We start from the raw sequence: 144,179 nt of genomic DNA, 5'->3' as shown, positions 1-144,179 counted from the left end.
AATTAGCATGATTATGTGAGCAATTTATATTTGAATGGCCTCTAAATATGTATTTTATGGAAGGAAAGTGAAAAATATCTATTTGATTAATTTGATTACTAAAGGTGAAATTCAAGAAAAGAGAGTGCTTTCCTTCCCCTAGATTGGCTTTTCTTTTTCCCTAGGCTAAACTTTTATATCCAAGAGCTCTCAAACACACACCCTGCTGTGATGTAATGGAATCTTCTGAAACTGGGTTACCAAGTACTTCTAGAAACCTAGGGAAGATTCTGTATTCTTTTAAATGGTGGAGACTTAACTGAATATAATAAAGGACTTTTTTTATTATTTGAAAGAATGTATTCTCGTGTCTCCCTTCTTTAAGAGAAGTAAGCACATAAAGCGTTCTACTTAGTTTTTAAAAATCTGATTTGAAATATGTCATATTTAGTTTCTAAACAGAGGACCCTTCAGTCTTTGATCTCTGACACTGGTTCAAATGTTGTTTCTTTAGTTGATTTTTGTTAGTTTTGGTTTGTTTTGTTTTGTTTTTTTAAATCAGGATTGTACCTTCTATCAAAAATTCAGAAAAATAAATGTATCTTAGTTCATACATATACCTATGTACCTGTCATGGTGGAAGGAACAAAACTAGATTCTTGGACCAGGGCTTTCCCTCTACAATAAGTTGCCTGGAGCACTTCCCATAGTAATAATTTTGAAGCAATGTTCAGGAAGCCCCAGTTAGCTTCTGTCACTGTGTGACATGGAAAAGTTGCTTAATTGCTCTGGGATCTTTGTTTCCTTATTGTGAAGTTCAGGCAGTGGATTAAATGATAAGAATCATTATTCCATAAACTGATTCATCTCAAGATCTGTGGGATTTCATGATTCTCGGTAGTTTTACAGATCTGTAGTCAGGATGTTTTCTAGATATAAGGAAATGCCTTTAATCCTTGAAAAGTTCTGTTTGATTAATGTTTTTAAGGTTCACGTCCATGTTTGGTTTTTTTTAATAAATAAATAAATTTATTTATTTTATTGGCTGCATTGGGTCTTCATTGCTCCACTCGGGCTTTCTCTAGTTGCAGAGAGCGGGGGCTAATCTTCATTGTGGTGTGCAGGCTTCTCATTGCAGTGGCTTCTCTTGTTGCAGAGCACAGACTCTAGGCACTTGGGCTTCAGTAGTTGCGGCATGTGGGCTCAGTAGTTGTGGCGCACGGGCTTAGTTGCTCCGCTGCATGTGCGATCTTCCCGGGCCAGGGATGGAAACCACGTCCCCTGCATCAGCAGGCGGATTCTTAATGATAGCACCACCAGGGAAGTCCCCATTTCCACGATTTTTATCTCACCGTTTTCTTCTCCATTTGTGAAAAACAAAGACTAAGCTTCCTGGCTCTTTATCATCCTAATTCTCAAATTATCTATTATTTCCTTTTTGTCTCACTGAATATATTGCTTTTATGGAAATAAACATGAATTTAATTGATATAAAAGAGAGAGTTCTACCATGTGCAATAATGTCCTCTTCTTCTGAATTTGTGCTCTAGGATATCAGTACAACTTTTAACAGAATAATAATAATAAAGCAGAGGTAGTGAACACCACAAGCCATGCCATATTCTCTGAATAAAAATAAACAAAACATAAGTAGGCTATGTTCTTATATTATGTTCTGTAAGTAGGCTACTTTCTTGTAATATATGTCTCATCTACCTAACCATTATTTTCTAATTAAACTATTTATTTATTAAGTCCACTGGGTATACAACAATATGACACAGTAGTCCCCCCACTCAGCCTCTGCCATAATCTGGTATTCTGCCAAAAGCTTTGTGAGTAGCAGCTCTTGGATACAATCTCTTGCATGAGGGTATGTATTTCATGAACTTAAAAGGAAAAAGTTTCCTAAGGGAATAATGTCAGAGGCAGAAGTCTCTGTAAAGGAATATAGATGGTAGGTGAAAGCAGCATGATGAACTTGAGTTCTACTTCTTCATACGCTGACTGATTTCTCCCAGAAATCTAGCTGATAGGGTGGAGGTGATGAGAGTTGTAGATGGGATATAAACAATTGCAACATGGTTGTTGTTTTAATTTTAGAAAGGCTAACGGATTCTAAAAATGTTATTGTCTTCTAAGGAAATGATCATTTCCTCTGACACTGGGACTGTGCATATTTTTGTTGATGCTGTGGTCACTAGTTCTTTAGCTTAAATGATACTACTTTAGTGAAAAAAAAACCCTGGCTTCAGTCACAATGTTCAAAGTAAGCAGAGTGCTAAATGCTGCAGTGGACTGTTTCTCAGCATCTTCTCAATCCCAGGAATTGTGAGCCCTGGGAAAATGGAAGTCTCCTTGACTGCAGATATGAAGAGATGAGTAGATTCTGTATTCCTATCCTGGGATCATGGGAGGTTTACAAAGTGGCAGAGAAATCAAAACCAACTTCAGCATGGAGTAAGCTGAGTGTTAGTGGGAGAATCAGTTGAGATCAAATAAGCATCAGCATTTTGTGCTCTTGAAAAAAAAAAATGTTTCTTTAAAAAACTGGGGAATGTAATTTAAAAAAAATTTTTATTTCATAGACTCCGTTTCCTCAAACATGGGCTTTCTATTGGTAAAAAAGAGTCAACATTCCTTTTTCTCCTATGACTGTTGGTTAAGTTCATGGAGTTGGAATTGCTCCATGAATAAATACCAGTGGCCTCATATATGCAACAGAATATTACTCAGCCATAAAAAGGAATGAAATTGAGTTATTTGTAGTGAGGTGCATGGACCTAGAGTCTGTCATACAGAGTGAAGTAAGCCAGAAAGAGAAAAACAAATATCGTATGCTAACTCACATATATGGAGTCTAAAAAATGGTACTGATGAACCCAGTGACAGGGCAAGAGTAAAGATGCAGATATAGAGAATGGACTTGAGGACACGGGGTGGGGGTGGGGGCAAAGGGGAAGCTGGGACGAAGTGAGAGAGTAGCACTGACGTATTTACACTACCAAATATGAAATAGATAGCTTGTGGGAAGTTGCTGCATAACACAGGGAGATCAACTTGAGGATGGGTGATGACTTAGAGGGCTGGGATTGGGAGTCGTGGGAGGGAGGGGATATGGGGATATATGTATAAATACAGCTGATTCACTTTGTTGTACAGCAAAAACTGGCACAACAGTGTGAAGTAATTATATTCCAATAAAGAGCTAAAAAAAAATTAAAAAAAAAAAATACTAGTGGCCTATTACTAGCCAAAGAAGTTACTACTGCAGTGGTTTGTCCCCTCTTGATATCTGCTCTGGACCATTCCAGTAGATTCCAATTTGGCTTTCTCATATCTAGTTTCATGCCCCACCTCACCTAGCCCCCCAAATCAGCCTCTCTTGTCCATTCTTCACAGTGAGGTTAGAGAGGTCTTTCAGGAACAAAAATCTGATCATGTTTCTTTTTGCCTAAAATTGCTTAATAGTGCCACATCGTGTAGAGTATAACGCTTAAGTTCCTTAGATTTGCATTAAAAATCTTTCATAGTTTTGCCTTTGTATACCTCTCTAAATGTATAATTCTGTCCCAGGACCATGTATCCACTTAAAGATCAACTCATTTTTATTCTCAAGCTATATTAAAGGTGCTGAAACTATATAGAAGATGCTTGGGAAACACCTAATTGCTGTCTCTTTTCATGTATTGCATTTTCTACCCATCTTGTATTTCCATTTCTTCTCTGCTTGCAAAATTCCTATTCAACCCTCAAAACTTAAGTGAGCTTCTTGTGGAAAAACTTCCATGACATACTCAGAGTCGATCATTCTCTCTTTTATTTTTCCCACATCCTCAGTATTTGCACAGTAGCTAGCACATGGTAATTTCTTAATAGTTGTTTTATTTATGTATGTAATGTTTATGACAGTAATTTTCAGCATCTTTAATGAACAAATGTGCCTGCAAACCTTTAAGGGGAGTGTGGAACATACAGGGTATATCGGGAATTATATCTCACTGCTGGTAACAGAGATCTGGTTGGAATGGCTTAAACACATTAGGGTTTTATATTCTCACTGAAATCAAGATAAGAGATGGACACACTAGGGTGGATGTGGTAGGGCCACAAAGTAAACTGAAGTTTCATCTATAGGGTTTTGTAGTGTAAGCTCTGACAGTTTTTCTTTTTGTAATGCAAGTACCTGATTTGAAATTTGCCTAGGCGTCCACTTCAGTGATGGCTATCCGGAATGAACACAATGCCAACCACAGGGCCAGATAGAGAGCCAGGCCATATCCCCCACCCAATTTGCTTTAGAGATCTTGGTTAATTTCAATAACCAACTGTCTGGGACACTGTTTTTCTCTTCCTACGCCTTAAATTTCCACACTTAAATTTTAAGTTCACCAATACAGAATGAGCCTTTGAAACCATAGGCCCTCACCCTAGACACCAATAAAGAGAACTCCAAGCTTGCTCTCTCTCTCTCTCTCTCTGAGACCTGCTTTGGGCCCCAGATTTGTCATCTAATTTCCAGGACTTGTTCCACCCCCCTAAAGTTTCCTGATGGTTATTGCTGAAGGTGTCTTGTGTAGGGAAGCAAAATTTGCACCCCATTGTGTGTCTCTTTGACATGAGGATTATTTTAGGTTGATTATTTTTAAGACAAAGAAGACTCAGGAAGTCTTTCTTTTTACTTTACTCTTAGCTGCCTAAAGAATTAGTTAAAAGGACCTGTAACAGGAATGGAACTCTCATCAGAGATATCTACCAAGATACCTATCTGGGCTAGGTGTGGGGGAAGGAACTTGGGAGGGCCTGGAGACCAGAGTCCTGTCTGTGTCCCACTGTCTCTGCCTGGCGCAGCAAACATTTGTTTATCAAACATTTGTTTTTCCATCTCCATGTGAATCGCCTTCCTTCCCTTTGAAGTCCCAATCCAATACCCCCAAAGTTCTCTTTTGTCTTTAGCTGTAGATGCTATTTAAGATGAGGGCTTTGGCCACTTTGGTGAGTTACTCAGTTTTCCTGGGTCTCTTCCATGTGTACATATTATTAATTTTTTTGTTTGTTTTTCTCCTGTTAATCTGTCTCACATTAATTTAATTCTTAGACCAGCTAGAAGAACCTAGAAGGGTAGGGGAAAGTTTTTTTCCTCGCCCACACTTGCAGTCATAATAAAAACCATAAGGCTTGGTCCAGCCACAACACTGGTTATTGATAGACTGAGACTGGCAGTGCTATTATGCCAACTTTTTGGATTTTATCCTAAAAACAACCCAATGTCACACTCTTGTGAGAGTGTGAACTACTGGAACTCCAGCCATCACATATAACTACCAAGCAGAAAAGTAAAATAGGAACGTGGAGGATCCCCTCCAATCTTACTCACAGCCCTCTCTAAAGAACTTTTCTCCTAACACAATCCAAAATTAGATTTACATTTCATTGGCCTCCTCAATGAAATACAGGGTGGGAAATATAGTCACCTGGTTATAACATATATATTACCCTGGCTCTACCCCTTACCTCCCAATAAAATATAAAGAACGGTGTTCTGTCACTAGGAAGGAAGAGATACAGATAAATTTCAAACCGTGAAATCCTAATTTCATAAAACATTAGCATTTCTAGTAACATGCATTCTTTGCAACATAGTTTTGGAAACATTGGTCTAGACAATCTCTTCAAACATTTTTCCCAGTGTAAAAACATGTCATTAATTACCAGTTACCCTAGGAGTGAATTTCAGATCCCCTCAGGTTTGATATTCTACTATTTTATTAGATCAAAATGTGCATTTTTAGTTAACTTTTTGTGTTCCCTTTGGCACTGTGCATTTGTGAAGCATTTTCTCTAGGATGATAATGACCCTTTCTCTTTAGAGATATTTTCCAGAAATGCATCATTTTTCTTCCAAAGGACCAAAGTCTGGAAGCACCTGGAATAAAGCGTAGGTCAGCTATACTCTCACGCTAGATGATCAGTCTTGGCGCTTCTGCCCATCTTATTGTGTAGACAGTCTGTTGTCTGCTCTGGCATCCACTGGAAGAAAAAATGTTATGTGCTGTATTTCAGCTGCTGTATAGAGCCAGGCCTTTCAAACAATGCCGATAAAAACCACCAATCATTTTGTCCCATGACTGAACCTAACAATCTTGGGGATACTACAATTCTCTATCAACTGATGACAAAGCTGCCTGCTTTATAAGGGAAGGAACATCTGCAGCATAAAAGATGCTGCATTAAAACACAGGCTGCATATTCTGCAAAGATCCTGGCTCTGGAGCCAGTTAGTTCCAAGGTTCAAATCCTGGCTCAGGCACTGGACAGATGGAAAATCTCAGGCAAAGAGTTTTACCTCTGAGCCTGAATTTCCATCTCTGAAAGGAGCATCAAAGCATTTTGCAGAGTAATTTTGAGGTGTACAAAAAAGCCAGTAAAGCACTGAGCATGGTTCTTGGCACATGTGCTTCTTCATAATTTGTTGTTTCCCTTGTCTTCTTATTCCTTCCCCACCCCTCCCCATCCTTTTCCTCATCTTTAGATTGTTAATTTTAGTAGCAGTAGTAAAAGTATTAGTGTTTTAGTTGTAATCGTAATGGTTAGTTGCAAACATACTTCATTCTGTTCTCCAAACATTTCCAGGTAAAGGATTTTTTTTTCTCATTTTTTTCTTGCAATCCGTACACCTGCATTCAACTGTGCAAATGTATTCCTTACTTTCAGAAAACTCATGGCATCAATAGACTTTGTGTCTTTTTAAAAATAATGAGGAACGTGAGCCAATTTAACTTCACAAAGGAACACAGACAGCATCCATCCCATCTGATTGCCCACTGTAGTCTATAATTTTCAACACAATCTGGCTCCTACACAAATGGCTAAATTCATCCAGTATCCCTTTTCCAATCACTCGTTATGTTCCAGCCACGCTGCTTTTCTTTCTCTTTTTCAAGCTTCAGTGTCTCTACTCATGCGGCTGCTCTCTCTCTCTGCCTCTCTCTTTTCCCCTTCTTCTTACCCTCTCTCCCTCTCCCTTTCCCTGTCCTCCTGGAATGTTCTTTCCCCAAAACTCTACATGGCAGACTTTATTCTAAATGCTATCACTTCAGAAAGGCCTTCCCTGACCTCCCTAATTAAAGCTGTCCTAATGACATTATCCTTTTCATTTAGCTTCATAACATTTATAACCATGTGGGATTTTAAAATCTCTTTATTCACCTATTTCTACTTGTCCCAGCTCACTAGTAGGCATGCAGCAAGAGAGGAGGGAACTTGTCAGTCATGGTTAGTGCTCTATTCCTGGTACCTAGAATAATAGCTGCCACCTGCAAGATGCTTGATATATGCTTGAATCAATGAATTAATGCTAAGTAAACCTTTACGAAGCATGAAGAAAGGGTGTTACAGGGTACTGTTTACTCTTTTATCCTTCTACAGTTCTTTTATATGCTGTATCTCCTTATTTTTCTATGTTCTGTCGAGAACCATGAAGTATCTAACACTTTATCCTACTTATAAGCCAGCACTTTATTCTGCTGCAGTTTCATGGATGCTGGCAGAAGACATAAGACTCACGGGTCAAAGGGAGCGGGGGATAAATTGGGGGATTGGGATTGGCATAAACACTACTATATATAAAATAGGTAACTAATAAGGACCTACTGTATAACACAGGGAACTCTACTCAATACTCTATAATGACCTATAAGGGAAAAGAATCTAAAAAAAAAGAGTAGATACCTGTATATGTATAAGTGACTCACTTGGCTGTACGACAGAAAGTAACACAACATTGTAAATCAACTATAGCCCAATAAAAATTTAAAAAAATAAAGACTCCCGGATCAAAGACAAAGGACTTTATTATTCCAGGCACAGCAAGCAGCACGATGACCATCATGTTTGCAGCAGTGTCCCATGCCCCAATTTTCACAGGGTGACATGAAGAGGGCCAAGTGACATCTGCAAATTGAATGGGGTGCCTTATAGGAGAGAAACTGTCAACTTAGAGAACCCACATCTCTTACTATGAGACGTGAGCATGCTTGCCCTTTGTTCCAGATGAAAACACTATCTCTACCTTCCAAGGCTATAAGAAAACTTGCTTTTTGCTCCGAAGAGAGACGCTCTCTTATAAGGATGTTTACTAAAGAGACATCTATGAAAAAATAATCTGGAATAAAGCAACACTCGTCTCCTGCTCATAAGATGTGCAGAAATGCTAGAAAACAACAGAGAATTGCCTCCCAACAAGCCCCTCTAACTCTTACATTTCACCCCAATGTCTATTTCACCCTTCTAGCTTCTATCCTATATATGACTTGTTCAATCCATTTGTCTACTCTGAATGCTCCTGGTTTTCAGGGAGCTTATAGTCTAATATTAGTAAGGAAACCCAGGTTTTCCAGCTCCAGAACCAGTATTACCTACCCCACCCTGTGAGTACAGCTCCCTAAATAGCTGAAGTGGCGGCCACAGTTTCTCAGGCTATCTCCCTAGGTATAGTAGACAGGAAGTAGTCAGGAATGCTTTCCAGTACGAATAGAAGTCTGGCTATCTTCTGAAGCACTTAGAAATACTGAACTCAGCAGGAGAAGTTTAAGAATGATTGCACTGAGAAAAATCCCCTCATGAAGATAACTATTGTTGGTATTTGTAATAGTCAGAATGTCCCTAATCAGCATGGCTCCAATATTTTGGAGCTGGAAATCTGTCTGTCATCATTTACAATGGAATCTGTCTATATTTGTAAGGACAAGATTAGGGGAGGCAAGTTTTTAGTCCAGTTGAAGCCTAGGCACCAATACCTGAGTGTCAAGTTTTTGAAAATGCTCAGTCTTTTGCCTTCTACATAAAGGATATATGGGCTGATATACAGGAAAACAATTTTCCTGCTTAATAATTGCAATAAGAGACATAGTCTTTAGTATTCAAAAAGAAGTAGAGAAGGAGATGGGGGCATATACAATTTGCAAACTGCAACATTAACATATTTTTACCTATGCACAGATTCATGGAACCAAAGAGAAGAAACTGCATTCTGACCTAACTTCAGTGTTCATATGATCTTGATCTTTCTAAGCGTTTATATCTGAGTGTAGTCTTTAAAATAGGATTATTTAAAGCCTATAATGATCGCCCATGCTGATATACATTGGCATCACTTCTAGGAACTTGAATTCATCCATTATATCCTAAATTGTACAGTGCATTCAAAGAGACACGTGTTCCTTGATGTGTGGCATTTGCATGCCTATTCTGTAAATTCTCAAGTGATGGTGACATAGCTGTGCTCCTTAAATAAAAATCTTATAGTGTCACTGTCTCCAGCAGTGGCACCTATGGTGAAATTTCCCTCAGATTATTGATTTCTAACCTCACTGTGAGGAGCAAATATTAAGCTCAATCTGTAAAGAAACTGAGTCTCAGAAAGGTTTATTATACTAGTGACAATAATGATATTAATAAGAATAAAAATAATATCAGTTACCTTTTTAAAAATGTTTATTGAGCATTTATTGTATTCTAGGTACTGTGCTAAGCACTTTATCTAATTTAGGCCTCATAGGGAAAAATCTGAAGTGGCTCTTATTCCTAATCATCAGGCAAATAATCAGAGACAAAGAAAGGTTAAGTGACTTGTCTCAGCTCAGTAATTAGCTGAGCCAGGACATGACCCCTGTTTCCCTGAAACTGCCCTGCTGTACCTCTACTTGGATATTTATTTCACGGAGTTTGTTTTGAACAAAACCTCTCTGCCACCTTTATGCCCATCCAAGATTGGACATCTAGCCCCTACCTCCAACCTCTACTCTCGCTTCCTCTCAAGAGCAGAAAGTCCTCTTTATGACCAGTCTGAAGACTGATGCAGGCCTTAGTTGCCTGGATCATGTTACCTTGACTATCAAGCGAATCTTTACTCACTTACTCTTTTGAAATGCAAACCTATTTAAGTTGGACGGGAAATAAATGCTAATCTCATCTACCACAATGCAACAGTAAAATGTAATAATCAGAGTTTTAAACTGAGAAGTCTTTCAATAAAATTCTGCAGATATATTTATCAATGAGTAAGCCTGATCTTTTCATCCTTTAGACAGAAAGCTGTGCTTTCAATCCATAGAAAATAGATGCTCAAATGTAATGCATATTCATTATGGAAGAACTATTTTCTTTCTTGTACAAAGATGCAAAGCAGAATTATACTTTTCTCTTGAAAAGTAGTAAGTAAACATGAGGTTACGTGTTAACATCATGTAAATAAGTTAACATGAGTTTAACGTACTTTAAATTTCCATAAGCAACGAACTTATGATGGTACATTCTTTGGGAGTGAAAACAAGGAAACTTGAGACATTTAAATTTACTCTCTGTTTTAAACCTTACTCTCTTTGCTGAGGCGATATGAAAATAAAACAAAAAATAAAAACAGAAAAATAAAAAAATTCTCTCTTCCATGTGAGAGAAAAGAACATGCTGGATAGGGATTTGGCATTGTTTACTTACATACCTGTTGTGCAAAACCACAGAACCAAACTTACACATCTTTCAAAATAAGGGATACAAGGGGATTTATTTAACAACAATTACATGACTAGAGAAGAGTTCCAAAGTCTGCAGACAGAGAACTAAGTGAAGAACTCTGGTTCCCATCAATGTGATGCTAACATACTTAAACATATGCTCCCTGGGGTAGTTAGCAAGCACAAAATAAATTCTGCCTGAAACCCTGAAACAAAAGCAAACAAACAAACAAACAAAAAAGGGGGGGGGAGGTGGGCTGTAAGTCTCCACACTGGTGGTACTGTAAACTGATCTGCTGTTTATAGCATGAACCCCAGCATCTTTCCTATTCGACCATGTCTGTTCAGTTGATTGACAGCCTCTATTTTTCAATCATCTTTATTGAGTTTACAGTAAACCTATAGACACATTACTTGGAGCAGTGCCTAAGATTCTGAACTAAGTTATCTCATTTCTGAAGGGAAGTGTTACTCCTGGGTGACTATGTAATTAGGAAAACAGAGAAAGTGTGTCTGAGCTTCTAGCACTAGCCTGCCACTTCCTCTCAACTTCTAAGAGAAGTGAATGAAATCTCAGAAATTTTGAGAGTCTAACTCTTTCTGAGTGATAATTATAATAACAAACCTGTTTCTGTAAACACATGAGAGCCAGACTTCTGGGGTTTTAAGTGAACTCAGGTGTCATTGAGTTATTTCTTCTGTATCAAGAAATTTATATCATATTCTCGTCCTTTTGTTATTGTTTTATCAACAATTTAACAAAAGATGTACACACATACTTAAAAACTGTACTATGTGGAAAGGACAAAATAAAAAGATGTGGTATTTGTTGACGGTTTTATGTATCTGAAATGTGTACCATTTCAGACCTATATTTTATCTTGTTTTTACATGTATTTTCCAAAACAGAAATCTTACTGTTTCCATGTTTGCTTTTTGATTCAGCAATACATTTCAAGTATCTTTTTGTGTCAGTGGGTAAAAATTTAATTCATTTTTTTTCTTTTAAATTGCATATAATTTCATGATGTGAATACACCAAATTTATTCAACCATTCCCCTATTTTTGAACTTCTAAGATGCTTCTAATTTCAGAGGTACTTACAGATGATTCTACATTAAACCTTCATCTACATACACCTTTTGCCACTTGCACTAAAATATCTACAGAATGAATTCCTAGAAATAGTATTACTGATTTAAATTTGTATGTATGTATTTATCATTTGATATATACTATAAGAATGCTTCCAATTTCATTACCAGCAACTTATCAGATGAACATTCAATAAGAACATAAAATTCTTTAAAACATTTTTAACCTGATAACCATAACATCTTGTTTTACTTTGTGTTTTCTTGATGACAATTGCAGTTAAGTATCTGCTCTTGTGTTTCTATTAGCAGAATTTCCATATTGATGTACCATTTCATCCTCTGTACTCGTTTTTCTGTGAGTTGTTTGTCTTCTATTATTGATTTAATTGACTTATAGGAGTTTTGTAGATTCCTTCCTTCACCAGGAATCTGTTTTATTTATAGTTGGAGGTGCAAATGTAATTTAAAGGCTTTTATTTGTTTTTGTTTGATTTCAATGTATGATTCATAATCCTATTCCATGTATTAAGTAATAAGTTACTTCACTGATTAGGAATACTACCTTTTCATATAAAATTTCTCATATGTACATGAATCTGTTTCTGGGCTCTTCATCTTTTTTTTTTTTTTTTTTTCTTTTATACCTGTATAAGTCTTTCTGAGTCAGAAATTTTGAGTTTCTTTAGTATGGATTTTCATGTATATTTTTCTATCTGGTAGAACAATCTCTATGCCTAGACTTTTTCTCCCCCCAGAAATTCTTGATGATTTTGTTCATATATACTCCTTCAGAAGAACTTGTGAATTGACTTTACCAGTTCTAAAAATAATGTGACTAATTATTTAGTACATTTGTAAAGATTTTGTATGAAATAAATTCTGGAAACTCCAAGGTGGTAATATATATATAGATATGAATTCTGCAAATGGGCATTAGAAAGTGAAACTAGTAGTCCCAAGCAGGTGTGTCCTTCAATAGAGTGTGCTGGTAAATAATCTCACATTTGAATTTGGATGTGGAAACTACATAGAAACTATGATCTGTACAAAGGGTGGTTACTGAGGCCTCTTCAAATAAAAATGGCATGAATTAATCACTACTTAATATTCTCTAGGCGTCATTTTTTTAGATTTTATATAAAATTTTATGTTTCCATATTTTTGATGTGCTGAGCTCTAAAGACTATACTTATCTTTATGTCTTAATCAACATTTCAAAAAAGAAGGGATATTAGCAACTTTAGAGTAAGAATGATATTTGAAAGGGAAAAAATGATAAGAAAATTTGGGACTACAATTTCAAATTTTACACTTTCTCTACCTGTATCCCTACATTATTGTAGAGGAGTTACTGTAAGGTTTAAACAAATTTAGTCCTAAAATGTTTGGGTTTTTTTTTTCTTCTTACATTTTCCTGGTGCCTCGCAAGCTCTTCTCAAGGAAGGTATTAGCCTAGCTTCTATTTTTATTTTTTATTTTCCTTTGTTCTTATATATTGCTCAGGGCCAAATTATACACTGACTTTGTGAAATGTGAGCGAAAGAGGCCTCAGTTTGTGATGAATTTTTTTTTTTTCATAATTTATGGGGTCTCCCATGAGCATGTATATGAGCAATAGATGCTCTGTCTGAGAACAGGGCTTGTATTTGCATCCTCCTTAAGCCTTTGACAAAGGCTTTCTGAACCTTGACTGACCTTCCCCAACCATGTTCTTCCAAAGCCATAGGGCAGTTCTCCTGAATTCGCTGACTTGCTTGGGAGCCTGACAAAAATTTCTCCAGGCACCGAAATCATGATTTAAACATATGGCTGTCAGACTAACTTAGGACAGTTCAATCCCTGAAATAGCTAGCTTTCCTAGAGGTATGGAGTCTCTCAAGGTCACCTAAAGAGTAACTATAGTATTTTAACATGGTTCACCGAACTAATAATGAAGGATAAGAACAGAGCATCAGTCTAGATAAGCTGTATTTCAGATGCTGTTTCTAAGTGCTGGCATTATTCCACTTGGATCGTTCAGAAGAGATATAAGCACCTTTTTAATTCAAATTGATCTATTGAAAATTCTAAAACAAAACAAAATGTTGTGCATGATTTTCAATTCAATAATAGTTGATAGCTGTGTTTAATCTGAATTTCAGAACATCATTGTGATTCCTTCGGCTAATCAAGGAATGAACTTCCCTGATAAAATATTCCCACACACATAAATAAAAGAAAAAGCATGGTATGAGAATGGATCTCCATAAGATTTTACCCTGATTCCTTATTTGTCTAGTAAAGGTTGCTTTTCAATTTCAGAATTTGCTGAATCCATAGTAAATGACTCGTCCTTCAATATTTCCTTCTAGAGTTTCTGAACTGCTTCAGCAGCATCTACTCCAATTATCAGAAACGAGCAAAACGTAGCAAGAGTAGATAATTTTCCTCAACCTCTTATTTATTAATTTCCATCCCATTTATTTTATATTCTGTTTCATGTCAATATTAAGCCATCTTATATTTTTACTAAATACACATCGTCTTATTGGCAAAATAGTTGGGTGAGGAAGAGTTTTTCATCTCCTGTTATGGGGTTATGGTTGAGTCTTACAGATCCTTCAGCCTTAAGCGTTTTATGTCTCATGCCCTACCACCTGCTGAGTCGAATTTCTCTGAAATAATGAATTCACTTTCCTTGCAAAGGCCAATGCTTTCTTGCTACAGGCTCTACCTGTATGATGAAAAAGCCCGAATGTCAATCTGGTATTTGAAAAACTTTGGCTGTGTTGGTTCAACTGCAAAGCTTCAACTTAACTGGTTGCTATGTGCAAAACCTTAATTTCAATATTTGAAAAGCTAAGTTATTGGAAAAGCCATACTGTCATCACAGATTATTACATTGTAAAGACTGTGTTAACTATAACTACCAATTGTGAAAAATATTTTGTAGGTATTATATCATGAATATTCCATGTAAAATAAAGTTATTAATCATTAATACAAGTAAAGAAACCGAAGTTTAGAGAAATTAGGTGACCGAACAGTAAGTCATTGACAGAGAAAGAAAATGTCCTCCAAATTCTACTTTCTTAAATATGTATTCTTCTTCCCTATACCAAACATCTTAAAATTTTTACTTCATAAGAACTACATTTCACTATCACAAACATTTGTGATCAGAAATATTTTCATCAGCCTCTCATGACAGTTCTACCCCCAGGCTACATGGAAGGAACCTATCTTCACTGCCTTATAATCATGAATTTTTGGAAGCCACAAAATCTATGTCTGGGTTCAAATCCAGGCTCTGATTTATATCCCCATGTGTCTCTGGGAAACTCCCTTATTCTTTTTGAACCTAGGTTCTCTACCTGTAAACAGCATTATTGTGAGAATGCAATTGCAAACATTACATTGAGGGGGGAGAAACTAGTATAGTGTTTGGTATGTCATAGCTATTAAATAGGAGATAATTTCTTTTATAAGGGGAGGGAATAGTATTTTGCGGTTCATTCTCTCATCTCCTTAAATGAAATTTATGAATGGTCTACTTTATGTTGAAATTCTAACACTGAATATGAGTAGTGACAAACAGTAAGCCCACTCAACTGCTTTCAGAATCGCACTTTACATCTTTCAAAGGCAATTAGGAGCTGTCATCTTTATAAGCAGTTGAAGTGTAGGACAAAGTCATCTTGATTTCTTTATGTTGTTTGTATTGGACTATATGGTTTCTGATGTATCTTTTTACTCATCAAGAGTAATGTTTTCTGGGCCAAATCTCCAGTTCTCATGGTAAACAGCCTGCATTTATGAAATCTGCATGCGTTTTTTGTTTCATAAACACAATTACTCAAAAGAGGTTACCATTCACCTTTAAAACTCTTTAGTACTTCCCTACCTTGCCCAAGTTCATATGTATATACCGTGTATATACATATACATAACATAATATATGTAATTGAATATATAATATTAAAATATACACAAAATTAAATGGAGCTTTTGAAATATTCTCCGAGAAAAAGTTTGGTGAGTGTTATCATAAGCAAAATGGAAATGGGTTAGGTTGAGATTCTTTAGCTATAAATGATAGTAAAAAAAATCTAAATAGTTCTATTTTCTACATTTAACACAAGTACAAAGTTACATTTGGATATATTTATGAACAACCTAATAAAAATGCATTTATATCCACAAACTCTTTTTCATTTCATTGCACAGAACACAATTATTGTAAACATCAAGAATTGGGAGCTATTGAACAGATGGGGCATTAGTGTCTTAATTCTTGATCTTTGTTCTAGTAAATCCTTCTGTTTCATATCCTTTCCACAAATCCTATGGCCATTCAGGGCATGATGAATGATTTTTCAAATGCTGCTTTAAAGTTCCTGTTGCTTTTTGTGTTTTACAATTTCAAACGAATATGTAAACTCAGGTGCCCAAACAGAATAATGAGGCCACATTAAAATCTTTGAATATCCTAAACTAGGCATATCCTAATCATGCCAGAAGATTCTGCATAAACTAAAAGCAGTTTCTTGGTACAAACATGCCTACTGTTTTTTATTATTTCTGATAACTAATCTCTGAAAATTGATTCCTGACTCAGATCTTTATTTTTCCAAGCTGCATCCTAGACACTTCGTAAATGATGCTGATTGAGTATCTATCTATTATGTTTATCTTAAAGAAAAATAGGGCCAAATAAACATACTAATGGTTTAAAGGACTTTACATAGAGACCATGTGTACACATGCACACACTCAAAGCTTACCAAAAGAAACACACAGACGTCATGAGTGCCTTAATTTTGCCATAAAAACAGATAATGCCTGTTCCTCTATCAAGACATATATAACATTTAAAAAACAAAATCTAGGATTGTGATAGCATTTTAACAAACTATGTCTGTTCTGTTACCTCCTTCCTGGTTTAAATTGCAATTGTCAAGTTGCAAATGGAATCTAGAGTTCAAAATCCTTGTTCAAAGTTTTAGAAATTATTGATATTTTATTTTCTATTTGAAAATAAATCATTTCTTTCAACTATCTGCATATATAATTCCTCTTAACTCTGAATAAAACTGAAGTTCTCTGCTTGGGTTGATGGGATTGACATCTGTGCAAAGAAAACACTTTGAAAGAAAATGGGTGAACCTAGGTTACACATGAGTTGCTGATAACTGAAAACTGCCACAGAAGAAAACTGGATAGTGTCCTACTTATATGACTAGTAAATAGAATCTGACTCTCACAAGTGGATTTCATTCCTGATGGTTATTGGTCGGGTCCTTCTTAAATCTTATGGAAAAATAATGCTGTAAACGGTACCTTTGGGGGAAAGTATGGCTGACTGTAGTCGCTGTGCTTGGAAAGCATGTGTGGTTGGCTCCGTCTTCGAGCATGTTCTCTTCAAATCTTTCTGCTCTGGGGAGAGCAGCCAGGATGATGGAGAAAGACTCTGAGCTCACCTCCTCTCACAAGCACACCAAAACCACAACCATCTGCAGAACAAGCGCCAATGAGAAAGACTGGAACCTACCAGCAAAGACCTTCTCCAGCACAGAGAAGGAACCACGAGGAGCCGGCAAGAGGAGCGGACTCGCAATGTAATCAATCCCATCCCCCCCAGGTGGGCGAAGCGTGCCCTGGAGAATGATTATATTGCACAAGTTCTCTCACAGGACGGAGAGTTCTGAGCCCCACGTCAGGCTCCCCAGCGGGGGGGGGGGGGGGCAGCACCAGGACGACGAGGCCCCCCACCCCCCCATACCCCACATAGGACTGGGGGAAACAGAGTCTTCACTCTTAAAGGCACACCCGAAAGCCCAGGGCAAAAGCAGTAATTTGTGAGGAGCCTGGGCCAGACCTACCTGCTGCTCTTGCTGAGTCCGCTGGACAGGCGGGGGCGGCGGTCCCTCACCCCGGGGACATTCATCCACGGGAACAGGGTGGCTGGCGTTTGTGCCTCTTTAGGGCCCATACCACACCCGGTTCCACCCAACCGCCTGCAGGCGCCAGTGCTGGGACGCCTCAGGCCAAGCAACTGCCTGGGCGGGAAGAGAGCCCCACCCATCAGCAGCGAAGCGGCTTTAAAAGAGCCCCCACCTGCGTCTAGACGCGCCCCTAGACCCCGCCCAGCCTGCGTGAGAGCCAAGGCCCGGCTCCACCCACCAGGGGGCAGGCACAGCCCCTCCCACCAGGAAGCCACGCAAACCTCTCCAGCAGCCTCAGCCGCCAGGCCGCGGATACCAGAAGCGAGAAAAGTAGGAGCCGCAACCCGGGTCAGACCCTAGCCTGGGACCAGCTGGGCGGTGGCCCTGCCCACTAGCAGGTCAACCCAACCTTCGGGACACCCCACACCCCATACCCACTGTATCTGGAACTGTACCCCCTACCAATGATCTGAAAGGAGCTCTGGAATCCCTGGGCCCTGTGGTGAGACTCCGGGAACCAGCTCTGCCTGCCAGTGGTCCAGCACTAATCCCAGGATCTAGCTTCACCTGCCATAGGTGGGCAGCCCCAGAGTCTTTAGGACTCTGACCGTGCCCTAGAGTGAGCCAGCGCTAGCCCTGTGGCCCCCTAGGGTTCCTCAACCAGCTACCAGTCCCCACTAAACAACAGCCAGCAGCACCCTCACAAGTCAGATCCTGGCAACCAAGCAGACTAGGGACCAACTAAGACTATCAGACCACCCACATAGCTGCCACAACAGAAGGACCCACACAGCCCTCTAAGGGAGAAACTGTAGCACATATAGCTTGGGTGATGAGAGGGGAGTGCACTGCTGGGACACACAGGACATCTACAGAGGACCACTTCTCCAAGGTCGAGAAAGGTAACTAACCTACTACAGACATAAAAATACAAATAGCAACTTAGACAAAATGAGGTGGCAGAAGAACACGTTCTAGTCAAAGGAATAAGAAAAAACCCCAGAAGAAGAACTAAGTGAAGCAGAGACAGGCAATCTACCGGAGAAAGAGTTCAGAGTAATGATTGCAAAGATGATCAAAGAACTTGAGAGGAGAGTGGGTGCACAGTGCTAGAAGTTAGAACTTTTTAACAGAGAATTAGAAAAAATAAAGAAGAACTAAATAGAGATGTATGGTTTGGACTGTATGTAAAATACTCTACGCCTAAGGCAGGTGTAGTGAGAAGCATTTTTTTTTTTTTCTCAGAATACTTTAGAAATAAGAATATAGGCTTAGGATTTAAGGCGGCATGTGAGCTAGCTTGTCATAGTTCCTTGTCTGATAATGGAGAATTTTATGGTTCAGTTAAAGCTTATGGAAAATATGGATAAAATAATCAGTATTGTGAGTTATATGAACATGCTGTAGATAATGCACTAAAATATTTGATAAATAATGAATTTGAGTTGAGATAAAAGAGAGAAGGAAACTGGCATTCATGGGTTATCTACAGGTGTTATGCAAGAGGACTATGTGATTCGCATTTTTCACATATTATGCCACTACCAGCTAGTGAGATACTAGTACCTCATTTTACTACTTCAGAAAATGAGGTTCAGAAAAGTTGAGTAACATACCGATCGTCACACATCTATTAGGTGTCAGTGACTTCAGATCTATATCCTTGTAGGAACATTCACTGCGCCATGCTAACCTGGGTTCTACTTCTGCAAAAATCACAGGAAAAATTACATAATCTTTCTCATTTGTCAAAGTGGTTGGAGCAAACAATCTCTACATTCCTTTAGAATGTCAAACATTTATGACTTAAGTATCAGACAATTTTGGTTTTCTTTTTATTATACTTACTAATTCTCTCACTGTGCTGAGATGGCAAATTAGCATTTCAGTCTGAGAAAAAGAATTTTTCTAACTAACTTGATGACAAAGATGTCTAGTTTAAGGTACAAATATCACTCTATTACGTAAATCACAGTTCTTTACTTTTTCTGAACTGAACTATTAGTTCAATATCAATTATAGGAGAAGGGCTAGCCCTCTGGACATCTGTATAGTTCATTCACAAGATGGTGTATTATGTACAGGGAAACTAGAAAAGGGGGAGCTAGTTTAGTGAGTGAAAATATTCCATATAAATATCCAAATATATATATTTATATATGTATATAAATAAAAATGGGGGTGAAATCATATTTAGCTGCCATCTGTATGTTTCTTGTTACAGATTGATAACCATTAAAATGTTAACATTAAACTGTATTTTCGGTGTATATATCTGAGCCATGCAAACACATTTTAAAAAGACCACTCTATCCTAGATTTCAGCTGAAGCTTATATATTTTATCATTTTGCTTATCTCTTCTCCCTCACCCCAAATTATTCTGTAAATGATAAAAAGCCACACTGAATTAATGAGAATATGCTCGCTATTTTTTTCCTCATTTGGTTCACATTTAGTTGGATAAAGTAAAAACATTTCTGTTGAAAAGAATCAGTACGCTTCTTCAATTAGGTCAGGGCTTCCTGCCATTTAAAATTGACAGAAAAAGCATAATGTACCAGACTGCAACACTGGAAATAGAGCTATTAGGCCTCCCCAGGATCCCTGGTCCTAAGTTTGACCTCAGATCCCTTCCGCCCGAACCAGTGATTGTCCAAAGGGCCTTCACAACTGGCCTCAAGAGAGAGAGGGAAAATAGCAGAAAACTCCAAAATACGAAAATCAGCCTGATACCATATTGCAGTTGGATGCACTAGATCATCAGAAGGAAGAATCTTATCATGAATAAATATCTTTTTAAATACTCAAAGGTAGGTTTAATGTAACTGCTATGAAGACAGTCAAACATAGATATAAGAAGAATAAAACAGATCCTAACATGAGCTCATAACCACAGAGTAAGGAAATAAAGTAATATAGAAACGTGGTTAAGAGAATAAGCTTGAAGTCAGAAGATCTGAGTTTGCATTCTAGCATAAACACTCACTAGCTGTGTGACCTTGGTAAATCTCTCATTCTCTCTAATCCACAATTTATTGAATGATTTGTAAAAGAGGGATATAAGACTATCTCTCATAGACTTGATTTGAGAATTAAATGGAATGATTTATGCAAACTGGTTAGCACATTACTTGGCACCAAGTAAACATTTTAAGAATATTAAACATCATGATTATTGTGATTTCAAGAACTTAATTCAACCAGACGCAAACTTACTTTGAAGATACTTATTCTACTAGGTAAAAGAAAAAAACAAGAATTTCAACAATTATCTAAAAGAGTCAATATAACAAGACAATATTAAAAAATGATTCCCTTGCCATTAATTTCTTATGGTTTATTCCCTAGTGTTATGTGCATATGTTAATGATACCTTAGATGGAAAATAATAAACATACTCATAATTTAGAGTTGCAATTGCTGTTTTTGGAGTAGTCAAATTACAATATTTTAAACACCCACAATTTATCAATTTACTTACTAAAAACATACATGTCCTAAAATTATATATACATCATCTAGCAAAACTACCTCGTGAATATTGTATCTTAAATAGAGAATCATAACGTGGATATTTCCATTTCCATATTTGTACCATAGTTTTAAGATAAACCCAATAACTATAAATAATCATTTGTTTTAAAATGTATGGAAATACGGTGCTATTGTATTCTGTTGGATAGTTACATAACACTTTTGGTCTCGAGTAAGATGTGATTGGCATTGTTTTCAGAGATTATTGTTCAAATGATAAAGTTTCAGTGATTGTGCTCGAAAAAACGATCAGTAGAGTTGATGTGGTTGTATGTCATTAGGTATAGGATATAAAGTCATTCTCAATTTGTAAAGGGAATACTAGGAGCTGTGATCATTTAGTCAGGAGGAACAAAAAAGTCTAAACGGTCACTTTTAGCATTATCAGTCTTTGTTGAATCAAAACAGAACTACAGAATTGCATTTTATATTGTCAGGTAAGAAAATAATGTTTTCTAATTGTTAACCCAGAGTTTCAAAACCTTACTAAAGAGAGTTTTATTCTCAGAACTGCTCAGTAAATAAGCAAATTAATGGATAAGCACCTAAATAAACAAAAATTGGGTAATGTCACATAGAGAAGCTCTGACATTCCTTCAGTGGTTACCGTTAAGAATACATATTTGTTGTGTCTGTGAACAGAGTAGGCAACTAAACAAGGGTATTATAAAATGATCTTTAAATCTCCCTTCTTTGAAGATTTATTTCTCAAATAACTTCCCAATGACACTTCCCTTTCAAAACTCAGAAGAAACAACTCTAAATGTGGTCTTCAACTCTATATTCGTTATTATTTCAGAGATTATTATCAATCACCCGTCTTAAGTTTTAGTCATGTAAGCTGATTGCATTGCAGCACAAAGTCAAGGAACACTTGTAGAATCAAAAACGCATGAGTGGTATGCAGTGGTCATTTAGATTTTTTTCTTCCCTTAGCCAAGATCTGACCCTATCTGAAATGTCTCCTTTGCTAGAAATCCACTTGGGGAAAATGACTAGGGAGCTCACCAAAGTTCAGCCCTTATTCACCAGAAGCATTGCGTGCAGGCGCCCCATCTTTTCTTTTCAGCAGCTGCTACCTAGTCCAGGCAAAAGTGCTGAAGGGGCAATTCCCGGAGTCAGGTTATTTCTGTAAGCGCTCCCAGGAACACAGCACCCATCTCCTCTCTGCTACAAACACCCATTCACAAAATCCGAGGAGAGAACTACAGTCCTCCCTGATTCCTTGGAAATTTAGTTAGACTGATGTTGAAACACACCCTCCTTCCCTCAGAGTATAATTATTCGTGGGTGGAGAGCCGCTAGGGAGGATAATAGAAGAGGAAGGAGAAAGAGAGAAAAAAAAAAAAAAAAAAAAGTAGAAGCGGGTTTTGACCTGACTTCTAAAAATCTTTCTGTTAATCTTCTCTCGTTCCCCTCTCTCATTTTTTGTGATCCTGAGAATGATGGAGTTACAGACAAGGAAATGATTCCGGAAATGGAGATACGACTCTCAAACCTAGAGATGATCTGGGCGATTTATTGAAAGTTAAATACTCCTGGTCCTAGGAACCCAACACAATTCCTATTTAAAGGAGACTATGCTTTCTCCATCCTGATATAAACAAGCAAATAGTTGCCCCCAAAGATTAAAAACCCGGTTCCGGAGCGCGTTCTTGCTGTCCTCTAAGCTGCAAGGCGGAGGGGAGGTGGAAAGCAGCGCTCACAACCTGTGAAAGTGCGAAGGACTCTCTCAACCCGGTGGCCAGTTCCCCACCGGCCAGAACTCTCCCCTACCAGCCCTCGCCATTCGTGACTCTGCACGACACGGCGACTCAGACGTGTGTGGGAGTGCGTGTGAGGGAGACAGGCGAGAGGAGAGTGCGCTCTCCACATGTGGAACCCTGCATCTCCCTGTTTCAGAGCTTGCATCCATTCATATGCATGCACTGGTTAAAGATTTGATCAAAGGTGGAATAGTTACACTGATCAGTTGTATTTTTCATAGGCACACCTTAAAATAGAGGGTTCGTAAACTGAAAGTGTGAAAAGATTCTGAGAATCGTCCCTCTGCCTTGTAACCCTTTCTACGCTTCCCTCCCCCATTTTTACTCCCCCCCCCCCCCAAAAAAAAGGAAAGCTTGCAGCAGATTGTAGAAGGATTTGAGTCTGCAGCTAGAGAGAAGGGGATTAGGGCCAGAGCGGTGCAAGTTAAATTGTGCTGCATATAAAAAATGGGCGGATTGGTCTCCAGATCCAGAGGCTGGTACCACCTTCCTTTCTAAAATAAAATCTCTCTGGCATGAAGTCACCGCCTATTTCACATCCGGTTTGCCCTGGGACGTATTACTACTGTCTTGGTAAAGAAAAATCTTTTGTTGTATCGCCGCAGACTGGATATTGGGAAGCAAATTCGGGTGTGAAATCTTCAGCGAAGGAGCACGCAGAGTCCATGATGGCCCAGACCGCGCAGAGCGAGTGAGTGAGCGGCGGAGCGAGGACGCCCCTCCGCCGCCTGCGCGCCCGGACTCGCGGACTCGCGCTGGCTCGCAGCTCCCCACGATCTCCTCTCGCAGACTTTTCCCGGGTCTTGAGCGATCCTGTGCCCAGAGGGGGCCCGAGGTAAGTGCGGCTTCGGACCGTCACACACGGAGCTTCGAACGTGCCTCTTCCTTGTGGAGAGCCGGGAATGCAAATAGATGAAAGGGAAAGAGGGAACAGGATGCAAGAAGAGCCTGATCCCACAGCAGGTAGAAACAACGAATGTTTTTCTTTCAGGGTGAAAACCGCAGCGATCTAGGAGCATGGGTATTATTATCATGTTCTCCGCCTTTCTTCTTTTCTTTCCCTCTTTCTCAGGCAGATTTGAGTGTATTCCGCGGGGTGGGTGGTGACATGTTGTTTTGGTCTTTTTTTTTTTTTTTTTTTTTGCAAGAGGGAGCAGGGATGAGGTGGGGAGGGGCGTTGGGGGCACGTCTAAAGTTAAGACGTTGGGATGGAAAACCTGTCTCAACGTTCCAGCCTAGGGAAGGCACTCTCTCCTTCTGGCTGCAGAAATGCTTCTTTTCTCCTTTTCAGTGGACGCTGCTGAAATGCCCTCTGGTGTAGGGGTCTCTCTCATTCTGAACACGAAAAACTCAAGTTAGCATTTGCTGTGGGTGGCATGGGATATGGGTGTTTGGAGTGTGTGTTTGATGGGGCAAGGTTGAAGGTGGAAAGGGGTAAGGAGATAGCTTAGCATTGCTTTTAAACTATTATGTTTGTATTTGCAAGAAACTTTCTTACTCGACAACTCAAGTGCCATGATAGGTTTGTTTTTCTCTTTTTAAAATGTCAGAGGAGGACAAAAAGCTATGGTATTTTGCTTTGGGGTTTTGTTTTGTTTCATTTACCCCTTCCGGGAATTACCCTTTTTTATGAAGACCAACAAATATTAATAGGGTATGAGAAGTTGTTTTTCCTTCATAACAGATGTTGAAGCTTAATAAAAGGGTGAATTATAAGTATGCAATTTAGATGCAATATTTTAACATAAGGATGTTTATCCAATATTTCTTGTTATAGTCAACTCATCTATGTCGAAAGCACTCACTAATTTAGGGAAAAACTATGAAGCTCACAGTTCTTATCTCTAGATCTAGACCATTTCACTCTAAACACCTTAATTATGTTTTCTTGCTTACATGCCTGTTTGAAATGGTTTTTACTGATATAAATGATCCTGGAGAGTGTGGAAAGCATCTGTGTAGATGTATTTAAAGGCATACCACATTAAACTATAGAGTGCCTAATGAAAAATATGCTTTAAAAGACTTGCAATCCATTAATCACTGACCCTAGTAAGGAGTACCGAGTCATGGAAGTGCTAACAAATTTTAGCTTGACCATTTCTCATATTATGACTGGAATCAATTATAGCACATTCAAGTAAAGTGTTACCATACCTGCTCTTTCACCAGGTAGTGCTCTGATTTTTAAAAACTAATTGCACAAATGGATTATAATTTTAAAAATTATACTCTAAGCTTTCCATACTCCCCCATTCCTCCAACATCCCACTACCAAGTCTAAATTCAACAATCAGACGGTGATTGACTGCACTTTACCTAAGAAGGAGAAATGATTCCCTTATTCATGCAAAGCAAAGCACTCCAGCTTCCATCTGTTTGAGGAAACATTTTCTAGCAGCAACCTGGCAGAATCTGAGAGGGCTTAAAAGATATGTGTTGGCATGTTTGTGTGCATTTATGTGAGTGTGGTTTGTGTGTGAGAGATCAGCACATGGCTTGACTATAAAGTGTGTCCTTTAGCCTCACAGAAGCATTAGTGAGCATATTTAACAAGGCAATCACAGGCAGAGAATTACAAGCACGATTTGGGCATTCAACAGTGTGTCTCCTATGATTTTTTTTTAAAGATAAATAGCAGTTGCTTCTGAAATCAAGGTGCATCCAGAATCCAAAGCTGAATTTAGTCATCAAAGCATATTAACCTACCCCATCATCGCCTCCAAACATGCTCTCACTGTTGTAGGCACCAGCTGAAGATTTTCAATGCACACTTCACTGGTGGGAACTCAAATCGGAAAGGTCAAATTTTTCAGATAATAAACAACAAGAGGGGAGTAATTCAAACTATACTGGAAATATAAAACCTAGAGAAAAAAACAACTCACAGTTTTTATGTTGAACAATATTGTCACCTGAGAGAATTTCAATTTACATGCTTTAACAGGAGAAATTCGGACACTGACATTTCTGAATGGAGAAATGGAAGGGAAAGTGGAGAATGGATGGTCCAGGTTTCCATTGCTTCCAATGAGGTGTCATATCTCAGTGAGGTCATTTCCTGACTTCAAAGCGTTTATCTGAACTGCCTCAGTCAGCCCTGGTGGTTATAACCTGATGTTTCTTGCAAGAGACATTGATCTCTACTTGTTCTACTTTTCAGCTGCACAAGCCCGCAATGAAGAAAAGTCCTGGACTCTCTGACTGCCTTTGGGCCTGGACCCTCCTTCTGAGCACATTGACTGGAAGAAGGTGGGGACCCTTTATTTTAAATCTGCATGAGAATTTCTATAACTTTTCATGTATTCTTTCAGGGGGAAGAAAATTGTCCTTGGATGAATTCATGACTAAGGGAATTCAAAAAAACTTAACTGCAATAAAATTCCAGCTAATAAAGAACAGTATGAAAAAATAATCATCTTATTTGCATGTTGGTTAGAATACACTTACACTTTGGTTAAGGAATGTATTAATTCAACATTTAATTCTTAAATTGAACTTTTCACTGCTCAGTTGTAACTGAACAAAACATGCAGTTCCCTAATTCACAGAAAAAGTTACCCTAATTAATGTCTGCATACTATGTGAGTTGATTTTCCAACAAGAATACTTCTAACCAGTTGCAAAGATCATAGAGTAACTTGTGACTGTGTGGAAGTGGAAAGTTTAGAACAATATTTGTAATTTGAAAGTCGTAAGTTTTTATCAATGCATGTGTATTATGTTTTGAAACTGTTATTTATATAACCAATGGAAGTAGAATATACTAGACATTTAAGTATGTAAGATAAAACTCAGCTTCTCTATTTAAGTTTACTGTGGAGACAAGTTATGAGAAAAATGTAATAATATGATTAACTGTATTCAAAATATTTGGTAATGATCCCATCAAGCATATAGACATATTATCATAGCAAAGATATAAATGACCAAATATTTCAGATTCTCCTTTATCTGCTTTTATATTTCTTGTGTAGTCCATTCCTGTGGCCTCAAAGAAAGTCTTAGACATATTATACAAATCTAAGATTCACCATAATGTAATGAAAAGTGAACCCTTAGGAGTTAAGGCAAAGAGATGGAATAGGCTGAAAAGATAAGGATTTAGGAGGATTTTTTAAGTTGAGAAATTGTCTATTTTTATTGTTTGTTATTGTGTATGGTAAATAATGACTACCAGATGAACAGAAAAATGCATTATTGCCAGATACTCTTAATCTGAGGAGTTAAATATTCACTGCTCTTGAAAAATTGTATGAAGTGTTACTATTGTAATGACCTGTAGATGGAGTTAGTGCACAGTGTTTTATTATACAGTGGTTCGCATGGAATCAAAATCAGGTACTGTAACTGACATTTCTCTACAAATTATATATTCAGTTTAGGAAACAGTACATTGGCTCGAGTATTTAAGAGCAAATAAATATTCTTGATCTTTATCCTAGGGTTATTCTCTGCCAATTACATAGTAAATTAGAATTAAAGATGAAGCATAACCTGATTAAGAAAATCACACAGAAGAAAGATTAGCTTTCAAATTGGCAGAGCAGAACTGGTTTTCTGAGAGGGAGGGAAAAGTCTCTTTTTGCCATTTGTATTCCAACACAAACAATTAGTGAGAACAACATTTAAAAAATAAAACCAGGGGAAAAAAGCATTTCCTGAATTTGACATAAGCTATGAAAACAAACAGAATGCAGGTAAAGGTAATAGACAACCCCATATTTTGGGAATCATATTAACAATCTAATTTACTCTGTCATGTCATCCTATCTCATCTTTTTCCCCTTTCTTACTTTAGTGATTCGTGCTTAGACTGTTTGGTCAGGCTCTCTTCACAACTCAGTGTGCTAGCATTTCTTTTCCACCTTTATCAAGATGACCTTCCAGTATCCTTGAAAGATGCATGCATGGCAGTGGTTTTGTGACAATGAGTTTTTATAAATAATTGCATTCAGAAAACTATTTTTGTTTTACTGCTGTCATCCGCTAATGAGACATCCTGGAAGACACAGAGTTCGTTGAAAATTTGATTTCAAAAACTAGTAAGATCTTTAATTTTGCTAAAGGAGAATAAACCCTCAATCTGCATGGTATTAATGCTGAATTCAGGAGAATGGAGAATTGTTTCATAGAGGTACTTTTCATATATTTCGTATCATGTGTAGCTTTTAGTTATAATAGCTTATTAAATTAAAATTTTATCAGAAAAGTTTTGCATTTTGCCAATATAACATTATTACCTAAGCAGTAGTGTTTGTTTTTGAATTGCTACTTGGATTATATTTCTTGCTTTTGTCAAATCAGTGAATTCTGGTTTCAAATGTTACTATTTTTCTTAGATTTATCTGTAATATAAACACACAATAGAGATACCAAAAGCATATTAAATTGAAAGTATGAAAGTGATATTTTTGTGACAGGTTTTTAGTTTACACTCTATATTCATTTGTTTTTCTTTTTTGCTCAAGGTCAGAGCTGTCATTGAAATAGATCAGTAAGTGTGATCCATCCTAAGATAGAAGACGCTTCTCTCAAAGAATTTTGGAGGTGTCATCCTAATCATTACATAAAATTCAATTTAAGGAGCATAGATAATAATGTGATTGATGTAATAAATACATAATATGTGAACTGTGGTCATTATGTGGTTGAAATTCAAAGACTAGTAATGAATGGTAAGGGATAAAAACTAGACCTTCCCGTAGAAAGACTTAAATAGGAACAATTACTCCAATATAGAAGAATTAAAATAAAGTTTTAGACTAAATGTTAAAGAAAACTGGATTCTAGTTCAAACTCTGCTCACAAATGACTTTTCTTAAAACACTAATCCTTCATTATAGTTTAGTAAAACCATAAATTAAGAATACTGGACCATATCTTTTCCAAGATATCTTTTACTTCTAAGACCAGAAATGACAAAATTCAATTAATTAGAGATTTGAATAGACAAATTTAAAAAATTGGTTCATAAACCTTAAGGGGAATGGAAATTACACACTGATGTGAATATATAATTATCCTAAGAAACAAGTTTTATTTATTTTTCTCACCTGAATAACTGAAAGAACATCAAAAACACAAAACATGAAGTGGGTAAAGGGAGGGATATTAGTAGGTGAAATCTTAGGATTATGTTACATGGTAAATGAAAACAAAGCTATTAATTATTTTGGTAACTCATAAATACATGTTTTTAATTTGGGAAGAAGTTTCCCAGATTTAGGTTTTTTACTAGTGTGCGTTAATGGTCTTGCTTGCCCAGAGAAAACATGCGTTACAACATTGTATACACGCTGAGAATTACAAATGTAAAGAGACAACTCATTTCCTCTCATTTTTCTTCCATAGTTAGAAATATTACAATAAAGAGCATATCATCTATGAGAACAAATATGAGAAAATGGTAAGAATTAGACTATGACTTTTTTTTACTCTACCAGAAGGAATTTTCAAATCAAGATTCAATACAAAGGAAGTTGGAAAATTTGGGGAAGGCTTTGTTTGGAAAAAGGTTTTAGTAGAAATGTATAACTTAGATATTGCCTCCCTTTGTGTTTTTATCAGCTACGGACAACCCTCATTACAAGATGAACTTAAAGACAACACCACTGTCTTCACCAGGATTTTGGACCGACTCCTAGATGGCTATGACAATCGCCTGAGGCCGGGATTGGGAGGTGGGTAGCATTATTGTGTTTTTATTTTAGAGAACAATATTAAACTTTTACTATTAAAGAACTGCTCCCCTCTACGTGGTAAAGTAATAAGAATGGCAGCATGTAGTGTAATGACATCCTATTTTTAACAGATTGCTCACTGTTAATTCAATTTTCCACAGTTGTCCCATGCACATACCCATAAGTAGTAAAAGGTAGATTCAGTCTTCTCATAATGTCATGAAATAAGTGTTATATTTACTTGACAATCTTTTCCATGTATGATTTGATTTTACAAGGGAAAAGGGGGGGTGATATTATCTCTTCCAGCCCAAAGACTGCATCTCTGTTTCATTCGGCATTGCTATGTTGACATTGAACTAAAGTAGAATATCTCTGAATCTATTGCTCTAAACATTTATTTTGGAATATTACATACTGATCCACTATTTTGTGTTAGATTACCCCCACCTCTGGGATAAAAGGTGAGTGAAATAGATGGTAGTGTGTATTTCTTGACTGTGCATTTAAACCCAAATTTTCTGTAGTTAAAATGTATTTTTTTTTGTATACCAATTAATTGGTTTTACTAATGAATTTCTACTTAGGGAGAAGATAGCACTTAATAATACAGTATTTATAACAATAAGAGTAAATAGTGCAAGGCATTACACACTTATTTAAATAACCCTTGAATAAGATAATCAACCTATCTTATTTCGTTAAACAAAGACTAATGAAGCCAAAACAAAATATTGATCTCAGAGGAAAACAAGTGAAGCAAGGAAATAAATTATTGTTCAAAGTCACATAGGAAACCAAGGTTAGAGTCTATGACTCCCAGCTATAACTTATGCTGCACTTTCTCCAGAGCATTCGTTGAAATGACTTAGTAGCAATATTTAAATGGCAATATTAAGAAATTCATCTCGTCTTCCTCTAGACAGCAAAGGTATGCAAAGAATAAGAAGGTTAAGAATTTGATTTTTGATTTTAAAACAGAATGTTAACATGGATTTCCCGTCCTCCTGTTAATACTTTGGGCAGTGTAGTCACAGGGACATGGAGCAAAGGTCTGTTTTGAGGCTGCCAAATGCCATTAATGTCTCAGAGGTTTAGGGGAAACTCCTTTATCAAAGACAGAACTCAGAGGGATGTCAAAGGTCTTACCAGGTGTCCTTTCCTATCAATCTCAAGCATTCATTCTAGGACACACTACACATTCCTCCAGGTTTGTTGTATTCCACTTGGTTTCCCTTTACCAAGTTCTTTGAAAAAAATATGAAGGAACAAAAATGAATAGATCACAAAATGGAGTGCATAAATGTGTATGTGATGTATTAATATAAGGTCTGTGTGTGTCTAAACATCTGGAGCGGTTTCAGGAAAATTGTTCTTGGTTCATAAAATTGGAAATAAATTACAATGGCTGCAGGTTGGGGAGGAACATACAAAAAGAAGAAATTTAGGATAGTTATAATAACTTTGAAAAAGCAAGACTTTTTAAGTATTAATGGACATGTATCTGATTTCCTTACTCATCCTTCTTCCTCCTCCATGATATCAATCCTTAGAAAATCAGCAGAACTTTATAACACATCTAGAAAATCTTATCTTCATTCTAGCTTAGGGAATCCCATTTAATACTTTAACATGTGAATGTGAGCATCCTCTATAAGTTCTGTGCATAGTTTTCAGTCTGTTAGACTATTTTACACACACATACACCTTCTTTAATAATCAGCTGTGTAGCCGTATTGTTATTTGGGGTACAAATAACAAGCCCATGACTGCTCATTTACATTTAATTATGTGTAATAACTCTTTAATAAATGTGTATATTAACTCCTTAATCAAATATAGTGTAAGCCAGAAGCATTTCACCTACTCCTCATATGCATACCTAAGTCTTTGAGAGCCACAGACCTTGAGGATGTATAATATAGACTAAGAATGGGTTGAAAAGCTAATTTTCAAGACTCAAGATAATGGTGGATTTATTAACAAAAACAACTACATTAATTCAGGCTGCAATTTTGATGGAAGCTACTTTATTACCTACTTAATCCCCTCAAAATAACAAAAATAGATATGTATTTAAGGAACAGAAATAATAGTTGGCTAAATATAGATAAGATATATTCTTTTTAATTGAAATGGATATAATATGCTACAGTAATAGAGAATTCAAGGGCTCAGGAAAATCAAAAAGAATGAATATGTTTTAATCTTTGCTAAAGATGATTTTTCTGATATTTACGATTTCTGGAAACAGTGATTTGAGCTTATGACAGACATGAAAGCAAATTAAAAAGTAGCCCAAATAGTTTCCTCTATTTCTATTTTATGTATCATCCTGGAGCACAGTGCAATTAAATCTGATGGATTTGAGATTTATGAAAAAGCTTTAACACTGACTTAATTTTTGTCATTTTTTTTGGAGTGTTTTTTCAGTCTTAAAGGATATAATGGCATGTGTTTATTACATATATCTCCAGAGTCCTTAACATGTTTAGGTACACTTTGAGAATGTTTATCTGCCTTTAGAAAACTACACCTTAAGTATTAAACACAGTTTTTAGATATTCTATAAAACACAGTCAGCTACAGAATTAGAGAAAAATGTTAACACCATGATTTTTGGATGCTATAAACTGAAATTACCTAATATATATATTTATGCAGAATGATTTAATTTTATGTCTTTATCATAGATTTCTGGTAAGCTAAGTATGACATGCATTCTAGTAGTTTTCCATTATAAAAATGGATTTTTTTTACATGATCCATTTGCTTTCAGATGTAAAAACTACATAGAGGCAATACTTGAAAGATTATCACTAGCTTATAAAGGGGTAAAAATTTCCTCTTAGTAGGTTCAGGATCATAGCTGGGATAATCTTCTCTCGCAAGAGCAAGGAGCCCACTCTCTTCTTTATTATGATAAAGGTCTGGCTTTATAAAAAATTACAGCATTGTGCAGAAGGCAGAGATATTTTGTTCTGAATGTCTTGAGAAAATATAGAAATGTGATAAGCTGAGACTTGAGACTCATGTAAGAAACTCTTGCACATGCAGATTCATCATGACCTGTTTTTCAGAAACACACACAGCATCCAAAGGTGTAACATTACTCTTTGGAGATGTACACCCTGGATCCAATAACTAAGAAACAGATATATAAGATGATAAGAATCAGTTTGCAGATATCGTAAACACTATTTAAAAAGGCTGTTGTTTCAGGGTCAAGAGCAATCCTGAGAAAGTAGAAAGATAAGGGCAACATAAAGAGAGATATCCTGGAAGGCATTTTTTTTTTAATTGAGATAAGAGAACTAAAAAGGACAGAGTGTGTGGAATTCTAATAATATACTCTATTCAGGGACATAAAGAGAAAAATATGATGGCAATACTTCATATTTTAAGTACAAAATTAATGAAGAAACCGTTAAATAGACTTGAATTGGAAGAGTCAGTAGCCAGAAAATACAAATCAAAGTTGTGAGTGATTGTTGGATTCCTTCTCATTTAATATCTCTTTCTTTGAGGGCAAGGTGTGGAGGGCTGGTTCTTCCTTGCAACCAGGGCCTCAAGAATGTTTTTGAAAGGCTCTTGCCTAAAGCTTGGTCACTGTAGAAGAATAAAATGGTTGAGGGAGGGGAGGAGGTAAAATTCAGAAAACAAAATGGCAAAGTAAGAAAGGAAAGGTTAGAGAAGAAAGGAGAGGGAAAGACGGTATTAAAAATAAGGTGAAAGAAGAGAGAAAAGAGAGAGGGCTGGAGAAGGCGAAGGAGAGCCACTGGAGAAAATGGTAAAGGAGAAGCATCTGTGGTAGGAAGCTGGCTAGGCTCAGGTGTTCCTTGGTTAATCAAGATTCCTCTTTTCATTTTAAATCAAGACCAAACCAAACACCTTCTGAGAAAATCCATTTCCTCAAGGTTTCACCTATTGACTCTGAATCTAATAAACGAACGAATCCTGAATTTTCTCCAACTTCCTAAAAAATTAAATGATGCGCCCTCTGAATTACACCTATCTGGGTAAAATTTCAGCCACCAGCATGTTGGCTTTCCTTGCGCCCTGGGAGGGGGTTGTAAGAACCATCCAGAAACATAGATGCAAAACTGCATTCTGAGGACAGTTTTCAGGTTTTTAAGAAAAAGTAATGCCCTTCCAGTGACATCCTTCCCTTTCCTATAGATGTAGCCAATATTCAGGCTACATCTCTCTTTCCTTTGAAAGAGAACAGATATGTACTCATCGTGTGACAAACCCAGATGGATGGGAGAAGTAAATAAGTCCATAGGTAGGTGGGAATGTAGGTAGAGAATGGGCTTTATTTATTCCTACTATACACTTAACATATTTAGTTAAGATTTTCTTCTTTTTCGTATAAGTGTTACAGAATTTAGGGGATTATTTTGTTTGTTTATTTTAGATTTTACTTAATTGAAGCTATCAGTTAGGTGAGTATTTGTAACTAGAATGTAGCCGGGATTTTTCTCTCAAGGTATTTTAGCACAACATGCTATTTAACAAACGATCTTTACCTCAAAGCAGAGTTACTCCTTATTTTCTTAATTTTCCCAATTTTTGACTCTTTATGTCTGTAAAAGATCTTTTAGACTTCGTTTAGCCCAATTATTGTGAGAGATCTTAGCTTTAAGATACAAGCATCTCCAACCAGGCAAGGAGACTGGATTGGATATGAGTGCTACTGGCAAAGTGGTACTGGCTCCTTGGGAAATTATCTTGGGCTCTTGGGTTATGTTTCTTTGTGTCAAAATAAGTAAAGATGGAAAACTAAGAATGCTCTGGGGGGCGGGGAACAGATTAACTTGTGAAATTTTGTGCAACTTTGTAAATTTTAGGTGACTAGACTTTGTTCTGTCTCAAGATGACATCTGACATTCATGTGATCTTTTATGTTTTGTATCCTGTGTGATGTTGAGATCAGAGACAACCATTGTATTCATGTTCACCTAACATAAAACACACATTTTGTATTTGTATTAAAAAGCCAGAATTTCCAAAATTTAGAGGACAAGTTATTTGTGTCACAAGGTGTTCACCTTCAATAAAATAAAAAGATTCTAAATTACTGACAATAGCCCCCCAAACTTAGAAAGGTTAGATTTATTCAAAATTTTTGGTGGTTGTTATATTTACTTTACCAGATAATGGCTTTTCATATTAGCTTTTGAAATTCTACTCTGGAATTCTTCTTTTTGAATTTTCTATATTTTTCTCTGGTGCTTTTAATGCAAGGTGTGGAGCAGATACTCAAACTTTGGCACAATGCAATCTATTTCCACTGAAATACTATATCTAGACATTCCCTAATTCAGTTGAATTTTAGAGAAAAAGCAGTTACCAAAAACCCAAGAGGAATTGTTAGAATGAACAGAGAGCACCTTTTAACCTTTACTGGCTGAGAAATCCAGTCGGCTCATAAAGCTAGCTTGTCTAATGAATCCAACCGAGATGCCCAGAGGAATGTTCTAGCATGTTTAGAAACTTTCTGCTTCCATCTTTTCCTACTGTATATAAATCATCTTGCCAAGCATTTCCCAAGATAAAGTGTAGCCACTGAGATTATGCTCAAGTTATAAAGGCAAACTTATTAGTAAATGGCTGCAGTTTATATTTTGTGCAGTTACTTTTGACCTTTTTATATAGTTTCCATTTCCTATCTTGATTCTAGAACCAATATGAAGTATTAAAAAATATATATATTTTTTTCTGTAGATGATTGCTTTTTTTGTAGCCTGAATTTGGTTCTTTATTTGAAAAAATAATGTTTGTAGTGTTTCTGAGGTAAGAATCTCATTGTTAATAGTCACAGACTCTGCCATTTTGAAAAACTTAAAACCAAGTCCTAAGTAGATGCTATATCCCTCCAATATTACATGATTATTCTCATAAAATTAAAATTCTATAATGGGAACAGAAAGTATGATGCCTCAAAGCTATTGCAGGTTAGGCAATTTTGATCAAGACTTATACAGACCAAAAGAAACCCATTCCTCCAACACAGCAATGACATTCTTCTCTAAAGTTTTGCTCTCTCCCAATAGAAAATGCCATGATATAAGGAGGGAAGGAGGGAAATTCTCAGTGGGGACGAAATAAATGTGTGCTGTAGTAAACTTTACCTTTTTTCCCTGGGAGATGCTTGTATCACCTGAGTTCTTGGAATCCGAAAACACAAAAGGACCAGGTATTGGTTAGACACCCCGAAATGTGATTTGCTACCCTTGATCCAGATTTAGTAGCTCAACATCACCAACATTAAGTCGTCCTACATTATCAGGTAGGGGAAAATTCTCAACTCTTCTAAAGAGTTAAGGGAATGGAAATGAAGGACAAGGAGCAAAAGTGCTGCTCCAGGCAGATTGGCAGGAAGCTGAAACACTGTCCAATCCAGGAGTAAAAATTGATGGTTATATAGAGAGCGCAGGACATTTTCAATTTCCAAACAGGACCATTTCAAAGTGGGGTTTTAAGAAATACTTTATTATGATGACTAATGTTAGCCAATTCAGTGTCCATATAGTGACTGCCTCTGTGAATTAATAGAAGCAAAGTAGCTTGAAGGAGGCAATAAACCTGCTTCATAAGTTATGAGTACATAGAGCTGGGCCCAGTGAATATTATTCTGAGTTCCTCAGTAGACAGCATTTCCAGTGAAAATATGGCCAATGCCATATTAAATAAATTGTTGTAATAGGAATTCCTAATAAAACACCACCTACAATTCTTCGCTATTGATGCCCGCTTCCATTATTTTTGAAATTACAGTCACTCTTACAATCCACTCTTCACACATCAGCTGTCTTCTTAAACCTCAAGTAACATTACTTCCCTTCGTTACCCAAAGACTTCCTATTGCATTAGAACAAAGGTCAACTGCTTCCACAGAAGCTTTTTAGGTGTGGCCACTCTTTCCTCTAAAGCATCATCTTGTACCATGGTCATCAGCAGCACCAAGCTCCAGGTGTACTGGACTTTCTGTTTCTTAAGCCAAGCACATTTATTCGCACCTCAGATCTTTGCCTCATTCTTTCTTTTCCTTGAAATGTCTTTTCCTGGATCTGTTCATCCTTGAATTTTTCTCCCCTTTGAGGTCTCAGTTCAGATATCATCTCTTCAAAAACATTCTTTCAAGAACATTTATAATGATCTGACATAAAGTAGTATAATTTGTGCATATGTGTTCGTACACAACTATGTATGTAATTCTATCTATCTATCTATCTGTCTCTATCTATCTATCTACCTATTTATCTATTTTTCTAACCTATTTACCTAAAATATGTTTTACCTAAGACTGTGAGATTTGCTACAGAAGAAAAGGAACAAATTGCACTTTTGCTCACCGATGTATCGATATTGCTATTATCTAGAACAGTGCCTTCCCAGGATATAGAAAATGCTCAATAAACATTTGTTGACTAAATTAATGTACCCAGTAAATACATCTCAAAGTGTTTTTGGCATTAAAATCTTATTTGACTCTCACTCTAATGCAATGGAGTTGACTGTGCAGGTATTATTTCTTCATTGAAGAAGCGATAAAACAAAGTCTCAGAGACATTAAAGGATTATACCTAAAATCACACAGATCGTTCTCTAGGGAAAATCAGAGTTAAAATCCAAGTGTTTTGACTCTTAATCCATGTGCTTACTGCTCACTATACTGCACTGCTTTTCTCATTTCTGCCTCAAGCACTAATCATCTTTTTGAATTATCACTTCAAAACATCTGTTACTTCAATACTTATCAGCAGGATATCAACACTGTAGGAAATCCCCAGTAAAAACAGATCTACTGCTGTCTAGCTGTTATAGAGGACATAATGTACTATGTGTATATATATGTGTGTGCTTGTGTACATATATGTGTGTGCATATATATGTTTTATAAATAACATATATGTTATATGTAAAACATATCTTTGAAGGGTGTGTTTGTTTGAAGCCTGATTTTAATTAATTTATTTATCATTATAAACTTCACTTACATCGATGTGCTATCTTAAGATACCCTTAGTCACTATAATAATAACCATCATCTTAATCTCATTTTACATAATTCCATTTCGTCTTTTTCCTTTGAAAACTTGAACATGTGTATACAGTTATACTAATCTTAAAGAATCTGTGATTTTTTTTACATTGGACAGAGATGGATTATTGTGATGAAAATATTTGTGAAAAAAATTATTTGCTGATTAATCTACTCTCTGAACATTTCTTCTAACCGAGTTATTTTAATTGATTTCCACTTGCAGACAATTTCCTCATTACATAAGAGGTTCATTCATGTTTAACTTTGGCTAGGTGTGTAATCTTCCTAGCTGAACTTCATCAGAAGTTCCTGACTCATGCTGTGTGCTCTTAAATAGAATATTTTGAAGCACAAAAATATCTTGACTTTTCCTCATGTGATCCACAGAAAGGCCTTGAGTACTTTCTAGGTATTTCTAATAACACTTTAGAGTCTCATGCTAAGTCAATAAAGTCTAGTATTAGAGCATGTGATTTAAATTCTAATGTTTCAATGTTCCTCAAATAATAAATTATATGTATTTTATATACATCCCCCTAAAATGGGGATTTCATGTAGGAGGGGAGAGGGAGGAGATGACAAAGTTTTTCTAGAACTGGGAAAAAATAAGGTTCCTCAGCAATTGCCCTAGCTCTCAGCCAAACCACAGAGGTATGAGCTTATCTTCCATATTTCAAACCACCACTTGTTTGTCAAAAAAGCAGGTTAACCATGCTTCTATTTACAATTTGGCTGACGTTCACTCACAACAACCCTCTATCTTGAACCTTTGCACTCCAGATTGTAAACTGTCTATCTTAAAGGAGAGTGACCTCACGTGCCACTCAGGGACTCCCTGGTGAGCTGGAGTGAAGGACACACTTTTGGTCAAAGGATCCTATTCCTTGTCACTGAAACTGTACTCAACTGAGTGAGCATGTTGTTTGAGGATAATCATTGTGTATATTTGAATAGGAAAAAATACGTAAGGGAATACATCAGGATATTAGCAGTGGATTTATGTGGATGGTGATATTCCAGGGAATTTAAATTTTTTAAATTATTTTGCTTTTTATTTTTAAATTTTTTATAAATGACCTAATAGTTATACTGGCCTCATGCTTACCCTAAAGCTTTTGTAATATTTTAGAATAGCAGTCCCAACTAAGTTTGGGAAACACAGGGGTAGATGATGTTGACCACATTTATTTAAAACATGGTTTCTTAGAGACATTAGCATGCTAAGGTCCAAGACAAATCTTTCAGCGGCATACATAATAAGCAGAGTTTTACAGCAATGGAAACTTCTTGCTCCACTGCATACTCACTAACAGCTGATGACAAATCAAAGAAAACTGTTTGGATATGTGACAAGGAAATATATAAGAAGGGAAAGTATGGAAAGTGAGTGTTCTCCTCTTCTGATTGTCTTACCCCCAAGTTGCAGAGGGAATCATCTGCTAACAATCTAAAACCAGCAGAGGGAAATAGTCCATACATTTGGCAAATGGACAGCTTACTTCTTCAGAACAATTTATCATGCTAGATAAAAGAGATTTTTAAAAAAAATTTTATTGGGGTATAGTTGATTTACAAGCTTGTGTTAGTCTCAGGTGTACAGCCAAGTGAATCAGTTATACACATACATGTATCCACTTTCCTTTAGATTCTTTTCCAATATAGGCCATTGCACAGTAGTGAGTAGAGTTCCCTGTGCTATGCAGTAGGTCCTTAGTAGTTGTCTATTTTATATACAGTAGTGCGTATATGTCAATCGCATCTCCCAGTTTATCCCTCCCCCCTTACCCCCTAATAACCATGTTTGTTTTCTATATCTGTAACTCTGTTTGTTTTGTAAATAAGTTCATTTGGACCCCCTTTTTTTAGATTCCACCTATAAATGATATCATATGATATTTGTCTTTCTCTATCTGACTTACTTCACTCACTATGACAATCTCTCCAGGTCCATCCATTTTGCTGCAAATGGCGTTATTTCATTCTTTTTTATGGCTGAATAATATTCCATTGTATACGTGTACCACATCTTCTTTATCCATTACTCTATTGATGGACATTTAGGTTGCTTCCATGTCCTGGCTATTGTAAATAGTGCTGCTATGAACATTGGGGTGCATGTGTCTTTTCAAATTATGGTTTTCTCTGGCGGATCATATGGTAGCTCTATTTTTAGTTTTTTAAGGAACCTCCATACTGTTCTCCATAGTGGCTGCACCAATTTATATGCCCACCAGCAGTGTAGGAGGGTTCCGTCATCTCTACACCCTCTCCTGCATTTTTAAAAAAAGGCAGATTGGTTGTCCCTAAAACATCTGGTAAGCCAAGTTTTGTAAAGTTAGCTACCCTGGGGAGTTACCTTAAAGTGTAGAAATTATGTCCTCCTCACACTCCTGAAATAGATAATAGTGATAAAGGAGTCCGAGAGAACCGTCCCATGCCATGAAGCACTTGCAAGTGTGCAGACTGGGATTCATATATATTTCCCAAATGATTATGCATTTAATGATAGATCCCTGCCATAAAAATAAAAATGAAAGGAAGGACATAATTTTAATTCCATAAGTATCACTCAAATCTGGTAAGATATTCACCATAAATCTTACAGTTTATAATCTGGAAAGAACTGAAACTCAACCTTGGGAACAAAATGAGGTTTTTTTGCTTGATATAGAAGGGGAAATCTTGAAAGAGAAAGGACAAAAATGAGCTCAATTAATAAGATAAATTCTACTTTTTTTGAATAGATAGCATATATTTTATTTTTAGTATGGTTTTGAATTGAAAGTCATTCCTGACATGCTAATAAAGTATGAGCTCTTGATGGAGTCTTAAGAAATAACAGATATTTAAACTAAGAAAAGAATCAGTCTAGTAAAATATGTATATATGGAAAGAGAGTGTGCAACAGAGAGAAAGATGTAGTATATGTTGGGGAAATGATTGCTGGAAGAGGTGAGAAGGCGGACTGATATGAGGGGCAACCGGTTAATACAGCTGAGACATTGCTGACGGCTGCTCGTCTTAAGCTATGCAGTTGCTGCAGGATGTTGGATGTTAAAGCTGAGGTTGGAAATGAGTTCTAAAAACGCAAATCTATTCTCTTTGTCTCTAACTATGTCCTCTATTTTGAAGCATTAAACTGTAAACCCCACATAATTATTATGTCAGGTGGCTCATTTAAGCATTTGGAGCCAATGAAATTGTAGGGGGGAAAATAGCCTAAAAATACTGGATTGGTTATTAAGAGGATTATTTCCACCTCAAAATTATTATATCATTTGAGGTACACGTTACATGTATAATATGACTTCCTTGGGCCAAGTTTATATTGAAAGTATTAACTGTTTACAGGTGAATTGCTAAGGGATAAAAATTTTGATTTTCAAAAGAATTCATTATTGCATGTATTGGATCACCTTTTTGATGTCCTACAGCAAAGATACAAATGTCCTGATAAATGAAATGAATTGCTTAAAATACTGGACTGTTATTTCTCAGCACTATAGTTGAAAATTACAAAGTCATCTTTTTCATTCTCACCTCTCAACAAAGTGTTTCCTTTTATACAAGCGACATTTATGTGTCTGTGTGCGAGTGACTGTATTTCCCTGAAAATATCTGTGTTGAGTTGTCACCCAACTATAATACATGTTTTATTGGTTGATATATATGCCTCGGAGACCAATAACACAAAATCACATTGGGCTTGAAATGGAATCTATTAAATGAACTTTTGCTGTACCATAATATCTTCTCGTCCTCAAAATTGAAGATACTTTTATAGGTTGTCAGATTGTTTCTCAGGGATTAATTTGGATAATTCATTTATGATTTAGTGCCAGAAAGCAATCATTTATAAAACATACACTTGAGCCCCTAAACAGTTAATAAAGCTTGCTACAGTACACTGTATACTTCCCAAGAGTAACCTAAATACCTGGAGAATCTGGCAAGCTGTGTAAGAATATTTCAGCTTAAACCATACCCACATGCTAACATAGTTTTATTACAATATGAAATGGCTTGGTATCATTCAGGAAAGTGTGTCCATTCTTAAAAAATTCATTAAGCATCATCTGACCTCTCCATAAAATCTGTCTCCCAAAGTGGCATATTTAGGCTCTGTTCTCCATTGAAAAATATTCGCTGTGAAATTTCATGGGTAAGCAGTAAATTATCAGGACTACACAGTGGACCAATTTTAGAAATAGCTAATCAAAGCCAATAAATTTCCCATTTGGGTGTGAGTATGTGGTGGTGAGATCTAATAATGGCTGTTGATAGACACTCACTGTCCCAATTTCCTGCTTCATCAGAGCGTGTAACTGAAGTGAAGACGGACATCTTCGTCACCAGTTTCGGACCTGTTTCAGACCATGATATGGTAAGTGACACTGCATTTTTGGATTTCCTGGGGTATTTTCTAAATTTAACTTTTGAAAGAAAAAAATATAGATTAGGTATTTAGGAAGCAGCTTGCAATGCCTTGGCTATATCTTCATGTCTCTCTGTGTGCATAAAATATGTAACATAATATATATTATATATATATATATATATAATATTTATGTAATAGAAAATACCCATTTACTTTCCAGACCAGGCCTATTTATGGTTATCAACCACTGCAGTCTTCTTTTTGTTCCATCCCTGAAATGATTCATTTGCCTTGGTTTATGTTCTGTAAGCCAAATATTGTGAATTACCTTATATTTTAGTTAGGAGGACATATTGAAGAATGCTAGGTTTCTGGATAGCAAGCACTGTTAGAGAACAGCTGTAAACACTGCGACTTGTGAATTATTTTTGGTTAGAAAGGAGAAATGTGTATAAAAGCTAAGCGAATACTTGACCAGAATTAGACAGAGAATGAAATAACACCTGCGGGAAAGGTTCAGCTTCATTGCAAAAGGCAATCGTTAAATTGTTACCAAGAGTAAGAAGAAAATGAATACATAGGCGCTCTCTCTTTTCCCAGCCCAAATGAACTAACATGAATTTCTCTTCTATCCGCCGGGAGTCGGTAAATCCATAGAGCTCTGCAGATATTATATAATATTTCTGAACTCATAGCAGTCAAGCTCCTATATAAGCAAAAAATCATAAAGAGGCCATGAAGACACATCATTATGGATATGTTGAAGAAATATTAATTAAATACTATTTTAACATAAAAGTCTTCTGATTTCATAATAGCTCAGATGATTCAGAATAAAAGTTATAGAAGATATCAATTTAGACCAGCATTTCCCAAAGTGTGGAAATTCACAGGGCACCCAGATTGGCTGGGTTAAAGCTCTGACCAGTCCTGAGGTAAGATAAACTGTTTAACTGCATGTAATCTAGTGTATCCCCAATCATATCTGTCCAAACCCCTTTTCTTCAAGTGTTACTTGTTGACATTCTGAGTCAAACACTGGGAAATGCTAGCTTAGGATAATTAGATACTTTATACCTAAAACAGGTTAGAGTCAGTGGGACATATGAGGGACAGCAGAGCAGTAGGTAAGAATACATATTTCTGAACCAGAATGCCTGGGTTTATAATCCCAGCTCCTCCATTTATTAGAGTGTATCCTTGGGGAAGTTACTTAATATGTCTCTGCCTCAGTTTCTTCATGTGTAAAATGGGAGCAATAATAATAATATCTCAGGGGGTTATCACAAGTATTAAATGAATTAATACATGAAAAACACTTAAAAATCATTGGCATATCATAAGCACTCAACAAATGTCAGCCATTATCATTATCACTATGTAAGAAATAGAAATATAAAAGTTAACCATAATTGTGGATTTATTCCTCTGACAACTCATTTTGCCACTGTGATCAGCCTGTAGACCGCTTTATTAAAATACTATTTGATACAATAATTTTTGCTAAGTTGATTGTGGTCTGAGGACCTACTGTGATTCTCCCCTATGGGAACTCAGTCTTCCCACCACCCTATTCTCCCATGTTACTTTTCTAATTAGCAACTTTTAATAAATCCTAGTCCAGTTTAAGGTCAAATTTAAACTTCTCTGCTTTATCCCATACAATCCATACATGACTTGGCACTTGTCCTCACTTGCTCCCAAAACTGACTGGTCATTTACGTTACTACTACTTTCTGTGAGGCATACCGCTGGGGATTAGCAGGACTGGCTCTAGGATTCAGGCTGGCTGAATTCAAATTCATCACTAACAGCAACATGACCTTGGGCAAATCAGTTAAGGCTGTAAGGCTCAAAGCCTCTAAAATGGATATATTATTGTAATTACCTATCCTTGTAAGATTGTTAGGAGTTTTAAATGGGATATGTAAATAAGAGTCTACCTATAGTGCTCAATAAATAGTAACTATTATTATTTTGTCTCTGAGCCCCTTATCAGGCTGTGCACCCTTTGTGGAAATTTCCTCTATTCTTCACCCATCTAAATTCTGTATTTCCACAAAAGCCCTGATCAGGACCCAAAAGCTTGATGAAAACTTTTTTTTAAAATTAATCCAATAACAAATTAACTTTCCATTTCTGCATTATAATCACATTTATTGACTGCAAAGTACAATTTAGCTTTTGGACACTGCTTTGTAAAGTTATTTATCTTATATAAATATCTTATTTTCCTGAAGTGATGCCAAAAAACGTAAATGCACTCTTGGTTTGCATCCCTCACAGTAACAATGCATTGGTGTTTTACAGTAAGTGTTGAATTTTTACTTATTTGGTGAAAGGTTTGGGAGTCTATATTATCTTTTAAAAATTAAGGTCTCTGAAACTCAGTAAATAACACCCTTTTTCTTACCTGAATTCTGAACCTTTTGAGAAATGACAGCAGAGTAAGGGATATGGAAAATGAGAAGATCATCTTTATTACTAATAATGATGGTATTGCAAAAGGTGGCTTATATCTGCAGACAAGTGGGTTTCCAGGGAGTAAGCACCAGAGTTAGTCAGATTAACCCATCCAGACAGCAGGCAGTGTTGGCTTCCCTCTGCGAGGGTGCAGACTATCCACGTAAAGCTTCTAGCGTGGAGAAACACAGCAGCATTTGTGAGTCTAACGGACAGCCAGCATCCAAAATGCAGAAGACAAGAGGAAGAGGCTGAGATAGGCAAGACTGATTGCTTCCAAACTCTCCTGTGAATTAAATTACTCCTCCTCTCGCCCCTCCCCAAATAGAAGAGTATGAGAGGAAGGAGAACTTTCAGATTTACCCTGGTGAGGCTCTCTTCTTATAGATGGAAACACCAAGAGAGGGGATGAAGCATTACAAAGAGCACATACTGATAATGGTATTACTCCTAATAATAATAATAATAATAATAATAATAATAATAATAATAATAAGTGACTGTTCTGTCTCTGGCAGCTATCATGATGTCTCACATAGAGTAGATGTTCAGTAGAAGTTGTTAGGGACAGTGCCCAAATAAAGGCACATGCAATCAAAAACTTTCTCTTGAAAAATATTTGGCATACCTTTGAGTTACTGGTTCAGATTAAGTATGATCTTCGGAACCAATGATGTCGTTTGTCTTAGACAAAAGACGCACACAAAGATTTTGGATACACCATTAACCCTAAGATTATCATGAATTACTTTTTATACATGGCCTTTGATCAAATATAAGGTAGGGAGAAGGGAGCAGAGTCTCAAACAGGGATACTGTTTTGCCTAAAACTCTTGAACAAGCCAATATTTGCTTTGTTCTAGCAAACGATCAAGTTAGCCATAGGTCTGCAACGGATTTCCTAAGTGACTAGCGGAAACTGTACCTCACCACTCTGAGAAGATTAATCGTTTAAACTACATTACGGGAGGATTATCCGTGAGACAGAGCAGTATGATATAGAGGCTATCAAAATTAAAAGGTAGAATGACAAAGCTGTTTTTCAAGACGTGAAATGTAGTTTTTAAACTGAGCACTAACGAAATATCTAATTAATAACAATAACTGTAACAACATTCAACACTATGGAACGCTTACGATACGTTAGGCCCTGCACTAAGGGTTTTATAGATCATATTTCGTCTAATCTGTATGCCAAATATTTAAGCTAAGTGTTATTATTACCCACATTTTCCAGAGGAGAAAAGTGACCCAGCTATGTAGCAGCTTGAACTCAGGCTGTCTGTCCCTAGAGACTCCACAGCTCCCAAGGCATCTGACTTCATCTGGAATAGAAAACAAAATTAGGACAACTCCCTAACTTTATGTTAAAAACCATTAATTGGCAATCAAACTGCACATTCCCAGGGCACTAGGTTCTGACAGAAATATCCAGGCAGCATAATCATACAGGCCTGTTTTCCAAAGTGCTTAAAATGTATTAAATCAAATCACACACAGATGGCAATGAATGGTGCAAACAGGAACACTTCAGTACAATATTTATTTAGGAACATAACGGATGTTTTGTCCCAGTCTTCAGAATAAGGTTCATATTCTCCAGGGACCTACTCTATTGAACTGAGTAACTTGGAGAGAGTTTTCACTCAAGTGGTGGGGGCTGGAACACTGAACCCTGAATAAAATATTCACCAGAGCTGCTGCTTTGTCAGCCACTTTTCTGTGGAGTCTTCTCTTTTGCCTTCTGCTTTGGTTTTGCTTAGTTTTGACCACGTTATCACTTTCTTCAGGTTTCCTGTCCTATCACCCGTCCCAAGAAATAGCACGTTTCCTTCCCAGCTACCTGGAAATCTAATATAGTGTTGATTAAAAAAAAAATAAAATGGGAGACAATGACTTTTAATGTTTACTGAGAACTTCTGTGTTCTAGACATTCTTGTAAGCTCTTCACTTGTGTTGACTCACTTCTCACAACAGGAAAGTGAAATAAGTATTGCTGTGATCCCCACTTTATAAACTGGCAATAGGGTGTTAGAGAAAATAAGAACATGACCTAAGGCCATTCATCGGGCAGAGGGACGATCCAGTTCTAGTTAGCAGACTTAGAATCTACATTTGTAATCATTATGCTATGGCTCTGCCCTCTCCTTCTTGTTCCAGCTTCATAAAGAAGGGGCTCTGGCCCATCTTGGTCTGATGAATTTCAACCATGGGGAAAGGCCATGCTATATAAGTAGCTGCTGGGAGCTGCCTTCTGCTACCATGGCAATATTGCAGGGACCCTTAGAACAAGGGAGACCAAATATTTACACTTTTTTAGGCAAGAGGTGATCATGTTCAACTGTTTTCATATCAGTTTTCATTTCCACTTCTAACAGAGGGGAACATGGAAATGAAAGCTAATAGTTAATTTTGCTCCATGTACGTGTATGTGTGTGTGTTTGTGTATATCCTTGTGTGTGCGTGTGCACGTGCACACTTGTGTAACCAGGACAATACTCGAAGAGAGAGTATCTTAAATGAATTTGTGGATTTCACTGTCCACCATTAGCACAGGTAAATAAAGCTAGCTGTAAATATGATAAACTTGTAAACCTTAGGACCTTGGCAAGTTTTGACATAATTTTTTGGAATCTTTGCCTTTGGGATATATCGTGTCAAAAACTTGATGATAAATATATTTTGTTTATTTTATATGAAACATTTATTTTATATTCAAAAATCTCCTTGGAGCAAGCAAACAAGTGAACAAATATTTTAGATTCATGGGAACATGGTCAGTTTAGACATCCTTGGAACCTTGATTTACAAGTGACCATTGCCTCCACTGTTGACCGGGCTAAAGTTGTTCCATTGGATGAAGTATAGAGCGTATGTGGCTGATTCCTGAGTAACAGAAATAGCATCGTTATCACAGCCCTATCTCATAAGCTTGTCTGTTGTCCAGAGAAGAGAACATGCACTGCCCGGAGTAAACCCATCCATGCTGCTTCCCTGGCAAACGCTGCTCCTCTGGATCCTTTCCTGATGTAATCCACAGGCGCTCGCCTCATTTCTCTCCTCATGGAAAATCCTATTCTAAGCCCATCCTACTCCTCCACAGATTTTTCCTATAGCTTCCAAATGCAAACAGTTTCTCCCTCTGTCGAATTTAAGAGATGCTTAACAAATGTTTCTAAGTAAATTCCTATGTCACATACCCCAGCTCCTCTCTTCTGACACTTCCAGACAGAAAAAAACAAAGTAACTTCTCTTGCCTGCAAAGGTAGACTGGTGTCATGTTATACTTTTTTGTTTCTCTCTGGGTCAGCATTTACCACTATGCTTTATAGACTAACCAATTGTGCATTATAGACTAACCAATAATAATTCTTAGTTACTTGATCCCTAAGGGCTCAGCAATGTCAAAGTTGTGCTCTGAAAATCTTCATTCAATCTTTACCCAATCTTGCATTAACCCTGGGAAAGAGACAGGCAGTAAAATTCATATACAAAAATCCTGAACACGGACACTATTTATTTTGCATGTCCTAAAGACGATATGTATAAAGTTTTAAAAAAACAGCTTTCTGATGCATTAGGGTTTAGCGGATTAAGAAAATGGAGCATGGTGTTTTCAAGGTAGTCTTCCTTCCAGTTTGGAGCATTCTAAGATTAATGGAGAATGTAGTAATCTTTGTTTCAAACCATTGAGTTCCAATTTTAGTGTCAGTGTAGCAAGTCCTACAAGGAAGATGGATATTATTATTCCTTTCAATTTTAGGAGCCGGTAAATCGCATTGCTTGTTTTCAGATTAGCAGATGTTTGTCTCTGCGTATCGCCATAAGGAATGCTGTGTTTATTCAAATAAATAGATTCCCTGGCTGTGAATGATGATGAGCTTCACACATTTCTCATGTGTCTCATACACATATATACTCACAAACACACACTCACACATACCTGCATATTCTGCTTTCTTTTCTTTTTTTTGAAAATATACAAATTGCCACTGAAATCGATTTCTTAATAGAAGATTATAATTTTCATAATTTTCTTCATTGTGTAGAATTGAAAGTCTACATACGTTATTTGTGGAAAAAACGTTTGCTTAGACAAAAAGAAGATGGTATTATCACATCCGCATTAGCACCATGAATGTCTTGAGAATGGGTGTGGGGTTTTCAGAGACCATGAGAGGACTCCCAAAATGTTATGCTTCATTTTTATAACTAGAATTGCCTAATTTAAACATTTTCCTCTGTGTAATAACCTGTAACATGAGTTTTGCATTTATTTGCAATATATTCTATCTCTTCGAGTATTGATGTGGTGGAGGTGTGGCAGGAGTAGGGTACTGTTTTCCTTACACATGTCTGAGGAGATATTCAGGAGAAGTTTTCTGACCAAAAAGTAATTCAGGCATTTTAGATTTTTTTAAAAAATTATTTATTTATTTGTGTATTGGCTGCATTGGGTCTTCATTGCTACACACAGGCTTTCTCTAGTTGCAGTGAGTTGGGGTTACTCTTCGTTGTGGTACGCAGTCTTCTCATTGCAGTGGCTTCCTTCATTGCGGAGCATGGGCTCTAGGTACACAGGCTTCAGTGGTTGTGGCACTTGGGCTCAATAGTTGTGGCTTACGGGCTCTAGAGCACAGGCTCAGTAGTTGTGGCTCACGGGCTTAGCTGCTCTGCGGCATGTGGGATCTTCCTGGCCCAAGAACCTGTGTCCCCTGCATTGGCAGACAGATTCTTAACCACTGCGCCACCAGGGAAGCCCTAGATATTTTTAAAGTGATTATGCCAACCAGTGATTCACCTGATAGCAATAGGTACAGGCCACCACAAGTTTACTTCTAGAAACATCATCTAGCTTATATTTTGCTTCTAAAGTTGCAAAAATTATGCATTGTCTGTGTAAGTCATTTGCATTGAAAAATACAGCACAGTGAACTCTTTGCCATTTTCTAAAATCACCTAGGAATATACAATAGATGTATTTTTCCGTCAAAGCTGGAAGGATGAAAGGTTAAAATTTAAAGGACCCATGACAGTGCTCCGGTTAAATAACCTAATGGCAAGTAAAATCTGGACTCCGGATACCTTTTTCCACAATGGAAAGAAGTCAGTGGCACACAACATGACCATGCCCAACAAGCTCCTGCGGATCACAGAGGATGGGACCTTGTTGTACACCATGAGGTAAGGATGACTGTGCGTCCCTTCTTGAATTTTTCTAGACCTTCTCTTCCATGTGTAGGCAATCATCAAGCTGAGGAGCCATTATAGAGCATCTGGTTTCCTGTTTTCCCCATACTTCAACTTTAATAATTACTCTACTATGAAAACTAAACTGACTGAAATATTATGCAAGTATTAAAGTGTTAAGTGAAATTAGACAAAATGAAAAAAAATGTTTACAATGTATATTAAGTAACGCAATATCTATGTCTCCAGTATGTTCTAATTGAATAGAAGAACCTCTCCCTACTATTAACCTCATGGATTCCTGCAGTCCAGTAAGGTCTAAATTAAATTTCCAGAAGCTATCTCGAGATACATATGAAGGTGAGTCAAAAATTGTCCACACTCTGGTTGTACTAAAACTTCTATAAATTCTATAGCCAGAGTGCGGATAATTTTTGACTCACCCTCGTATTTGAAAATGTTTCTATTTTAAAAGAAGGGGGAAAAAAACAGAAAATAAAGTTCAAAAATTTTAAACATAAATCCATGTGGAAGTATACATTGAAGAAGTGTATGAATTCACAACGATGTTGCTAATTAGATTGAGAATATAAATGTTCTCATTTTTGCTTAAATTGAAGACCACATATATATTTTTGCTTCATAAACATTTCTCCCATTTTGAGATCACTGTAAGCCCAGAATCTAGATACCAATCATTCATTTATGGTTGAATGAAAGAAACATGAATCAAATAAAGGTTTGAATATTTTTAGAAAAAAAAAGCTATTTAAAAATATTCCTAATTTATGAGAAATTAAGAATTATCCAGGGTTCATCCTGAAGGGAAGCAGTTATTTCATATCTAGATGATTGTTGGAATGCCGTTTTTGTAGATCTGGCCAGCACTTGGTAATTTAGGCCATCCACTTATTCATTTGGTATGAAAAGGTAATGAAGGCAACCCCTAGACTTGGTGGATTCCGTTTAGAGTGGGAGGAGAGTGATATTTTGCCTTTGGAGAAAGCTGCCAGAATTCCTAGCTTTTTATACCCAAATGTCCAAATGAGAAAGAAAGAAAAATTGCTTTAAGAGCTACTTTACATAGATGCTGGACTCCACTAGTAAAAGTGTAATAAGACTGAAAGAATGAAAAATCCAGAAAAGAAAGAAAGAAAATAGAGGGTCAGTGGACAGTTGTGTTGAGAACTTTAGAGATCATCCAAGCAGGATCTATTTATATTTGAAATTTGAAATAGTCTCCCCTTGCAAAATACCCTATACTTGTTTTTGAGCCTAAATCTAGCATCCTTTCATGCCAGCTGGCAATTATCTAAGGAGGAATTTGCATATACTGAAAAGTTTAACAATTAATGGTTCCTGATATACGTAATATTCTTCAGCAGTAACTAACCTCTATCCCCCTTCTCCTAAACTTAGCACCTTTGCTAATGTATTACCACTTTCCTTAATAGTTTGACTTAAGGATACAAGTTAAATCATTAATTTATACATTCCATATTTAATTAATATTATAATCACTTCATGATTTTACTGGTTATAAAGCCATCTTACCACATTTCTTGAGATGCTTAATAATATGGCTAAATATATTTTCTGAAAATAATGTGAGGAATTTGGGTACAAATTTTCCATAGTTCCACCAAATGAGATCAAATATATTTCAGTGAATTCCTTTCTTGACTACCCTTTTTAAAACATAAATATTGAATAGAATTCACGTTCCCAGAACATAGGGACTAAAAAGAAGCTCAGCAGAGTCTTGGCTTCAATTAGGCAGTGGATTTGTAAATAAAACTAAGTGGTTGGAATACAGTGAAATCACATATAAAGGAGACGAAGTGAATTTCAGCTTCACAAAGCCTGAGGACAGTTCCTCCCTCACCTATTCCTTTGTAGTTTTATGTACTTGGTGCTATTTTCGGGAAGGAGGCAGGGAGAGCTGCACTTAGGAATGGAGAAGTTCTCTTCTCTTCCTGTGATCCACATCTTCTCAACCAAGGATGAATTAGTATTTTTACAAGTATTTCTTTGCTTACATCCCATTTTATTCTTAAAGGATTTGCTGTGGTAGGTGAGTTAGTTGATGATGCCTGTTTTGGACAACTTTAGCAATGCTTGCCCATCATACAAAATCAGGTGTCACCTATTTTCTCAAAACAGATGGAAACATGGATAGACTCCAGTCGTTGTAAATAATTCTTTTTAAATTGTTTGATTATTAACAGCTCAGTATAGCACTGCCATTTGTGCTCATCTCTCCTGCTTTTTTAATATATTTGCTATAGTTAATAAGATCCCACTTGTATTTATCAGAAAGTATCTAATCTATAGGCCTTTTGTTTGTATCCCATATTTTCCTTAATCGATAAGGCTGACGGTGAGAGCTGAATGTCCAATGCATTTGGAGGACTTCCCAATGGATGCCCATGCCTGCCCGCTAAAATTTGGAAGCTGTGAGTCAATTTATTTTATTTTATTTTTATGCTTATGAGAGGCATGTATTTAAGCAAGAAACCTCCAATTAGTTATGAATGTTTGAGAGACAGATAAGATCATCAAGAAGGTTTACTGCAAGTGCTTTCTATAAGTAATAATCTTTGACGTCACTTTTTAATATTTTTTCAGGAAGGGGTTATTCCCTCTCTCAGACTAGAAAGAATTGATTTAACTATTGAGTGGAAAAATTCTATTTTTGTTCAAGTTATATTCATAAAAAACCAAACGGAGCATGGATACTTATACATCATAGATTATCTTCTTTGCAATAAATGGAGATTATTGTGTTTATTTTTTATCATCACTGACATTTGTTTGTTCTTATGAATAATTCAACTTATCAGATGGAAATATTGGTAGGTGGCAAAGGACAATAATTAGGTTTCATTAATAATGAAGCCTACACCCAAAGATGATGCCAGAAAAGAATTTACTCTAATTATATCTTAAAACGATTCTAGATATGTTTGGATAGCCCATGAAATTCATGTATATATTAATGTTTTTGAAGCTATCTTAGGTAAGTCCCCTTTATAATAACGGTCAGGGTTTCTGCTACTTGAAAACGTGCAGGCACACATTAGAGGAGCCCGGAGAACAGTGCTCAGCGGGGTCAGGTTCTCTGGTCTTCCTCTGCTTTTCTGCGTTTGGTTAGTGCTCATGCATAAAGTGAGGGGGAATAACGTATTCCTGGTTTCCTGCAGGGGGATTACATATAAGGACTGAGTCAACCGCTGGACTAACCCAACCAGCTTTCTGTTCTCACTAGACAGGCAATCTGAGCAACTATTTTGGTGACGATATGATTCATAGAAGAAAAATAGTGGTAGTGTAGGAAGACAGCAAGCAAGGAAAATAGCAAAGGGCCTTCAGGCTCCTAACAGCACTAGTCATGGAGAGACAACCTGCCCTATTTATAAATTTCATTCTATACTGAAACCCAAAGGTAAACTACTTCAAAAACTGTCAGCTAAACAGGCCCTTGGTGATAACTCCCTCCTCTCCATTCTTTTCCTAATTTAATGTATGCTCTATGCCATGAAGTATTATTTTTTTGATTACTAGTTCCATTTTTAACAATAATACTATGTATTGTGTGCTACTTGTATGCCAGGCAGTGTAGTAAATATTTGCACATGCATGAGCTCATCTAATCCACAAAATAACTTTATAGTTAGGGATATCAAGCACCTTACTTTGCCTGAAAGTACTGATTCACGCCTAAAATCCTGGTATAACTATTAATAGTGCCTCCTTTTGGCTTCAAAAATATCTTGTTTTGGACAATTAATTTTATGTGTAGTATATTAGTCAGGAATACATTTAAGCAGTGAGTATAGCTTAAAAAAGAGGAGTTTATATTTTCATACAAGATATATGAAGGTAAGTGATTGTTGGTCAATTGCTGGTTAGTTCAGCATCTAAACAAGGACGATGTCTTAAGAGGTCCTTAGGAGTTCTTGATAACAAAATGGTTGCTGCAACTCCAGTCATTGTCTCTGCTTTCAAGATAAAGAGGAATAGTGGGCAAAGAAGAAAGGAATAGTGCCTGTGTCAAAAAAGTAAAATCTTTCCCTAAAATCCTAACAGACATCCTTCTCATACCTAACAATCCTTCTCATACCTCATTAATCAAAGCTGTGTCACATGGCCAATGCTAACTGCAAAGGAGGCTGGGAAAAATATTTTCAACCAGGCATATTGTCATCCTGAAGAAAAGGGATAGTGAGGAGAAAACAAATAGTGTCTCATAAAGAAAAATAAGCTGTTTTCCACCTCAGAGCCTTTGCACATGCTCTTTTCTCTGCCTGGGTTGCTCTTCCATTGGTTCTTAGCCTGGCTGGCTTTATTTATCCCGGACGTCTCAGCATAAATATCAGTTCCTAGGACCTTCCCTGAAGTCCTTATCAAAATTTGTATGTAGTCCCAATAGTTTTTTTGATCACAATACATATTTATTTTATACTGTTTATCATAGAAATAATTATTAGTTTTGTTAACATTGTTATTGTCTGGAGACTTGTAAACTCCATGAGAGCAGAATGTATTTTGTTCTGCATTTCCTAGCACAGAGCCTAATACAACATAGGCATTCAATAAGTATTTATTGAATGGATAAAGATTATAATAATCGGGTTTTAACCCCATCAGTGTTTAAGCCTAAGAAAAGATGGCCTCAGAAAAGAGGGTTTAAGGGGACTTCCCTGGTGGCACAGTGGTTAAGAATCTGCCTGCCAATGCAGGGGACATGGGTTCGATCCCTGGTCTGGGAAGATGCCACATGCCGTGGAGCATCTAAGCCCGTGAGCCACAACTACTGAAGCCCATGCGCCTAGAGCCTGTGCTCCGCAACAAGAGAAGCCACCGCAATGAGAAGCCCGTGTACCACAACAAAGAGTAGCCCTCACTCGCCACAACTAGAGAAAGTTCGTGCACAGCAACGAAGACCCAATTCAGAGAAAAATAAAAAATAATAATAAAAATAATAAAAAATAAAAAAAAGTGGGTTTTAGGACTGTGGGGGAATTAAACCTCAATAGGGAAGACTTGATATTGAAGAGCGGGCTCAGATGGCACAGGTTCAGTGGGAGGGAGCCCTGGCGAATGACTGTTGCCTGCCAGTGGCGTGGAAAGTAGCCAGGAGGGCCCATTTATGGTGTAGACATTTCTCCAACCTGGCCTAACTAGTGTATTTCAGAGATGAAGAAACTGAGGCAAGAGTGAGCGGAAAATGCTTTAACCCAACTTTTAAAGCAAACACCTTGCCAAAATATCAGCAAGGAGAATAAGGAAGACATAAGCAAGATGATTTTGCCATAGTTTAGTAAAGCACTATGTAATACATGTTTATGAGGGGTCTGAAGCAACTTCATCCATATGTTGATCAGAACCAAACTTGGGACAACAGCGGTTTTCCTCACCACTAGATTCTGATTGTCAGTGCTACGTTCTGCTTTCTGCTGGTGAGGGATAGCGCCCTCTGTATAAGGCCAGAGAACCTGAAGACAGTGTACATAAGGCAGCTGACATCTTTTAACTGCCTTCTGAGGAATTTACAAAATAAGGCTTTGATTCTAGAAGAAGAGATTCAGATTATACTCTGACAATAAGATCGAGGCAAGTGCTAGATGCAGTCAGGACTTAATAAATGATCATTTCCTGACTCATTATCAAGCAGTGTCTTATACACAAGAAGAAAGGGATAAGCAGAAATTCAGAAGAATTCTGAACAATAAATAATTTTAAAACTTAGTGTACCTGCCTCATACAAATGGAAAAACAAAGGCCAATACAACTGAAGTGACTGTGTCAGTTAGCAGATGCTCTCCTGATACTGTCAATGCAGTCTTTTTTAAAATTTTTTTCTTAAGGAATCTACTGATTTATTTGAAATCTGAGCTTGACATTTTTGACTACTTAGTTAAAGACTCTTTCTAACCTTCTTTTCTTTATGCTGAATAATGTCAAATCAAACAAGTTTTCATAGGACCTACTTTCTAGATATTGGAACAAAGAAATAATTAGATATATCACTTATCATGGTGCTTTAGGTTGAGGCTTTAGGGGTAGCTGTCTTCTATTTTTAAAACAGCAGATTTCATCATGTGAATTTACTTTTGTTTTGGAAGATATCTATTGAGAGATATAAACAATGAGTAATCTCCACTCTCACAACAATAGCATATTTACAGTAGATTTCATAAACAATGGAGTTTCTAAGAAATTGCAAGAAATAAGACACTGAATTATATGAAATGAGAAGTTGATGGTAACACATTTTTCTTTTCCCCCTCTAACTATATTAGCAGCCCACTGGCAACTCATGACAAGGTATAAAAAAGATAGGGTCCAGGCACTGTTGCTAATGACCTTGTGATAAAGTAGCAAGAGCTCTAATTTGTTATGAAATGACACAAGATCTAGAATTGTCTTCATCATTAGTTACATGACCGCCAATTATCTTTGCTTGGCTTTTGAGCATATATTAGAGTTTTTGCCTAGAAAAGTCTTACTAACTGCAGTGGAGTGGAATGAATGGCATTCTATGTTCTTATCTTGGTTTTCCCACTAAGTAACTATGCACCCTTAAACAAGCCACTTAGTATTTCCGTGTCCCAGCTTGCCATCTGTAAAATGAGATAAACTGTGTGACTCTAAAGTCCTTCCACATTTACATTCAGTGATTCCAGGTCACCATAAACCCAATATGTCCTCTTTGGTAAGGCCCTTCCATTTGACAAACAAAAGCTTATCATGACCAGAAAAACATTTTATTGAATATAGGTACCTACAGATTTTAAGCAATATGGTTCTTTTTAAACATGTGCTCTGGCCTCTTCAAAGGGACTTTTTTTTTTTTTTAGTAAATAAAGTTTTAGACCCTCCTAACAAATGCAATCATGCCACTATATACAAGGCTAAAATGCTTCAAAAAAATTTTTTTAAGTCAGTGAGATGTGTTAATGGAAGAAATCCTTTCATAATGTATACATATAATAAATCCTCAGATTTTTAAGTATCTTGCAATTTTACTTGATTATACCTCAATAAAGCTGAAAATAAATTAATAAATAATATTAGTGCAGTTTAAAAAAATTCAGAGGACCACCAAAATTAAAAAAAAGACAGTGAAGATAAACTCTAAAATTATCCAATGTCACTCTTACATGTTTCTGAAAGAAGCAATAGCCACTCAATTAATGCCTAGTATATTCTCTCAAACTTATGAAAAAATTTGTTTAAAAAGATATCTGATTGTAATTTGGTTTAGGAATGATGCTGGAGCAGACAGGATACCCACATAAAATCTGAGGAATATTGGCTACATTTTTCTGCATCACTCACCCAGAAACAAGTGGTCATTCTAAAAAGAATTTGGTTCAGAGAATGAGGGGCATGGGCCCACATCTGACTTTAGGCAGCTTCATGTTTGTGTAAAAATGCCACCATTGTTTTACATTTCATAGTATTTTAGCTTGGAGAGAGCCCCCAAGCCAGGTTACCATGGGGTCAGGCAGGGACTCATTTCTTTTGTGGCCCACAGGCACTTTTGCCTTTGAGGGCTGTCCCTCCAAAAATATATATCAAAAATGTATTTTAATTTTTATTTTCTATCTTACATTTTTATATCTTATGACTATGTTAATATAAAGTTGAATTATATTCATTCTTTTCTTCTGATTTTAAAAGAAAGTAAAAGATGTTTGTGCCTCCGAAAAGCATTGTGGGTCCTAGGCACAGAGCCTACTGTCCCTAACGGAGAAGTTGGCCAAGGGGTAAAACTTTCACAGTGAGGCCAACTTTTGCTGTCTTATCTTCCACTCAAAAGCCCTGGAAACTGTTCTTGCTAATGTGATATCCCTTCAATGTTTATCTCTCTACATCTAAACAGAGGAGAATGTGTACCATCATTACAACCTAAGTGACATGGGTGTTCTGTGACTAGAAATCAGAAAAACTATGGAATTCCTTCTCTTTCTCCTTGTCTTTCTCTCTCACTCTGTACATCTCCTCTTCTAACCTTCCTGATTTAAAGATCAGGATTATGACCTAACCTCTCCTATAGGAGGATGCCTAGGTTAAAATGTTACATGACAAATAAGAATGATTGAAAAGTGGAAAGAGCTACATGGTACTCCTCGTTCTCCTCCTCCTCCTCGTCAGGATAATAAATATCTATGAGAAGGATAATTAATTTTAAAAAAAAGTAAAATCACACTTTCTTTAAAAATGGATGCTTAGTAAAATCTCCAGTGTTATCATGACCTCCCCCTGGCCTGATATAATCTGGACCTAGGCTACTGCCTCTAACCTCATTTCAGCTCTTCATTCTGGCCACATTGGTCTTCCTGTTCTTCCGTAAACATGGCAAGGTTTACCTGCCCTGGAGGAAGAAACTTGTTAGTCTTCTATCCAACGTACTCTTCCCCAAGACTACATGGCTCATTCTCATGTTTCTGTCATGTCTTTGTATAAATGCCATTTCCTCAGTGAACCTCTTTGAGTCCCTTACCCAAAATAGGCCCCGTCCCCCTCATTCTCTATTCCCATATCTGTTGTGTATGGCTTTATTGCCATATACAAGTAGTATTTAACACTACTTGAATCATGTATTCATTAGCTTCTCTGCTTTTGTCCCCACTACTGCCATGCATGGCTCCATGACATCAGGTGTTTGCTATGTTCACTGCTGTATCCTCAGCATGGTACTTTGTCCTTTGTAGATGCTTAAATACCATTTGTTGTGAATGAACAGATAACTGAGTGAATCAGGAAAATGTGTCTCAATTTTCCTAAACTAAGTGATATGGGCTCTCCTTTCTTAGGCTGACCCCTGGAACCATGCGTTAGAAAATAATGAAGCTAATAGAACACATCAACTAACTAGGAGAAGCAAAGTGGCAAAACACACGGACCATTTTCCATTCTTTCCTTTTAGATGCTTATACAAGAGCAGAAGTTGTTTATGAGTGGACCAGAGAGCCGGCACGCTCGGTGGTTGTAGCAGAAGATGGGTCACGCCTAAACCAGTACGACCTTCTTGGACAAACAGTAGACTCTGGAATTGTTCAGTCTAGTACAGGTGAGTGCCATTTGGTTACTTTAGATAGGGAAGAAGGAGCAGAAAAAGTTGTAAGAATGTGTGAATTCAGTTAAGACCTTCAATAACGCAAGTAGAGAGAGTGAAAATTGCACTAAACTGGAGAACAGCTGGGCTGGGGACTAGTGTAAACTCTATAGACCTGTGACCTTGAATTTGACATTTAATGCCTTTTGGTCTCTGGGGGTTTTTGTTGTTGTTGTTGTTTGTTTACAAAATGAAGAAATGGTTCTATGTGATCAGGGTAGCATTGTATTTAGGTATGTGAACTCCTGGAGAAGAATATATGGGTTAAACCCTTACTCCTCCAACTTGCCAGTTAATTTTGGTCTCCTCACAGGGTTGTTGGAAGGAATAAATTAAATCCATGAAGAGTAATCATCACACTTCTGGCACATAAAAAGCCTTTAATAAGTGTTAGCTATTAATATCATCTAGGCCCCATTTACTGTCATGATTCAATAAATCTTGGTAAATTTCTAGCAGAAATCATTATATATAGGCTGCCAAAAAGTCCTTTTTTCCCCTACTAATCCATTTGTAACTCTAGCCAGGGATCTTCCACAGCTAAAACCTACACTGATCACTCCATTCTAGAATTAAAAGTAGATGGACCACCATCCTTCTTGGTATTGTAACTGTTTTATCAATGAAATCTCAGAATCAGATCGGATACTATCAAGCAGCTGGATCCAAAATTTTTAACTTTTGAAGTTGTCTTAAGAAATAAGATGGAATGGATAAAGAAGATGTGGCACATATATACAATGGAATATTACTCAGCCATAAAAAGGAATGAAATTGAGTTATTTGTAATGAGGTAGATAGACCTAGAGACTGTCATACAGAGCGAAGTAAGCCGGAAAGAGAAAAACAAATCCCGTATGCTAACTCATATATGTGGAATCTAAAAAAATGGTACTGATGAACCCAGTGACAGGGCAAGAATAAAGATGCAGATGTAGAGAATGGACTTGAGGACATGGGGTTGGGAGGGGGCAAAGGGGAAGCTGGGACGAAGTGAGAGAGTAGCATTGAATATATATACACTACCAAATGTAAAACAAATAGCTAGTGGGAAGTTGCTGTATAACATAGGGAGATCAACTCGATGATGGGTGATGCCTTAGAGGGCCAGGATAGGGAGGATGGGAGGGAGTTGTGGGAGGGAGGGGCTATGGGGATATATGTATAAATTCAGCTGATTCACTTTGCTGTACCTCAAAAACTGGCAAAAGAGTGTAAAACAATTATATTCCAATAAAGAGCTTAAAAAAAAAGAAGATGAGTTTAGTTATGCACATTTCCCTTTTGTGACTAACTGATATGTGATCATAAAGTCAGATAATTATAAATAAAATTTGGATTCTAACAATTAGGAAAATGTACTCCCTCAATCCCAATATTTTTAATTATGTTCAATTACTGAAAGCTTAGCAAAGGTCAACAATTTTACGACTGTCTTTAAAATCTGAAATTAGTTCATTCACTTTGATTTGTAATTCCTTAAAAAAAAAAAGACAATTAAGTGATAAATAAAGGCAGATTTGCTCTTTTTTTCAGAAAAATTTCTTCCTTAGATTTCAGAGTTTATATCTGAAATGATATAAAGGACCATGATCATTATAATCTGACCATTCTAAATTCAAGTAATAGGTCAATATATCTTACTCTGATTATTGGATAATTGCTGCTTAACAGGATCTGCCTTTTCCTTACTTTATAGCATCCATGGCTACTATATAAGTTGAAATATTTATGTTTCTTGTTTTGAAAAATGGAGAAGATTGTCCCTCAGCTCTGCCTACCTTAGACATACCCATGGCATAGTGGGAATGTCTTAGGCTTTGCAGTGAGAAAGATGTAGGCTCAAGTGCTAGTCTTGCCTCTTAGAAGCCTGGTGACTTTGGGAAGGTCATTTATCCAATTAGAAACTCTGTCCTCTTCTAAAAATGGCGAGTCTGTAATTTTGCATTAAAGATGAGAGAATATAAAACACTAAACAGAGTGTTATACAGTAGATGCTCAAAATGGTGTTCAGTGGTTGTTGTTATTTTCCTGAAAATATCCCAGAATGTGGAAAATACCCCAAATTTTTCTCCCTCACCAAATTATGTTGGAAAAGATACTAAAATGAGCAGTGCTTGCTTTTTAAAAATTGAGTGCTATTATAAGCTGGATATTGTGGCAGACACTAGAATCAATGATAGACGAGACACGTATCTTGCTCTCATGAAATCTGAAGTTTAAGGGAAGACAAATACATAAACTATAATTATCAAAATGGGTGGTAAGTGCTATGATTAACATTTTTGTGAAGACAAGTATGTGTCTGTCTTCTGTTTCCCTGTGATTTACTATAGTAGCTGAAACAGGAGGCACTAAATAAATATTTTGAATTAATGAATAAAAAATAAATGAATCTGGCCTGGGATAATCAAGGAAGGACTGCTTCAGGGGCTGACTTTCATTTTGTTAATCTGTATTTGTTAGGAGCCAAATAATCACTATTCTAAGCCCAAGGCATTCAGAATAATAGACATAGAACTTTCCCTCAAGAAATTCTCTCAATACTATCATTAGAATGGAGGTCGGAGGATGTCAGGGAAATAGTATTTCAAGTGCAGTGTCATGCTTGCACTAGGACAAGTATAGTGAAGGTTGCTAGGAAGAAGCAGTGCTTCCATTCTGTTCTAGTGCTAGTGACCTTGGCATTCACTGTATCTCTCTTCATATTCTAGTTCCCATGTCTACAAAATGAGTGGCTTAGTCTGATGAACCTGGAGACCTTTTTCACTTCTGATTGCCTAAGTCAGCCTACCTACATTCTTGTTACTCAGAAAAGATATACAATCACAAAAGGTCAATAGGTGAGAGACCGTGGTCTAACCCACTACCACCAGTCAGCTGGACCTCAGAAGTTGGGTCCATTAAAAGTCATCATTCCGCGTTAGAGCAGCAAGTTTATCTGTACAAAATAAGAGCTTTTCCTTGTCATTCCCATAATGGATATGGGGGGCGGGAGGGAGAAGAGAGAGCAAATTTTCAAATGTGAGAGCTCAGTTCGATGTATGTTTTCCACTCCATGCTAAAACACTGAATTACCCTTCCTCTGGGTCTACTTTAGCTTATCAAAAATCCATATTGATACATTTCTATGGGAAGAAACAATGATCTTTTGTAAGGTATTCAATCCCATATTTCACATCTCCTATGGAGCCTTGGAAAAATTAGGATAAATGACATTGAGTGCTATTACCTCCCTGTTTCTGCCAGAGACTAGGAATGGTGGCAGGAAAGTACACACATATGGAGAATGATTAGATTAAAAACATCTTCTCCTACCTTAAAATTATCTGTGGGGAGAGAAGCCATTCAGATCACCTTCTGGAAGGTTAGAAGGTGTTTCCCCACTTACCTGCAACCAACACATACATGAACACTCACTCACAGACACTACCCATGACCTCTTTCAGGTCACATATCTCTAGATCACTTCAGTGCCATGGGAGGGAAGATATGAGGCTCAACCCAATACTTGGATTTTTCTCAGTGCAAACATATTAGAGAGAGAGTCCCTTCATTGGAATCTGCCATAAATTTGGGGGCAGTGGGGGAAATGAGTTGGAGGCTTATTTGAAGCGCACTTATTCACCTGGCAGAGCAAACTTATTACAAGGACACAGAAGGATGAGTCTAGTCAGCTTTCAAATCCGATGCAATTCTCTGTTAGCCATTCATTTATTCACTTATCCCTTTAACCATTTGCTCTTTTACTGTGTTTGACACTGTTATTGGGCCTGGAGAAGAGAGATGAAGGACACATAGTTCCTGCCCTCAAGAAGCTCATGGTTGAGCGATGTAAGTAGCTAACATGCCTTGCATACAACAGTCCTAGGATGTAGGTATTATCATTATCTCCATTTCATAGATGGGACATAATTGAGGCCCAGAGAGGTTTCATCATTCTTCCAAGGTCACACAGCCAGGCAGTGGCAGAGCTGGGATTTGAACTTGGGAAGTCCAGCTATAGAGTATATGCTCTCAACCACATGATGCATTAGTAACAGGCAAGATAGACCTGTGAAGATGCAACAATGTGGTATAGCACAGAGCTTAAGAGGTGGATTCTGGAGTTATACTGTGAGGTTTTGAATGCTGGTTTTACCACTTATTAACTGTGTGGCCTTTCTCTGTTTGTCTTTTCTGTTGTACTACTTGGAGATGATCAGAGGATCTACTTCATGAGCTACTGTGAAATTGAAATAAGAAAAATGCATGTAAACTGCTTAGCAGAGTATCTGACATGTAAAAGTTATATAATAAATAATAGATATTACTATTAATAATAATGATGAAATTAGTACAAGAGAGTGACATGATGACACCTAAGAAGAAGCCATTTCTTCTTAAAGTATGAGAGAAGGCAGTTTCAAATTAGACCCCAGGCATGGCCCCCTGTCTCATTCTACTACACCACACTGTGCTTCCTAAGGAATTCTTTAAGGAAAGCCCACACAAAAATTATAATTGTAATTAAAGACATGACAATGTGACATACAGAAAAGCAAAGCTGTTAAATTTTCCACTAGGTATAAGACTAATATCACAACTATAAAATAAGAAGAATATAATTTAAAAATGCTTTTTTTTTTAGCAAAAAATTTAAATAATTATAAACAATGATATATTTAATTTATACGCTGTATATTGAATTCAAATTAGTAAAAATAGTTTATGTTTTTCATCTCTAGGAAACTCATTATGAGGTATTATGGAGGTTTATTTTCATTGTCGATGGCTTAAACTTGCACAAAATTTCACCTAAAGCCTTATAATTTTCTTTCTGTTACTATACATTGTATCTGTTGATGGTGAGTCCATTTGATTTTACAACAACTTCCCACTGACTATTTTACAGTTGGTAGTATATATATGTCTGTGCTACTCTCTCGCTTCGTCTCAGTTTCCCCTTCACCCCCCACACCCTCCCATACCTCAAGTTCTCCAGTCCATTCTCTGTATCTGCTTCCTTGTTCTTGTCACTGAGTTCATCAGTACCATTTTTAGATTCCGTATATGTGAGTTAGCATACAATATTTGTCCTTCTCTTTCTGACTTACTTCACTATGTATGACAGATTGTAGTTCTATCCACCTCATTACATATAGCTCCATCTCATCCCTTTTTATAGCTGAGTAATATTCCATTGTATATATATGCCACATCTTCTGTATCCATTCATTTGTTGATGGGCATTTCGGTTGCTTCCATGTCCTGGCTATTGTAAATAGTGCTGCAATAAACATTATGGTACAAGTTTCTTTTGGGATTATGGTTTTCTTTGGGTACATGCCCAGGAGTGGGATTACTGGATCATATGGTAGTTCTATTTGTAGTTTTTGAAGGAACCTCCAAATTGTTTTCCATAGTGGCTGTACCAACTTACAGTCCCACCAACAGTGCAGGAGAGTTCCCTTTTCTCCACACCCTCTCCAACATTTGTTGTTTCCAGACTTTGTGATGAGCCATTCTGACTGGTGTGAGGTGATACCTCATTGTGGCTTTGACTTGCATTTCTCTGATGATGAGTGATGTTGAGCATCTTTTCATGTGTTTGCTGGCCATCTGTATGTCTTCTTTGGGGAAATGTCTATTTAGATCTTCTGCCCATTTGTGGATTGGGTTATTTGCTTTTTTGGTATGAAGCTGCATGAGCTGCTTGTATATTTTGGAGGTTAATCCTTTGTCCGTTGTTTCATAGGCAATTATTTTTTCCCATTCTGAGGGTTGCCTTTTAGTCTTGTTTATGGTTTCTTTTGCTGTGCAAAAGCTTTTAAGTTTCATGAGGTCCAATTTGTTTATTCTTGATTTTATTTCCATGATTCTAGGAGGTGGGTCAAAAAGGATCTTGCTTTGATGTATGTCAAAGAGTGTTCTGCCTATGTTTTCCTCTAGGAGTTTGATAGTGTCTGGCCTTCCATGTAGGTCTTTAATCCATTTGGAGTTTATTTTTGTGTATGGTGTTAGGAAGTGTTCTAATTTCATTCTTTTCCATGTTGCTGTCCAATTTTCCCAGCACCACTTATTGAAGAGGCTGTCTTTTTTCCATTGTATATTCGTGCCTCCTTTGTCAAAGATAAGGTGCCCATATGTGTTTGGGCTTACCTCTGAGTTCTCTATTCTATTCCATTGATCATCCTTTCTATTTTTGTGCCAGTACCATACTGTCTTGATCACTATGGCCTTGTAGTATAGTTTGAAGTCAGGAAGCCTGATTCCACCCACTCCATTTTTCCTTCTCAAGATTGCTTTGGCTATTCGGGGTCTTTTGCGTTTCCATACAAATCGTAAGATTTGTTGCTCTAGTTCTGTGAAAAATGCCATTGGTAATTTGATCGGGATTGCATTGAATCTGTAAATTGCTTTGGGTAGTACAGTCATTTTCACATGTTGATTCTTCCAATCCAGGAACATGGTATGTCCCTCCATCTGTTTGTGTCGTCTTTGATTTCTTTCATCAATGTCTTAAAGTTTTCTGCATACAGATCTTTTGCCTCCTTAGGCAGGTTTATTCCTAGGTCTGTTATTCTTTTTGTTGCAATGGTGAATGGGAGAGTTTCCTTAATTTCTCTTTCTGCTCTTCCGTTGTTAGTGTATAGGAATGCAAGAGATTTCTGTGCATTACTTTTGTATCCTGCTACTTTACTAAACTCATCAATGAGTGCTAGCAGTTTTCTGGTAGAGTCTTTAGGGTTTTCTATATATAATATCATGTCATCTGCAAAGAGTGACAATTTTACTTCTTCTTTTCCAATTTGGATTCCTTTAATTTCTTTTTCTTCTCTGATTGCTGTGGCTAACACTTCCAAAACTATGTTGAATAACAGTGGTGAGAGTGGACACCCTTGTCTTGTTCCTGTTCTTAGAGGGAATTCTTCCAGTTTCTCTCCATTGAGAACAATGTTGGCTTTTGGTTTGTCATATATGGCTTTTATTATGTTGAGGTAATTTCCTTCTATGCCCATTTTCTGGAGAGCTTTTATCATAAATGGATGTTGAACTTTGTCAAAAGCTTTTTCTGCATCTATTGAAATGATCATATGGTTTTTATCCTTCAATTTGTTGATATGATGTATCACGTTGATTGATTTGCGTATATTGAAGAATCCTTGCATCCCAGGGATAAACCCCACTTGATCATGGTGTATGATTTTTTTAATGTGCTGTTGCAGTCTGTTAGCTAGTATTTTGTTGAGGATTTTTGCATCTATATTCTTCAGTGATATTGGTCTGTAGTTTTCTTTTTTTGTGACATCTTTGCCTGGTTTTGGTATCAGGGTGATGGTAGCCTCGTAGAATGAGTTTGGGAATGCTCCGCCTTCTGCAATATTTTGGAAGAGTTTGAGAAGGATAGGTGCTAGCTCTTCTCGAAATGTTTGATAGAATTCGCCTGTGAATCCATCTGGTCCTGGGCTTTTGTGTGTTGGGAGATTTTTAATCACTGCCTCAATTTCTGTACTTGTGATTGGTCTGTTCATGGTTACTATTTCTTCCTGGTTCAGTCTTGGAAGATTGTATTTTTCTAAGAATGTATCCATTTCTTCCAGGTTATCCAATTGATTGGCATATAGTTGCTTGTAGTAGTCTCTCATGATGTTTTGTATTTCTGAGGTGTCCGTTGTGACTTCTCCTTTTTCATTTCTCATTCTGTTGATTTGCATCTTCTCCCTTTTTTTCTTGATGAGTCTGGCTAATGGTTTATCAATTTTGTTAATCTTCTCAAAGAACCAGCTTTTAGTTTCATTTATTTTTCTTATGGTTTCTTTCCTTTCTTTTTCATTTATTTCTGCTTTGATCTTTATGATTTCTTTCCTTCTGCTCACTTTGGGGTTTCTTTGTTCTTCTTTCTCTAGTTGCTTTAGGTGTAAGGTTAGGTTGTTTATTCGATCATTTTCTTGTTTCTTAAGGTAGGACTGTATTGCTATAAACTTCCCTCTTAGAACTGCTTTTGCTGCGTCCCATAGGTTTTGGGTTGTTGTGTTTTCATTGTCATTTGTTTCTAGATAGTTTTTGATTTCCTCTTTGATTTCTTTAGTGATTCCTTGGTTGTTTAAGAGTGAATTGTTTAGCCTCCATGTGTTTGTATTTTTTGCAGTTTTTTTCCTGTAATTGATATCTAGTCTCATGGCGTTGTGGTCTGAGAAGACGCTTGATATGATTTCAATTTTCTTGAATTTGCCGAGGTTTGATTTGTGACCCAAGATGTGATCTATCCTGGAAAATGTTCCGTGTGCACTTGAGAAGAAACTGTAGTCTGTCATTTTTGGATGGAATGTCCTATAAATATCAATTAAGTCAAGATGGTCTAATGTGTCATTTAAAGCTTGTGTGTCTTTATTTATATTCTGTTTGGATGATCTGTCCATTGATGTAAGTGGGGTGTTCAAGTCTCCCACTATAATTGTGTTATTGTCGATGTCCCCTTTTATAGCTGTTAGCATTTGCCTTATGTATTGAGGTGCTCCTATATTGGGGGCATAGATATTTACCATTGTGATATGTTCTTCTTGGATGGATCCCTTGATCATTATGTAGTGCCCTTCCTTGTCTCTTTTAATAGTCTTTACTTTCAAGTCTAATTTGTCTGATATGAGTATTGCTACTCCAGCTTTCTTTTGACTTCCATTTGCATGGAATATCTTTTTCCATCCCTTTCCTTTCAGTCTATATGTATCCCTTGGTCTGAAGTGGGTTTCTTGTAGGCAGCATATAGAAGGGTCTTGTTTTTGGATCCATTCAGCCAGTCTGTGTCTTTTGGTTGGAGCATTTAATCCATTTACATTTAAAGTGATTATTGACATGTGTGTTCCAATGACCATTTTCTGAATTGTTTTGGGTTTGTATTTGTAGATGTTTTCCTTTTCTTGTGTTTCCTACTTAGAGAAGTTCCTTTAGCACTTGTTGTAAGGCTGGTTTGGTGGTGCTGAATTCTCTGAACTTTTGCTTGTCTGGAAAGCTTTTGATTTCTCCGTCAAATCTGAATGAGATTCTTGCTGGGTAGAGGATTCTTGGCTGTAGGTTTCTCTCTTTCAGGACTTTCAGTATATCCTGCCATTCCCTTCTGGCCTGCAGAGTTTCTGTAGAAAGGTCAGCTGTTATCCTGATGGGTTTTCCCTTATATGTTGTTTGTTGCTTTTCTCTTGCTGCTTTTAATATTTTTTCTTTGTGTTTAATTGTCATTAGTGTGATTAATATGTGTCTTGGTGTATTTCTCCTTGGGTTTATTCTGTATGGGACTCTCTGTGCTTCTTGGACTTGGTTCATTATTTCCTTTCCCATGTTGGGGAAGTTTTCCACTAGAACCTCTTCAAATATTTTCTCAGACCCTTTCTTGTTTTCTTCTTCTTCTGGGATGCCTATAATTCGAATGTTGGTACGTTTAAGGTTATCACTGAGGTCTCTGAGGCTGTCTTCTAGTCTTTTTATTTTTTTTTTTCTTTTTCCTGCTCTGTGGCGTTTATTTCTCCCATTCTATCTTCCAACTCACTTATTCGTTCTTCTGCCTCAGTCATTCTGCTGGTTATAGCATCTAGAGTATTTTTAATTTCAGTTATTTTGTTATCCATTGCTGTTTGTTTTTCTGAGTTCTTATGAACTGTTTCTTGTACTTTCTCTATTTTGTCATCGAGATTTTGTATCATTTTTACTATCATTACTCTAAATTCTTTTTCAGGCATTTTTCCTATTTCCTCCTCATTTATTTGGTCTTGTGGGTTTTTTTCCTGCTCCTTTGCCTGCATGGGGTTTCTTTGTTTCCTCATGGTTGTCCAAGCTTTTGGGGTTGCTTGTCCTGGTGATAGAGGTGTTTATAGAAGACTGTCCAAGCCTCAGACTAATGTCCAAGTATTGGATTAAACGAATATTCAGTCTAGGAAACACATACATATATAAAACACACAATTATTGAATCCATTAGGACATAAGGCTCTAGAAAGACCTGACAGAACCCCAGTGTGCTATCAGATATTCAAAGAGAAACCCAGCAGAAATTGACAACTGAAACAGAACAAATCAGAGACAAAAGCAAAAGCAAACAAACAACAAATAACACCCTACACATACAAACATCAATCCAGGGAGATTTTGTAAGCTAGGATCAAATATAGAAATGAGCTGGAGTACCACCAGAGAGAATGGAGATTCTCAGAATGTAATTAGACAACTGTACTAAGAACTAAGATAAAGACAAAAGCCTAATATTAATACCAAGGCAGTGCATCATCTGGAGAATAGAGCAAGGAGTCTGAGCAGACCGATAGTGTTGCTTATAAGTATGTTAAGATAAAATACACTTAAAATGGCTGGAAGAAAGGGGAACAGAAGAGTGTAACGTGGTTGGAAATATGCAAAGAAAAAGAAAGGAATAGAAGTGTATAAAAGAAAGGGATGAAAGGAAAGTATGAGAGATATTTTGTCCGTACTACCAAAAACTTAGCTAGATATAGAAGTATATAAAAAGGCAAAAAAAAAAAAAAAAAGAATAAAAAATATCCTTAAAAAATTATGTTATAAAACTTGTAGATCCCTTAGGGCTAAGATCGTATTTAATAAATCAAAAAAAAAAAAAAAAGAGAGAGAGGGAAAGAAAAAAAAAAAAAAATCCAGAACTGATCCCAGAATGGACCAGTTCAATAGGTATTGATACTACTATTTCTGTTTCCTTAGCTTCTCAGCTGTAATTGTCCTTCTCCTTGCCTTGGGTTTTTTTTTTGCATTATTCTGTGACCAGCAGAGGTTCCTTTATTGTTCGTCTGTAAGCCTCGGTGTGTGGGGAGGGAGAGGGTACAATAGTGGCTCCTTCTCCTGGGAGTGAGTGAGCAGTGGCGCACTGTTGTTTCAGTCAGGCTTGGAGGTGCCTGTTGCAGAGGGCGCTGGTGGCTCAGGCGTACACAGAAAGTCTTAGAGTTGGGCCTCTCTTGGGGTTTTTTCTTTTTGATGCTGGTTTTTTTTTTTCTCTCGGCAGCCTCCCTGCTGCTGGTGTTGCAAGGAGTTTTAATCTAGCCCCGCCCGAGCGCCTGAGGGTGCTTGTTATCCCTGAGCGCCTTAGGTGGCCCGCAGGGCGTCTCTCCACTGCCTGTTGCAGAGGCACCGAAAGAGAGGGAGAGGCTATGCGCGCGGCTCCTCCCCGCCGCCCAGGAGCCTGCAGCCTCCAGCTGCCATCATGGCCGGGCAGCTCTCAGGGACCAGCACTCCTCTCCGCGGACCTCCTCCCTCCTGTCCTCTTGGTCTGTCACCCTACCGGCAACAATGTTTCTCCCCCTGAACCAGCTCTCCGGTTCCCACGCTCCCGCTCCTGGACCCTCCATTCAGCCGCGGATCGATGTCTCGGTCCGGGAACGCTGAGCTGCGCTGCAGACCCTCCGTATGTTTCTCACTCCCTCCCGTCTGCCACAGCTCCGCCGCTTCACCCTCTTTGAGCCCTCGTAGATGCCTCCCTACCGGCTATGTCGGGCTCCCCGCAGCCCTTTCTGGTGTCCGACGCCGTCTGCTGGTGTTCAGCTGGTTCTCTGTGGGAATGACTGCGTCCTTCTGTGCATTCCCAATGCATCTGTGGAGAGGGATGCACTCCACGTCTCTCTACTTCGCCCTAAAAATGCTTTTTTAAAACACAACAATGATGACTGGACAGTTGTCATATTTACCTTAGTCAATAGACAGATGTGATCAAAGGAAACGTGTGTGAGTTTTGCCTAATAAGAATGTCTCTTCTTTGTGAATGACTATTGTTTATTCTTAGAACAGATGACCAAGAGAAATTATAGGATCCTCTTTCCTAGAAACAGTCTTCTCTGCATGAGTTAAGGATGACTCTGCAGGGTCAAAATGAATGAGGAAAGCAACTGTTTTCACTGACCAGGGAGCAACAGTGTTGATCGACATTCACCAAAAGAGCCTCAGGGCTCCTAGTTTTGCAGCCTAGTAGGTGATCTCCAGAGAAATAATACAACCATAAAACATAAAAACAGGTTCACAGAGCGGGAGGTAGAGAGGCAGACTTATATAGTCATCTGGTCAACCTAATCACATTTCAGATAAGGAGACAGGTCCAGAGAGGTTAAGTGCCCTAGAAATATAACCATTGTTTCCTTATTTCTATTTCAATATTCTCTGAAGCAGATATTAAAATACCAGGCCCCCCCAATGATATTTTTGATTCCTCATTCCTTTGAAAAAGTTAGCATCTTAGAAAACACAAAATTTAGAATACTTGAAAGGAAAGCAATAGCTCTACATGGAATCAATATCCACTGCAATTTTGTTATAGAAATGAATGGAGCCAGAAGAAAGAATACATTTCTATCCTCTCTACCTTTACACTGTAAATCTGCATGTGACTCAGAATTTTTTAGAAGCACTTTCACATCTATTATTTCATATTATCCTCACAGCATCCCAGGAAACAGTTAAGTAGCACACTGTTTTTTTTTACTGAAGAAATGAGAAAGCTGAAGTCAAAGTTAAGCAAGGAATTGAAATAACTAACATTTGTGAAAGTAAATGCTGGAAGCCAAATCTATAGAAACCCTTGATGCTGCTTTACAAAGTTATATTCCTGCTTCTTTTGCTCTCTCTCCTTAATGTTGTATTGTGATGTATCAGAAATATTGTCACATATAATTTACAAGCTTCCCTCAGGGTTATATGATGTGCAAGGATATTTGAATCACAATTCTTCTATCCTGTTAAATCAGAGGGAAATAATTTGACATGCTTAGTGCATACGCACTTGATGTCTAGAGATACTCTTTCAATACAATTTACAGGACTTTTTTTGTTGTGTTTTTCTTTCATTTTTAAACTATTACAATGTGATTCTGATTTTGCCACCTTTTTCTTTCCTTATTTAAATATTATTGATGGAAAAATCAATAAACAATATATAATAAGATTAGATAAGAGTTTTATTTGAGCCAAACTATGGACACTGATTCAAGAAGTGCTTAAATTGTGTTCTGCCAGACTACAAAAATAGGGGAGGCTTATAAAGGCAAAAACTGCAAAATTACGTTGTTTGTCAAAAATTACAGCTGGAGCTGGCAAGAAGTAAGGATGTTTATTAAGCAAGGATTGGTTGGGGTCCGAAATGGGTGCATAGTTACATGGGGAGAACTTGAGACCATAAGGTAGCAGCTGGCAGCTGCTAGCGGATATTGTTTTGAGAATGGCTAGTGGTGTCCTTAAGTCTGATAGATTTCAGAAAATTCAGATTCTCAGTGATACAGGGATGTATCTGAAACCACATCCACAGTGGCCACCCAGTTATTGCTTGAACCTCAGTTATTCCATTTAGATTTTTAAATGCATTCTTTGCTTTAATGGTTGAAGTAGATGTACAATGCATGCTTGATAGGCCACAATGAAGGCTGTTCTAGGTAGCAATATGTATCAATTCTGTATAAGGCAGAATGACTTCCCCATACCTCAATATATGAAAATTTCTTCCACCAACATTTTGTATCAAAACTTCTTAGGTTTTGTTTAATTTAGGAAGGTGACTTCAAAAGATTTGAAGTTTTCCTCTACTTTCTCTAATTTGTTAGTGAGGAAGTGGTTTATAAAACAAATATAATGTCAAATAATAGCTCTTCCAAGAAAAATGTTCTTTGCAGAATCTTCCCAAAATGTCACATTGTGAACAACAGAAGATGATAATGGAATATATATAGACACTCATTTTTCTGGCATTATATAAGAGGTGGAATTTTTTTCTTTGAGCTGATGACATTTTGCAGGCTACAACTGAATGAATGGTTAGGAATAATAATATGTGCTCCTGAGAGGTCAGATGTAACCTGGCTATGTCTACCCAAGGCTTCATTTTAGCAGAGTCCCGGGAAAAAAAGTGGGTTTTTTTTTTTTTTTTTTGCATTTTTCTCAAATTTGAATCACTTATTTCTTATTTCAGATGACCTTGGAGACATTATCTAAGTTATCTATAGAAAATAGAAAGAAATTACATCACATTTTATTTACCTTTCGAAAAAGAGATGCTAGTGGGTGTTAACTGGAGTGAGTATTCTTAAGCCTCATGCATTCCTTTTCACCACAGGCAGGTGTTGAATGTTTAGGATATGTAAAGCCAAGCTATATTCAAAGAACTATCTCTGTTCTTAATTAAGCTTTCAGTTTGGTGGGGGGGTATGAGCACATAGATAGCTAAAATTGTAAGTATACAATAAATTTATAAGCATAAACAGAAGCTATAAATAAATTTGAAGCTACTTAATATTGATCAGTAAATGGCAGGTGTTATCATTAGTAATCATGAAAGTATAAATGAATGTATAGATGATTTCCTACTATAGAGAGTGTACAGTGCATTTCTTCTACCAATATTTCTACCAATTCTGACTGGAGAGATGAGAGAAAAAAATGGAGAAAGTAACATTTATTTTAAAACCCCTATGTAGCATGATCTTAACTAGAGCCTTTAATCTTTATTTTCCCTACAATATACTTATCACTGTTTTATAAATCAGGAAACTGAGGATCAGAGAGTTTAAGGCTACACAGCAAGAAAATAGCATATCTGGGTTTGAACCCAAATTCATTTGCTTCCAAAGCTAATAGACTCTCCCCTACAGTACATTTCTTCCTATTCTACTAGGGACTGAGCCCAACCCAAAGATGAACAAAATATTCAGTTGTAGAAGAGGTCAAGTAGAGAATTTTGTTGGTCAAAATACTGAGAGATGAAAATATGTGGAGAGACATGAGATGTGCTACTGAAATGAGTATCAGACCTAGGATGTGGAGAGTCTTGAAGACTGGTTAGGGAGTTTGCTTGTTAGTGTGTAACACTGGAGACATTGCTGAGTGTCGCATTGGGGGACGGGAGAGTGGTTGCTGGTGGCAGCTAGAGGGCAAGAGGCAAGGTATGTGGCTAAACATCCTACATCACACAAGACAGCTCCCGCAACAAACAATGATCTATTCTGAAATGTCAGTCCTGCTGAGGTTGAGAAACCCTGCTGTAGATAATGGGAATCCATTAAGGTATTTTAAGGTTATGTACATATGCTTTAAAACGATCAGTCTGACCTCAAAGTGTGGGGGAAATTGGAGTTAGAGCATGACTGGAGACAAACAAGACAGTTCACAGATTATGGTAGTTCTACATTGTAAATCTACAAAGGAGATAAGAGCAGTGACCATGGGATAAGAGAGAGACCGAAAGATACTGCACAGGTGAAATTAAAAGTGTAATGATCAACTGATTTCTTTCTCTCTCTTTAGGAAGTCTTACTTAACATCTTAAGGATTAATTCTAGGTTTTTAGCCTGAGTGGATAGACAGGTGAGAGTGCCATGAATTTAGAAATGGACACTAAGTGGAAAGGAAGCCCTGCTATATGCTAGTCATTATTTCTTATGGAGAAGTTTAAGTAATGTCATTTTTGAACATATTTAGTTGGTGATAGCAATGAAAAATCAGTATCTATGAGATGTCTAGTAGATATTTGGAAATACAGTGATTTTTGAGAGCAGTGTCACTTAGAGATATAGATTCCTGCAGCCATCTGGATAAAAATGACATTAGGAGCAGGGGTGAGAAGCAAAATTCCTTATTAGAGCCAAGAAAAAAATGGAGATGACAGCTAAAGACAGAACTCTACCAGGGACCTCTACATTTGCTTTGCAGAAAGATGAAGATTAGTGCCCAAGAGATAGGAAGAACTCAATATTCTCTGACTGAAGTAACTAGTGAGTTAGCAAAAGAAACTGAAAATGAGAGATAAAAGGAGAATGTCAGTCTAGAGAGCACTTTCAAGATGGTAGGGGCAGTCAGCGCTGCTTAATTTTTAATGCTACAAAGAAGGTGGGCAGTGGGCTTGAAGACTGAGATCTCCTTTATGATTGAGATGATCAGTTATGGATACTAAGAGATCATGAGCAGTTTTAACCACATTATAGGGGCTGAAGCTGGATGGTCATGAGCTGAGACAAAATCACAGGTTGAAGAGGGAAAATTTTGGATTTGAAAGGAAGAAGGAAGATAGAGAAATGTGAATACCAAAGAAAGCAATGTTTTCTTAGTAAGAATACACCTATTTCTCTCCTACCCACACACAGATAACAAAGTATGTATTCTGAGTGAGTAAAGCTAAAAACTTCTAATATTTGTAATTAAGACAATATCACATCAACTAAAAAAAAAAACAACCCACCTCCTACAATTTGGGTTGCATGTTTATTTCTTTGGGCCTCTAATCAAATCAGACTTTGACATATATAAAGACCATGGAGAGTGTCTAGGTAGTCCACTCTTTCCCAAACTGGTCTAGGAATTGGGACAAGTTCAAAAATTAGTGACAAATACAGATTCTCCTGCCCCTACCTTAAAGAATGGTTTGTGTGGGACCTGAAGAATTGCATGTTTCAAAACCTTCCCAGGTAATTCTGATGAAGGTGTTCCTCAAAACAAATTTTCAGAATTCTATCCTACTCTCCTCATTTTGAAGATCACGCTAAGCCAAATCCAAGGTCAGACAGCTACCGAAAGCAAGTGCTGGAGCTGGAATTCAGCTTCCCCTCTTGGACACCAAAGCCCCTTCGTTAGACAGCCTGATTCTTTCCTGCACTGGACAAACTGGGGATGTGGTGTCTTCTAATCTATTGGTGTATGTCATCAGGATCTAGCACATTGCCTTCAGGGTTATTAAAGCCAATCTGTAAATATATGTTCAACTTTGTCTCTTAAATGTCTCAGGTACCAGGATTAAGATGTAAGGAATATTAATGAGATCTCTGGCACCTCAGTCTCATCCTCAGTGCCATTTTGGTGTTTCTTTTTTTTTTTGTTTGTTTTTAATTTTTATTGGAGTACAGTTGATTTACAATGTTGTGTTAGTTTCAGGTGTACTACAAAGTGAATCAGTTATACACTCTTTTTTTTTTTAGATTCTTTTCCCATATAGGCCATTACAGAGTATTGAGTAGAGTTCTCTGTGCTATACAGTAGGTTCTTATTAGTTATCTATTTTATATATAGTAGTGTGTTATGGTGTGTTTTTTAAATGTCTCTTTTCTTTCCTGGATAAAAGCTTTTCCCTCCAGGAACCAGATGTCACATGGAGAAAGGCTATCTCTAACCTCCGAGTTCTTGCTGCTGATGGAAAAGCTCAGAGATGATTTCTTTTCAAGGTCAAATTGCTCACCTTATTGTCTGTTTTACCCTCTAGGAGAATATGTTGTTATGACCACTCATTTCCACTTGAAGAGAAAGATTGGCTATTTTGTTATTCAAACATACCTGCCATGCATAATGACCGTTATTCTCTCCCAAGTCTCCTTCTGGCTCAACAGAGAGTCTGTACCAGCAAGGACTGTCTTTGGTAAGTGCCAATCAGGACACCCATGCAAGGGTCTGGAGGGCAAGTTGTATCATATCTGTGACATTGCAGATAGAATGAAAAAATAATTATACATTAAAATCTGAAGTTAGTACAATAGGAATGTTCAAGGAATTACCGTTCTCTTGATGACATGATTGTAAAATATTCTTTTTTAAAATAGCAAGCTGTTTCAGTACATGTTAATTGATGGGATTAATGAACAGTTGATTTGCTATTTTAGGAGAGAAATGGAATGAAGCAGGCATAAAATGCATGTGATAGATGAAAATGCACATAGAAACATTAATACTTAAATCACCCATTAATACATTATCATGTCTTAGTGTATTTTTTGAGAATCTGAGAAAATATGATATCAGCAGAATTACTTCCTTACATATATGAAAGCAGGGGTTCCTTATGTAGAAAGAACTCACTGATGACCATCATACCAGTATAGGAATATCTCATTTTTACCCAATGTGAGAACTTCTGAAGAGTTACAGATATTGTTTTTCTATGAAAATATTTTAAATGCCTTAGATGCTTCAAGTCAGTCTAATGGAAAAATGTTTAAAGGGTAATAACTTTTTACTAATAGGAAAACTCACTCCCTAATTTATAATTTTAGAAGTTTGTATTTCACATAAAGAGGTATTTCCTGATTGTATCATAGTACACGGTCTTTTTTTTTTATGCTCTTTATTGGAATGTAATTGCTTTACACTGTTGTGCCAATTTTTGCTGTACAACAGTGAATCAGCTGTATTTATATATATATCCCCATATCCCCTCCCTCCCGTGACTCCCTCCCACCCTCCCTATCTCAGCCCTCTAAGTCATCACCCATCATCAACTTGATCTCCCTGTGTTGTGCAGCAGCTTTCCACTAGCTATCTCTTTTACATTTGGTAGTGCATATATGTCAATGTTACTCTCTCACTTCATCTCAGCTTCCCCTTCGCCCTAGTACACTGTCTTAAGTGTACTTTTCAGACTGATGAAAACAAGATTTCATCACCAAAAACTCACTGATTCATTCATTCATTCACTTGTCCAGTCACTGACTTTTTCTTTGAAATCTGCTATGAGATCCTACTATGTTCTAGTCATGGAATGTAGAGGTTACCTTAACATAAACCATTCCCCTCATGAATTAAATTCTGGAGCTTAAAATTTGAATAACGATAAAATCATGCAGAATACTTACTGAATGCTTTTATAGCAAGCTTTGTTCTATGAAATACCCTATATCATCTTATTTAACACTAAAAAAATCCTCTGTAATGTTATCCCTGTGTTATGCACAAGAAAGCTAAGCAACAGGATATTAAGCAACTTGTGCAAGGTCAGCAGCTATGAGGTGAAGAAGTCTGAAGTAAGACCAGCCTCTTAGCTCTAGAGTCTGTGCACTTAATGGCAGTGAGGCACCATTACCCATGTACCGCCTGCTGCAATGACAAGGCATGGAACGGGGTTGCTGTGGGCACCATAATTTATTTGGAAATAACGACCACATATTTAATTGGTGAAAGGTACAATTATCAAGGTGCATTCCAAAAAAAAATCAACTGGGTGCATGCTATATTTAAAACCCTTTACTACAAAACAAAAACCTTCAGATGCTTACGGTCTAAACTGAGGATTCTTCTTGTGCAGAGACCCCTGTGGCATCAGTCATCTCAGGAAAAAAAAGCAAGATTCTGCTACAAGGGCCCAGAAAAGTATCTTTCCTTCTGAACTTAGCAAGGTGTTTCTGGGTTGGACACCACCAAATCTTTGCTGTGACATTAGCCTAAGAACATAGCGAACTCAAGACCCAGAATGATTCCAGCAGCAGAGCAAAAGAGTATTTCTTTTAAAACTATTTTTTTCCCTTATCACAATTTGTGAATATTAACTAGTGTTTACGCCACTTATTAGAACTGAAGAGTGAACCCTTGTCAGATGCTCACTTCTATATGTGTATGTAGTTTGAGCCCTTTATTCACTTGAATTTTTTTTAAATGAGAAAAAAAGATAATTTATTTTATGTTTTCTGTTTATTTTTGCAAAATGAGGCAGCACTATAGTGAAAATGATATTTTTAAATGCTCACTTTCCCCTTCTCTGTCCCCAGCAAGTCCTACCCTTGCTTTTTGGAAATCCTCCAAAGCACTTTGGAATGTTTTATAAGTCAAAAACCTTGTTCTTAACATTTTCAACAGTCTGCTACCCTTTTGGTGAACATAACTACATATCTGTAAACTCAACCGTGGCAAGTACTCCTGTGTATCAAGTTATATATTTCTAGTATTTTAAGTCCAATAAAACCACAAATACAATTTTCCAAGACCTTCAGCCTTTTAACATTTATTTAGTACACATCTCTATTCTTTCTAGTCTGCACTCAGAACATTCCTCTGTGCTGTGGGGGATGCCTGAGAGGGTCATGGGTATTTAAAGAAAAAAATACCAAAAGGAAAAAATAAAGCAAAAATTTTACCTTATAGCAGTTTATTAAATGGCATCTGGAATGCAACAAAGCTGAAGCTGTTTTATGTCTTAAAACATCATCTTCTTGACCTTCCATGCTCTTTCTCTCTTGGCAACAGTGTGGCCATGTAATTTTGCTGCCAGATAGACCCAAGTTTTAGGTTCAATCTTCAGTCTTCTAAGTATCAGCTGTCTGTAAATTGAGAGTACAACTAAAGTAAAATAGTGCCATTTAAAAGATTAGGTGAGAAAAATAAAATTTGTAAATTGTCGGGCTCTGTACTTGGAACTTAACAGATGCTCAACACATTTTAAGTTTTTTTCCTTTTCCCTATAGCAGGAATTGTAAGACAAACACACACACACACACACACACACAAACACACACACACACCCTCTTTATACTATTCTTAACTGTTTTTAATTTATGGATACATTGTGTTTAAGAACACCCATTCCCAAATTACTTTTAACAGTTGGTTGCCCAAATAAACCAAACTTAAAAAAAAAAAGTGGAATTCACTTTAGCAGGGATTTATCCAAAAGGACTGTAGTTGTCAGTAATAAGTTATTAACTTTGTGCTAGTAAGTATCAGGCCTGGTGCTAAACACTTTATTACATTATTTTATTTAATACTCACAATAGCCCTCTGAGTTAGACTTATTAAAGTTAATTTACAAGGAAATAACTACAAAAATCCAGAAGCTCAGAATTGTGAGGCAATTTTCCCAAGGTCACTCAGCAATTACAGAGCTGGGATTTGAAATTGGGTTGCTCTGTTCCCCAAATACTGACATTTAATTACCTTGTTCTTTGCTCAAGTTAATATTGATATGTAAATTTGGGGGCTATTTTCCAGCCAGTATTCCATACACCATTTATTGGTTACATAATATGGATAATGCCCCAGAACTTTCTGCAATACCTCCAAAGTTCATAGTAAATCTGTTCCCTACAACTGTGACTGTGTATAAAAAATATGATTTTATAAAAATTTCAGTGTTTCTTCTTAATCCTATCACTTTCTAATAGAGTTACAGAGATCATCTACCTTGAAATTCATGGAAACTAGGGAATATCGGATAGTTTAAAGCAGCTTAGAAAAATTAGCCACCTACTAGCTGTGTGAACCTGCTGCTTCTTTAAAATTAATCAAAAAGGGGAACCATAGGTATGAGTTTTAGACACATGGGATGACAATATGTTCTGTGGCAATAATTTACTTATCTTTAAAACGCTTTCACATATTCTATATTTAATCCTCAAATAATCTTGTGAATGTGCAGGAATTTTCCTCTCCTAGAATTTCACCAATGATATGGACAATCAAGAGAATGAAGTTTAAATCACCACTTTTACAGTTTCGAGACTGAGGTCCCTAAAATTAACTTGCTTACTCAAGGCTATAGAGCTAATAAGTAGTGCGGGAATAGTTACTGGAAGAGGTTAAGATTTTTTCCACACCATGCAGCCTAAGCCACCCCCACTGGGTTCCTGTGATTTTTTTCATACATTTTCAAATGGCTTAAAAGGAAATTTACAGTATTCTAACTAGTTTAATGCATTACGTATAGTAGGTCGATAATATTAATTTGTTAAATGAACATTAATGGATGTCATCATTCACATACCAACTCATATAACGATCTAAGTAAACTTAAAGCAACTGACTTGAAAATTGCTTTGAATATAGGTGATTTTAATCAGTAGGGATAGATTTGGACAATAGGGAAGATATGGCAGCATTAGCAGGAGGAGTAAGACTGTGGACATTTGAACCAGATGAATGTGTTCAAATTTGGTTTTGCCACTTCTGAACTATGTGACCTCAAGCAAGTCACATGCAACTTATTTCAGGAATATCTTCAAAAGAGTAGCTATTTCAAGAATCAGGAAAAAATAATTTAAAGGCCAAAGAGTTAATAATATAACAAAATATTATCCTAAGATAATTTAATTATCTATCAGTGATCAATTATCAAAAAGTTATTGGTTTCTTGGCATATATATTCAAGGTATACAGGTAGAATATTAAATAGAGCTGAGGATTCAGAAATTACTTATGGATGAAGGACAGTGAAGATCTCTGCTTTCTTTTTCCTAGAGCTGGAGACAGTGAAGGAATATTATTTCCTTTCCTGCCTAGGACACCATGTTCAAGAAGCCTATTTAAGGGAGTTCACTATCTTATTAACAGCTTCGCAATAGCTGAGCAGTTTATCCCCGCAAGAGCTCCCCGTCAATACTGCCATACCATGAACTGCAAAGTACACTGGGGTGAAATTAAAACTCATGCATCCCAAACCAAAATGTGATGAACTTGAAAGCACACTCTGTCTGTGTTTCCCTTTACACAAGTAGGCTGACCTCAGTGATGAAAGTTTGTAGTGTGAACCTACAAATTCACTTCCTTTCTTTACAGGAGTAACGACTGTGCTCACCATGACCACGTTGAGTATCAGTGCCAGAAATTCCCTCCCTAAGGTGGCCTATGCGACTGCTATGGATTGGTTTATTGCCGTGTGCTATGCCTTTGTATTCTCAGCTCTGATCGAGTTTGCCACAGTAAACTATTTCACCAAGAGAGGTTATGCATGGGATGGCAAAAGTGTCGTTCCAGAAAAGGTAAATGCTTTACTCTCTCCTGTGATATAGCACTATTATGTCTTTTTAAACTTATAAGAAGGAATGTTTGGACTTGGGGGAATGGATGAAGAATGGGTAAAGATGATTCTTTGCTTCTTATGTCATACATAATTAAGGGCTAAGAGAATTTTGTCATTTCTGAGGAAAGGTTGTTTCAGTGGAGAGACGTGCAGAGTAGAGGAAATGAGATAAAGGAGAAACACAAAGGTAAACATCTCTACTCAGATATACTTTCCTAAGGTCCCTACTGATGTGAGAGCAGTTTTAACAAACCTGACATTAAGAGCAATTACGCCATTATAATTTTTGTAACTTGAAAATCATAGTCTTTTGGTTGTTTTCCGAGCCTAATAACTTTGGTCATAAATGTTATTATTTTAATGGCTCAATTGAATTGAGCTTGCAAAATGCATTATCTCTAATTTTCACTAAAGTAAAGGTTGGGAAACATATTTTCTCTTTCCAAAATAGAGGTTTGCTTTAAGAATCATAGCACAGAATTTACAGGAAAATTCTTCATTGTAGAAGATTATCAAGTCGAGAATATCACAGTTCTTCTCAATTAGAACCTATGTTAGAGTGGATTCTAAAACACAATTGGGAGGGACTTCCCCGGTGGTCCAGTGGTTAGGAGTCTGCTTTCTAGTGCAGGGGGTGTGGTTCCCTGGTCTGGGGAACGAAGCTACCACATGCTGCGGGGTGAGACCAAAAAAATAAAGTGCAGCTGGGGAGGATATTTCTACTTCTGGTGTTTGAAGGAAAAATATGTCAAAATGCAAGGAAGCTTGGGATGGTAGAAAGAAGGGCAAAGTCAGAGACACGGAGATTCAAGACATCTAGAAGTAATCTAGGAAGAATCACTCTACAACAAACACAGAATACTAGTATCTTGAGTCGGTCCCTAAAAATACAGTTCTGTGGTCAAATACACTTGAATAATTCTACATATTGTCACAGAGTCACAGTATATTAAAGAGTCTGAGAGGGTCTATAGTAAAGAAATCCATTTAATGATATTTTTCCCACAGCTCCACAAATATACTAGAAAAGAGGATCCTTTGTGGTCGATCTACCACATTTAATAGAATCTAAAGTGTTACTGATTATATGATATACCACTAATATACGCACACATAAGAAAGAAAATATGCTGCCAAGTAAGAGCTCTCTGAGATTTACCTTTCAGCCACGGGTGAATCAGTTGAACACCTCAATAATCACCTACACAAGCAAAAACAGAGAAGGGTCTGTACAGGATGCACTGTCACAACCAAATGGACCAGAACCAGGTCCTCAAAATTCACCTTGCCTTGAAACATCCTCACTCAGTGTAAAAAAATCTCTGAATTTTCAAACCAAGAACCTTGACTCAGATTCAGTAGAGAGGAGACAAGACAAAAGAGACCGCATTTACCAGCTGGAGAGAGGGGTGAGAGAGTGGAGACAAGAGTTTTTGTCCAATACCTTAGCCATTGGTGGCCTCAATTTGTCCTGGAACAGAATGGCAGTCCCAAAGGAAAGAGTACCAAAACTGAAGATGAGTGATCATAAGACACTAGCAATTGTAAGACATAGCCCAAAGTCACAGATGTGGACATTTAAAAAATGCACATCTTAGAATCACTGAAATACGCTATCTACTAAAGTTCTTCAGAATTAACGATATGCAAACAATGGTGATATGCAACTGAAAAATGAAATGCAAACATTGGGAAAAGTTGCTTTTCTAGCGTAATGCTTTCTTTGCATGCTGCAAGAGGCCAGTGTCTTTCTGATTGTGGCTTGTCCGTATCAGTTGTTAATAACTTGTTAGATGAATTGAACTTGATCTGGAAAGCATAGAATTTGGGTTGAGGCATTGGCGAACTCATAGTGGAGTTTATATTTCTCTCTTTGTGACCATATATTAGCCTTTCAAGTGCAGCGTCTCAAATAAAATATTTCAATCTCTATCACTCTACCGTTCACATTATTCAGTGTACATATATAGATATAGGTATAGTCATATTTACACCTACATATACATATATAAATAACACATCTATGCATATATCTGTCATCCTAATAAGAAAGAGAATATTTTCTGTAATTTGTCTATGTCTCTGTAAAAATCTGCACCAGGGCTTTGCCAGTTTGATTAGCTTATAATAAGGAACATGATCACGGTGTGATCCAGGCCTTGTTTTGACATTCAGAGAGGATGCATAAAGTACTTTTTCTGTGACCAGGTGAGTGCTTTCAGGAGAGTTAAAATTTCAATCTCTGACATGGTATAACTTGAACATAAAAAGAAAATCCCCCTAGGGCATCACACTGTCATGTGAGCATATAGTAGCCTTCTTAAGATCCATCCTCATATGGTTAATTGCTAAAAGAAATACCAACTCCTTAAAGAATATGGGGGAGCTCAATATTTTCAGAAATGAAAATTTTAGTATCGGGGTGTTATGATAAATTGGCCATGGGAGGGATGAAATTTACTAATAATACGAACTCTTCTCCAAGAATTTTTCCTGTGGCAGAGTATTCATTTTGGTTTACCTAATGAGGTGTCTGTCACTCAGATTTTGTTTAGATTAGATCCCATTGCCTCTCTTCAACATCAGAGTAAATATGCTTTTTATCTAAAAGATATATATGCTTTTCAATGTACCCTTTAATATTAAATCTGCTATTTTCTAAGCATTGGACTTAATGCAAGTTCAGTCTGGCTGTTTGTGTTGAAAGAAGTCATATCAATTTTTTTGACTTGCAGTCATTTGGACCACCTTCAGAGAGCATCACTTTTACTCACTTTATTTTTGTACAAATAATTATAGAAATTTCTGTCACTGCTTCTAAAGTGTAATCAAATCTGCCTTCACTATGAAATGGGCATATACTTGGAGTAAGTGGCCTTATTTTTTTAATATTAGGAAAAAAAAAATCTGGGTTTTTTTTTAAGTCCCAATGAATGTATGCTTAAGGATCTGGAGAGGAGAAAAAGTAGCAGATAGGTCATGGAGCTGGATAATAAAGAATTTAACCTCTTAAAATTGCATCTTGTGAAAAATAGCAGCTCCTCCAAAAGTAATATTTTATTCTGATTTGATATTAAAAATACAGTAGTCCAGAGCAGCAGTCCCCAATCTTTTTGGCACCAAGGACCGGTTTTGTGGATGACTCTTTTTCCACGGAATGGGTGGGGGCAGGGGGATGGTTCAGGCAATAAAGTGAGCAATGGGGAGCAGCAGATGAAGCCTTCCCTTGCTTGTCTGCCACTCACCTCCTGCTGAGTGGCCTGGTTCCTAGCAGGCCATGGACCCATACTGGTCTGTGGCCCCGGGGGTTGGGGACCTCTGGTCCAGAGTATATCGAGTCTGGTTGGTCAAGTTTAGCTGTTCATCAACATCCTCTGTGTAGTTTTGCCACAATGTCGATAACCAAGCTTCACTGCCTAGAAGTTCTGATTCAAAATGTGAGATTGTGCCCAAGACTTTCACAGTTAAAAAAATTTTAATGGTTGATTTAGTGTCCACAAAAGAATGTGGCCCACTCTTCTAGACTAGTGCTGTCCAGCAGAAATATAAGCGAGCCACAAGTGTGAGCCATATATATAATTAACATTTTTTTTCTAGTGGCCTCATTTAAAAAGTATAAACCAGTGAAATTAAGTTTAATAATATATGTTAGCCAATATATAAAAAATATTCTCTTTACATGTAACAATACTAAACATTATTTAGGAGAAATATTCCACCCTTTTTTTAGTTTTTCATACTAAGCCTTCTTATGTATACTTTATACTTCCAGCACATCTCAAATTGGACTAGCCACATTTCAAGTGTTCAATAATCACAAGTTACTAATGGCAACTGGATCAGACCACGCAGCTCTAAACAATGATCCACTTTATTTTTGAGAAATGTCTGTATGACAGAAACTGTAAGAAATGCTGCGGTTGTCAGTTACTGCATAGATAACACTGATGAGCCGCTAACTGAGCAACAGTGGAATTCAGGATATCCTAACTACCCCTGCTTGGTCACTTGCTCACTGGAAGCATGTGGAGAAGGAGCAAATAATAATTCGCTCAGCAATTTATCACTGCAAAACAAGCTACCTGAAAACTTAGTGACCTAAACAACAACCAAGCACTGTGGGCTGGGGAAAACCTGATGGTATTTCTATTAGTCTGACCTGGGCTTGCAGTAAACTGAAGACCCCACCAGGGTGAGAAGATCCATGAGGGCCTCTCTCATGTGTCTGGGACCTCATGTTGGCTGGATCTCTTACTGTACATGGTCTCTGGTCCCTCAGTGGTCTGGGCAAGGCTTTTTCACATGGCAGCGGGATGCTTCCAGAGGGTAAAGGCTGAGGCTGAAAAGCTTCTTGAGGATAGGGTCCTAAGCTGGCACAGCTTCACTCTGCTAGTCGCAAGTCTAGATTTAACAATCAAGAGGAAATTTCCACCTGTTGATTGGAAAGCCTGGAAAATATTTGTCTGCATTTTCTCACCCAGCCTTACTGAAAGATAACTGACACATAACGTTGTGTAAGTTTAAGGTGTACCATGTGGTTGACTTGATACATTTATATATTGTGAATTGATTACCACCATCCTATTAGCTACCATCTCTATCGGGTCACATAGTTACCATTTCTTTTTTTGTGATGAGAATATTTAAGATCTAGTCTCAGCAGCATTCAAGGATATGATCCAGTATTATTACCTATAGTCACCATGGGTTAGCAGACATTAGGTCCTGTCTGGAATATCCATAAGACAGTTGGCCCATGCCAAAGGACTTTGATATTTGGTCCTGTCCAAAACCATTCAGCATGGACCCAATATGCTCATGGGCACTTTGGATAGGACCAAATTTCAAAGACTATTGGCATAAACCAGACGTGTTATGGACCAACTGTGTCATGAACATTTTGGACAGGACCAGATGTCCTGCAAGGTCCCTTGTGAATCTTTTAACTAGACATTTATGTCTGTTGTTTTTCATTTATCTCCAAAATGCGATCATGATTACCTTCCTTAGATTTTAAATAAAAACACATGTTTGAGTTCTAAAGTAAAGGTCACTTTGCTCAGCAACTTATAAACTTGCTTCCCGCAGTTTACTAAAGAAAATACTTTTACTCTTTCCTTCTACAGCCAAAGAAAGTGAAGGATCCTCTCATTAAGAAAAACAACACTTACGCTCCAACAGCAACCAGCTACACCCCTAATTTGGCCAGGGGTGACCCCGGCTTAGCCACCATTGCTAAAAGCGCAACCATAGAAGCAAAAGAAGTCAAGCCGGAAACAAAACCACCGGAACCGAAGAAAACCTTTAACAGCGTCAGCAAAATTGACCGACTGTCAAGAATAGCCTTCCCTCTGTTATTCGGAATCTTTAACTTGGTCTATTGGGCTACATATTTAAACAGAGAGCCTCAGCTAAAAGCCCCCACCCCACATCAATAGGTCCTGTCATTCACATTCTGTTGTTCGGTCCTCTGCACTGGGAATTACTTTCTGTTCTCAATGCAGTAATTCCCATCTGCTTTATTGCCTCTGTCTTAAAGAATTTGAAGGTTTCCTTATTTCCATAATTCATATAAGAGCAACAGACCCCTATCTGGCAGTCCAAAGCAGAGCATACAGCTGAGAGACAGGATTCTGAGAGGGAGCAAGAGGGCAAACTCAGGACAGAAGGAGACAGAAGGGAAGAGAGAGGGAAGGTGGGGGAAGTAGGTCCAAAGATATGACGAAAAGTAGAAGAAAAATCAAACAACTCTATAACTCCAGGTCATTTGTAGATATATATTTCCAAATATTCTAGAAAAAAGATGCTGTATATGTCAAAAATATTTTTATGTGAAGGTGTTTAAAAGAATAAATTATAAATGTTTAATGAAGAAACATTTTAAAAAATCTATGTCTTTATGGCACAAACTACAATGTGCTTCTTATATTTCTGTTTTGTTTTTTAAACTGAGGTATAGCTTTAATAGTTTGTTTCCAAAGCTACAGATCCACATTCTTTCTCCTTTTACAAAATGCCTAATGCATTATTTTGTTGTTAAATACCATTTTAAAATTATGGAAATTGCATAGGCAAAGGTGTAGTTCCTCACTGTAGAGCACATTTAATCCAACGGAGACAAATGCTTTAAATAGGCTGCTTTACTATAATCTGAGCTTTTACCACTAGACACAATGAGGAAACGTTTTAACAGATATACACTCAATAAAACTAAAAAATAAATAAATAAATTTAAAGAAAACAAATTTAAGAGATTTATTTTCCACCCTGTCTATATTCAGATAGCACATGCACCCAATAATCACTTGATTTTCATTCTGAAGATGCTTTTAGAAGGGCAAAAATATTTTGCAAGCTCTAGAATTGTTGAATGTATTATTTTATATAACAGTACATTAAAAGCTTTAGATTGAAATTTATGACTAGGAAGCAAATAGAGAATATATAAACTATATATGTAAATATACAGCATGAGACTGTACATTTTTTTACTTTTTTAAAAGTTGTGTTCTTAAAATATTGTGTAGGACTCACCGCTCTTAGCTGTTAGAATGTTGTTAAATGCTAAGGATATACTTTTACAGCCTGCATTTAAGACCAGAACAGCCTGAAAGAATCAGATGGAACTTACAATATATGGGTATAAAATCTGCTTCTGTAGAAGAAGCTTGTGATTCAAACTGTTGTCCAGTGTACAGTATTAAATCAGTTGCTATCTGCTCAAGTCATCCCACATTTCCCTATTTTAGGCTCCTGTAATATAGAAAGAAAACAGAAAAGCATTGGTGGGAGCTAGAAAATCAACTGTATATTATTGCTATCTTTGCTGATACCAACTATTTCAATAAGTGTTATACCATATGTAGCATTAAATATAAAAATACATGAAAGAATGTACAGGAAATAGCTTTTATTGATTAATATTACATTTCATTTATACTGTAGCAATATATTTGTAGGCATACTACGTAAGGGCTTTAATGACAAGAGGTCCATTAATACTCCCTATGAAGATTCTAGTCTGTTTCATTACTTCCCAGATGTTTTAGAAATAAATATTTATGCAGAAGGTATTTTTGAAGTCTCCTTTTGTCTGACAGAATTTCAGAGATATTTAAAAGTAATGTCCAGAATCCACAGGTCATGGTCTAACCACATTTAGAATACTATGACATAAACCTGTCATCACAATTACCAAATAAGACAGTTGGGATCCACACCCAAGTTTTGAGCAATGTTTGTCTCAAAAAGCTGCTATCCAATGATGCAGGAAGATACAGTTAGTGTTTTCCTAAGCAAACTCTGGTTTTCTTTTTAAATGTGCTTTATTGTTTGATTTGGTCCTGCCTAAATTTAACAAGCTAGGCCAATAAAGGCTGAACCAGGGATATTTCATCCTTTGGTATCATGTGTAGATATCATGTATAGAAAATAAAGTAAAATATGGTTCTAACTTCTGTGTTGCTGTTAATCTTGTTTTTTGGGGGCGTTAACCTAATGTGTTTATTAAGAGCATTTTATCTTCCAGACTCCTCATGGCTAACATTTGGTCTGTAATTTGCTCATTAGATGTGAATATTTCTTATTAGTCTGCTTTCTGCTATGCAATGACTGCATTTCTATCATTTCTTAGTTTGTTAGTATATGTGGGCAATATTCTATTGTATAAATTGATTGCACAACTTATCAAGGACAAATGATTCTATGTAGCTTTTCTACAGTGCTTTGCTAAACCATGTAATACTAGTTAAGTCTTCCTTGAAAATAAAGATACACTCTTATAGAGGACAGTTCCTGTAAACTCCCAGGAAAATTTTTTAAAAGATGACACTGAATGTTTATTGCACCTTAGTGCAGTGAAGTGGCAATAAAACCTAACATGAATTGAGGTTGTTTATGGCAGATGCATGTATTGCTTTACAGAGTTTAGCAAAAGCTCTTAATTTTATGTCATACTGTATTCTATTATAATAATAAAGCTAACATTATTCAATAACAAAATGGAATGCTTGACTCTCATTTCATATTATCAGCGTGACCTGCCATTACCCTGTTTTAAAACATGGTCAAGGAGGAGCACCTAAAAATGCCAAGTGCTAATAGGAACCTAAGCTACTCTGAAGATTTTTGAAGTTGTGTCAGTGGCACGATCCTATCACGATTTTAAAGGAATCACTTACAAAAAAGAGAAATTGTTAAACACCTGGTATCTGTGCTACCAGTAGCACCTCAACTCAAAATTAATAATGCATAAATGGAAAAGAGTCAACATACTGAAACAATAGTAGTTTCTTCATATCTGTTCTTCATACAGTAGATTTGTTTTTGGATCTAATCCCAGGAGACTGGTTTAATTGTTCTACAGGAAGAGTCTGAGCATTATAGTTTTAAAAGCTCCCCCAGAGCTATTGCATTCCTTCATGTTTCTATAAGCACAAAGTTAAAGTACAAAATACTTAACAATCACTTGAAATACAATGATACAATCATCTCGACAATAGGCATAAAACTGTACCTGGTTCCTACAGACAAGACTATGTGAGGCAAAATCCTTCTGTGTCAGATGGTGGCCAGGTGAAGACAAAGTAAATTATGTTTCTACAAATAAAACATGCATCTTCCTAAAAAATGATTCAGGACTTAGCAAAATTAATACTTTTAAAATCCTCCAATATCAGATTGTACACTTTAAATATATGCAAGTTATTGTATGTCAATTATATCTCAGTAAAATTATTTTAAAAAATAAAATAAAATCCTCCAACCAAGTGACTTACTCAATTCAAATAAAACTGCCTATGTAAACTAGCTTAAACATCACATTCATTGATTTCTTGGCACTCAGAAAAATGAATGCAGTGAATTACAATTATTTTGGTTATCAAACTATATCCATGTCAAGGCTCACAGTAACAATTATTTAAGGAATCAAAATAAGAATAGACTTGGCATTATGACTGACCATCTGTTTGAATTTAATTATACCTGTTCGTTAAGACCTTCTAACATCCATCCAGCTCTTGTGACCAACAAGAACAGTCATCTGACTTGATTACATTATAGCCAAGATTTAGTCAAATAAACTCCAAATGTTAATTTAATTTAATTAAACTAAATTCTACTAACATTTGCTGAGTCTCTACCCTGTGTTAAGTACTGTGCTAATTAATAGGGATCTAGAGACAAATATTTCATGGCCTTTTTCCTTAAGGAAATCAAAGCTATGTTGGGAGAGGAAAACAAAGAATTGGCATAAATAACAATAAAAATATTGTGAGAAAAGTAGAGGATGCTATGAAACACATAACAGGGGTGCCCTGCCATTCTTCATAAAGTTAGATCATTGAATCAGTAGGAACTAATAATGTGTAAGATGAAACTTGAAAGGAATTGAAAGGAATTAAAAGGAATTGAAGAAGTCCTGCACCACATGACAGTGGCCTTGGGACTTAATGCCAAACTAAGAGTTGTTAGCCATTTAACCACTGACTAAACAGTTGGGACATCTTAGACTCCCTCGGTCACTATGGTAGGTACTGAGATTACAGAGAAGAGGATAGCAGTATGCTCTTGGAAAGCTCATAATTTCACAGAGAATCCAAGGGAACCTAAGTTATAACACTAAAAATGATGTATAGCTAGCAATAAATGGACAAGGTATAGGAAATTTATACTTGGGAAGTGGTATGAGGGAGGTCTTCAGATGAAAGTGTTAGCTGAGTAGGTTTCAAAAGATGATTCAACATTGATCAGGCACGTTAGCGTTGGGGAGACTTCTAGTGATAAGGGACATATCTTTCATTCAAAGATAATAAAACATTAAAACTTAACTCAGTCACAAAGGCTACTGCAAGGGATCTAACATGTATCTGTATAGTAGAAAAGTATCACACTGAAGAAAGCATTAGGTACTGTGGAAAACAGTACGTGCTCAGTCTATAGCCTCAGCTCCAGCTGTTTGTTGCCATGTGGGGAAAAGGGCCTCGTATTGCTATGTATTCTGATGTTAGAAAAACAAACACTTGATTTTGAATTTATTTTCAGCTCCTTTTGAAACTACTATTTGTCACAGGTAATGTGTCAGCCAGTTGAATTTGGGTAATTCAGCTAATTAGTGATCTCTGTATTTCTGAATATCTATACAAATCCACACATTCATTTGGTAATCATTAATTGAGTGGCCATACTATGTCTGGTGTTAAGATTATTTCAACGGAAGGTTGTCCTTCTCTGTGTTAGTGAGCAAACATCAAAACTCTATTTGAAACAATGCTGATTTATAATACTATATTTCCAAAAGCCACACTATTTTTTAATAAAACATTTATAATCAAAGAGAGGTTAGAGTTTCCATGGGATTGTAAAATATTAAGAATCTTTTTAGTTTGGGTTGATAATTTACTTGCCTTTCTCTATAACATGCAGCACATGTTATTACGGAAAAGATGATGTCCTAATTAATAGTCCATCAAAGTATAATTTATGCATATTACCTTCTTTGATCTTACCATGGAGCAGTTATGAAAGAAGAAACTCATATAGGTCTATTGATTTGCTTAAAACATTGTAAATAAATGATTTTGCCAGATTAAAAAAATAATAATTTGTACTTAATTGTAAAGATACTTTCAAAACTCATCTTCAAAAAAAACTCATACTGGATCTCGTTGACTAATGGTCTATCTTTTATTTGAAAAACATAATCGTCTTAAAAGTATGAGAAACAACATAAAAAAAAAGTTGGCATTTCAGGTCAAAAGGAAAAGTCATCCTAAATAAGCTAGAGATGATGAGGGTGGCCACCATAGACACTTTAGAATCTACTGTAGCAGAAAGAGCATGGCCACTGGAGTCAGAGATCTCACTTTAAATATTGGCTTGACCCATTGCACAGTTCCTTCTGAGCCTCATTTGCAGAAAACAGGAATCACAGTAGTTAATGTGGACATTTCTAAAGTGACACAGTAAGGACCAATTCCACTTCCCAAAAGCAATAATAAAACTTGACAGGCTTTCTACAGCAATAATTTCAAGATTCTAGAAATCAACAACAAAGTAAGGAGTATTTATTAAAAAAAACAAAAACAAAAACAATAAAAAACACTACTGAAACTTTTGTAAGAATGTTTACATGTAACATTTTAACCTGCAATTGTATTCATAGCCTCTTCAGCTCCATTTCTGTAATAATGCTACCAGGGAAGAACAAGCTGTGTAAATAAGCATCTTCACCACTGGGGGCTTCCTACTTAAATTGGAGAAAAGCTTGCAAAAGTTCTAGACTCATGGAAATAGTAGTAATCTTGTAGGCAAATGAATAGGAAGGCCAATACTGAAGTTAACCAGAAATTATAATCCTTATTGGAGCAAACAAAAGACTGGCAGAAGAGCCAGAAATGCAAATTTAATGGGGTGATGAGGAAAAAAGTCATCTACAGCGGGCTGATTGCAAACCAGTATAAAAAGCGTGTTCAGCCTTGCAAACCCGTTGATTTGTACCATTTTCTATATTCCACATATGTGTTAATATACGATATTTGTTTTTCTCTTTCTGACTCACTTCACTCTGTATGACAATCTCTAGACAGAAATAGAGACACAGATGTAGAGAACAAAAATATGGACACCAAATGGGGCAAGCGGGGAGGGTTGGGGGGAATGAATTGGGAGATTGGGATTGCCATATATACATTACTAAAAAGAAAAAAAATACCAAATTGTACACTTTAAATATATGCAGTTTATTGTATGTTAACTGTATCTCAATAAAAGTTTTTTAAAAAAAAAAGCATGTTGAAAAGATGGAAAAAATTATGTTCAAATCATAAAGAAAAGTATTGTAACAATGATACATTAAATACAAAATCTCAATAAAGAGACATCATTAAAAAGTAAATCTAAAAGGAAAATCTGGACTTGGAAATAGGAATAATTGAAGTGATTAAGTTAGTAGAGGAGTTCAGAAGCAGATGAGATTTTATTTTATTATTTGCCTATTGTATCAACATTACCCACAGCCTATGTTTATGGATTCATTGGTTTTATTTCAGAAACTAAAGTAACAATACTTGGGGTGTCAGGAAGCAGGGAAGACTGGGGATTTAAACAATAAAGTATGGCATTACTAGGGAAAGTCTATACATTTTACTGTCGATGACAAGGAATTCAAATTTTCATTTAAATATATCTTGGAAATTTTGTCTCATTTAATATAAAATCAGTACCTATAATAAATTCCCCCCACAAGTGGAAGGGTGAGTACAAGTTCAATGAAAAAATGAAATTCAATGAAACTGTTAAAACAGAGGGCTTTTTCTTCCATAATAAAACTCAAATATTTTTTGAAAATTAAATTGCTTTGTCCTTTAAAGAGGAAATTCAATTTCAGACATCATAAATAAGACTATACTCTCCCCTCTACAATATAGCACAGCTATTAGTAGGTCAAGCGGAAACATTTGTTTCTGCTGTTTGTAGCTATCTTTACTTTGCCTGTTAACTCTACTTTTCAACTGATAAAAGAGCAGGGAAAGTCTGTGAATATTATCATTATTATACATTTTTATAATCTTGAGAGATGAAGTATGGTTTATGCTCCGAATGATCTAGTTTTAGAGCTTGGCATGCAATAATGGAACACCGCCTAAATGTCTATAAACACTGACAGTTACAAAACTGCATTGTTGAGTATAATTTGGATTTCTGGTATCACGATTATCTCAAGGTGAGGAGTATTTCTGCAAAATTCTGTTGAGTACTTCTCTTTAACAAAGTTATTCAGCTCTTAAAAGATAAATATTTACAATTGTTTTCGTTAACATTGGTGAGTCTCTGTTCCTCGGCGGCCCTGCACAGACCACCACTGGGAGTTGGTGAATTAACATGTCGTAACTGAATCCATACATGTGTAGGTCAGTTCACATAAAGTCAGCTTTTTTTCCTTCATGGCCACAGCAAAAAAAATAGAAAGAAACAGAAATATCGAAACCGTTTTTAAATTCAAGCCCTAGGTAGTACTCATTAAAGAAATATTCTCTGGAACATTTGTGATTCAGAAACTTTTTCTTGAGTAAAGGATTATTCAAGGGTAAGATTTTGGCAAGTCCATACCTGAAAAATTAATCTTGATATTTAATCATATCTGTGTATTCTATGGATCCAAAACAAAATTTTCCATAGAAAAATAAACCACTGATATAACAGGAATGATATAACAGGAATAATAATCACTAATTTATAACTCCTAGTAGTGTATTGCTTTCTTAGTGACAGGGATTACACTATATCATTTTCATATATTATTTTATGTTAATTCTCATATCCCTGTGATGTTGTGATGACAATCTCATTTTACAGATGAGAAAAATGAAGTTTAAAAGATCAATGAGCTAACCCACTGCTGTGTAGCTATAAAATGCCAATCCAGGATTCAAAATAGGATTGGAACAAGGTCACTTGTTATGAGCTTAAATGGGCTTAAAAGGTTAATACATTAATTTCTTTATTTTGTAAATAAAAAACAATGAAAGCCATAATGGATAAACTCCCTGCTAAAGGCAGATTCAGGATTATGGTGCACATTTTTTTGAATGCCAGTTAAAAAACTGACCAAGGGACTTACCTGGTGGTGCAGCAGTTAAGCATCTGCCTGCCAATACAGGGGACATGGGTTCAATCCCTCGTCCGGGAAGATCCCACATGCCTTGGAGCAATTAAATCTATCACCACAATCTATCACCACTACTGAGCCTGAGCTCTGGAGTCTGCGAGCCACACTACTGAGCCCACACACCACAACTACTGAAGCCCACATGCCTACAGCCTGCGCTCCACAACAAGAGAAGCAACCATAATGAGAAGCCCGTGCACTGCAACTAAGAGTAGCTTGCACACAGCAACAAAGACCCAGTGCAGCCAAAAATAAAAATAAATAAACTAAATTGACGAAAAAGCCTATTTTTCCAAATGGGAAAAATAGTTGGAAAACCCAACAACGAAATTATTGGATCTGCCAATGAAATCTCATTTTTCTGGAATAATAACTTAAACAGTATGTCTTCCACTTGGGTATGTTTTAACATGTGAGTTTTATTCATTTTCTATTGATCGTCTAATGGCCAGAAAGTGGGTATAAGTGGTGGAGAGGGGAATAGAAATATAGAAAATTGTAGGTTCGGATTGGAATTTGTTATAAACTTGGATACATAAAGACTGCCAACAGTAAATTAGAAAGCACCAATTGTGGAGGTGAGATGAAGATGATGCAGCAGAAAGACCCTGAGCTCACCTCTCCCCACAAACACAACAAAACTACAACCACATATGGAGTCCCTTTCTCTGAGAACTACAACAGCTGTTCTACAACCAAGGTTATAAAGAAAGAACCACAGAGAGTCTCATAGGAGGGAAGGAGACACATTCTAGTCTAGACCCACATCCCTGGTGGATGACCCAGAAAAGGAGGGGGGGATATCAGAGGTTAAGGAATCCTGCCTAAGGGGTGAGGGGTTCAAGTCCCATGTTGGGCACCCCAGCCCTGGGGTCTGGCATGGAAGATGAGCTCCCTTGGCTGGTTTGAAAACCAGTGGGGCTTATGGAGGGCTGTAGGAAATCAAGACTCAGCTCCATTCATTAATATTATCTGTTTCAATTTTGCAGGCATTTGGAGGCCCCTACTCTATAACACTGCACATCTCAATGGAAACTGAGCTGTTAGACTTTCTGATGTGGTGCCTTCTTCACAGGTCTGGGTTTTTAACTTTCTCTCCCTTTCTTATATTTGATCTAGATTCTAAATGAACCTTCTCAAGAGCTAATGACTTCTTGTGATGCCAATGACACCTGCGTCTTTTAAAATAAAGAAAGGGAGAATTTTCTATATTGGCATCCTTGACTTTCAGGTACCTGTTTGCCTTTGTTGTTGCCAAAGGTTATTGGGACAAAGCAGAAATGACAGATTGTCTGGAGACCATAAGGCTGCTAGCAGCCCACGGCAGTCCAGGCAACGCCAGGGAACAGCCTTCACAGACTGCCAGGCCCTGTGCTCTTTAATCAGGGCTGCTAAATGATGCAGGTGGCATGGAGATTGGGGCATCCTAGTATAACGTGAGAGAAATAAGCAAATATTCCCTTTCCACTTGTTCCATTTGGCTTTTCTCCATTCAATATGAATGTCTTTGGGAGCAAAGGGAACCTGCTTTTAAGGACAGGTCAAATATCCTCTTTTTTATTTATAAGAATAAAAAATAAATGCAAACCTAAAGGAAAAATTTAAACAAAACAGCAAAAAGAGCCTGTTTGACAGAAGCATAAAAAGGCAGAGAGGCACAAAGCCAAAGATTTCTACAGCTGTTACAGATAGAATGTGTGGTTTTCACCTTTATCTACCCTGGAGAGGATTGCTTCCTGCATGGGCTTGTAGGTTTAGTCTGGGTTAAGTCCCTGGACTAAACTTAACCTCCCTGTGACTATCCGCATTATAGATTACACCTCAACCACCCCAAAGTCTTCTCCAACCTCTATGGCAGGAATTTTGTTTTAGATCAGTTTCTAATTCTTATTTCCTCCTATTTAACTGCAGGTTGGTCTTTCATTATTCCCCTTATTCTCTTCTTCGGCAACCCAGCCATCATGTGCCTTGCCCGGCACCCACACCCTCACTCGCTGCTCACTCTCCACCCGTCCCAGCATCCTGAGACTGTCACTGTCCCTGTGACTCACCATGGAGGGATCCAACACATAAAATCCACATTAACGTAAAGGCAAAGCTAGTCGGCTTTGAGTCACCTACAAACTCAGCTCTGATTGACTCCAAAGACTCTGCTCTTAACCTTAGCAGAATTTCACTAAAACCACAAGAAAAAGAGTAAACAGAAGAGACAAAATGCACTATGAGTTCAGAGGTGAGTATATCCATTTGAGCTCAAAATAGCACGGAAGAATGCTCCTTCTTCCCAGGTGGCTAGGTTAGGAAGCAGATCAGAATAAGCAGATCAGAAATAGCGAGCGTCATGAAAAGGAATGCACAAGGACAAAGGTGCCAAGTTGACAACAGTGAACTTGAGACCATACTATGAGAGCAGTGAGAGAAATGGGAGAGAGGAGTGGAAACCTGTATTGTACGACCATGTTCTGAAGTCATGTGTCTTGACGTCTGCATTACTTCCATTCATGAAGGGATCTAATAAAGCGCAGTGATTACGAGTATGGTTTCTACTTTAGAGAAACCAAAATCCAAATTTCCTCTGGCACTAACTGTGTGAACAAGGATAAATTGCATATCCTTTCTAGGCCTAGTTTTTCTGATTTAGGGTGGAAATATTATTTAGCTTCCAGATTGACTGGAAAAATTGAATGAGGTAATGTATGGAAAAACTAAGTGCATTGCCCAGCACGCAGAATTATTCAGGAATTTTATTATTATTAATTTTTAATCATGCAATACCTTTTTTTTGAAAAATCTGTTAGGTTCTCTCTGCTGTGCTGGGCACTAGGGATAGAAGTAGAATGAAAAGATAACCTACAGAATGGGAGAAAATGTTTGCAAATGATGTGACCACGAGGGGATTAATCTCCAAGATATACAAACAGCTCACAGAGCTCAATATCAAAAAAACAAACAACCCAGTCAAAAAATGGGCAGAAGACTAAATAGACATTTCTCCAAAGAAGACATACAGATGGCCAAGAGCCACATGAAAAGATGCTCAGCATCATTAATTATTAGAGAAATGCAGATCAAAACTATGAGGTATCACCTGACACTGGTCAGAATGGCCACCATCAAAAAGTCTACAAACAATAAATGTGGGAGAGGGAAAAGGAACCTTCCTACACTGCTGGTGGGAATGTAAATTGGTATAATAACTCTCGAGAGCAGTATAGAGGTTCCTTAAAAAAATAAAAATAGAGCTATCATATGATCCTGGAATCCCACTCCTGGGCATATAGCTGAAGAAAACCATGATTTGGAAAGATACATACCCCCCAGTATTCACTGCAGCACTATTTACAAGAGCCAGGACATGGAAGCAACCTAAGTGTCCAACGACAGATGAATGGATAAAGAAGATGTGATTTCAGACACATGCACACACATAATGGAATATTACTCAGCCATAAAAAGAATTAAACAATGCCATCTGCAGCAACATGGACGGACCTAGAGATTATCATAATCTAAGTGAAGTAAGTCAGACAGAAAGACAAGTACATGATTTTGCTTATATGTGGAATCTAAAAAAATGATATAAATGAACTTCTATACAAAATAGAAATAGTCCCACAGACATAATAAATTTATGTTTACCAAAGGGGAAAGAGTGGGGGGAGGGATAAATTCGGAGTCTGGGAGTAACATATACATACCACTATATATAAAACTGATTACCAACAAGGACCTGCTGTATAGCACAGGCAACTATACTCAATATTTTATAATAATCTATAAGAGAAAAGAATCTAAAATATATATATATATCTGAATCACTCTGCTGTACACCTGAAACTAACACAACATTATAAATCAACAATAGTTAATTTTAAAAAGTAGAATAAAATTGAGTTCCTGTTCTCATTTCATTATCTATGGAAGAAAGTGGGAAGTTAGCCAACAAACTCAATACCATGTCATACATAGTGTGATTAAGGTAAGTGCAAAGGCCCTGGATCTGCTGAGGTGGAGTGAGCAGCCCTTGGGGCTAAGGGTCTGAAGAGCTTACCTGATTCATAACTGGGAGGTCAGGTCAGGTTTCCAAGATATAGAAATAATGAGCTGCCAAGGTGGAGGAGGGAGCTTCCCAGCAGAAGGAACAGCAGGTGCCAAGGCCTCCCATGGTTCGTAGTGGCCCAGCCAAATGATGCACCTGGAGCACACCCAGCCAGAACAGGAGCTGAGACAGGAGGGTTTCCCAAGGATCTGCCTTTTGTTCCACCCTGATTACCGTGCGGGATGGTGCAGGCTCCGACGTTACTTCCTGTGTGCAAATCAAAAGGAGAAAGAGGATGGAGGTAAGGGGCTTCATACAATCTACTATGGACTTTAGAGACACAGAGGTTCGATATTTTCATAACTTGGTTGTTACCTTTGTGACTCTGGACAGGTTAACTGTTGCAAATCTCATTTTCCTTATCTGTAAAATGGAGACAGTGTTTCTCATAGAGTTACTATGGTGATTAAGGAAGATGATGTAAAGAAACAATTAGCTCAGCGCCTGGCCATAACCAGGACTCTGGATCTGCTAGCTCTGCTCATCACTGACTGTTTTATTAATTATAATAACTTTGGCTTCAGAGTGTTGGGCAGAGTTTCGAAGCCATGCCCGCTGCTGTCACCACCTCTGCCTGCATAAATAAAAGTGTAAGAATCCATAAAATTTACTGAGGAAAGGAAAACTTAACCTTGAAGGTGCAACATCGGATTACAAAAGAGATGGAATTAGAAAAAACCTGGCTTAAAATTTTATACACAACGCTCTGGTCTCTCTTTCACAGTTCTTCTTTCTCTAGACCTTCTATCCCCTGGTTTTCCTCTCCACTTGCTTCCATGACTCAAGTCCTAGCTACACTCTTCTAGACTGTCTTCATCACTGTACTCCATGAAGTAGAGGAAAAGATTTCGTAAGGAAGTCACAGTGGAATGGGTAGTCCTTTATAACTTGGGGCCCTACTCCCTTAAACACAGCTGATTTTACCACAGCTTGAAATCTAATACCAAGTTCTTTCAAGAAATTTGGAAGTTGAGTCCTAAAATATTATGTTTGAACTGAAATATCGCAATGGAAATATCAGCTAGCACTTAATTTTTTACTCTGTGCCAGGTATCGGCTAATAACTTTATACAGGATATTGTGGGATCCAGTTGTTGACAAATTGTTACTCACTCAAACGTGGAGGGGCTAAAACAAATTGGGCAGGTCATCACAACTAATAAGTGACTTTTGCTAATTCAGAGTCTTTGATTTCATAAGAAAACTTAAATTTGATTATGTAACCTGAAAACTCCAAACCAAGAAACAGAAAGAAAAATTTTGTTGCTAATCAATTGTTGGGCATTCTTGGGCAAGCTCTCTTACCCTCTCCAAATCTTGACTTCCAAATCTGTAAAGTGAATAGATGGGTTTGAGACATCTTAACAATTTTATGTTTCTATAATTTTATATGAGTCCTCAATACATTTCTCATCAAACTGGTGCTTTCTACATCTCCCTGGGAAATTCCTGGAAACTTTTAATTCAGAAAGGCAACTAGAGGATAATGGATTATACCAGCACATGAATGGAAAACACCTATCACTCCTGTTCAAACTCTCATTCCTCTTCCAAGAGAGCTATTGTTATTCAATCATCGTACTCATTCATGCCAAGACTGGGTGAGGCCTCACTAACACAGTAGAAATCAGAATTGACATGTGAAATAAAACATTTTTGTCAATACATCTACATAGTGATGAAAGGCTACCCTAGAAAAGAGCTGCAGGTTTCATAAGCACTATTTGAAATACCAAATTGGCAATACTGGGGCCAAAATGTTCTCATTTTTTGCAACTCCTTGGATCCTATCTGTCTTCATGGGCCGAATCAAGCCCCATGTTGTTCCTGCATTCTTCTTTAGTAACCTGACCAGCACTGACTTTTCGTTCCTTCCTTCCTTTCCTTCCTTCTTTCCTTCCTTTCTCTCTCTTTCTCTCTCTCTTTCCTTCCTTCCCTCCCTCCCCCTTCCCCTCTTTCTTTCTTTATCTTTCTCTCTCTCTCTCCCCCTTTTTCTTTCTTTCTTGCCAAAGGCTTTACTGCCTGGACTTTGATGATACTTAATTTAGAGCATGATTATACAATGTTTTGTAGAATTAAATGAGTTTTTCTTAGGTTCACTCATTTACTCATTATTCAGCAAATATTTGGAAATTTGTTTTTACATACTAGGCACTGAGCTAGACACTGTGAATAAAATATGAATAAGAGAGACATAGACTCTATACTTATGAAATGTCTTATCTCATAGCATATAAGCAATAAATGAAAAGCATGATAAACAAGATATAGGAACACATAGTGGAAGCATCTAGGACATGAACGAAGTCTTCCTGCAGAAAATAAAGTTGAGTTCTAGAGGATATGTATAAATTAGAGAAGTACAGATATGAGGAATGGGGTTTCCATGGAAAGGGGGCATAAGGAGAAAATATCTAGAGCCAGATGAGAAACAACTGTGAGAATAAGAAAAAAAGGCTGGTGAATTAATGAAGAACACTGAATTCAGTAAGTCTCAGATGCACAGTGGGGAATTATAAGATAAGGTTGAAGATCTATGAAGAGGTCTTCTAATAAATGTCCTTGAAAGCAATAAAAATCAACTGTAGATAACTTCTTAGAAAATGAAAGACCTTATTGAACTGGTTAAATCACAAAATTGATGGAAAAGCTATATAACCCACTCACAAGAAATATAGGAACTAAGATATTCCCAGGGAACTCAGTAGCAGGAATTTATGGCATTTTCTTTAAGGCACAGTCATTGTACTGATTCAACTCCAACTACCGTAAGTCCTTTTTGGCACTCTACTCTGGATTCAATACTTAGAAGATTTTGATTGGTCTAGTTTGGGTCATGTACTTACTCCTTGGAGAGACACAGTTGGTGGTGGTTCTAACATAGTACTAGAAATGGGAGGGGTAATTTACCCCAAAACAAATATGCATGGGTGAGTGCTTTGATGGCAGAAGGAGTTGTAAGGAATGAAGAACAACAAACTCAAGAGATAACTACTATATCATGATGAAAAATCTGAATGCTAAACTGAGGGCCATGGATTGACACTGAATGGAAGAAGGCTCTGAGCAGGTCTATATTTAAGGAAAAGCACAAGGGGCTTAGGGGTGGACCATCCTGGAGGCCTACAGACATATAGGTGTGAGATGATGGATGGAGATTGTACAAAGGAAGTCACAGGAGGGGCAGAGGAAAGAAAATTGGTTTAAGAACTATTAGTCCTACAGAATGAAAAGAGCAGAGGGATACTATATGTATCATAGAAGCCAGCATATTTCCAGGAACAAAGCAGGAGTTCAGCAAATATCTATTGACAAGACTTAAATGCAGAACCCTGGCTTAGAAGGTGTTTAGTACATTTTGACATTTGTATACATTCTGTGCATCACAATATCTGTATTTTTACAATTTGTTCTGCCTTTTTCACATCACTTACTATAATGACTTTTAATCCCACGATTTTATAGCCTCATTGCCTAATTATAGTAGTACACACTGGTTCATAAGGAGAATAAAATTACTTCATTTTAAGGAGAATCTCCATCTGAGAAGAAAAAGGAACATGTAGAAAAAAATATTTTTCCAAACTTGCAGGTGTTGCTTGAAGTTCAAGAAGGTATAAAACTGGACTTTTTAAGTGGCACAGTGGCTAAGAATCTGACTGCCAATGCAGGGGACACGGGTTTGATCCCTGCCCCAGGAAGATACCACCTGCCACGGAGCAAATAAGCCCATGTGCCACAACTATTGAGCCTGCGTTCTAGAGCCTGTGAGCCACAACAATTGAGCCCGTGTGCAGCAACTACTGAAGCCCTGGCGCCTAGAGCCCGTGCTCCACAACAAAAGAAGCCACTGCAATGAGAAGCCCGCTCACCACAATGAGGAATAGCCCCCACTTGCTGCAACTAGAGAAAGCCCCTGTGCAGCAATGACGACCCAAAGCACCAATAAATAAATAAATAAATAAATAAATAAATTTATTAAAAAAAAAACCTTAAAAAAAAAAAGAAAGAAGGTATAAAACCTTGGTAAGTGGACATGTAAAAATAATTGTGATAAATGTCCTAAAACTTTAGGCTTGGTAATGATGGCAGCTTTACAAAGTTTCAATTTCAGCTTCTCTCTCTTCCAGAACTATAAGAAACACATCAATGTTCTTTACCCATTTCTGAGAAAATAGAAATAATTTCCTCTGCTCATGGAATTTGACAGCAATTAATTGGAAGTCACGGATGTTAATAAATTTTGATATAATCTGATTTATATTAATTAAATACATTTACATATTAAGTTAGTATAACAGTGGCCCAAATTTCAGATAATTTTGTGTTTCTGGGACAGAGAAGGATGAACAAGGTAAAAGAAAATCACCAAATTTCCAAAGCAAAGCAAAACAAACAAACAAACAAAAACATTCTAGAGAGAAGGTTGCTGTAGCACAGCAATGTGAGTAGGGATTTGGGAGTTACTGATGAAAATCTATAGTCATCACCCTATGCACCACTGTCACAAAAAAGGAAAATAAGAAAGCAGAGCCAAGGCTCAAGAGACATGGAATTGAAATATAAATTAAATGTAATCAGGCCGTGTACTACCACCTCTGCTCCTGCACAGCTCAAAAACCCATTTCAGCATAAACATTGTGCTGTGCTGTTCTATCTGTAACAAGCTGACCTCAGAGGGGAAAAAATGACCTATTTTTACAACTGAAGCTTACTCTTGATTAAGGAAATCTGACTGTAAGGGCAGTTTTGACACACTGCTACCATTTAAATGAACTGTTCAAATTTGAAAGAATATCTTCCAGTAAACCTCTCCTTTTCTTCCTTGCTTTGTCTCTCCTCTCCTCTCTCTTTTTCCTTATTATTGAGATCTAGCTGACATATAACATAGTATAAGTGTAAAACACACAATGGCTGATTTGACACCTTTATATATTGTAATATGATTACTGCCATAGTGTTAATTAATATCTCTTTAAAGTCCCTTATCATTTCTTTCCTGTGGTGAGAGCTTTTAAGATCTAATCTCTTAGCAACTTTGAAGCATATAATTCAGCAATGTTGACTATAATCATTATGCTGTACAGTAGATCTCTAGAACTAAACTCATTTTCTAGTTGCAGATTTGTACCCTTCAGCCAGTATCTCCCCAATTTCCCCACCTCTCGCCCCTGGTCACCACCATTCTATTCTACTCTGTTCTCAGTCAATCTACTGAATATTGAGATTAACAAAATGATCTTAAAGCCCAAGGAAAAGATAAGACAGATAAGATATCATAAGAAAAAATACAAGAAGGCAGGGAACTATTATCTTCAAAAAGCTAAAAAAAAAGTACTAACAAATTAAATCTAATGTGCACATCAATTATCATTCTAAAGTGAGAGGAAAATTAAAGACATTTTCAGACATATAAAGAACGTGAGAGTTTATCACCAAATTAACTTTACAAAAGTATTAATCAAGGTAATCCAGAATCCAGAAGTATGCAACATAAATAATGAAAAAAACCCAGAAACTCCTAAACTCTTTAAAATTAAATTAAATTTCATTAGCAATACTAAGTTTAATTAACTACTAATCATTGAAAATATTAATATTTATTTTGAAAAGGAATAATAAAGAGTCTTGAGCTTCTGGTTATAATGAAGTAACTAGGATCTAATTTACCTTCTCATTGTAAATGACTAGAAAACTGGAAACGCACAAAAGTCCACAGTATTTAGACACTGGAAGAAAGACAGCAAGGACTGTGATCACTGAGAAAAGGGAAACAAATGAGATGAGCCCTGTGACCACCCCAGATTTCTGTCTAGATTCATCTGCCTGATAGTCCAGAGAGGGTGATCCCACATGGAACATGGTAATCTCCTTGAATCATTAACTGAATCATTAATTAGGGAAATGCATAATACAACCACAGTGAATGGCTCTAAACGTCCACCAAAGTGGCTAATATTTAAAAATACTGAAGGATATAGATTCATCACATGATCTAACAATTGCCCTCTTAGGTATTTGCCCAAGGGAAATGAAAACATAAGTCCATGTGAAGACCTGCACATGATGCTCACAGGAGCTTTATTCATAATAGCAAAAAACAAACAAACAAAAACACAACTGAGAAGCAATCCAAATGTCCATCAACAACTGAACGGATAAACACTTTATGATATATTTATTCAATAGAACACTAAAAATAAATGGAAGAAGGTACTAACACACATAACATCATATATAAAAGTCAAAAATATGTTGAGTGAAAGAAGCCAAACGGACTAGACTAGATACTCTATGGTTCTATTTACATGAGATTCTAGAAAAGAAAAATCTGATCGTGACAGAAAGCAAGTCAAGTTTTGTCTGGATCCAAGTATGTGAGGTACTGATAGAAAATGAGCTTCACTGAAGTTAAACAGTTTAATAATTTGTCATCATTCGTTGAATCTATACATTTGTGTTGTTTTTAAATTACACCTTAATATAGTTACTTAAAATGTAGTAATGAAAAATCTAGAGAAACATTGTATGGCTAATAAAGAAATGAAAAGACGCTCAACTGAGACTTAGGGAAATACAATACATACCATAATCAAATTTGCAAAAATTAAAGTGTCTGAGAATACCATCTATAGACAAGAATGTGGAGAATCATAACCTCTCAAACCTGACTTATGGGGGTGTTAATTAATATAACAATTGTGGACAATATCTGGTAGATTTTGAATTTGCAGTGTACACAAGGAGCTATGCGTACAATGTCACATGCAGTGAGACAGCTGGGGTTCAAATCCATCTCCTCTATCAAAAACTCTTGATTTGATTCCCTTATTTGTAAAATGAGGACAGTGATTAAAGCTACTTCATAAAAATGTTATGAGCATTTGATCAGCTAATGTATGCAGTATATGTAAAATCATATAACAATGTCTTATTTGATCTAGGATGGTTACCCAGGGAATTTCAATTCTTTCAACATTTATTTTTTTAACTTTTTCTTTGAAAATTATTTGAAACAAACTGACCATGTTAAGTATTTTAAAGCTTGTGTTAAGTCATGTAGTTATTTGAATGGTTTTAATATATTGGAGTTTTATCTTCAAATAAAACTTTATACTTTTTCTTACACTGCAAATAATTCTCATCCTATCTGCTGGCCCCAGTAGCAGTTATGTTTACAGTTCCTCTTCTAAATTAATAAGACATTTTCAGCATAGATTTCAAGCATATTTCACACTTACAGACTCATTTTACATACATGTATAGCACATCCTTGCAGTTTCATCAGATATGAATACTAAAACTGAATTTGAATTACTTAAATATTAATATAAAATGTTTAGTTCTTTAATTGTATTCAACATCAATTTCTCTTATTAAGATTTTGCCTTCTTTTTTGGTAAACTTACTTGTTTTGCTTAATTTCTTTATATTTTAGTCGGGTTTAATAATGGAGCGCCTACACTCAAGCGTCTGGAGATTGGTTGCTTCCTCTATATGAGTTTAAGTGTTGATTTTGCCAATTATTCATTGTATCATCAATTGACCATCTCTTTTCATTCCTGTTCTAGTGCTCCAGATTCCATCATTGGTTATAATGTTTTGAAAACGCATTTTACCATTATATCATAAATCATTTCTGAAGCATTTTCCAAAAATCAATACGCAAAATCATGCAATTTCAACATTTTCCTTAAAGGTAAATTGAGTTGTCAGACTGAATGATCTGGGAATTAATAGAACAAAATTGAAAATTGTTCTTTGAGAAAAAGTTGGGGGGGTGGAGATGGAGAGGGAGAGGGGGAGGCAGAGAGAGAACAGAATGAAACTAATAAAATATTAGTTTTTAAAAAAAGGTTTTCCTAGTGCAGCCTCTTCTAGTGCTGACTCTTTCCTAAAACTGAGGTTTAGAGTGTTTAAAGGCATCACTAAGTTGGAAGCTGCAAAAAAATCACAACAAATATTTGTTGACAGATTTAAAATAAACATGTTTGTTACTATTTGCTAAAATGCAAACTCAGATTAAATGCTTTTTAGCTACCAGGAATTTATTTTCTTTAAAGTATTTTTTCATGAACAATTTCAGGAATTTTTTTTTCTGGTTGGTGACATTAGTGGTAAGTTTAAGGTTTATATTCTAACATAAAATATACAACTGTGGAAAATTGTATTGTTATAAATTTATCTGAACATTTCAGAAAATCACAAAGATTAGAATGAGAATTAGAATTTGTCATGGCATACTCAACACCTAGGATCATTTCAGTCTCTGAAACTAATCAATTGTTAAAATGAATAAAACATTATATTATAAAACAAACAAACAAAAAACCCAATGAGAATGATATAGATTTAACTTATTTTACTGAGTAGCTGTAACATACAATCCATCACAAGTGTACGTTTGCATTTCTGGTACAAGCTTTTCTAGCTGTGTGATCTAGGGTGAATTACTATACTTCTCTGTGCCTTAATTTCCTCATCTTCTAAAGCGAGATATTAAAAATTATTAGTCCCATAGTTTTGGTATAAGAATTAATAAATTAATTCATGTAGAATACATTATGTTATGAACCCAATGTATGTGTCCTCCCAACATTTCTATGTTGAAGCCCTAATCTCCAATGTGATAGTATTTGGTGGTAGGGCTTTTGGGTGGTAACTAGGTTTAGATGACTTCATGACAGTGAAGGCACCTGAATGAGATTAGTGTTCTTATAAAGAGAGGAAGAGAGCAGAGCTTGCCCTGTCTCCACCATGTGAAGAAACAAGGAGAAGGCACCCACCTGTGGGCCAGAAAGAGGGCCTTCATCAAGAGCCCTCCCACTCTTGCACCCTGATCTTGGACTACCCAAGACTCCATAACTCAGAAATAAATGTCTGTTGTGTAAACCATCTTGTCTATGGAATTTTGTTATTGCAGCCCAAGTGGACTAAGATGCATAGAAAATTAGTACATAATAAGTGGGTACTAAATGTTACTTTGTATTATTTAGCATTTTTGTTATTAATGATCATACAGTTTATACTCAAACTTTTGATTTAGGCACGTTTACTAAAATGTTAAATGGGAAGGAAACACAGAAATTTAAAACTGTCAGCCCAAAGCTAGTCTATTATAACCATCGCCTGACCTTCATTTTACAATTTACAGCATAATTACGGCTCACCATTTCACAGCTACACAAGTAGGCAGTGAATAGGGCCAGGATGGAATCAGGGGTTTCTTATTCCAAGCCCAGCACTCTTTCCACAAACTTTCTCTTATTTATCTTAAATACCTTTTTTAATGCCTCACAAGTCATAATACTCATTTCAGAATGTAGTTTTGTAAGAAATAACAATTCATCTGACCACCATTTCTATAAAGTACTTAAAATGATTCCTAAGATTTGTTATTAATGATTATTTGTAGAAGAATTTGATCCCTTCAGTTCTGGCTAGCTAACCACTTGGTAATGACACTTGGGGACTGTCAGTAAAATATGGCCAATTCAACACTGGGCTATCAACACCGCTCCCCTTTCTACACCTCCATTAGAATGTCCATAAGCCAAGAATACAGGCACACGCCTAAAATGATGAAATACATGGAAGAAAAAAAAACTATTGCTTAGAGTTGTCAACAGAATATTGGGAGACAGAAATCAGATGGTCAAGTAGTAACTGACATGACAAAGCAGAGAAAGCTGAGCACGTATGCCATGACTTTTCTCAGCAAGGAGCGAAGCTGTGCACACAAGGGCCATATGGTTACTGGGCAGCTACGTGTAAATGAAGGAGATTAGAACATTTCCTCACACCATATACAAAAATAAACTCAAAATGGTTAAAGACCTAAATACAAGACCTGAAACCATAAAACTCCTAGAAGAGAACATAGGAAGAATGCTGAGATAAATCGTAGCAGTATTTGTTTGGATCTGTCTCCTAAGAAAGAAGAAATAAAAGCAAAAATAAACAAATGGGACCTAGTTAAACTAAAAAGCTTTTGCACAGCAAAGGAAACCATCTATAAGAGGAAAAGACAACCTACTGAATGGGAGAAAATATTTGCAAATAATGTGACCAATAAGGGGTTAATATCCAAAATATACAAAGAAGTCTCATACAATTCAGTACTGAAAGAAAAAAAAACCTGAACAAAAAATGGACAGAGGACCTGAAGAGGCATTTTCCCCCAAAGGACATACAGATGGCCCACAGGCACAATAAAAGATGCTCAGTATCACTAATCATCAGGGAAATGCAAATCAAAAACCACAATGAGATGTCACCTCACACCTGTCAGAATGGCTATCTTCAAAAAGTCTGCAAATAACAAATGTATGTCAGCGAGGATGTGGAGATGACTGGTTGTGGAACCCTAGGGTACCCAGAGCTAGTGCGTGCTCACTGGTGGGCAGAGTCAGGGTTCCAAAGACTCTGGGGCTGTTGCTCACCCACTGACAGGTAAAGCCAGACCCTGGGGTTAGTACTACCAGACCACTGGCAGGAAGAACCAGGTTCTGGAGGTGGCTGCAGGGCCCCGGAAGCCCAGAGCTCTTTTCAGATTGTCCCTCAGGGCGGAGTGGGAGTGTGGGTGGGGAGATGGTTCCCGACACAGTGGGTATGGGGTGTGGGGTGTCCCGAAGGTTGGGTTGACCTGCTAGTGGGCAGGGCCACCGCCCAGCTGGTCCCAGGCTAGGGTCTGACCCGGGTTGCGGCTCCTACTTTTCTCGCTTCTGGTATCCGCGGCCTGGCGGCTGAGGCTGCTGGAGAGGTTTGCGTGGCTTCCTGGTGGGAGGGGCTGTGCCTGCCCCCTGGTGGGTGGAGCCGGGCCTTGGCTCTCACGCAGGCTGGGCGGGGTCTAGGGGCGCGTCTAGACGCAGGTGGGGGCTCTTTTAAAGCCGCTTCGCTGCTGATGGGTGGGGCTCTCTTCCTGCCCAGGCAGTTGCTTGGCCTGAGGCGTCCCAGCACTGGCGCCTGCAGGCGGTTGGGTGGAACCGGGTGTGGTATGGGCCCTAAAGAGGCACAAACGCCAGCCACCCTGTTCCCGTGGATGAATGTCCCCGGGGTGAGGGACCGCCGCCCCCGCCTGTCCAGCGGACTCAGCAAGAGCAGCAGGTAGGTCTGGCCCAGGCTCCTCACAAATTACTGCTTTTGCCCTGGGCTTTCGGGTGTGCCTTTAAGAGTGAAGACTCTGTTTCCCCCAGTCCTATGCGGGGTATGGGGGGGTGGGGGGCTTCGTCATCCTGGTGCTGCCCCCCCCCCCCGCCCCCGCGCTGGGGAGCCTGACGTGGAGCTCAGAACTCTCCGTCCTGTGAGAGAACTTGTGCAATATAATCATTCTCCAGGGCACGCTTCGCCCACCTGGGGGGGATGGGATTGATTACATTGCGAGTCCGCTCCTCTTGCCGGCTCCTCGTGGTTCCTTCTCTGTGCTGGAGAAGGTCTTTGCTGGTAGGTTCCAGTCTTTCTCATTGGCGCTTGTTCTGCAGATGGTTGTGGTTTTGGTGTGCTTGTGAGAGGAGGTGAGCTCAGAGTCTTTCTCCATCATCCTGGCTGCTCTCCCCAGAGCAGAAGGATTTGAAGAGAACATGCTCGAAGACGGAGCCAACCACACATGCTTTCCAAGCACAGCGACTACAGTCAGCCATACTTTCCCCCAAAGGTACCGTTTACAGCATTATTTTTCCATAAGATTTAAGAAGAACCCGGCCAATAACCATCAGGAATGAAATCCACTTGTGAGAGTCAGATTCTATTTACTAGTCATATAAGTAGGACACTATCCAATTTTATTCTATGGCAGTTTTCAACTCACTCCTGTGGGAGAACTTCTGTGATATAATTATTCTCCAGTGCCTGTGTCGCCCACCTGGGGGAGGGGGATGGGATTTGATTACATTGCGAGTCTGCTCCTCCTTTTGTGGTTCCTTCTTTATGTTGGAGAAGATCTTTTCTGGTAGGTTCCAGTCTTTTTCATAGATGGTTGTTCTGCAGATGTGATTTTAGTGTGCTTGTGAGAGGAGGTGAGCTCAGCATCTTTCTCTGCCATCTTGCCTGCTCTCGAGGATGTGGAGAAAGGGGAACTCTTTTTACGCTGCTGGTGGGAATGTAAATTGGTGCAGCCACTACGGAAAATAATATAGAGTTTCCTTAAAAAAACTAAAAATAGAACTACCATATGATGCAGCAATTCCACTGTTGGATATATATCCAAAGAAAATGAAAACACTAATTCTAAAAGATACATGCACCCCAATGTTCACATCAACATTATTTACAATAGCCAAGATATAGAAGCAACCTAAGTGCCCATCAATAGATGAATGGATAAAGAAGATGTGGTACACACACACACACACACAGGAATATTAGTCATAGAAAAGAATGAAATTCTTCCATTTGCATTTGCAACAATGTGGATGGAGCTAGAGAGTATAATGCTAAGTTTCGTAGAGAAATTCTACATTATCACCTGTATGTGGAATCTAAAAAATAAAACGAAAATATGTAACAAAACAAAGACTTGCAGGTATAGGGAACAAAGTAGTGGTTAATAGCAGGGAGAGGGAAAAGGGGAAGCAAGAGAAAGAGGTATGGGATTGAGAGACACAAACTGCTATATATAAAATAAATAAGCAACAAGGATATATTGTACAGCACAGGGAAATATAGCCTCTATTTTGTAATAACTTTAAGTGGAGTATAATCTATAAAAATATTGAATCACTATACTGTACACCTGACAGTAATGTAATATTGTAAATCAACTACACTTCAATTAAAAAAAAAAAAAGGTTTACCATTGGAAATACCAGATACTTATGACTGTAGGACTTGAGGAAAAGACCTGAAAAGTTGAATGCCTTGAAATGCTATTTAAGAAGCTTTAGACCTCCTCTCCACCCCAGATCTCATTACCCACATCCTCCCTCTCCCCCACTCCCTTACATCAGCAAGCAGCTAGAAGCCACCTCTCCAACCAGATGGCAGATAGCAGATCCATTCTCTAGATGAATTTAATCTGGTTCCTGTCTGAGTTTAGAATCATCTAAGATACAGACATACTTCAGATGGGTGGAAGTCAAAATACAAGCTTTACGATGGGGAGAGACCACTTGGTAGGATATGCCTTTAGATCTGAACCAAAAATAGACTTCCTAGTTTTCCTCTGAAGAATTAATTTGACTTACTATATCAAAATCAGAACTGTGAAGCTCTAGGCTTCCCCTGTAGACTCTGAGAGCCTATTTCTTGACGCCGAGAGCCAATTGAGAGCCTCAGTGTAAAATTTATGGCACAGAGAGACAGGTTGCTTGTGGTTAGGCTGGCTCGCGAAAAGATAGAGAAGGGGTGGCGCTGAGCACAGCCAGCTCCCTCTGATATGCGCGGAGAATCAGAATCTGAGAATTTACCCTCAGATATATGAATTAGTGAGAGTTGGGGAGAGAAGCCGGAAAATTTATCCTCTTTCTGGGGAGACGTACCAAACAGCATTGTAGGTGACATAAAGTAGAAATACTGTACCATGGGGCATCCCTAGCTGCTTTCTTCTGCTCATTTCTCAAAAGGATGGCATCCAGGCATGAAGTAGCAGCCTCAACCCCCACATGTAGCCAACTCCAGGTGGCAAATGGGGTAACTTTTCTCTAGAGAAATACACATGCTCGAATGAAAATATCCAGAGACTCTAAGACTTTTTTTCTATAAGATTCTTAACACATAACCATGTATTCTTGTGTGTGTGTGTGTGTTTTGTTTTCTTTACTTCTTGACACTGAGAGCCTCAGGCTGAAACCCTTTCCATGTGGACATTTATTATGTCTTATTTCCACTGGGTGAAGTCTTTCTCCTGCCATAGCTCTTTGCTGCTCTGCTAACTTTGCACCATCCCCATGCCTTGTTCAGTTCAAGGAGTCATCATTCCTCACCCACAATTTTCGTGATAGCATCCTTAACTGGGCTCCTCACCTCCAGAATGGTCCATTTCTGAGGACTTTGCACACATAGCTACTGATTTTTTTTCAAAACTTGAATCTGCCTCTGCAATTGTGATGTATTGACTGCCATTTACAAAACACCCAGAAGGACTTTCTAAGTCTGTATATCATTTGCCTCTGTTTGTTTACTTGCTTTCTTGCTTCATCTCTTTTCCTTATTTCAAAAGTAATACATGTTTATTACAGAAAATATAGAAAGATTATTAAAAAGGAAAAAAATAAAATTACCCATACTAGCACCACTCAGATCGAGGTGAAGCACTTTGAACATCTTGACATACATTTTTCCAGTAATGTCGTCTCGACTTTGCCTTTCTTTTTGCATTAATTTGGTTATAAAAGCCTGTTTTCTAAGAAGGCTTTTTGGTCTTATCACTCATTTGCTTTTTGTGTTGAAAACAGCATGGATATTTCAAGTATAGATTTAAAGTACTCGGAAATATACAGAAAAACTATTACAATGTTAATATCTATACATCTTGAATCATAGTTCACTATTGAAATGTATGAGATAATTTGCTCTAAATATTTATAAATTAGCTGAGTAATAAAATACAAATCATAAATCTTTTATTCAGTTCATGGGCCATATCACTGCATAAGAACATCAACCTAAAATAAAATATAGAATAGCTAGTACTGCAGGCAGTAAACTTTGACAGAAATTAGAAAATTACACTAATTGACCTAGTAAAATATGACTTTGTAGACACAATCAAAAGGGAGTAAAACTTACAGTTTCCAAAACTGCTTGGTAAATTTTTTATTGCCTAAAATTGTCACAAGAATCAATTCTTGCCGACAAAACTTACATCTGAAAAAAAATTGTTTTCCTGTGGTTTGTTTCCTTATGAGACTACTGTCTTACCAATTTCATTTTTGGAAAGCATAATACAATGAAGTGAAAAGAAACAAAACCACAGAAACTACAATCAATGAGATTCAAACAAAACAGAATTCAGTAAATGAAGCAAAACTTCATTCTAAAATGTATCAGAAAATAACTGTTCTTCCTTATAATCATGTTTAAACTGTCCTGTTCATAATATTAATCAAATAATTATATTTGCTTAATTGGGATAATATCAGAAAATACCTTTTGATAAAAATTCATCAATGTTGGTATAATCGGGTTAAAATATTCCCAAATAAACTGAGAGTTAAAAGGTTCTGGCTCAAAAGAGCAGGAACAAAATGGTGGGGTCATAACTTCATGTACTATTTGTTTTCCACTCACAGTGGATTAAAAACATCATGCTATAGATTTCATTTGGTCTCCAATATTCATTAAAAATTATAAATAATTTTAAATATAATTATACAGCTAATGTATTTCACCTCTAATCTTACTTATTCTAAGATGGGAGATTTTTATTTAACATACTGTTATATATTTTCATCTTGAAAAAAAAACCCTTTATCGCTTTAGAAAGAAATGTTATTGAATTTCTACGTGCCCCTTCTCTGCTCACATTCTCATAACTTGTTACAAACAAAAGTTCCATCATACTCCTGATACGTTTCTTCCATTTATAACCATTCAAATCTCCAGACACACCTGAGCTCAAGCCTGGATCTGCCATTTATTAGTGGCAGGATCTTTTTCAAGTTACTAAATCCTTATAGTTCAGAGTTTCCTCAATTTAAATTGTGGGAATAATCTTACCCTGTCCTTTGTGCTGCTGTATGAGCCAAGGAGATTTTTCATAAAACTACTTAGCACTATACTTGCTACATGGTACATAATGTAATAAATGTAGAGTTATTACTATTGTCGTCTTTAATAAAATTAAGATTAATTATTAAATCCATATAATGCCCTCTCTTTGAAATGGCTTTCGACTAGAAACTTGAGAATAAAGCAGCCCAGGGACTTCCCTGGTGGTCCAGTGGTTAAGAATTCACCTTCCAATGCAGGGGGGGCAGTCTAATCCCTGGTCGGGGAGCTAGGATCCCACATGCCTTGCAGCCAAAAAACATAACAGAGAAGTAATATTGTAACAAATTCAATAAAAAGACTTTAAAAATGGTCCACATCAGAAAAATCTTGAAAAAAGAGAGGGAGAGAGAGAAGCTAAGGGGTTAGGATAAAACATAAAGCTTAAAGTAAAAGTCACATTTTATAAAAGGCACCAAAATGGCCATGCAAATATTTGTATTAAGGTACAATAATATTTGTAATATATTTTGTGACCTTTTCAAAACATATTAATAATGAATTAACTCCATTTAAGACAGTACAGAAAAATGTCTTCTTAAGACAATAGTGATAATGGAATAAAATACAATCTCCAATGTGCTGATATACCAGTCTCTATACCACTGTAAGACAATTGTTGGGAAAAGATTCATGCATGTTACTGCTATGACCCATACACAGTAAGAATAAATGATATACTATCAAGATGTGTACTCAGGATACCCATCCTATATTTTTGTTTATTTCTTTGTTATTTGTTTGTTGTTATGCCTTTCTCCATGGTAATTAAATCTAATTAAACTTAATCATGCTTATGTTTGCTCAGACTCACACTAAAGGATAACTTGAATCAAAAAAGAATGACACAGGGACTTCCCTGGTAGCCCAGTGGTTAAGAATCCTCCTGCAAACGTATGGGACATGGGTTCCATCCCTGCTCCGGGAAGATCCCACATGCTGCGGAACAATTAAGCCCATGCACCACAACTACTGAGCCTGCACTCTGGAGCCTGTGAGCTGCAACTACTGAGCCCATGAGCCACAACTACTGAAGCCCATGCAGCTAGAGCCCATGCTCTGCAACAAGAGAAGCCACTGCAATGAGAAGCCCTCACACCACAATGAAGAGTAGCCCCCGCTTGCTGCAACTAGAGAAAGCCCATGTGTAGCAATGAAGACCCAATGCAGCCAAAATAAATAAACTTATTAAAAAAAAAAATGACACATATTTTAAAGTTTAGATTAGGAACATTGAAATATAACAATCTAAAGATTTCCAAATGCAGAATATGTAAATCATTCAGAAATTATTATTATGTAATCTAAAATAAACTGTTTAAAATCAAGTGGAAAAGTGGCAGAATACAAAGGTTTAAACCAATATAACAAGAACCTTATTTTCTGCAGTATTTGGACTTCCCATGCAAAGACATAATGTTAAAATGTATTTTATCAGCAATTTATGTTAAATCACATGTATTTTTCATGAAAACTTGATGAACTAGAAACTGCTATTTAACTTCCAATTGGTTTGTCTTTAGGATTGTCCGAAGGAAAAATAGCAGAGTATCATCTGAAAAATGATGTTCAGTTTTCAGGGTTATCTTCACATGCAACCTCTAAAATTGGGTAGCTATAAAAGATATCAATGATATGCACAGATCTAATAAAAAATATCTCTAAATAAAAGTACAGCTATAATCAGTGCTACAGATCAATGCTTATCTCTTACTGGGAAGACGGTCAAAAGACGGTCAAAGAAATGGAAAAAAAGTAACAAAAAGTAGAATACTTTTTTCCCAGCTAATGTATTTTCAGATAGCTTAGTAGATATAGTACATTTAAGCCTAAATATATTTAATATTGACCATATTTTTATCCTTAACTTGATTTTCATAGAATGAGAGCACATACATTGGCTGATATTTTAATATAGTCGTACATAAAAATGTTTATATAACATTCTTAACCTCTTCATTTTATTTTGTATATTTATTGATTCCAAAAGTCTGAGTCTAAAAATGTTTCAAACTATTAAATATAGTTATAAAAGTAATATAGTTGCTTTGATATTTACAATTGCAGAATAATTCCAAAGAGGTTCTCCGGCTCTAAATTTTCTCCCTGGCTCCAGACGCATTTCAAAGAATATTTCTGAATTATCTTTGGTACCCGCACATATGCCTTTGCCCAAGGGATCTCTCTTTATGTATGGATATCATATTTGGCATAATATTTAATGACATATTCTCATTTCTTCAAGTCAAGTTAGTCTTAATATCAGAACATATTCCCTTTTATAAAGACATGTAGACCTTTGAATACATCAAAGGTCACAATGAGATCAAACTCTTCATTTTGGCTTTTTTTTTTGTATTTTGAAGAAATTTTGAGAAATAAATGTAAATCAATTAGTGTTTTCTAAACCTCTGGTCAGGAAAACTAACGTGTTAGCCTTGTAAGGAATACGATGCGTACAAGTACATTCCCCACACTGGCTGAGTTCTTAACTAAGGTGTGTGTTTGTGTGTGAGTGTACTGTGTGTATGTGTATGTACACTTGTGTGTGATGGGGCACTTTGAAGGTAATGGGAAGATATGGGCACAAGAAAAATTAAGCTGCCGCAACCCAAGTTAGACTAGAAGGAAGTGCCCAAAATGTGTGTTATCTTGGCCATACGTGCTCTGGGAATTCAAATAAGAAATTGGGTAACAAGAGTTGTTCAAATCTGAACTAGACATTGAGGAAGAAAAAGAAAACATTTAGGAAAGCAGAGAGGATGATCAGCTTAAGCAAATAAAAAAGGAGGGTTTATTTTTCACATATTGGGTTCAGATACTCAGACACGTTGACTTTGTTCTCTCCCTCCCCATGAAAGTAAGATAGTTGCCTGCAGGACAGTACCTACATTTAAAGATTTAATACTATAGGAAAAAGAATGTGTCGCTCTTGAGAAACTCTTTTACATATAGACAAGAATTAGTTTTGATTGGGCCATGTATCTATCTTGAGACTGATAACTATGGACAGAGAATGTGATGCTTTGATTGCCCTGGATTGAATTATATGGTACCTTGAAGACAAAGATGGGCTCAGACCTACATAAACACCCCCTGCCAGAGGAAGGAAGAATGAATGCCCAGGACAAAATCTATAAATATTCAATATGCAAAGGCTCATATGTAATCATCTAACGCATTTGTTTTCAGCCTTTAGTGTTATATCTAGGTTAATAAACACTACCATTTGCTGAAGGCTATTTATCATGCATTGTGCTTGGTACCTTTTATATGTCATCTATAATCTGCCATATACCCATTTCATTGACAGCATTTATTTTTTATTCTGTCAAACTTTGAAAATCAGAAGGGTTTTTTCTTCTTGTTGTTCCCCCCACCCTGGTTTTATTGAGATATAATTGATACACAACATGGTATAAGTTTTAGGTGTACAGTGTATTGATTTGATACCTTTATACATTGCAGTATGATTACCACTGTAGTGTTAGCTAGTACTTTCATCATGTAACATGACTACCTTTTCTTTTTTGTGGAGAGAACATTTACTATTTACTCTTAGCAAGTATCAAGTATATCATACTGCTATGCATTACATCCCCAGAATTTATACATCTTCTAACTGGAAGTTTTTATTCTTTAACCAGCATCTCCCCATTTCTCCCACTCCCCAATCCACAATAATCACCTTCTACTCTGTGTTTCTACAAATTCAGCTTTTTTAGATTGCAAGTGATATCATACAGTATTGTGCATCACTGCCTTGCACCTGAATCCAACTCTAATTTTTCTACTTTCTATAAGTTTCTGACATCTCTCACATTATTCTGTTTTCTTCTTTGGAAATTATCAATTTTTCCCTTTTACAGTTTATTTATTTTAGAGTTTCTGAAGAAGAATGGCACATTGCCTTATCAAAGATTTCCTCTTTCTACTATTACAATAAATATGTGAGATGATGGATGTTAATTAACTCAATGGGGGAAATCCTTTCACAATGTATACATATATCAAATAATCACAGTATATACTTTAAAGATCTTATAATTTTATTTGTCAATTATACCTTAATAAAGAAAAATAATTTTTAAATATTTTAAAGAGAAATATACAACATACAGATAGAAAATCATTCCTATAGTCTTGATAAAGTAACCAGCTATTGAGATGAAGTTAGTAAATTATCAAGATTAGTTATAAAATAACGCAATATTGTTACTCTCATTAATAACTTTGATTTTTCATACTGAAAGGTTACCATATGCAATGCATTCATTATATATGAGGAAGGCAAGGATGCAGCCAAAAGATCCAGTATGCTGACATGACCCGATTTACTCAAGGTTACTCAACCAATCTGTGTTAAAATCAGAAATGAACTACAGCTCTTAATGGAACTCTCATTTCACTAGACTATTGTCTCATAGACTTTGGTGGCATTCATCATGATGACATGTTACTGGTAGGCTGAACCAATGAAGTGTGACATCCATAGTAGAAGAAAAGTAGTGGAAAAGGAGAGAAAGTCCATTTATTCAACATAAAGAGTATACCTCTTCTACAGTAACTCCAAATTTACCAGCATGCTGATTTCACCCCACATGCCTATTAGAGTAAGTGGGAACAGGATGGAAGAGCAATATTTGGGGAAAGAAAGCATCTAGAGTAACATATTTGGCGCCATTTCTTCTTCTTCAGTACTCAGACAGAATATTTGGTCAATACCAACCAAATGTATTTTATAAAGCCATTGTCTCAGTGCTCTGTTATTTCTTCTCCTTAGTTATCATGAATAAAACACATTTTCAGAGGAAGAAATGTGTAAAAGATACTCAAATCCAAATTATTGTCCTCTTAGTATGGCTCACACCTTCACTTATGACATTACTTATCCGCAAAAATCAAATGCAAGTTTATTACAATGGGGGTATATTTCACAGCTCACAATATTTAAATAAGTTTGAACAGTCATTGCATTTCTCAACAGTTGCTTGGGAGAATCTAAAATACTATTATTTTTGACCTTTACCTGAAGGAAAATGACTTCATTATCACCTCCTCTATAATAGACTGTCTCTGCAATTTTGACATGACATAATCTGAAATATTTTTATAAATAAATGAAAAACGTTTTTCTTCATGGATATCTTTCTATAATCTGTAAGTTTGGACAACATAAGTGCGCACACACACACACACACACACACACACATTATACACAAACTCCCTAGATGAAAAAGTTAATTCAAATGAATATTTGAAGATACAAATTTTTCTAAATCTTCTCTTTCAGGTTGATTCTTTTCAACATTTGGTAGCTCATTTTAGATGCATTGCGTTTATCAAACTGTATTGTAATGTGTCTATCCACTACTCAAAAGCAAAGAATTTTCTCCCTGTGCTGGTCCTATCCTCTAATTTCTTAATACAAAAGGGAATCATGACAATTTTTAGGCACTTTCTACTATGAGCTCATATTGAATTAAAATTCCTACATCTCTTCTACCTTTATTTTGATGGGTAAATTATTGTGAATTTCCTTTTGGCAAACGCACATACATTTGTATTGTCACTAAATACTTTTTCTTCTTAAAATGGTCAATTATTTTAACCTTTCAAGGATTTTTTTGTATCTGATTCTGCAATCAGTCGTTTTTGTTTCTTTATAGTATCTATCACGTCAAAATTAAATAGGCACGCTATTAGTGTCCTCATCCAAGTCCATAATAAAATTTTGAATGTGAGCCAAAGAAAATGCCAAGCTAATACTGACATATATTCATCGCTTATAGGTCATGATTTCACCCCTCTCCATTATTAGCTATGAAATATTTCTATACCTGGTCCAATAATAGTATTTCTTGGGACTCTATCAAATGCCTAACCAAAATGCAGAAGCTCTATGACTTCAGTCTATGAAAACTAGGTATTGGAACAGGTACAACAAATAGAATAGTCACTTAGATTACAATAAATAGTTTAAAATTCATGACTATCACAATAAATTTTTCACCAATTCTAAGCAATATTATGAAAGAAAAGATATCACATATCCTTTTTAGAACCTCTTCACCATCATACTTTTATGCATCACCCACTTAGATCCATATTTCTATGCCTCATTTTCTTTACACCAGAATTTTAATTATCATGGATTAAATTAAAAAAAAAATAGAGATCCCAGGAGTAGTAAGTTACCAGCTTTCTAATTTTCTAAAAGTTTACAAATAAACCAATTTATTTATTATTACTTTAATTTAATGAAGAATATTTTTTATTGAAACCCTGGGTGTGATCTCAAAACTTTAAAAAACAGTAACTAAATTTACCTTTATGAAAAATGACCACACACATATATTTATTTATTTGTTTATTTTCACTGACTGAAATAATATTCCACACACCATGTTTTGGGAACCCCTGATCTAGACCTTATTGACCATCAATTGAAAGAGTCCAGTTACTCACTACACACACACAAAAAAATGCTTCATGTCAGGAAGTGTGGTAGGTGCTAGAGGGATAAAGAATTTCATAAGATATGCATAGTTGAGGATAAATAACAGACAGGCAAGTAGGAAATTAATTGTCATCTAGACTGGTGGTGAGTGTTACGACAGGCTAGCATAGGGAGCTGTGGGAATATAGAGTGAGGGTTTCCACGCTGATCTTGAACAAGCCAGAGAAGGCTTTCCAGAGAAACTGAAGTCTACGTTAAAAGCTGCTTAATGATGATAATGGTGATGACTAAGATGGTAACAGAGAACAGTGAGGAAGGAGGGAGAGGATACAGAGAGGAGAAGGTTGTCCAGATTTGGGGGACAAGTCGTGAGGTCAGGCATTGAGAACAAAAATTGGAATTTTACAATAACTAAAATTAGTTTAGAATAAAGCACAGAATCCAAGGATAAGATTGATGAGACATGAAAATAAAATGGAGATATTCTCTATTGAACATTTTCTATTCTCTATTGAAGACAACAATGCCTACTTTCTATTTCATTTCTGCTTGGTGTTTTACAGCCATTATTTATTCAAATTAATTTCATCCTTACATTTTTTGTTATATTTAACAAGCACTTGTAAAGTGCTTACATTTACCAGAATCTAAGTCAAAGAGAAAGAGAGAGAGAACGAGAGTGAGAGATGGTGGGCGGGGGTGGGGCAGGGAAGGGGGGACATCTGTGAGGTATGGATATTATTATTCCCTTAGTATTTATGGGGAAACCAAGGCACAAATAGGCTACATGACTTGCTCAAGTGATATAGCTGGTGAGCAGCAGAACTTGGCTTCAAATCCAGTCTAGCTCCAGAATCTATGCTCACAAAGACCTCATTATGCCATAGGAAATACATCATTTCTCTATTTTGAAATTGAACTCAGTCAAAAAGCTGGTCCAAGACTACTTACTAGGACCAGAATTTTGTCTACCACACTTCAGCTTCTGTGTTGTACAACTACAGGAGAATAACTCTGGACATTGTGAAGCCAAACTGTCAGTGTTCATATCTCAACATACTGCCTATTAACTACTATTTATTAACTGTGTCACTCTGGAACGGTTTCTTAGCCTTCCTATGCATCAGTTTCTTCATCTATAAAAATTCAATAGTAAAATGCTTGCTGTATAGGGTTGTGGCTAGGAATAAAGGACTTACTTCTAAAATACTTTAGGAGTGAGCGTGATTGATATACTCAATAAAATTATTATTTTATTATACTCTATAAAATTATTACTATGTTGTTTTACACTGCTTCCTGATAACAACAGACTCTGAAATAATTCAACATGACCCAATAGAGTTTCACACAGGTGTGTTCAAAGAAAAAGACTTTTGTTTGTTTCATAAAATCACACCTGACCAGATTAAATGAGCAAACTGATCTTGTGGCTTTCTAGATCCCAGTTGGAATATTAATTGTTTTAATATTAAATTAATCATTACTTTAAAATATAGTTTTTTGTTCTTGTTACTAGAATGGTAGGTTTAGGACATTCTGTTATTAGTTTTAGCTAATGGGGAAAGTAAAGAGATTCCCTGTCTCTGTTGCTGAACCTTTTAGAGAAGTGGCTTTCTTCTCAAGAAGGAGCCATTATCCTCAGTTAGAACAGTATAATATGACAGATGAGTGAACCATTTGTTGATTTCAGCAATAAGATGTCTACAACTGATTTTCTTGTTAGTTTTTCTCTTCTCTTTATCTTAAGACTCCTTAAAGAACTAAATACAACAGAAAAGCAGGCTGAAATTTAATGGAAAAAAATAGGATGAATTATTTACAGTGAAAATGAAATATCAAACTTGGCTACATTTTGCATCACCATCTGTGACGGATGTAATTTCTTCTCTAAGCTAACCCATAACCTCATTGACTTGTCTTTCATACATTTTACAATTCACTCAAAATAATTTTTTGAGTGTCTGCTGCATGTGAGGCATTTTAAAAAAAGTCTACTGAACAGAGTATACCACATTGTTACTTAAATACTCAAAGATCTGCGAATTTATTGACACTGCATGTTTCTTCTAAAGTTTAATTCAGAAAGCAGGCAGAACTTTGGATTCCCTTTTAAATTTGGGAGAAACTAGAGCAAATGTTTAACATGGTCACTACATGACACTACAAAGAAATGTACTTTATTATACTAAGTATCACTTAAAACTCAGACTATCGGGCCAAGTATATTTCAAACCCAATTAAAACTTATAAAATATCATCAATCTTGACTTACCAAGTGCCTGACAGTGAGTTTTGAATGTCATATACAATGGACAAAAGATGTAGTCTCAGTCAGTTTTATGAAGAAACAAGAAAAACAAATCAAGCAGAATTTTAAAAGACCATTTTTTTTAATAATGAGAAAAGAGTATGATGATAGCCTTTCTCACTAGTCTAGTCTCCCCAAATTTAAAAGCGTAGACTAGAGCCCAGTCTAACTTGAATCTATTCCTCCTGCTATCCACTCAGTCAATAAATCTTTATAGAACACATGCTATGTGTTAGGTACATGTTAAATATTAACAATACACAGACTAATAAGAAATAGTTCCTGACCTCAAGGAGCAGTAATATTTCTGTTATTTTATAATTCCAAAATTCAAATGATCACTTAACCTACTATTTAGCATTGATATTTGTTCAGTCAGTCAAAATATTTACTGGTTACTATCAGTTTCTATTTAATGGTGGTCCTCCCCTAAAAGGAAAGAGGAGCATATTAAGATACATCCATTGACATTTCTTTTCATGGAGATTCTTTCTTTCAAGTTAATAAGTAGACATTTAAAAATTTGGTATCAGTAGTTTGGCCTTTCTTAGATCCAGAGTCAATCATTATTATCCACTATTGATATACTTCTTGGTTAAAGATGATATGGATTGATTGTCTCCACTTTTGTATGGGTAGGTGTTTTATCCTTAAGAAGAAAACCTCACTCTCAGAACCAATCAGATAAGTCTTTTCCAAGGTGACATATAGCTAAATGCATCCATTAGCATTACACACCTCTCAGTCGTTTCTCAGATAAAGTCCTTCCTCCTAAATTGTATCCTTCTTTATGATTACTGCACTGAGTCCAACATTTTGTCCTTGTAAATGAAAAACAAAAAAACCCAAAAAACAATTAGTATACTATTTTGGATAAAATGCTTATTCATTCATTGTCTATAATGTAAATGACTATCACTTTTTATTTCCTTGATGTTCTTTTGTACAGGAATAGCCATTTAAGAGTATTTCATAGGATTGTAATAAACCCTTCCTTTTTATTTTCTTAAAGCAGTTTACTTCCTTAAAGCAATTTATTTCAAAAATATTTTAAGATGACTTTCATTATCAAAGAAAAAAAAAAACCACAAAGGCATCTGTATTAATTAGGGGGATAAATACAAAGATGGAAATCTAGATACATCATTTCATTAATTGCAAATAATACTCCTAATATTTGTCTGGAAAAGAAATAGTTTATCAGCTGAAATTAAGACTGTTTGCCTCTCTTGCTAAAGGAACAAGTGGTGACATGCATTAACCCTGAAGTAGGAGAGGAAATTCTGAAAGTTTATGGTGAGCTCCACATCAGATTTAACAGGACAGCCTTAATGGTTTAAGCTGAATGTGTATGCTTTCTGAATACAGATTATTTTTGTTTTTTACTTTGCAAAGCAATATTCTGTGCATGAATTGCTATGGAATGCCTTAGCTGAGAAAAATGAACATGGTTCTTAAGATGACACCCAGCTCTCTTTCAATTGAAAGCAATTGGGTTTCCATATCCAGAGAAATAACTGGACAGTTTTCCTCATTGTTAGAACTAGAATCGTTTTTTCTAGTATTACAGAAGAAATGTTTGTCTTGCTCTGAACCATTCCACTAACTGCAGTTAGGAAGAGTATTAAGTTTTTACTAGTTATTCACATAGACATTAGAGAATATACTAACCAGTTTCCCGCCTTCATCTGTTACCTCCATTAGGAGGAGCTCTAGCAATATTTGGCCCAGCTGTGTTTAACTTGGCATGCCTCAGAAGCTAGTCATTTTCACAGTGCTACAAAACACATTGAACTTTAAAAACCAGAACATGCATTTTCTATCCTTTTCCTCTTCATGTAATAGCAAAGTGTCTTTTTTAAAATTTTATTTTATTTTTATTTTTTTTATGTGCATCTCAAATCTACATGCTGCTTCAGTTCTGTTGATACATGCAAAGGGGGCCTCTTCAAACATATTGGCTCAACAAAGAACCAAGTCTGTTTTTCTGGAGCACTTAGAGATGGTGCTGGCAGAATCACAGGTAGGCAAAAGAAGTGGTAGAAACTTGAGAAGCCAGTTAAGCAGGGAATGATTTACTCAAGTTCTTACTCAAATGTAATTTAATACTTTATTTCTGATTCTCTTATCATACAGTTATAACTACTATATTTTGAACTCTTAGCATGTACAGGGACTGTTCTAAGAATTTGCTATAACTTATCTAATTTCTTTCTAAATAATTGTTATGTAACTAACACAGAAAATTAGGTAACTTGTCCAGGTTACATAGTAAAGGGAGAAATCTAGCTTTCATCAAATAGCATTAATTATTATTCAAAAATGTTAACAAGAGTTGTTTTTTTTCCTAGACCTCCCCACTGTCATTTTTTCCACACTCTAATAATCAAACAAGGAAACGTAAAGAGAAATTAGGAAAAAACTAACCTGTTAATATTGCTTTCATTTTTGATATTAACAGGTGTCTCATTCTATTTTTTCTAGTGATTACTCTCTCATTCTTTGATATCTCAGGTTGACCATGAGCAGATTTTCAGGTTCCTTAAGCTAAGCTTCAAAATCCTAAAATTGGGTTTTCAGATTCATAGGATAATGGCAGCTAATTAAAGTATATTTTTCAATAACCATAAAGCAGATCCATAGGAAGAGATTCCAAACAAAAACAAAAAACTCATAAACTTATGCATACAGTATAATTAAAACACACAGGGTACTACTACTCTCGATTTACATGTAGAAGTTAAATGCCCAGGCTTGGCACAGCTCGCTCTAGAGCCTGCACTGAGTGGGGCCCAGTGATGGTGGGAAACAGGTGAAAGTACTCTCTAAAAGCAGAAGCCCCACCTGAGTGAGGAAATAATAACAGATCCAAGACCCTGGGAGGTCAGAACAATGACTACAGGAAAATCAGCAGAAAGAGACTTGAAATCGGTCAGAACAGAAATGACCATCTTGAAAGAGTACTGCTTCTGGAGGAGGACTGGGTATATCATAGAAGCTTGGGGTAAAGAGAATCAACAAAACAAGTAGTGGAAATTAAAGTTCCTTTAGAACAAAAGTGAAGTGCAAGCTTCAGTAACAAGTTCAGCTCCTGTGAGTGTATGAAGTTAGGTTACTGGCCCCTGGAACACAGAACTCACACACTTCTACTAATCAATCCTACCATGGACATAACCTGCTATACTTTTAAAATGGAAAGAGAAGCTAATGCCTCCTCTTAGATAGTATAAATGTTTATATATTTGTCTTTGGTCTGTGCCAGGCATTTGGCATACACATAGGTGTCCTAATATCACCAAAGGAGTTGAGAGCTGGTTTATTTTTCCACCAACTCTGTCCCTCATTGATTGAGGGTAACTCCTGGGGTATTAACTTCCTGGCAATTCCAGCTTGCTCTGTGTCCAGACTCTGCAGGTTCCTGTAGTCAGTGAACATTTTCAGACAAAAAAACCTCAAGCTTATTGAGAAGACAAGTGCATGTAGAAAGAGTAAAGCAATAAGAACAAAGCTGTTCTTCTGTAGACCTTTCACAGCCCTCATTTGCACCTCATATGTGCCAACTATTTGCTCTCTGGTTAATAACAAAATACTGTCTGTCTCTATCTTTATCTCTGTCTCTATCTCTCTATTTTGCTTATTCCCCATGTGCATGTACAATGCTTGCTTATTTCCAAAAAATGATTAGTGTTACTTCTCCATCCTCCATGGATAATCTTAGTTTGACCTTGAAGCCAATGGGCATAGCTAAAACCAGAATATCATCCTTGAACTCTTTTAAGCCTCTTCAGTCATATCTAAACATTCATAACGTCCTGCTGATTCTTCCCTGACCATCTCACAAGACCACGTGCTTTTTCCCATCCCCACTGCTATTATCCTTTCCAGCCTGCATGAATATAGCACTCTGGCTCCACCTCATAATGCTGATCTTGTCTTCTCCAGGCAGAGAACCATAGAAGCTGTTCTTTCCTAACGCCAAACCAGCCAGATCTTATCCCTCTCTTTAGAACACTCTAGTAAGTCCCTACTGATAAGGCTTTTGGCTCTAGACCATCATACATGCTCTCAGCCTGAAATATGATTTCCAGTTGTCTTCATAGGGAAAGCTTTATTGATCATTCAATATCCATCCAGTTATTACTCCCTCTCTTCCCCTAATGGCAGCCTTTGTCAGGTGACCTCCCCTGTGCTCCTGTGCTGCCCTGTATTTCCCCATCATAGTCCTTATCACACTGCATTGTCATTGCCTTTTTATCTCTCTGTCTTTCCGAGCTAGACTGTGAGCCCCTTGAGAGGCAGGGGCCAAGTCTTTTTTATTTACTATTTTGCCCTTCGTGCTCAGTAGGAATACTGAATTTTGTTTGAGGTTCTGAATGAGTAAATGCATATAAGTTTAAAGATTGAGTGATTACTGAACTAAAAAACCCAAGTTTCGAGTGTCCAGGGAATGTATGGTCAAAAGTGTATAATAAATTTAAGTGCAAATGAAAGAGTTGCTGAACTAGAAAAATGATGTGGTAAAAACTTTACCCCATGTCACTGGAAATTTACTTGGAGCTAAAAACCACAGTAGGTAAGTTAATATTAATTGAACTACTTTCTGGTACACTGGATTTTAATTAGATTTTTTTCTTGTCTGATAATAACTTAGTTTGTCCTTTTTTATCATCTTTACTTTTTCACCAAAATTTCATGCTACCTAGTAACCATAACACAGTCATCAGTAACTTAAAGTGTGCCTTGTGATGTTAACTTTGAATTTAAGGCTGTGTTACTGAACATCTTTAATTACATATTAGTCACTTTAGGGATTTCCCTGGTGGCGCAGAGGTCAAGAATCTGCCTGCCAATGCAGGGGACATGGGAAGATCCTACATATGCCACAACTACTGAGCCTACCCTCTGGAGCCTGTGAGCCACAGCTACTGAGCCCAGGTGCTACTGAAGCCCACCTGCCTAGAACCCTTGCTCCACAACAAGGAAAGCCACCACAGTGAGAAGCCCATGCACCGCAATGAAGAGTAGCCGCCACTCACCACAACTAGAGAAAGCCTGTGCACAGCAACAAAGACTCAACACAGCCAATAAATAAATAAGTAAATAAATAAATTACACATTAGTCACTTTAGAGGTTGCATGGATGTGTTTTAGAAAATCAAACATTGAGCTTCCCTGGTGGTGCAGTGGTTAAGAATTCGCCTGCCAATGCAGGGGACACAGGTTTGAGCCCTGGGCTCAGGAAGATCCCACATGCCGAGGAGCAACTAAGCCTGTGCACCACAACTACTGAGCCCATGTGCTGCAACTACTGAAGCCCACACACCTAGAGCCTGTGCTCTGCAACAAGAGAAGCCACTGCAATGAGAAGCCGGCACACCACAAGGAAGAGTAGACCCTGTTCTCTGCAACTAGAGAAAGCCTGTGTGCAGCAATGAAGCCCCAAGGCAGCCAACAAATAAAAAAATCAAAATAAAAATAAATCATGAAAAACACTAGGAAGCCCATAAAAAAAAAAGAAAGTCAAAAATCAAGGAGAAAAGTGTTGGCCTTTTGAATTTATTAAAAAGGAATGCACATGAAAGGATACGTTCAAACCTCAATACCTCTATTCCTACATGCAAGTATACCACCATGACCACAATCTTGGACAAAACATTCCTTTATTGCTTTTACTAGGAAGTTTTTGCTAGAAAACATCATAGGACTTCTTAGTTATAAGGATTATATGCCCTGTACCCCAAGACATTGTCCATTTGCCTTTTAAATATTTTAGCATTTTTCCTCTACTACATGTACCCTAATTCTTTAACTTTTCATTTTGAAATAAGTATAGATTCACAGAAAGTTGAAAAGTAGCACAGAGAGGTGCTATGTAACTATTAACCAGTTTTCCCTAATGCACACATTATATTACAATATTAAAACCAGGAAATTGACATTAGTACAATGTGCATGTATACAGTTTTATATCATTTTATCACATGTGTAACTTGTGTAACCACCACCCAAATTAAGATGTAAAACTTTAAGCACCACAAAGATCTCTCTGGTAGTACCATTTTATGGTCACACCCAGTGCCTCCACTCTGCTATCCCTAAACTATAGTAACCAGTAATCTATTTTTCTCTATATAATTTTAGAATATGGAGAATATTATGTAAGTGAAATCATAGAGTATTTGACCTTTTAAGATTATCTTTTTTTCAGTTACCATGAGTGAAATAATTTGTTCCTTTTTCTTGCTGAATAATATTCCAAGTACTGGATGTACCACAGTTTGTTTAAATTCTCACCTATTGAAGGCATTTTGGTCATTTCCATGTTTTTACTATTCCATAAAGCTGCTATGACAATCTTGTACAGGTTTTTTTTTTTTTTCTGGGGGGGGGGGGGTTGCTGTTTTTTTTCAAAAGGATGTCAAAGGTTTTTTTCTAATTAATTAATTAATTAATTGGCTTTGTTGGGTCTTCATTGCTTCATGCAGGCTTTCTCTAGTTGAGAGCAGAGGCTACTCTTCATTGCAGTGTGCAGGCTTCTCATTGTTGTGGCTTCTCTTGTTGTGGCGCACGGGCTCTAGGCTTCAGTAGTTGTGGTGCACAGGCTCAGTAGTTGTGGCACATGGGCTTAGTTGATCTGAGGCATGAGGGGTCTTCCCAGACTAAGGATCAAACCCATGTCCCCTGCATTGGCAGGTGGATTCTTAGCCACTACACCACCAGGGAAGTCCCTTGTAGAGGTTTCTGAGTGGACAGAAGTTTTCATTTTTCTGGGATAAATGCCCAGGAGTGCTATAATGTTGGAGGAAATCATCCAGAGGATGTGACTGCCAGTTGACCCATGATCTGGACCCAAGCAACTGAAGGCCCCTCATCCCCTCCCCTGTCCTTGGAATGTATGTTCTATATGCCATTCCTGCACAAGGAGCTGTTTCAAGGACATAGCCTTGAGAGAGTAAGGTCTTGCTGAGACCATCTGAGCTCTGTACGTGATCAAACTCTGTTAAGTTTTCTAGATAAACTTTTAGGATTCTGGCAGAATGGTGTGGAGGTTTACTCAGCTTGTGGTTGCCTCTTGTGCTTATTCAAACAGCCACCTACCAATATAGAGTTGTCTCAGTCTCTCCTTGCCCCCAGTGTATAGTTTTAGATTATACCCAGCAATTCCCAAGATTGCAAACCAATGAATGGCGAGCCAGCCAGGAGACTAGACAAATGAGTCTTGGGAAAGAGGCTCTCCACTTGAGGGAAATCCTGAGTTGGCCATCCACTCTATGTGGCCCATACGTTAGATGTTTGTGGACCCTACTTTGTGAAAACAGCTGCTGATTTGAGGAAATATGCATCGTACTGTGCTAGTGAAAAACAATAAAGCCCTCTGAGGAAAGAGTATCTAAGTTTAGATTAGAAAGATGAAAAAGAGAGAGTCATTTGTGGATGTGAATATCATTGTGAGTTGGAGAAGTAGGTTAGTTTGAATATAATAATATTTCAGGCAGAAAGAATAGGCAGGGAGGGGGGACTTTGGAATCCTTGAGGAAGAGAAAGAAGGCCAGTATTCCAGGACAATATTGAATTAGGTTAAAAAAGAAATACATGGGGGTGGTGTTGAAAAAGGAAACTGACTCAGATCTTATACAAGGTGCAGTGAAAAGCCATGGACAACTTCGGACTTGGGATGACATAATATAAATTGCATTTTAAAAGACCTTCTTACTGCTGTGTGGATAATAGATTATCTGAGAGAGAGATTGAAAGCAAATATGTCAGTTGGAGGTATTTTGTAAGAGGTTTTCCAGGTGAGATATGATGATGTTTTGGACATAAAGGATTATAGATTTAGAGAATGGAATGGTAAATATCTAGGTAATTTGAATTTTCACAGTCATCTTGAGAAGATGAAAGTTCTTTGTATTCTGCAAGGGTCACTATGACACATTTTTATTCCTAGCAAACACCAGCTAGGTAGGAACAACTCTCTTGAATGTTAAAAAGAAATAAATAAAAACAGTGAGTGTTTCCATTTTTGAGAGAGACAGTGAAGCGTCATGGTAAAGAACATAGGTTCTAGAACAAGTCTGGGTGCTAGATTCACTCCTGGCACTTATGAGGGGAATATTTGGTTAAGTTTCTCAATCTCACTGTGCCTAGTTTAATAAGTTGGAGAAATAATAGTATCCACTTCACTCGGTGATGATTGTATAACTCAATGGGTGTTATGTGCTTAAACAGAGACTTTTGCATATACAGTGCTCACTACCAGCAGCTATTAATTAGATAATAGACTTGGTTTTGAAAATTTGTGTATACTTTTGGGTATAAATTTTGGGTATAAATTGAGTTTACTTTATGAGTCTAATATTATGGTATTAAAGAATTCAGCTATTAAAATAAAAGTAGTTCTGTAAAACAAGTACTTTTATCCTATTTCTTTAGCTATTTTGATTAGAAATCTATTAGGTTTCATTTTAACTAAAAGAAAATGTGTACCTAGAGATTGAAATAATTTAAATCCTGCAAGATTCAAATAAAATCATTTTCCACTGGTTGGATGCAGTGTTTTGTCTGGTTTTGTCTGACAATTCCCAGGCCTGCTCGCATATACATATTCTTAGCCTGAATATCTGACCCACACCCCTGCCCATTAGTTCTCCAGTTAGGTTTTCTTATATTCACAATGGAGATAATGAATCTGCAGGCTAGTCATCTCATGAAGCTTTTTTGAAAGAGCACAGATCTCTTTGTAATGCATGTTCTTTGTAAAGAAATAATGTTGTTCTTCATATTAATAAATACCTACCAAATCAGAAATACAGGTGGCAAAGCAACCATGCTCCAATTAAAAAAAAAATACGGGTGGCACATAAGTTATAATCCTTTTATTCAAGGCTTACATGAATAGGACTTATCTTTTTTTTTTTGTCATTTGTTTGATGCCCTGTAAAGTTTTAAAATCAATGTTTTAAAATCCTTCTTTAATCAGATTTTCTATGGCCCTTACCCTTAGTAAAATGTTAACTGTCTTACATTGTACCAGAGTATTGCTTTGTCATTCAGACCTTAGAATATGAAATAGGTTTAATTACTTACTTAAAGAGTCCATAATCTGTCTAAGCTTTATTAAGAAATTATTTGCTTTGGTATTAAGACCAAAATCAATTTATGATAACAAGTTAAACAGATTATAGATCCTTCTCTTCTAATATTTTTCATTTTTGACTCTTTTATATGGGTTCTAGAAATTATTTTCATTTGAGTACTTATTAGAGAAGAAACTTTATAAATATATATTATACCATAATTAATAATAAAAATGTAATACCAGGTCTTGATCTTAGCATCGTCTGAGAAAAGAGTAAAAGCATAAATTTTCTCTTCTTGATTGCTAAAGGTATTACAAAGCACAGCTAAAAATAACTCCATACAATCAAGTTTGACCTTTTAAGATTCAGAAAGATTTTAGGCCATCTTTTTACTTTTCTGTTTCAAGAACCAACTGTTGTTTAAAGAACTTGAAGGAAAATAAGATTTAATTCTTAAAATAGTGTAAACTTTCCTGGGTGTAGATATCTGTTTATTTTCTTTTTTTTTTTTAGTTTTAATTTTAAAATATTATTGATTTTTATATAGCCATTATATTATATATTCACTCTTAAAGGTCAAGTAACTGATACATATTGTAGTAGAAAACTGAACTAAATTCCCCTAAAAAAGAATGTATACTTAGATGTTAATGAATGAAACGAAATGTTTATTTATTTCTAAAAAGTCAATCACAGTGGCATAATTTAAATCTCACATAAAGAATAGCATCCAATATATTTAGTTAATATAAACCTTCAGTTAGCTGGATAAATATTTTGGTTTTTCTGAAAAATGTTGATACTCCTTTTTCCTCAATAAAGAATTAATAGTATTTTACTTTGTCCTTTCTAGATGAGCAATCTATCAGACTCACAGATGTTTCTAATCCATCAGAAAACTAATGAACTCTTGCTCTATGTAAGTTCATGTCCTGTAAAGGACATGAGGCCAATGTGGTACTCTCAAGACATAAAGAATGGTTACTGTCTGCGTAATTTAACCAAGACACTGTTTTCTGAAAAACTATGTCTTCCCAGTGTTTGCCAAGACAGAAAATAAAGCCAGAGAGATTTTGTTTTATTTAGAGTTTTTCCTAGTAAATCTACACAGATAAAAAATGGGTTCTAGTATTTCTCTATTACTAGACTATGCAAAAAGTGCTGGTTAGATTTTTATCGGATAGGAAAGAATATTTGGAATGATTTGATTTAAAGGCACATCCTCCTTACCTGATAAAGTGTAAATCTTTGGTGACTGAATTCCTATTCTCTTGTGAAAATATTTATGGACTTACTTCAAAGCACAGTCTTTGGAATCTACATGGGTTTGAATCCTAGTACCACCATTATAAGACACTAGGAAAAGCCTTTAATCATAATCAAGGTCCAAGGTCCTCTTCTGTAAAGTGAAAACAATACTAAGTTAAGTACCTCATAGAGTTGTTATATGATAAAATTAGATGATGCACTTGAAGTAGCCTGCAGAGTATCTGGCATATAGAAAGTATTCAATTAACATTAGCTAGGTATTATCAGTATCACTATTATTCTTAGGCAATTATTATGAATGTTAGTGCTTCTTGACTACAAAATAATACTGAATAAGCCAAATGGGACTTCTGAATAATACTGGTGAAGCTAGAAAATATTTAACTCCACCCCCCACCCCAGGGAAGCTTTCTCCTCTTGTGTCACTAGTTCATGGTCTTTAACAAAGAGCAACCATCAGCAATTATTCCTCACCTATCAACAAATATGTATTAGCAACCATCATATACTTAGTACCTACTATATAATAGTATATGAAAGTCCAATGCGAGATATTTTAAGGGTATAAGACATGGATGGCCAATGCTGTTAAAGAACTTGCATTTTAATGGGCAGAAGACCTAAATAGACATTTCTCCAAAGAAGACATACAGATGGCCAACACACACATGAAAAGATGCTCAACATCACTCATCATCAGAGAAATGCAAGTCAAAGCCACAATGAGGTATCACCTCACACCAATCAGAATGGCCATCATCATAAAATCTGGAAACAACAAATGTTGGAGAGGGTGTGGAGAAAAGGGAACTCTCCTGCACTGTTGGTGGGACTGTAAATTGGTACAGCCACTATGGAAAACAATTTGGAGGTTCCTTCAAAAACTACAAATAGAACTACCATATGATCCAGTAATCCCACTCCTGGGCATATACCCAAAGAAAACCATAATCTCAAAAGAAACTTGTACTGTAATGTTTATTGCAGCACTATTTACAATAGCCAGGACATGGACGCAACCTAAATGCCCATCAACAAAAGAATGGATACAGAAGATGTGGCATATATACACAATGGAATATTACTCAGCTATAAAAAGGAATGAGATGGAGCTATATGTAATGAGGTGGATAGAACTACAATCTGTCATACAGAGTGAAGTAAGTCAGAAAGAGAAGGACAAATATTGTATGCTAACTCACATATACGGAATCTAAAAATGGTACTGATGAACTCAGTGACAAGAACAAGGACGCAGATACAGAGAATGGACTGGAGAACTCGAGGTATGGGAGGGGGCGGGGGGTGAAGGGGAAACTGAGACGAAGTGAGAGAGTAGCACAGACATATATATACTACCAACTGTAAAATAGATAGTCAGTGGGAAGTTGTTGTATAACAAAGGGAGTCCTACTTGAGGATGGAAGATGCCTTAGAGGACTGGGGCGGGGAGGGCGGGGGGGAGTCGAGGGTGGGGGAGTCAAGGAAGGGAGGGAATATGGGGATATGTGTATAAAAACAGATGATTGAACTTGGTGTACCCCCAAAAAAATAAAAAAAAAAAAAGAACTTGCATTTGGGGATGAGTTAGAGAAGACTAATTGGTGTGAGTCATTCACAAATAATATAATGGACTATAAAACTAAAGGCTAAGTGTCAAGGCATAAAGTGTTGGTGTTGTAGTGTACCGGTAAGAAGTCCTCCAACTACAAGTGGAAAATTCCAACTCAAATTAGATGAAATAAAAACATGAATTTATTGGCTTGTATAAATGAAAGATTCAAGGCAGATACTGGGCATGGCTGGATCCAAGGAATCAAATAGTTTTATCAGCCACCAGTTTCTATTTCTTTATTATTTTTTTCTGTGCTGGCTTCATTTTCATGGAGGGCCTCACTATAAACTGATGAAGTTGTTGTTGGCATCTCCTGACTCATAGACTCAAAATTTATCATACCAAAATCCTGAGAATGTGTCTTATTGATCTCGAGTCTCATGCCCATCCTGAACCAATCATTGTGGACAAGGGGATGAGGTTATACAGTCAGGTCTGAGTCCAGCGCTTCCAGAGCTGGAAAGCTGAACATAAGAATTGACCATGGTGGAGAAGTAATTTCCCAAAACAAAAGATGCCTTTATCAGTGCATATCTATGTACTTAAAAAAAATTAAATAATTTTTACACATCATGACACTTCATCTCTAAATGCTCCAACATGCACCACCTAAGGATCAAGATCATTGTCTATGTAATCAACATACTGTTACTATAATAATATTAATAATTCCATATCATCAAATGTAGATCTCATATTGAAAATTTCCTAGTTGTTCAAAAAATGGGCTGACTGGTAATGCAATTCACTGATGTTGAGGTGGCAAAGTCTGAGGTGTCCTCAAAGATTCTTTTTTTTTTTGTGATTGAGGTATAGTTGCTTTACAATGTTGTTAGTTTCTGCTGTACAATGAAGTGAATCAGCCAGTTTTACTTGACTATTGTTAGATATGCTTTCTTTCAAACTCTGTCCACTAGGTGGCTCCTGACAGTCCAAAGTGACATCCTCAGGACCTCAAGGAGGAGTGAGAAAAATAATCCTTTAATCATCTCAGTAAAAACCCATAACTACCTCATCTATATCACTAGTTCTGGTTTGACTAATGCCCACCCCTGAACTAATCACTCTCCGTGTATGACAAAGGGCAGAGGGAGAGGGTTGCAATGCTTTAAATTGGTCCAGTCTAAGTCACACAACTACTGCAAAGTTGGAGTGGATTTCAATAGCACCAGAATCAAATCAGACGGGTTATTATTATGGAAGGGTTTGTTCTCCAGTGAAAAAATCAACATGCTATCAATAGACGATTGCATGGATGCCTGGAACATTTCAAAATAGATGCCCATTCACTGCTGTTCTCATTGCTTGTTCTTACTGTGGAACTCCAGCCCTGCTCCTACAAGTCCTGTCGAATATTCTTCAGCAATAAGTATTTAATAAGAAAGCTCTAAATTGCTGTTTACTGTGCTTTCATATAATTTGAAACACTTCATTTGCATATCAGCACTGTGAGGTAAATATTATCATCTTCATATTGCAGATGAGAAAACTGAAGCTGATTTGGGATTTGTGCATGACCACAGGACAAGGAAAGATCAAGTGCACAGAGCCATGTCTGCCTAATCTAAGCACCTTGCTATTTTAGGGACATCAGCCTGCATTTTCTTGGCTTAAGCCATGAGACATAAAATTCCACCAGCTATAGGAGCAAGGCAGGCAATATAAATTCATGAAGTGAGCAAGATAGAGATGAGCAAAGTCACAGTATTCATATCTTCTCCGGAGGGAATAGCCTCTACTAGTGTCAGATGTTGCGGTCCACGTATGGTCTGCTTTGTAAAATAGCTCAATGCCCTGGCTCCTATCAATGTGAACACTGCAGAATTAAGTGTGTTTACTCCACCTTTCTCAACCTGCTGTTGCTAGAATGAATAAATTCACAGGAGCTTTGTGCTATTCATTGGATAAATGAGCTGCAAACTTTAGTCTTGCTTTCCATCATTTTTCTATGCACTCTGCTCTCTTTGTCGCATTGTTATTCAACTTCTATAAATTGTGAAAGTAGAAGAAGAGGCAAATGGTATAGAAAAAAATAGGAAGAAGAGCAGAATGATTCTGTCTAGTTAACATGGGGATGAAGGGGAGAGATAATTTAAGAAATGTTTCAGAGATATACGTGAAAGGATTTAAGTCCTTTGGGTAGCTGAGAGGAAGGAATTTGTTGAGATTCTTCTGATTGTTACTAAATGAAGAAATTGAGATCAAGGGGGCTTGTTCCAATCCACAATTAATGGCAGAGATAGACCTTAAACAACCCAGATGTTGTGACTTCCAGCTGTCAGTCACTTGTCTCTTGAAAAGTTCCAATAGGTTCTTCTCTCTCTCTCCTTCTCTCTCAAACTCTGTGTGTGTGTGTGTGTGTGTGTGTGTGTGTGTGTGTGTGTGTGCGCACATGCGCATGTGCACACATTACACAGTGAGGTGACAAAATGTCACAGACAGGCTCCTTATTTTTGTGTATGTTCACAGGAAGATCTGAAAATGAAAATAGAGAATGGAGAATGGGGGTTGGGCGTGAAAAAATAAGTAAAACAACAAAAACAAACAAGATATCCATTTAAATCTTCTTTCAGTAATCAAACTCCTTGTTATTCTAAACCTTCAAACTACTTTAAGAAAAGATCTGAATATCTGTCTCCCTATGCTCACTTAAAGTAGCAAGCCTGTAATATTTTATCAAATAGTGTATCTTGCATTACTTTAACTTGAACAGATACAGTCCTACCCATCACTTTGTTCTAATATCCCTACATTTTCCCCATCTATCACTTTCTCCAGTCATATTAGCATTTTTTTCCTGTTCCTTGAACATGCTAAGATCTTTTTCACTTGCTCTTCCTATTGCCTGATATGCTCTTTCCCCAAATTTTTACACCCCTGCCTATTTTTCTCTATTCAGACCCAGGTCATACATCCACTACTACTCAACTGAAGTACCCCTCAGGTAATTACTCTGTCTCATAAGATTATTATAAAACAATTATCTTAGAGATGTGTTTATTGCTTTTTATGTATGTCTCTTCCATTAGACTGCAAGCTCCATTTGAAGAGTCTTTCTCTGTCCATGTCAGCACTGCAACCTAGATCTATTAGAAGAGTAGCTGACACATTGAAGGTGTCAGGGTCTCTGAGAGGCCACATCATTTCTATATGTGTTTCAGAAAAAGAGAGAGAGAGAATGAATGAGAGTGGTAGATGAGGGTGAAAACATTATCTACAATTACTGGCTGTAAGCTAGGATGAGAACTAAATGACTCAACTAACTGGAGAATTAGCTGACTCTCCTTCTGTATTTCAGGCAGTACCAGACTGGCCTGATGCAAAAGAATATACCCCTGAAAATCAGATCAGATTTCTAGCTTAAAATGAAAAAGGAAGGAGCTAAACTAAGGCTGGCCAGTTAATTCTTCTCAATTATTCTAATCAAATAAGCCCACTGTTCTCGAAGAAGATCAGTATGTAGAGAGGCAGAGAGAAGCCAATAGGTACATGAACTGATCTCCTTTCATATGGAAGGAAATATCTAGAGTGAGAGATTCATTACTCCCTTAATACTAATCAATAAATATTCTTGGAATGAATTCATTTTCTTTAGTTATCTTTATAGATGGCAAAAAAGAGACACTGTGAGATTAGAAGGGATTTTTCCTAAGTTTATTTAAGGCAGGTGTCCTGTTTTCTAGTCCAATATTTTCGTACAACATCATAAAAAAGTATTTCCGGGTTAGGAGCTACTTGGTGACTCGTGAAGGCTACAGGAATGAATGATGAAGGGTGAGCAAAAGAAGACAAATATGCCCCAAAGTTTCAACAGAGAAAATGAGACCAGTGTTTATATTCTGGGTGCCCATCAGCCTGGGCCCTCAGAGCTGGTTTCCTCTGCTCATGGGCTGCGCATTTGCAGCGAGTCTCCATTACTAAAAGAAGACAAACCATCGGCGGAAACTAATCTATCCTCATTCAATTAAACTGCGAAGCAATTACTTTTTTTTTTCCCCTAAGAAAGTGCAATTAGTCCCCTTTGAAAATTTATTCCAGCTCCAGGAGAAAAGCAGAACCTCTGAAAACGTATGTTGAAAGCAAAAATGTTTTGAAGCAACTCTCCTCACCCTTTCTTATTCATCTGCAGCTTTAGTTTCCCTCTTTTGGCCCAAATGCCATTTGTTTGGTCTTTGGTGCCTCCTTAAGATAATTTCCTGCATGTCGCCTTTTCCAGTAGGGACTTTTTCTCATAGTTCAGAGGCACCCAGGTTAAGATCTGAGAATGCATAGAGGCAGTGTGGTAACTTAGAAGGCTTGGAGGATGGAGCTCTGATTTATGGTTCTTTGCTTTGTGACTCTGGGCAATCTAGGCTGCCTCTCTGGGTTTCAGTTTATTTTTAGTTTGATGTATTTGGATTCTCATGGGTGTTTTCATAGAACGCTTTTCCCATCAAACCCGTAAATGAAAACCCACAACAATTTATAGCTGCTCTGTTAATGTAGAAAGGGGGAGTAGAGGCAGGGAAGGGCAAAAGCCAAGGAAAGTCCCTCTTACTACCCTCATGGTCCCTCTGAGGCCCTTAGGTATATATGGGACAAGCCACTGAACTAGAATATCTCTGAGATTCTCTTCATGTCTAGTAACTGGTTCTTCCTGGTCCAGGAGTATTGTACGAACAGGCCACCCAAGATGGCCGTTCTCTTGCTCTCTGTACATGCCCTGCTCAGCCAGTACCTGCTTCACCTATACCCCGCTCACATGACTGACCTTCCTACATACTTGCCCCTGCCCCAGCTGGTAATTGTTCTAACCTTTAGATCAGAACATCTCCACCTGATAGTTTATCAAAGGGGCGGTGAGGGGCTTGCCCCTCTGCTAGTTTCTCTGGTAACGGATGAGTCCACCTGACATCAACTCCCCCTGTAACTGATAACCTGCCCTCTTCCGGGGAGTGAAGACTGCGGCCATGTCCTGCCTGCGTCTACTGCACATGGTGGGGTGTTGCTCCAGGACCTTGCTTCAGACAAGTAAGTTCCCTCATCTATTACACCGCTGATGTCTGAGTTGCTGGCTCTAGGCTCTTTCTTGGGTCTTGAAGTTGGGCAGATATAGGCCTTGTAGGACTGCAGGGTGCAGCCCAGCAATTGGTGGAGCAGCCAAGAGCTCAAGGAGACTCCTGTGAGCACCAAGATGTTGGGAAATAAGGACAGGGGATGGAAAGTTGTGGGGCCTTCCACTAACATATGGGGCCTGAAAGTTGCAGGTGGTAATCCCGGAGGGGGTGTCCACAAATGTGGGGCCTGAGGTGGTAATCCCAGCAAGTTTAATCCTGAGGTGGCTGTCCACTAACATGTGGGGCCGGAAAGTTTCGGGGGTGATCCCCAAAGTTGCAGGGGAAATCCCGGCGTGGCCTGCATTAGTCTGTGGGGCCCTGTGGTGGCTGTCCTTGATGAATGGGGGCCGCCAAGCTAGTACAGAGAACTCATAGGCACCCCTATGGCAGTTGGGGAGATACTGGCTGTTTTTCCAGTGGAGAAAAAAGAAGTGGCTGCAGCTATGGGCTGACTGTTGCTTTTTATATTAAGAAAGGCCATAGAGGCTGAGCTGACAGCCCAGTTGAAGGTTAGCTTGAATGCTGAATCTGGTTCCTCTGAAAGTGAGGCATGGGAATGTGAGTGAATGATTTGTGTTATTGTCTATTACTGTTGTTTGTTGAAACTGAATTGGCTGTTTAGAAACTGGAAAAAACAAAAACAAAACCTGAAACCAAAAAAAAAAAAAGTGTGAGAAACGGAAAATGTCCAAGATGGGGCTGTTTTGACATTCTAAAACTGGGTTTTTTGCATATGCTTTTAGAGGAAGTTAGCTTTCTAGAAGGAATTGGTATTTCTCTTTTAGTGACTTTGAGATATAAATGAGTCGCGTAGGCTCTCTGTCCCAAATGAATTTCAGGTTTATGTGATCTGGGAAATAGCAGTACTGAATTGGTATCTGGTATTGATGCTACTTAAGCTTGTTGGTTTGATGCATTTAGACATGTTTTAGAGTAATCAATGTTAACTATAATACTTTTGTTGTACCTAGGTTTACTAGAAGTCAAGTAAGACCTTATTATATCTGTTGCAAATTTTTTGGCAAGGAAAATAACTTGATATGATGAAACTATAAATAAATCTAAACGAAGTAAGAGCTTGTAGGTAAACTCTATAGGAATAATTATGTTTTGGGAAATGTCTACCTAAAATAGTCTCTCCAGATTTTGGTAACTTGAAACTAAACTAAGTTCAATGAAGAGAATTCACTGACTATTTGGGTCATTTCAAAAAGAACATTAATTGCTGGGCCGGTGTAAGTTTACCTACTTTTGCCTTCTTAGAAGAGGAAGACTAAAACATAAGATTTCCACTCAGGAAATGCTGATATGACAAACATTCACAATTATTTGCTTTTTGGTTTTTACTAGATATTATGGTTTTTAAGGGTTCTGATTATTATCATTCATAATTCTAGTTATTGTAACCAAGTTGTTTTATTGATTACATTGTAATCAGGTGTTTAACTGTGCCTTTTTCAGTCTTTTGTCATTTATAGACAGTTATTGTTGCAGCCAGATGCTTTTGCAAAAGTGCTTCATCTTTAAGAAGAGTCATAGGAAGGTCTGTGATAAATTTCAGATCATACCACTGAACTGGGTAAGAAATTAAAGAATCCTAAGGGAAAAATTGATGGCTTCATAAAAAGTTAACAAAAGGATTAGTTACTGAGTGAACAGGTCAATATGGTTGTAATTTTTATGGTTTTTGTCTGGCATGTTACTGGTCATGATCTGTGTTTTCCAGATATGGTAGCCCTTCTTCTCAAGTTTGTTATGACTTACAGCAGTTGTGGGTAGAATTGAAACCTTTTTCTTTTATCTCTGCCTGGTCCCTCCAGAAACTGGAGACTTGGTTCCTAGCAGCCTTATCAGGTGAATGGGAAAGACTGTCTCCTGGCAAGCGTATGGTCTATAGTATAGTCTAAAGTATGGTCTGTAGGTACCAGATAGATCCTAGGCTTGTATTCAAGGATCTGCATGAGCCTGGGGAAGTTATTTAATCTCTCTATGCAGATAGTTTCCTCTTTTGCAAAATGGGGGAAATAAAAACAAATTTCTCTGCATTTTTGAATATTAGCACACTTTTTCTGAGACATGTTTGTCTCCACAATGTCTTATAATTCTTTCTGGAAAAGTAGATATAAATCTCCCTCATCTCTATAACTACTTCATACTATACCATAATTATCATTCACCTTCTTATTGAACATTAGGGTGTTACCTTTTTTTACTGCTACAAATAATATTGCAATAAATATCCTTCCGTGTGTCTCCTTCCACATCTGCAAATGAATATCTGGGTTATGAACCTACAGTAGAATCAGGTATTCAGTATTTTCCATTATAGTAGATAACACACAATTATTGTCCAAAGTTAATTTGCTAATTTATAATCCCAGCAATTCATTATCTTTTTTGCTATAACTACCAATATTTGAATTCATCATACTTTTTTAAATTTGGGAAATTTAGGAAGTTTGTAAATTTTATCTTAATTTTCACATTTTTTTCCTAAACTAGTGCAGAACCTAAGACATATTAGGTACTTAATACTTATTAACCTGAACAAATCTGTTATTTCACTTATAACAGACATGAAAATAATAAAGTAATTTTATAACTAGTATTTTTTCTTGTCACGTTAAGCGATTAAAGTTAAGAATTTATGATTATAGCTAAATTAGGAGTTAATGCTAATAATAGAGAAGTTTAGAAATTGGTCTAATATAAGATGTAGTTTTATACTGAAATGAGCAATTAATTGGAAGTTGGACAGGTCTGAGTTTGAATTTGATCAGTTTTTCCCCTACTAGCTATTTTGCCATCAGAATTTTACTTTACCATACTATGCATTAGTTTCTAATTTATAGAGCAGACTTTGCATACTTTATTTTTTTAGGACTTAGAGAAATGTTTTTTTCACATATAATAAAAATAAATGGCTAATTTGCCCCATAATAGCTAACAGGTATTACTGGTCAGGCATATACAACATTGCCAGTCTGGTGATCTATGCTACAAACCTTATGTATGGTTTTAATTTATTTCTTCCCATAACTCCATGAGACAGATACCAATGTAATTTTTTTTTATTTGGCATAATTTGGACTCAAACTAAGTTTTCTTTTTTACTTCTAGAATATACAAATTAAAAATGGATACATTTCTAAGAGTGAAATAATTGTATTTTCAGTCCATCACTTTTCCAGCAATAGTGTAGAAGGTCAGATCTGTGACAGCTGCTTAATAACTTTTTGGCAAACTTAGCTTCAAATTCTGATTGCAGGATGAATTGCAGCTGAAGTTTAAGTCAGGACATGCAAAACTTTAGCATTTGTTTATCTACCCATTGTCTGGAAGAAAGACCTAGAAAGACTTGAGGGCTGGAGATGGAGCAAAACAATTAGTGATTTGCGTAATTATTCTTAGTTCCACAAATAAGACACAGCCATCTGGCATTTGGCAAGAGAGAATTTCATCACTTAACTATTGGGAAATACTAGGCGTTTGAAGAAACTTTCCAAAGATGAAGCCAATATTCTGTGTAAGTAAAATAATATACTCACTAACTCATACCAGCATCCAACACTAAGAGTGTCACAAGCCAAAATGTTGCAGTCACTTTCCAAGTGGTTTCATCAAACACTAGTTCTTTCCCAGACAAAGCATATT

General features: G+C 36.8%; 1 protein-coding gene across 1 annotated transcript; it reads left to right on the top strand.

Moving 5' to 3' along the window:
• The first annotated feature begins 23,348 nt into the window (after positions 1–23,348).
• Positions 23,349–89,213, top strand: GABRA1 (gamma-aminobutyric acid type A receptor subunit alpha1). The gene is made up of 10 exons (XM_057747475.1): positions 23,349–23,652; positions 25,981–26,069; positions 29,388–29,500; positions 41,867–41,934; positions 49,355–49,575; positions 51,955–52,037; positions 58,520–58,663; positions 75,927–76,079; positions 80,978–81,180; positions 86,348–89,213. Exons 2-10 carry the CDS (start codon positions 25,996–25,998, stop codon positions 86,657–86,659), a joined length of 1,371 nt encoding a protein of 456 aa, XP_057603458.1. The 5' UTR covers positions 23,349–23,652; positions 25,981–25,995; the 3' UTR covers positions 86,660–89,213.
• The last annotated feature ends 54,966 nt before the right edge of the window (positions 89,214–144,179 follow it).

Source organism: Hippopotamus amphibius, chromosome 1, assembly GCF_030028045.1.
Source record: "Hippopotamus amphibius kiboko isolate mHipAmp2 chromosome 1, mHipAmp2.hap2, whole genome shotgun sequence".
Lineage (NCBI taxonomy): Eukaryota > Metazoa > Chordata > Mammalia > Artiodactyla > Hippopotamidae > Hippopotamus > Hippopotamus amphibius.
This window is presented reverse-complemented; position numbering and strand designations above follow the sequence as displayed.

What these genes read in the sequence shown, in the direction of transcription:
- GABRA1 (XM_057747475.1), top strand. Translation starts at nt 25,996, where the DNA reads ATGAAGAAAAGTCCTGGACTCTCTGACTGCCTTTGGGCCTGGACCCTC. An exon ending in CTGTTTCAGACCATGATATG is followed by an intron (nt 41,935 to 49,354) that starts GTAAGTGACACT and finishes AAAATCACCTAG; the next exon opens with GAATATACAATAGATGTATT. An exon ending in ACCTTGTTGTACACCATGAG is followed by an intron (nt 49,576 to 51,954) that starts GTAAGGATGACT and finishes TTAATCGATAAG; the next exon opens with GCTGACGGTGAGAGCTGAAT.